At 54.2% G+C, this 139,012-nt stretch overlaps 5 protein-coding genes across 7 annotated transcripts; 2 read left to right on the top strand and 3 right to left on the bottom strand.

Moving 5' to 3' along the window:
* The first annotated feature begins 32,916 nt into the window (after nt 1-32,916).
* ENTPD2 (ectonucleoside triphosphate diphosphohydrolase 2) lies at nt 32,917-78,676 on the top strand. The gene is made up of 9 exons (XM_084650485.1): nt 32,917-33,459; nt 59,712-59,829; nt 65,237-65,387; nt 66,789-66,948; nt 68,419-68,646; nt 69,795-70,064; nt 70,445-70,564; nt 72,708-72,842; nt 74,926-78,676. Exons 1-9 carry the CDS (start codon nt 33,343-33,345, stop codon nt 75,127-75,129), a joined length of 1,503 nt encoding a protein of 500 aa, XP_084506611.1. The 5' UTR covers nt 32,917-33,342; the 3' UTR covers nt 75,130-78,676.
* A 5,075-nt stretch (nt 78,677-83,751) lies between these two features.
* On the bottom strand, nt 83,752-88,367 carry TMEM141 (transmembrane protein 141). The gene is made up of 5 exons (XM_084650437.1): nt 88,182-88,367; nt 87,403-87,469; nt 85,416-85,499; nt 84,843-84,950; nt 83,752-84,073 (listed from the first exon to the last, which is right to left on the bottom strand). Exons 1-5 carry the CDS (start codon nt 88,233-88,235, stop codon nt 83,994-83,996), a joined length of 393 nt encoding a protein of 130 aa, XP_084506563.1. The 5' UTR covers nt 88,236-88,367; the 3' UTR covers nt 83,752-83,993.
* Nucleotides 88,368-88,617: 250 nt separating this feature from the next.
* LOC311532184 (uncharacterized protein) lies at nt 88,618-112,205 on the bottom strand. The gene is made up of 13 exons (XM_084650436.1): nt 111,461-112,205; nt 107,213-107,396; nt 106,203-106,434; nt 104,590-104,684; nt 102,124-102,344; nt 101,486-101,564; nt 100,297-100,475; nt 97,537-98,244; nt 96,481-96,547; nt 95,680-95,823; nt 92,972-93,216; nt 90,943-91,045; nt 88,618-90,450 (listed from the first exon to the last, which is right to left on the bottom strand). The coding sequence occupies exons 1-13, from the start codon at nt 111,640-111,642 to the stop codon at nt 90,391-90,393; spliced, it is 2,499 nt and encodes an 832-aa protein (XP_084506562.1). The 5' UTR covers nt 111,643-112,205; the 3' UTR covers nt 88,618-90,390.
* A 1,481-nt stretch (nt 112,206-113,686) lies between these two features.
* Nucleotides 113,687-120,118, top strand: PAXX (PAXX non-homologous end joining factor). 3 transcript variants are annotated; one of them, XM_084649669.1, is made up of 7 exons: nt 113,687-113,892; nt 115,544-115,604; nt 116,837-116,883; nt 116,985-117,175; nt 118,110-118,181; nt 118,875-118,968; nt 119,582-120,118. In XM_084649669.1, exons 1-7 carry the CDS (start codon nt 113,795-113,797, stop codon nt 119,751-119,753), a joined length of 735 nt encoding a protein of 244 aa, XP_084505795.1. In that variant the 5' UTR covers nt 113,687-113,794; the 3' UTR covers nt 119,754-120,118. The 3 variants fall into 3 exon arrangements, with proteins under 3 accessions (XP_084505795.1, XP_084505794.1, XP_084505796.1); XM_084649668.1 differs by having other exon boundaries at nt 113,688-113,892; nt 116,834-116,883; XM_084649670.1 differs by having other exon boundaries at nt 113,690-113,892; nt 116,834-116,883; nt 119,593-119,741.
* A 37-nt stretch (nt 120,119-120,155) lies between these two features.
* On the bottom strand, nt 120,156-137,894 carry CLIC3 (chloride intracellular channel 3). Its single transcript, XM_084649671.1, has 6 exons — nt 137,835-137,894; nt 125,223-125,332; nt 124,362-124,487; nt 123,863-123,969; nt 122,917-123,092; nt 120,156-121,649 (listed from the first exon to the last, which is right to left on the bottom strand). Exons 1-6 carry the CDS (start codon nt 137,868-137,870, stop codon nt 121,488-121,490), a joined length of 717 nt encoding a protein of 238 aa, XP_084505797.1. The 5' UTR covers nt 137,871-137,894; the 3' UTR covers nt 120,156-121,487.
* Nucleotides 137,895-139,012: the final 1,118 nt, after the last annotated feature.

Raw genomic sequence — 139,012 nt, 5'->3', positions numbered from 1 at the left:
TTCCTTTCTGCCCTGGAACAATAGCTGAAGAAATTTGCAGTGCATTCTGGGTCAAATCTTGCCCCCAGTTCCATCCAGGCCATCTCCATTGGTGTCAGTGAGGCCAGCAGGGGTTGAGTCAGGACATGAGATTCTCCTGATGGCCAGGTCAGGAAGGAACTCCCTTCCCCCATCAATCCTGGTCTGCTCCCCCTGCTTCAGCCCTGCAGAGCCCCGTTCAGAACAAATCCCTAGAGACCCACTAGCCGTCCCTGCCCTGCCTGAAAGCAGCGTTCCTGAGAGACAGCGCTACATGGCAGGGAAATGCTCAGCTATTGGACGTACAACAGGACTGGGCAGCAGCTTTCAGGGCTGCGCTATGGTATTATTTTAGAAGGGGATAAACATAGGGAGAAAGAAAATGCTTTTGAGTGCTCCCCAGGCTAGGGAAAGCACAGCCGGAGGGGGAGCAGAGACGCAGTTGCAGTATAACTCCCCCACCCCCTGTCTCCCTGCACCCAGCTTGACATTTAGATGCAAAACGAAAGAGCATTTTGCAGGCTGTCCCACGATGGACAACAGCGAATTGACTCGGGCCCCACTTCCCTTTCTTTGATCTTTCGCCTCAATTTTGATCTGAGCTCTGGGAGCCTCTCTACACTTCCAGTTCCCCCTAGGTACTGCTTCTCGCTGCACTGGCAGCTCCAGAGGGTGCACAGAAAGTTTGCAGTGGGGTGCGGGGTATGCGCTGGGACAGAACACCCGTAGCACAAAGGTGGCCATGGTTAATGAACAGTAGACTCCCCGAGGAATGCCTCCATTTAAAGCTTTTTAACGGGGAAGGGTTGGGCCAATTCTTGCTGCCCAGCTACGCAATCAGGACCCAGCACATCCCATATCCGTTGGGCACCCAAATTCACTAGTCATTTTCAAAAATGGAGGGCTCTACCAAGGCCTGAAGTTGAAGATTGATCCTTTGCAAGAGCCATCCAGCCTTTGGGTCACACTGGCTGCTGGCCAGGCGCCTCTCAAGCCTGTTGTCTCAGTCTGCCCTCAAACAGAATTTTCCATTTGGAGGGTTTAAATAAAATGGAAGTGTTGTCTAGATCTGGTGCTGGCTCCTCTGTATGGGGTGACTTTTTCCCTCAAAGAGCTGCGGTGTTCCATTTCAGAGAGGGCTGCATTTCAGGGGCAGGTGACGTGATCTCAAACCAGCTGACACTCTGCACGGAGGAAGGGAAGTCTCCATCACCACAGATTTGCAAAACTGAATGAAGATTCTGTAGCTATCAGAATCGTTCACCCCAACCTGAAATATACACAATAGGTCGAGTTCCTTGGAGGTGTAATTAATCAGGGGCAGGCGCTACTGGAATCGTACCTGTTTACACCTGCAGTAAATCTGTGCCAGTGACTAGGAGTGACACCTTGTTAACATTCCTATCAGGGAACAATCCCTCTCCATTCTTCCATGAATGAACTTGGCTTCTTTGTTTCTGCTGTCTCAGTTACAAAGTACAGATATATCTTAAAAGGCTCGGTTAGTCCAAAGCAATAGTTGGAATGAAGGATTAACTAGGCATTCACTCAATAACCTCATTTCTCCTTTATCCATTGGCAGGATCCGCCTGTGGGAAGCAAGATAGCAGAAGGAAATAAATTATCAATGACCATTTGTATTGTGCCGTTGATTTACCCATGCATTTACAAAGCACAGAGTTCGCCCTCTAACACTGCTTTTGTTTGCTGGGGATTGAGAGAAACATTATTTTGTTCCACTGATCCCACTAAAGAGCTGCCGGTGACTCATGGGGCTCTTTAGTGTTGTTGGGTTAGTAGCAAAAGTGCATTGGTGTTAGTCGTGGGATTTTACACCAATGGGGACGAGACTCCGCCAGTTCATGCACAGACACAAGGGAGCTCAGAGAAGCCTCCAGCTCCACAGGCATCATATGAGGGTGCAATTGCTCTTCGACTGTCTTTCACAGTCCCTGTTTAAATACATGAAAACAACACCACACAATGCAGGTCAGTCAACAGAGTGAGGCAGAGTAGGATTTCCCATGGGCAGTGCTGAAGTTGCCTCCCCTGGGGGCTTGTTGGAAAATGCTACACCCACCAGTTGTTTGCTGCCTTTGTTCTTTTGGATGGAATCCCAGTACTTCCAGAGTCACGAATGAGCTTGCTGAGCTCAGCCTGGGGGCCAAAGGCAACAGCAGGCGAAGGATCCAAGCTCCGGCTCGAAGGAATAGAGAACATAATGATTTAAAACAGGCATGGTTTCCCCCAAGAGATAAACAGCAGAATCTAAGCTTCTCATAGGAAGGTAGCTCCTCCAGCTAACTTCTGTCTGTACACAGTTACTCCCATCTGATCTCCAGATGTCTGGCTCGAAAGAGGCATTCTCAACCCATGCACCACAAACACAGATTACACTCGCCATTATCCCTTACAGCAGTTCTTAGAATCTGTCCTCATGGGCTTTGCTCTGTCTCGTGCCGTCAGGGCTGTAGCTCACGAAAGCTTATGCTCAAATAAATTGGTTAGTCTCTAAGGTGCCACGAGTACTCCTTTTCTTTTTGCAAATACAGACTAACACGGCTGTTACTCTGAAAGCTATACCAGTGCCTCAGGATTGGGGAAAGTGGCTTAGAGCCCTCTTTGCCCCCTGTACTTGTGCCAAGCTCAAGTCAGACAAACTGGCTAATCTGAGGGCGATGTATGCTGAAGCTGGAGGGCAGGGCAGGAATTTGGCTACTCTCAGCACAGTTCATCCATGGGACAGGGTGGGTGGAGTGTAACTTTGGGGCCACCAGCGTCAAATCTGACACCTTGACGAATGATCAGACACCATGGAAATTCTAACTGGCCGGCACAATACTTGTCTGCAGTGCTGAAGTAGCCATGTCGGTCCCAGGATCTTAGAGAAACAAGGTGGGTGAGGTGATACATCTTTTACTGGGCCAACTTCTGCTGGTGAGAGGCCAGGGTTGGAGTTACACTGAGCTCTGTGACCGGAGGAAGCGCTCCCATGCAGCTCGAAGGCTTGTCTCTTTCACCAACCCCAAAGGGCACAGTAATGGCATTCTCAGCCAGGGTGGCTTCACAGGAGCAGGGCTCTGCAAAGGAAAAAGAAGCTCCAGATTTTTGGGGGGTGAGGGACGGCATTGATTGAAATATGTGCTCTTAGCAGATCGCGTTTCTCCACAGGTCTGGGGCACTGGCCCTTTACACAGAGATAACAAACAAGTGCAATGAGCGGAAACTCCACAGTCAGGGTGAGACACCACAAGGCTGTGGTGAGAGCTTGGAAAGGTTACGTTAGGCAGGATCTGCAGCTCATGTACTTAAATCTGTCCACACTGCTAAACTCCACTGCAGCTGAGAGGAAGGGCTGGCCTTGCCTATATACAGATCCACCCTATGGAGGCTGCAGCCACAGGTGTTCCCTGTGACCAGATAGCAAGTGTGAAAAATTGGGACACATTTTTTTCGGGGTGGGTTGTGGGGGGTGTAGTTGCCTATATAAGACGAAGCCCCTAATATCAGGGCGGCCCCAATAATATTGGGACATCTGGTCACCCTACCTGCAGAACCCCTCTGCAGAACCCCTCTGCAACACCTACCCAGCATTGGCTGTGACCGGGGCAGAGTAGCTCCATTGCACCGGGCTGCACTGGACTAGCTGGTGTGTCTACGTGAGGGTTTTCAGGGGTTATTTCTCCCACTTGTATGCAAGCTCAGTAACAGGGAGCTTTATAGTCTGTATTCTAGCTGGGATCCCTTCGGGTGTTGAGTGTTTACTTGGGAGTTCTTCCATGTGAATTAACAAATAGGCGCAGTTCACGCTCTGTGTGCTGCTTTGCCGGCTCACACAGCCCATCACACGCCCAGGCTGCATTTCAACTCCCCTGGGCAATGAGACAAGCCTGCCCTTCTCCTGAATCTAGTGACAGCACCACGGTCCTCTTGGGAGGCCAAAGGAATGCAGTTTGAGTGACTAGTTAGGCTACATTACTGGTCCCCAGGACTGGATACTAGACTTGAGGGACATTTTACATGCATCAGAAGCAGGAAGACTGGGAGAGCATCTGGGGGTCTGCTGAGCCAACAGGAAGTAAAGGAAGCAGTCCCAGAGGATAAGGGCATTGCAGGCAATCTAAACGATTCCCTGGCATCAGTCTTCCCCAGGTCTGTTTTTTTAGGTAATAAAGCTGAGGCCCTATCATGGGCTGAGTTGTTACAAGAGGAGGTACTGGAACAAACTGATAAATTAAACAGCCGTGAGTCACCAGGCCCAGATGGCACGATCCAAGAAGGAACTGAATGAAGTGGCTGAGCTGCTACCATCTCATTCCATCGCATTGAAATCGGCGGCTAGGGCAGAGACCTGGAGGGCAGCAAATGTTGCATTTCTCCTCAGTATCTTTTTTAAAAAGACGATCCTGGAAATCACAGAGCAGTGAGTGTTGCCACAGTACAGGTGGCAATAACTAACGAGAGAATTTGTAAATTTCTAAAGTGAACAAGCTAGGATGGGGACAAACCAGCATGGCTTCCAGAAAGGAAAATCGTGCCTTTCCATCCACTAGAATTCTCTGGGCAGGTCAAGAAAACAGCAATAAAAGACAAGCAACTAATAGAAATCCCTCACAGGGGGCTGTTCAGGAAACTAAGGGTATGTCGACACCAGAGCTGGAGGTATGATTCCCAGCTCGGGTAGCTGCACGTATACTAGCTCCTCTAAAGACAGGAGCGTAGCCACGGTGGGGCGAGCAGCAGGAGGGCGAGTACGTACCTAGGGTTTCAGATGGGATTGTAGGGTGACTTGCACCTCCAGCCACTCATGGCGCTGTGGCTACACTCCTATTTTTAGCACGCCAGCTCCATCAGAGCTAGCGCGGGTACGTCTACCCAAGCTGGAAGTTATACCTTCAGCTTCAGTGGAGCGGCACTCGCCGTAGTCATGGGGTGAGAAGGAAAACGTTGTCAGGGGTCAGAAACTGGTAAAAGTATTAGACCAAGAATCTGTTGCCAGTTCTCATCATGACATCAGGGGACTATCTCAATGGCCTAATTCTCTGTTATGGGACTGCCCCTTTGCTCCACAGTGGTAGTACAAAGGGGTGGGAAACGTGGCTTAATCAGCTACCCAGGAATTCCCAAGCATGGTGTGCGGGGGAAGGGCTGGGGGAAAGGGGCTGCAGCAGGCAGAGAGCTTATGCCCTCCAGCTTTCCCTGGCTGCTGGAATGGCCTTTTGGGTGTAACTTAGAACCAGCCCTAGGGCTAGGCAGCCACTAAGATGGCTTCAAGCCCCCATTGTCCCTCCCCCTTCAAGGCACAGCTCAGATGGACCCAAGAACTCAGCCCAAAGTGTCTTATAGGCAGTACTAAAATATAAGGGCCCAGATCCTGTAAGGTACTGAGCACCTGCAAATTCCACTTACACCAGGGGGTCAGATCGGGAAGTCCTGACTCAGGAGTGAAAGCTAGTGTGAAATTTGCCTCAGTAAAAACTGAGCCCGGATTGAGGATTTGGCCTTATGGAAATGGAGCTAAGGAGAAGATTTAATGAACAAGGGATGCTCTGAACCTTACGAAAGGACAAGAGAAAATAATACATCTCAGCTGCAAGTCAGATGTGGAAGGTTTATGTTGCCAAACACAGATGATATAATTTATAAGGAATAAACAGTAAAACAGCTATGCAAACACCATGAGTGCTAGGAACCTGACTTTTCCCGAGAGGCCTGGGTGTGCGAGGAGTTGGGCACGCTGGCGTGAAGGCTGTGAAATAACTGGCGCACTGCTCCAAGTGGCTCAATACCTTGAAGAATCTGGTATATTGCTTGTCTTCTGCATCCTATAGAACAGTCCTATGAACAATATTGACGTTGGCTAAAAAGTGTATCCTGGGGTTTGGACTGACATCCAGGATGACCCCCAGTGAATCTTGTAAGAGGAAAACTGATCAGGGAGACAAATGACTGGGGATCCTGCGTGGGACTTGGGCCAGTTTTAAGGAAAACTTTCAACAATTGCCTTTTTTCTTCTCCCAAGCCAAACAACGCCTCCAGCTCCAGGACACCTCTGCCCCAGTGAGGAGCTCTGCACATTGCAGCCGCTGGCCCACCAGCTTGGGCATGTTTAGATGGTTCGTAAGTGATGATTTGTTAATTGATGACAAAGTGCTGGGCTCTGACGATGCAGCTGGTCGCCCTGGGGCAGCTCCTCTGCCAGTGAAGTCAATGGCACTCCAGATGCCAGCAGAGGGGCTGGATGGGGGTGCTTTCATTCCTTGGATTTGTTTTGTTCTGATCGGGTCCTCCCCTCCTCTCCGGACACACCACGTGAGTGAGACCAATTTACAAGAGGCAGCCAAGAGAATTATTGCAGTCTGGCAGTGGGTCAGTGCTCTGACCCCAGGTGATTAATTGGATTTACTTGGATCCAGTCAGCTGAAACAGCCAAGAAGTCCTGCAACTATGGTTACTTTCTGCTGTTCTTCCAGACAGATAGACAGCCTCTTCCCCATGGCCCTACACTCCCTATGCACAATTACTGGGGTTCTCCCCAACCCACACTGCAGTGTAGGGCAGAATGGGAGCATTGTATCAAAGCTGCAGAGCCTGTTAACAGGTTTGGAGGAAAAGAGCTGAGTTTCTTCCCACCCATAACAAGCCTATTTCAATTAGTGACAGGAAAAGGATTTCAAGGGAGAAAGTCCTAAATGAGAATAACCCCAGGAAACTAAACTGGGCCAGAGCCACTTGGGACAGGGCCTCTGTGCAGAGCTGGCAGGCCATGAGGATCCCCGCGCCAGGCCTCCAAAGACAGACACAATGGGATGTAAGGCCCTGGCTGCTTCTGCTGGACTGCAAAGGACAAAGGAATGCACTGAGGAAAAACGAAAGTCCTTGTGAAGGCTTCTCTGCAGGACGCTGAGCGAGCAGAGTGAACCCCCAGTGACCTGGGCCCAAGGGGGGGGTGGGTGGGGGAGACAGCATTTCCTCCCCTACATCTCACCAACATTCCCTGTAACACGTGTGGCCACACGGCAATCTTCCAGTTACTGAGTACTTACTAGCCAATCTCTAAGGTGCCACAAGTCCTCCTTTTCTTTTTGCGAATATAGACTAACACGGCTGCTACTCTGAAACCTTCCAGTTACTGTGCACATCACACACCATGCCGCTCACAGCTTCCCCCAGCCCCAGGGCGGGTGCTCCAGGGCTGGGCCAGAGACTCAGGCGGGGCTGCCTCTCACTCCTGCCCCCCATCCCTGACACCTGACTTTCCAGTGGTGGAAGCATTTGGCCCTCTTGGATGCAGCCCTGTCATCCTGTGGGGGCCCCACCCCATATATGTGCTCGTTCCTCCTAGGCTTGGCCCATCTGGGGAGTAGGAACCCTGGGGGGCCATTAAAAGTTCGGTCGGCGGTAGAGCGGGACTAAGACAGGCTCCCTGCCTGCCGTGGCTCCACAGGGCTCCTGGAAGCAGTGGCCCATCCCCCGTCTGGCTCCTATGTGTAGGGGCAGCCAGGGGGCTCTGCATGCTTCCCCCACCCCAAGCACCAGCTACGCAGCTCCCATTGGCTGGGAACCACTGCCAGTGGGAGCTGCGGTAGCGGTACCTGCTGACAGTGCAGCATGCAGAGCTGCCTGGCCGCGCCTCTGCATAAGAGCTGGAGAGGGGACATGCCGCTGCTTACAGGAGTAGCCTGACGTAAGTGCCACCCGGAGCCTGCACCCTCACCAACAACCCAACCCCCTGCCACAGCCCTAAGCCCCCTCCTGCCCTCCAAACCCCTCAGTCCCAGCCTGGAGCCCCATCCTGCACCCCAAACCTCTCATCCCCAGCCCCACAGCAGAGCCTGCACCCCCACCTGGAGCCCTCACCCCCTCCCACACCCCAACCCACTGCCTCAGCCCAGAGCCCCCTCCCGCACCCTGAACCCCTCATTTCTGTCCCCACTCCAGAGCCTGCACACCCAAGCAGAGCCCTCACTCCCTCCCGCACCCCAGCCCCCTGAGCCAGCCCAGTGAAAATGACTGAGTGAGGGTGGGGAGAGCAAGTGACAGAGGGAGGGGGGATGGAGTGAGTGGGGGCTGGGCCTCAGAGAATGGGCAGGGCCTCGGAGGAGGATCAGGGCAGGGGATGGGGCAAGGCTGTTCAGTTTTGTGTGTGTAGAAAGTTGGCAATCCTACTGGGGAGAGGGCCAAGCCCTAGTGTCTGGAACAGGGCAGCCAGTTATTCCAGTCCCAGTGAGCCCCCTCAGTATATCTAGCCAGACATTTTGCTCTTATGGAGTTAGGGCAACAGTGCAAGAATGGGAGGTTAGGGTTGGAGCTAAATCAGTGGCTCAGAGAGGCCTGATCCTGATGTAAGTCGTCCTTGCTTTCCCAAGTCTCATCACTGAAGCCAGTGGGAATACGCAGGTAAGAGTTTTCAGGCATGGGCTCAGGAACAGTAACATGGAAATAATTATTCAGGGGTCACAGGGGTGTAAATGAGGGCACAATTTAGGTCACTATGGGTCAGATTTTCAAAATGATAAACTCCTACATGAAGTGGCCTGAGTTCCATTGAGAGCTGCTGGGTTCTGAGCTCTTTTGAAAATCTGGCCTGGGATGTCCACCAGTACTGAAAACTCATAAAAGTTTGGATTGTGATCATAAAAGTTTGGAAAACTGTAGAATGGAATTAAAGCAGAGCCTGCTGGATTGGGGGAAAAGGAGTTAGAGAAGTCTAGAAAAGCAGAGAGATGACATAGAAGAAAGTTAGCTATTAATTACAAGTCAAGTTTGATAAACGCAGAGTAACATGAGTTGGTCTCTGACTCCTCCTCCCTCTTCAATTCAAACCAGTAGATTTGATTTTATTGTTGAAATGTACAAAGGAATGCCAGAAAGAAATCTCCTCCATATCATGAATATTACAGAAATTCAGAATAGATTAATTTGAAAAACAGGACACCCGCCCCTTTAAACTAAGGCCTGGGACTGTTAAAAGAAAACAAAAATGCCAAGACAAGAAATAGCAGCTGAATGCCCCCAATGGCCAGAGCAAGGGGTGCCTTCTGAGATATTTCCTAGGGCCTCCCTACTTGTCCTCAAGCACTGCCCTGGAATGTTCTTTTCAGGGATTGGTGTTTCTTGGGCAGGTCTGTGGGTGCAGGTTCCATGCTTGCCTCACCCCTGTCAGGGCTTCTGGTACTTGCATTATATCACTGCCCTGGCTGATGAATATCCGTGCTCCCTCAGCAGCCTCTCCTGGCGCATGTAAATCTGTAGGATGTGTGTGCACGCATGGGAGGACAGCTGTGATTTATATAGCAACCCTCCTCCCCACTCTAGGATCAAGCAACAGCAGCCACCCGAATTCTGCCCTCAGTTGCATTGGTGTAAATGCAGTGACGTCATGCCCTTCAGTGGAGTTACTCCTGATTTGCTCCAGCGTAAGTGAGGGTAAAATGTGGCCCACAGTGAGGAATGGAGCAGGGTTAGTGCATTGTGTTGGCCAGTGGAATTCACAGCCCACAAGAGGAACACAATGTGTTTGTGTGTTAAGCTCAGTGCCTGTGTGACCTCAGTCATCTTAGCCAACATGGGGGTTGAGTCTCAGCTCGAGCGCTCGCGGTGGGAAGAGTAACAGATCCAGCTCCCCTGTAGCTCAGGCACAGAAGAGACCCTGTGCCACACCCAGACTGGGTTACGTGCCTCGCCTCCGAGGTATGGCTCTTACACAGTACTGTCTCATCAGTAGATCTCAAAGCACTTCATAGTCTTCATGTATTTGCCCCCACTCCACTCCTGTGAGGTAGGGCAGTGCTACTATCCCCATTGCACAGATGGAGAACAGAGGCACAGAGAGTCTAAGTGACATGCCCAAAGATACAGGGGACGTTTCACAGAAATGTCAGGCTGGAAGGGACCTTGAGAGATCATCGAGTCCAGCCCCCTGCGCTGAGACAGGACCAAGTAAAGCTAGACCATCCCTGACAGGTGTTTGTCCCACCTGTTCTTGAAAACCTCCCATGATGGGGGTTCCACAACCTTGGAAGCCTAGTCCTGAGCTAACTACCCTGAGAGTTAGAAAGTTTCTCTGCTAATATCCAACCTAAATCATCCTGGCTGCAGATCCAGGCCATCACTTCTTGTTTCTGTCAGAACATTGACTTGAACTCTGGTTTCCCTACGCTCAGGCCAGTGCCGTACCCACTCGACTAGCCTTCCTCTCACTGGCTCAGCTGACCCCCTACCCCATGTGTGATAACTGCCAGCTTGGTCAACACCCAGGTTTTGGATCAGCAACTCCAGATCTGAAAGGGTAAGTCTCGGCAGCTTGAGCTAATGCCGGTGGGTTTGCCTTGCTTCTTCGTGCATCTGCTCATTCCTGCGTGTGTGTATGCGTGTGTTTGCACGAGTATACGTGTGTGAGAGCCTGCAAGGCCAGGTTATTCCCTGCCTCCAAATCTGCCTGTGTTGACCCCCTGCTCAAATGGCAGTAGAATGGCTTTCCCCAGAGCCATTTTGATTCTGCGGAACATGCTGTAAAGCATCCGTCTTCTTCAGCTCGGTCTGGAGTTAGTTCCGTTTCTCTCCCTGGCCTGCAGCCATAGAAACCCTTCCACTGCAAGGTACAGAAAAATGTTAGAAATTCTTCCGTAGTCACCTTGCACAGTATGTGTGAACGAGCGGGGAGCATATATGTCTGAACAGGGAAAAACACCGTCCTAGGGGATACAGCATAAAAATGATCCAGTATCACGCAGGCAGAGAAACTTCTTGGTTGGATGGGGTATAATTTTCACTCAGGCAGTGAGCAGTCCTGGGTTCAAAGCCCAGCCGTTCTTTGCCAGGCTCAGATTCTAATCTCAGCTACACCGGTGGAAACCCAAAGTCACTTCAGTAAAGCGAGTGGAATGGCTCCTGCTTTTCACCGGGGTCCGAGCACACCTTTAAATGGGAAGGGCCCAATTCAGAGTTGTAAGTTGCTGCACGTCCACTGACTTCCATGGGGCCACATTCACTGACCCGGCGTCTGAATTTAACCCCATCAGTGCAGGGTAGCCTGGGGTGGGGGAACAGCTGAGATTTACATGAATGTCCCTCTGTCATTGAAAGTCCAAATACAAGGGGCTCTCTGGACAAGTCACACTCAGTCTCCATGGGGCACGCCGCCATCTGGCTGGAGGCCAAGCTGCCCTAGACAGCCACTGGCTCTGGGTTTGACTGTGCGTGTCTCTGTGCGAGTGTGCAGTGGATACGAGCGCTAAACATTGAGAGCCATTGTCTCCCGGAACAAAGGTCATCTGAAGCAGCCCAGTCACTTTCATAGAGCCCACGCAATTAAAGAGCCCGCTCAGAGAGAGCCTGCCCAAAACAGCGCGAGTCTGCTGGGCTTGGATGGGAATTCTTTCCGTTTATGCAGAATTCGGTGAATCTGGGCTGTGTCCATGGCGGGGGGAGGGGATGGTTTCAGATCTCATTGAATCAAAATGAGAAATGAAGGGAATTGCCATAATTAGCAGTTTCGTTAGCTGATGCCAAGGCAGAAAGTGTGTGTGTGTGTGTGTGTTTCAGCTACCCCAGGCCCCACCCCAAGGACATCCCCCCGAGGTCAAGGGGCCCCAGCTGACAGGAGCCCATTAAGGCTACTGGGGGTGTGGCACCTGCCAAATTTTGCTCCATCTCCAAGATCCACTTTCTCCCAGTCCCACTTGCATTTCAACACAAAATGCTTTCTCCCATTTAGGGGGAAGGACTCCACCACACCAGCTCTAGGGTCCGATTCTGGATGGGCCTTACTCGGCCTCCTGGCAATCCCTTCCAGCAGAGGGGTAGCCAGCAATATAGCCAGGGCAGCTGGCTCACTGTGGTGGAGCTGTTGGGAATTCTGAGCCATGGGGCTGGGCTGGAACTGTTTGCGTGAAAGAACTGGAGATGACCTGGGCTTTATTGACAGGCCGCCCAGTCACCCTGCTGAGAACGTCCCCACAGTTGTGTTGCTTGGATTTTGGGCGACCTTCATCCCTTGTGAACTGCCTGGGGCTCCCCTGGATTGTCAGCCAGCCAGCAGGGGCAGGGCCAAACTCTATTAAAACTTTTTGGGCTATGCTTGTGGGTAGACTTTGTTCGAGCCTGGACTTTGACCTCACTTGGAAAGCTGCCGGAGGGGAGACCTGCCGGGTGTCTTGGCCCCTGGCTGCCCTCTGGGGCCTTTCAGTTTCCCCTGGGTGGGAGTGAGGGCTGAGCAGGGAGCAGGTATCATGTCTGCTAGAGCCCTTTTGGGAGAGCTGAGGGGGCAGGGATAGACTTAATCTCAAAAAAGATCTATTGGAATTGGAAAAGGTTCAGAAAAGGGCAACAAAAACGAGGGGGATGGAACGGCTTCCGTAGGAGGAGAGATTAAGAAGACTGGGATGTTTCAGCTTGGAAACGAGATGACTAAGGGGGGACAGGACAGAGGTCTGTAAAATGATGACGGGTGTGGAGAAAGTAAATCAGGAAGTGTTATTTACTCCTTCACATAGCACAAGAACTAGGGGTCACCAAATGAAATGAATAGGCAGCAGGTTTAAAACAAACAAAAGGAAGTGTTTTTTCACACAACGTACAGTCAACTTGTGAAACTCTTTGTCAGGGGACGTTGTGAAGGCCAAGATTATAACAGGGTTCAAAAAAGAACTAGATAAGTTCATAGAGGATAGGTCCATCAATGGCTATTAATAAAGCTACGATTTAGTCATGGAGGTCATGGCAGTCACGGATCCCATGATTTTACCGGACCCCCGTGACTTTTTCCACTTCCGCTGTCAGGAGCTGAAGTGGGGGTTAGAGGCAGGACTGTGCACCTTTTCCCTGCTGCAACTGGGGCTGGATGGCTAGAATCAGGACCCTGTGTGCCGCTGTGGCCAGCTCCAAAAGGGGGGCTGTGCTCCCCGCGTGGCTGCACCCCCTGCTGAGCCCCAGCCCCGTGGCTTCCGTCTGGGGCTGCAGCCAGGGCCACATGCCCCAACCCTGCATGACCTTGCCCCGCGGGGTCCCAGGACTGTGTGACCCCGTCCCAGCTGCAGCCTCCTCCAGACCTGGGGCTGCACCCCCCCCCCCCCCCCCGGCTGCACTCCAGCCCCACGGCTTCTGCTGCTGCGGGCTGCAGCTGGGGTCACACGCCTCAGCCCAGTGGCAGGAGCTGCAGCGGAGACTGTGTGCCCCTGCCCTGCGCCGTCCCAGGGCCGTGCCCCCCCTCCTGGCTGCGGCTGAGGCTTGGGGGGGCTGCAGCTGGGACCGCACACCCCGTCCTGCAGCTACAGCCAGCTCCAGAGCAGGGGGCTGTGCGCCCCCTGTGGCTGCATCCCTCTGCTGTGGCCGCTGGAGCTGGGGCTGTGGCCCCTGCCATGGCAGGGCTCTTGGCCTATCAGTCCCCCCTCCATGGGACTCCATTCCTCCCCACTCTTTAGCTCTGCCCCCAGATATTTTCAGTAAAGTCACGGATAGGTCATGGGCTCCCTGAATTTTTGTTTATTGCCCGTGACCTGTCCATGACTTTTACTAAAAATAACCTTGACAAAATCGTAGCCTTAGCTATTAGCCAGGATGGGCAGGGATGGCGTCCCTAGCCTGTTTGCCAGAAGCTGGAAATGGGCGACAGGGGATGGATCACTTGAGGATTCCCTGTTCTGTTCATTCCCTTTGGGGCACCTGGCATTGGCCACTGTCGAAAGGCGGGATACTGGACTAGATGGACCTTTGGTCTGACCCAGAATGGCCGTTCTTATGTATGCCTCCAGGTGGGAGGCCCTGGGAGTTGCTGCTTGACAGAAAGTGTAAGGAGGCTGCAGAGAGCTGCAGGCTTTTGTGGTCTGTGAGCAGGAGACTCCTGAAGGAGACCCTTAGACATCAGGAAGGAAAAGACTCCAACCAGGTGGGGCTGGGAGTGGCCTGCCAAAACAGGAAAGCCTCCAGGCTGGAAGGCCAAGGAGTGGGTTGAATAGCCCCAGTGGAGCAGAACTCTTGTTTGTGTGGACTTATATTACCCAGAAAGGAGACTGAGCTCTGAAAGTGACCCAGCCAGAGGGCCAAGCCATGTAAATCCCTGAGAGAGATGGAAAATGCTGGTGCGGAAACACTGAGGCAGAGCATTGTCACTCAGTATAGAGCCACCTCAGGTCACAAGGGGTGCTTGGGAGGCTGCTGCCTGGTGACACTTGCATTGCAAGCCCTTTGGGGAAGGGACTGCCTCCTCTATGCTTGTACAGCACCCACCACACTGGGGCTTTGGCCTCTAGCTGTTGCTGCAACACAGCTAATAATAATCACAACTAGATTCTACTTTCACTGGTGCCCTGTAAGGCCCCAGGAAATCAAGAGTAAACCAGCCACGTCATGCCCACCTCCAGCCATTGTGTAACCCACACACCTCCGGGGGTGGTGTCCTGTCACCAAGACCACTTAGAGAAAGATTAATGAGTCTGCTCTACAGCCTTAGTTAACAGTCAGTTGGCTTTTAGCTCATGGGGTAGAAGCTCATGCACTAAGCTCCAGAGGTCCTTGGTTCGATCCCACTATGAAAGTAGAATGAATTATATTGAAATTATAATTCATTAAAGAAATGCTGCTTGAAAGATTTGTTGAAATATAGTTGTCAGGAAGAGAAACATTAAGGAGTGTGAGACAATGGGTCCTCAAACCAATTAACTTAGAGCTCCTACTGAGCTAGGAGATTGGTAAATGTTAGTATGCAAATAAGATATGTATGTATATTTGTCAGTTTCTGCTTCATTTTGTCTCCTATGTTGGATTGGCTTTGGTTTGTCTGTATAAATGGGTTGGCTTGAGCTTTTTGCAGAAGGCTCACATATATCTGGGTGCACTGGCAAAGCGCTTTGCTAATAAACAGAGTGGTCTGACAAATTCAGTGAGTCTTGAATCTGACTTTCAAAAAGAAAAGGAGTACTTGTGGCACCTTAGAGACTAACCAATTTATTTGAGCATAAGCTTTCGTGAGCTACAGCTCACTTCATCAGATGCATACTGTGGAAAGTGTAGAAGATCTTTTTATATACACACAAAGCATGAAAAAATACCTCCTCCCACCCCACTCTCCTGCTGGTAATAGCTTATCTAAAGTGATCACTCTCCTTACAATGTGTATGATAATCAAGTTGGGCCATTTCCAGCACAAATCCAGGTTTTCTCACACTCCCCCCCACCCCCCCCACAAACCCACTCTCCTGCTGGTAATAGCTTATCTAAAGTGACCACTCTCCTTACAATGTGTATGATAATCAAGGTGGGCCATTTCCAGCACAAATCCAGGGTTTAACACGAACGTCTGAGGGGGGGGGGTAGGAAGAAACAAGGGGAAATAGGTTACCTTGCATAATGACTTAGCCACTCCCAGTCTCTATTCAAGCCTAAGTTAATTGTATCCAATTTGCAAATGAATTCCAATTCAACAGTTTCTCGCTGGAGTCTGGATTTGAAGTTTTTTTGTTTTAATATTGCGACCTTTAGGTCTGAGATCGAGTGACCAGAGAGATTGAAGTGTTCTCCGACTGGTTTATGAATGTTATAATTCTTGACATCTGAATGTCAAGATGAATGAATCAGATTCATACAGAAGTGAGCTGTAGCTCACGAAAGCTCATGCTCAAATAAATTGGTTAGTCTCTAAGGTGCCACAAGTACTCCTTTTCTTTTTGCAAAGACAGACTAACACGGCTGTTACTCTGAAAATTGTAAGGAGAGTGATCACTTTAGATAAGCTATTACCAGCAGGAGAGTGGGGTGGGAGGAGGTATATTTTCATGCTTTGTGTGTATATAAAAAGATCTTCTACACTTTCCTCAGTATGCATCCGATGAAGTGAGCTGTAGCTCACGAAAGCTCATGCTCAAATAAATTGGTTAGTCTCTAAGGTGCCACAAGTCCTCCCTTTCTTTTTGCGAATACAGACTAACACGGCTGTTACTCTGGAATCTGACTTTGACACCACCCACCAACGACTGGGGTCTGTCAGCGTTACAATTGCACTGCAAGAAATCATCTCTCGAAATAGCATTTCATGAATCGTATCAGCCCTAATAAGGGAATGGCAGCCTCAGCAAACAAGGCGTTAATTACAGAAGCAGAGAATTCATCAGGCTAGATGATTTGGTATTAGCCAAATAAAACGCCAAGGGCTTGATTCTGATCTCAGCTGCACTTGCGCCAGGCCCTTTAGGTTACTAAATACACCACCGCTCTGTGATAAGTGAGGGCCTACCGCTGACCTCGCTCATGCCGGTGTCAATCAGGAATAACTCTCATGATGGTCATGGAGTGACGCTGGTGTCGGTGGAGCAGAATCAGGTCCCGCGTGAGGTTCACTGCAGCGAATGTACAGCTGTGCAAGCTGGAGTCGCTCTCCCAGCTGCAGGGGAGACGGACCCATGGGAGGGCCGAGCTAACTCCTGGGTCGGGCTCAGTGTGTCAGGAGAGCTCTTGTTATTTTAGCAGGAAATTCAGCTTGGAACCCAGGTGTGTTTCCCACCTAGGGCCCGTTCTCCGAGCATGGCTGAGCGTGGGGGGCAGGGGATTAGCTTTTCTCCTTTGTCGGCTGTCAGGATATTGTGACTGCCCTGTGTGGTTCAGATCCCCTGCTCCTCCTCTCCTTCTCATTTTGGGTATCCCCCTTCCAGCTCCTGCCATCGGGGCATCTCCTCTGCTCCTTCAGGGCTTGGGTGCTGGGGTTAGCAAAGCCCAGCTGGGAATCTGTAGGGTTTCTAGGGTCAGAAGTTTCTTTTCTGCAGCATGCTGAGCTGGGGAGTTGGTTGCTTAAAAGGGAGGAATGGTCACAGGACACTGGGAGCTCTTTCTCCAATAGTTCCTAAAATCTTTGACATTAAATATATGGCCCATATATGACTGTCCAGCAGCAGGGTGCAGGAGCGTAGGGAGCCCGCAAGGTCTCTTGGGAGATGAGCACCATTGAAAACCTTTTGCTGTCAGAGTGGTCCATTGGGTAGGGGGCTGGACTCAGAGTCAGAAGACCTGGATCTTGGTCTAATCTCTGCTGCTGCCTCTCTGAGCACTATGGGGATAATGGTATTTACCACCCTCTGTGATGTACTTTGAGATCTATGGATGAAAAGTGGAGAATGACTGATTGGCTGCCTTTGCCAGTCTGCCCTTCTGTTCTGTTGTTTCTATATCACAAGTCACTTCAGTTTTAAAATAAATGAACGAACTGAAATCCTGCAGGGGCTAAATCTGTGTCAGCAAATGCAGTCCCTACACTGCTGGGTCAAACTCCATTTACTTCCTGTTCTCATTTGGCAAGCAGAACTATGGTCTGTGTTTTCCATGTCAACCAAGAACCCATCCACTCCGCTCTATTCTCCTTTGCAAAGAAAGCCTGACTCATCCATTCAGACAGACCCTTTGCTCTCGCTCTCTCTGTTCAATTCTCCCATTGAAAAAGGTCATGCTTTGAGGTTATTTTTGATTCTTTGATGCAGCTTCCTCAGTCATGAAATTTCCATTTTTGTAAACACAGCAGCTCATTTCCCTTCAGACTTCCTTTGTTTTCATCCTTTGCGTTACTTAGTTTTAGAGGGACCGGACCATAGCGCCACAATCAGATCGCATGGTCCCAGCTCTGCAGAGACCTGATTCTCCCATCTGCCAGAGGAAATGAGTAAACCCCTCGATTTCACTGGCAGCTACTGATCTTCTGTTTGGGGTGAACTCTTCCCATTTGTTTAAACAGAAAACGGAAACATCCACTCCCTGGCTCAGCGAGTATCTCCTTTCTTTGGGCCCAGTCAAGTCAACAGCCAATCTTCAGTTGACCAGGATTGGGGCCTTTTGCACGGCTCAGCTGGGAATATCCTGTCTTCTAATATAATGGTTCTCCCTCTCTGACTTGATTTCTAGGGATCACTAAATCCCTATTTCCTCATGCCTACCTGTCTTTAGTCTCTGATATGCAGGGTGGACAGCTGTCAAGACAGTTGGTGTTTGTCTTAAAGCCCCAGATCCAGGAGTCATGTGCAGAATCTGAAGTAGGAGCTGCTTGAAGGAGAGCCAGCCTGGAGCAGACAGGACAGCAGAGACCGCACCGCCAGATCCACCATTCTGTGTTCACAGTCTGTCTCTAGCGGGGGGAGGCAGGGTTGTGTGCTGTACCCTGTGCCAGGCCTGGGCAAGGGTCTGCATAACCCTTGCCCGAGATCCTCCCCTGGGTCTGCTCCTGGCTGGGCCAGAGTTAGAGAAAAGTCTTGTTCTGTTGCTAAGTGAGGTGCTTGTTCCAGGGGCTAACCCTGGGACCCCTAGAAGGGAGTGTTGGTGTTTCTGCAGAGGTGCTTGGCTAGGCCCCCCGGGCCCCTCTCCAGACTGCGGGAGCCCCTCATGCGACAAGTGGGCTCGCAAACAGGATATGGGGAGTTTAGGCAGAGAGCCCTGGGGACAGCGGCTGAGGCGCGCAGGGTGGCAGGTGCGGTCGGGGGAGAGACCCAGCCCCGAACAGTGGAGGAGTCGGGCCCCCGGCCCTGAATATTTCTGGAGCACTCCCTGAGGTACAGGTGGTTGGAGGGTCAAGGACATCTGTGAGTATAATGGATGCTTAGCCAACCCCCCCAGCCCCCGCTGGCCGGCCTGCCTCCTGGCAACCTGCCCAGCCCCCATGACTTTGACATGGCATTTTGGGGTGTATATGTCAGGGCATTGCCAGCAGATCGAGGGACGTGATCGTTCCCCTCTATTCGACATTGGTGAGGCCTCATCTGGAGTACTGTGTCCAGTTTTGGGCCCCACACTACAAGAAGGATGTGGAAAAATTGGAAAATGTCCAGCAGAGAGCAACAAAAATGATTCAGGGACTGGAACACATGACTTATGAGGAGATGCTGCGGGAACTGGGATTGTTTAGTCTGCGGAAGAGAAGAATGAGGGGGGATTTGATAGCTGCTTTCAACTACCTGAAAGGGGGTTCCAAAGAGGATGGATCTAGACTATTCTCAGTGACAGCAGATGACAGAACAAGGAGTAATGGTCTCAAGTTGCAGTGGGGGAGGTTTAGGTTGGATATTAGGAAAAATTTTTCACTAGGAGGGTGGTGAAACACTGGAATGCGTTACCTAGGGAGGTGGTGGAATCTCCTTCCTTAGATATTTTTAAGGTCAGGCTTGACAAAGCCCTGGCTGGGATGATTTAGTTGGGGATGGGTCCTGCTTTGAGCAGAGGGTTGGACTAGATGACCTCCTGAGGTCCCTTCCAACCCTGATATTCTATGATATGACATACCACCTGGGGCCCTGTGGCCACTCCGGTTTACAGGCTGGAATCCATGTTTAACATGTGCAGCCTCCCTGAGCACCAGAAGCTGGGGATCTGGTTGGGCCAGCTGGGAGCCGTCCTAGTGGTACAAGGAACACCTGAAACACCTGGATGTGGGGTTCACCCAACTAACCAGGTGCAGGCTGAAGATCAAATCCTCCACATGTGACATGCTGAAGGAGAAGCGGGTGTAACCTGGGCCATGTGGTGACAACTGAGGGTGTAGCCCCTGAACCGGAGAAGGTGCAGGTCATTGAGCCATGGCTGAGGCCCACCACAGCATGAGATGTCCAGAGGTACCTGGGCTTTGCTGGGTACTATAGACATTTCATAGAAGACTTTGCCAAGCTAGCTGTGCCCCTATATGCGAGCTACAAGGGCTCTACATGGGCAGGGCAGTACAGAAGGGTCCTCTGAACAGGGAGGCAGGCTGCCAGAGGGTTTTTGAATGCTTGAAATCTGCCCTGGTGAAAGCACCAATACTGGTCTATCCAGGCTACCCTCTGCTTTCCTACAGGTACAGATGCCAACAATCAGGGGCTGGGGGGCCACGCTCTCCTAGCACCAGGATGGGCAGATGAGGGGATCGTGAACGCCAGCCAAGAACTGAAACAGTCAGATGAGAACAACAAACACTACAGATCCTTCAAACTAAAATTCCCGGCCCTGGTCTGGACCCTCACCAAGAAACATAAGGGCTCCCTGGCAGCCATTCCCTTCACCCTATAAACGGACAACAATCCCTGGCATATTGGCTCTGCCAAGCTGGGAGCACTGGAACAACACAGGACATCGAGACTGGCCAATTATAAGGCTCAGTGGAATTCCAGTGTGACTGGAGCGATGCCATTGCTGATGCCCCGTTCAGGCTGCCTACAGTGCCAGAAACCAAAGGACCAGATGTCTGCGAGGACCTGAGGAAGTTACCATTAGTGGCAGTCCCGCTGAAGTGGTACAAGTGTTCTGCGAGGCAGGTGGCATCACCCTTGACACTCCCAAGGGCATAGAGAGAGTGCTAGAGATTATCCAACAGGGTGCTGCACTCTCTGCCATTGAGTGGAGCCGTCTGCCCCTGGAAGCATCCTGGAGTAGCAGGCCTAGTTACAAGACCCAGGACCCTGGGACAAATAGAGATCACCAGAGGGGGCTCCCCCAGACAGCAGCTGAGATGGTGCTCCAAGCCTGCTAGGATGCTTTGGGCCACTTTGGCTCCAGAAAGACTGAGATGAACATTCGCAGGAGGGATGGCCATAGCCATGCAGAAGTGATGTGACAGCTGCTCAGTCTGCACCTACAGAAGGAAACCCGGGGCAGAAGACAGGGCCCCATTCCAGCAGATAGAGATCAGAGTGCTGTGGAGTTGGTATCACTGGGCCACGTGAAGGTGGAACCAAGCCAGAGTGATGCATCTTACGTCATGACCACGGTGGATCACTACACCAAATTCCTGGTCACCGTGCCCCTCAGGGTGATCACAGCCAGAACACACGCAGTAGCCATCTGGTGCTACTTTGTCCAGCCCTACAGCTACCCCACCAAGGTGCTTATGGACTGCCCTGCAAGTCACAGATGTTCAAGGAACTGGGCTCTCCATCTGGCAGGAACAAGCTAAGGACGACAGCCTACTGACCACAAGGCAATGGCCTCTGCCAGCGAGCCAGCCAGATGCTGCTGAGGACCCTGGCAGAGACACGGCAGAGAGACTGGCCTTCCTACCAACCAGAGCTGACCTACATGTATAACAAAACGGCATACACAAAGAACAACCCCTACTTCCTGATGTTTGGCGGGCATGGCCAGCTGCCAATAGACATGACCCTGAGCATCTGCCTGGGGACCCCCCCAAGATCCATGGGCCCCAGAATGGGTCCATGAGGCAGGCTGGATTGTAGCTACTAACATGAGCCAAACCTGAGACAGACAGAAGTGGAGCTATGACAGACATGCTGGTGCCAGGCCATTGGTGCTGGGGGACCAGGCTCTACTCAAGCAGCCGAGGTGTTCCAAACTGGACACGGCCTTGGGCCCCGAACTATACATTGTCTGTGGGAACCCGTACTTCAAATGGTCAGTGTACAAGATCCGAGCAGAGTCTGCGGCTAGGCCGGAGAGGGTGGGATCCACCGGAACATGGCCAGGCCTTGCCACATTGAGCCTGAGCCAATGGAATGAGGTGGGGGAGGAGATCCTAGTCCTAGGAGCCAGGAGGCAGAGTCATAAGGGGTCATTGGGCCCCCATTAGTAGGGTGGCTCACATTTGAGGGAGCCCCACCAGAAGCAACTGACCCTGGTCCTAGCCCCAAGGCAGGGAGAAGCAGAGCAGAGAGGTAGGAGCATCCAGAGAAGAGGCACCTGAGCCTGACCCTGGGGCAAGGGGGCACAGAGCGATGGAGCCAAATAGGAGAATCTCCTATCCAACTGATACAGCAGAACACCTGGTGTGCCCAATCCCTGGGGACAGGTGTGCTTATGTGGCAGGTGGTGTAGAGCCCCTCCCCCCTTTCCCTTCCTTTCTCCCACATCTTCCCCGACATGTGATTACATGAGAGTCTGAACAATCATTTAAAACAAAACAAGATTCTAGCCCTTGTGACTGCAGAAAAAAACTGGCAAGTGAGGTTCATGTTTATTTGCCGTCTGTTTTAACTCCGCAATGGTTTTTCAGTTTACAGTTCTGCGGTGGAGAGAGACTGAAATTACACTGATCTACGGGGAGAAAAACTTGCATGGATCCTAGCAGAATCAGGAGCAGCTCAATTTACCTCCAATGGATCCTCTGTCTGACTGCTTCTGATATTGAGCCTGGAGTCTCATTTCCTCTCAGAGGACAAATAAAATAAAAGGAGTGTCACCCCTCCCTCAAGGATCTGGGTTCAGTATATTCACTGGGGTTTCACTGTAATGCATAGACACTCCGCAGTGTTTATCAGCTGGGCTGACTCCATCAGGTAGTTTAGCCAGCCCAAAGTCAGTTCTTGTTTCTTAAAAAATGAGGCCATGTGTGTGTGTAATAGGGTCCTTGGTGGCCTAGAGGTTAGTGCCCACCCAGTAGTGGGGGCAGTGGTAGGGGAGCCTTGGCCTGACATCTCCACTGTGCTTTGACCCAGGTCCTAGGAGGGTCAGCAGTGCGTGGCCTCTGAGGGGGCCCTCTGAGTTACTGGCCCTAGGTCACTTCCTACCACTGCTTTCCTTTCTCAGCTTCTGGTCCAGATAAGACAAAAGAAAAAGAAACCAAACCGTCAGCCCCAAATGGGCTCAACATATAGTCCTATTCCCTCAAGGAGGCTTCTCCGGCCCCCTTGTCAGGAGCTTTCAGGATAGGTCTGTCTCCCTTCCCAGCCTCTCCCTTCTGAGCTGGGCTGGTCCCTGTTCAACCTTGTCTCCAACTGGCACATGCTCTGCAGGGCTAGTGGGGCCCAGTACTGTCATTTAACACTTTCCAGCCCAGTGTGGGGGTTGTATATATCGGCTGGAGGATGTTTTTGAAACCTCAGCGCACAATCTTGCAATCAGAGTCATGCCCATTTAAGAGTCTGACCAGGCTGATCTGGCTGTAGAACTCGAGCAGTAATATGAAAAGACATATTTTCTTTTCAAGCTGGGCAAAAGCTCTTTAAGAAAAAAGAATTGCCTTGCAGTGTGGGAAAGCCAACCACAAGAGTGTTGTGCTTGATGATTACCTGTTCTGTTCTTTCCCTCTGAAGCACCTGGCAGTCAGGCATGTCAGAAGACAGGATCCTGGGCTAGATGGACCATTGGTCTGACCCAGTCTGGCCGTTCTTATGCTAGTGCACAGGAGATAGGACTGGGATTTTCAAAAGAGCCTAAGGGGTTTGGGTGCCCATATCCCATTGAAGTGCACTGGGAGTTCAGTGCCTAAAACCCTTGGGCTGTTTTGGAAATCCCAGCCCAGGATGTGAAGTCGATGGGTCTAGTTTCACACTCCAAACCGAATGAAATAAACAAAGAACATCAACAGTCAACATGAAAACTCTGTCACAATGAGTTCCAGCTGTTTTACTAGTAACAGGGACAAGGGTGTTTTCTCAGCAAGGATAGGGTTTCTGCCTTAAGCCTTTTTCATTTGTTGGTTATCTGAGAGTTTTATGTTCTCCATTTCTCCCCTGTAATTATATTAGTTCCCTCCCCAACATACATGGAAGTTCCCTTTGTTCTTTTTCTTCTGTGCCCACTTCTCTCTTCTCAGAGATCTTCCTGGTTCATACTGTCCACATTTCTCTCTGTTTTTAATTTTTTTCCTGCACTCTAATTATATACAATTTCATTATTGAATCATGTAGTGTATAATGACATCTGATTTTCCTCCTGAGGTTCAGTGGATGTTCATGTTCTCGGACTGAATTTCAGGGCCATTGGGCCACAGAAAATAAATGAGTCCAGTTGTAGAATTCAAGACTGGTATCAGATTCCAGCAGTCTGGGGGCCTGAGCCAAAGCCCACTGATGTCACTGGGGCTTGAATCAGCTTCTGGGTGCATTGTTGTAAGTTGCAACCACTGATAAAAATAATCGGTACTTTAAAAGGGCCAGTTTCACAAAGCTGAAAGCAATTATGAGTGAAATCCGCTGGGAGGAAGAACTGAATCAGACAAAAGTGAATGATAATTGGGCATTGTTCAAGAACACTTTACTAGATACCCAAAGAGCCACAATCCCACAGCTAAGGAAAAAGACTATATTGGTTAAAAAAAACACGACATGATTTAGAGGGCAAGTGAAGGCAGCTATGGAAAATTAAAAAATGATATACTGTATAACAAATGGTAGAAAGGGGAAGTTGGTCCTGCTTTGAGCAGGGGGTTGGACTAGATGACCTCCTGAGGTCCCTTCCAACCCTGATATTCTATGATTCTATGATAATAAATATAAATCAGAAGCTAGGAATTGTAGAAACTTGATAAGAGAAGCAAAGGGACACAAGAAGAAATCTATGGCCCACAGAGTTAAGGACAATAAGAAGGAGATTTTTAAAATATATCAGGAACAAAAAGAATCCTGTCAATTGTATTGATCATTAATAGATGGAAGTGGTAGAATTATCAATAGTAATGCAGAAAAATGCAGAATGGCTTCATGTCTAGTTGGCAGCCAGTATCAAGTGGAGTGCCCCAAGGGTCGGTCCTGGGACCGGTTTTGTTCAATATCTTCATTAATGATCTGGAGGATGGCATGGATTGCACTCTCAGCAAGTTTTCAGATGACACTAAACTGGGAGGAGTGGTAGATACGCTGGAGGGTAGGGATAGGATACAGAGGGCCCTAGACAAATTAGAGGATTGGGCCAAAAGAAATCTGATGAGGTTCAACAAGCACAAGTGTAGAATCCTGCACTTAGGATGGAAGAATCCCATGCACCGCTACGGACTAGGGACTGAGTGGCTAGGCAGCAGTTCTGCAGAAAAGGACCTAGGGGTTACAGTGGATGAGAAGGTGGATATGGGTCAATGGTGTGCCCTTGTTGCCAAGAAGGCTAACGGCATTTTGAGCTGTATAAGTAGGAGCATTGCCAGCAGATCAAGGGATGTGATCGTTCCCCTCTATTCAGCATTGGTGAGGCTTCATCTGGAGTACTGTGTCCAGTTTTGGGCCCCACACTACAAGAAGGATGTGGAAAAATTGGAAAGAGTCCAGTGAAGGGCAACAAAAATGATTAGGGGACTGGAGCACATGACTTATAAGGAGAGGCTGCGGGAACTGGGATTGTTTAGCCTGCGGAAGAAAAGAATGAGGGGGGTTTTGATAGCTGCTTTCAACTACCTGAAAGGGGGTTCCAAAGAAGATGGCTCTAGACTGTTCTCAGTGGTAGAAGAGGACAGGACAAGGAGTAATGGTCTCAAGTTTCAGCGGGGGAGGTTTAGGTTGGATTTTAGGAAAAACTTTTTCACTAGGAGGGTGGTGAAACACTGGAATGCGTTACCTAGGGAGGTGGTGGAATCTCCTTCCTTAGAGGTTTTTAAGGTCAGGCTTGAGAAAGCCCTGGCTGGGATGATTTAGTTGGGGATTGGTCCTGCTTTGAGCAGGGGGTTGGACTAGATGACCTCCTGAGGTCCCTTCCAACCCTGATATTCTATGATTCTATGAAAAAGCAGAAGTGTTCAATAAATATTTCTGTTCTGTATTTGGGGTAAAAAAACAGATGCTTGATGCTAATGCTGACACTCTTTCCGTTCCAGTGGTAACTCAGAAGGATGTTAAATAGCAGCTACTAAAGTCAAACATTTTAAGAGATATCTTGAATCCAAGAGTTTTAAATGTGAAGCAGTGACTCTGAAAAAGGTTTGGAGGTCATGGTGGATAGTCCACTGAACATGATCTCCCAATGCAATGCTGTGGCTAATGGGATCATGGGATGCAAAAACAAGGGAATCTCAAGTCGGAGTAGAGAGGTAATTTTACCTCTGTATTTGGCACGGGTGCATCTGCTGCTGGAATCCTATGTCCAGTTCTGATGTCCACTCTTCAAGAGGGATGTAGATAAATTGGAGAAGGTCCAGAGGAGAGCCATGAGAATGATTGAAGAACTAAAAACTTGCCTTATAGTGACAGACATACAAAGCTCAATCTATTTAGTTGAACAAAGTGAAGGCGAAGGGGTGACTTGAATACAATCTATAAGTACCTAGCTGGGTAATAAATATTTAATAATGGGGCTCTTCAACCGAGAAGAGAAAGCTCTAACACGATCCAGTTGAAGTTGAAGCTGGACAAATTCGGACCTGAAATAAGGCATACATTTTAAACAGAGGGAGTAATTAACCATTGGAACAACTTATCAATTTTCCATCACTGACCATTTTAAAATCAAGATTAGAGGTTTTTCTAACAGATCTGATCTAGGAATTATTTGGGGGCAGTTCTACGGCCTGGCTATGCAGGAGGTCAGACTGATCACAGTGGTCCCTTCTGGCCTTGGAATCTATGAATCCACGCAAAACAGCATTTGCCCTTGCAAGGATACTCCCTGTCAATGCCCCAGCTGGGTGCAGAGTTCCCCAGTGCAGCAATCTCTCTCTGTGCAGTTCAGAAATGAAGGCAAACCTGTTATTGTTCCTGTTCTCTCGCTACACCGGTTCCAATCAGGGACTCCAATGCTGGTTTTCGGATGCAGAGGTACAGCACAAGCCTATGCACCAGTTAAGTGCACTTACGGGGTGACTAGGCCTTGGGAGTCTATATGGTGCCTAGGTCTTATGCTGGCTCCTCTGCAGAGGGGAGAATTTCCCCCATGGGGAGGACTGAGATAGAAAACAGTGGCATTATCCTTCACCCCACGTACAGTGCTGAAGATGGGCTCCTTCTCCCACCACATTCAGTCTCCTTCAACGTTGTCATGAAATGCACTCCCAACTACATGCATGCAACATCAGTCCATTGCTATGAGATTGAGACTCAGGTCCTTATGCTGCGCCCATCTCCCTGGTATCTGAACACCACTTTGTCAGCCCAGTGACTTTGCTGTGAGAGAAAATGGGACCGTGAAAGAGAAATGCCCTTGTTTACAATCAGTTTGCAGGCAGTGATGGAAGCCACGTGGAAGGAATTTATGGTTAAATAGGGTGCTGGGTACTTGGCATGGTGCTGCCATGTGCAAAATCTTTACTGAGTCAAGGAAAGAGCCGCTGTCTTGCAGGGTGAAGCTGGGTTTTGAATTGACCAGGATACACTTCTTTAGCAATCAAACTGCCAAGTAGGAAGTACTAGGGCTAGGATTTAGCAGGGTGCTCAGATGCTGTGATGATGGGCATGGTATAATAGCTAGAGTTGGGCAACAAATGTTTTGGTGGAAAACAGCCTTGGTGACACCGAACCTTTTGGCAAATTTGTGTCAGTTTCACTGAATTGTTTGTGTTGAAAAACAAACAGATTCTGACATTTTCAAAACCATTTCAATTTTTCAGTTTGAAAGGACTTTTTGTTGCAAAATTTTCCTTCAATTTTATTATTTAAAAAGCACTCAGAATATAAATTAAACATTTAATTTGGGATCAAACAAATTTTTCCATTCAGCCCAAAATGAATGTTTTCCTTTACGATTTGTTGAAAAGTTTTAAAATTCAGTTCAATGTGAAACCATTTTTTTTTCAATTTTTTGGAATTGTCAGAAAACCAAACTAAATAAATAATAATAATCATAAAAAAAATCTGTTATTTGAACCTGTATAAAAATAGAACAGGTTTCAGAGTAGCAGCCGTGTTAGTCTGTATTCGCAAAAAGAACAGGAGGACTTGTGGCACCTTAGAGACTAACCAATTTATTTGAGATGAAGTGAGCTGTAGCTCACGAAAGCTTATGCGCAAATAAGTTTGTTAGTCTCAAAAATAGAACAGATGCACTTAAGTATGTCAGTAGATATAAGTATATGCTGCTTTGCTGGACTGGAACCTAAGTGCATAGATGGCACAATGATGGACATGGCAGGAACCTTGGTAGAGTTACAAATGCATAGGGCAGATAGCCTAGCAAAATATGGGAAGTTTTAGCCATGGCCTAAAAAACAATCCATTCTGCAAGTTCTTGGAGTGAAGTGAGAACTGGGTTGGAAGCTCTCTTCTTTCTCATATTTTTCTCCCTGCTGACATTTTATATTTATTATTTTGCTCTAGTTCTTCTTTCTACACATGTAAGCTTTTAAAATGGTCTGATTTGGAGCCAGGTGATGTAACCTTTGCCTTTGCTTGTAATGTGCTTAGTGAAAACACACAAGATTATTCCCTTGTGGACTTAATAAAAATATTCAAAATATATACAGAAAGCCTCTATTGAAATCGACCTCCTACTCCCTTTGGCTATATTAAGGAATAGTAAAAGGACACTATCCAGAAATAAATAATATTTAGAAACACTTGTCTTCAGCTGTGTTACAACCTCCTCCAGGAATATTAAAAATGTAACTTTAAAAAAACATTTACTCCACTTTTCCTCATGTAGGTGGTTTATTGGTCGTTCATGACACACCTGCTTTGCTGTCCCTCCAAACCCATCTCTCTAGAGTCAGCGGTAGCTGAATGGGGCCCCAAGCCAATCCACCCCATGCAAATGCGCTCATGGCACGGATAGTTTCCCGCCATTTTTGTCCAAAAAGTCCCAGATTCCAAGGCCAGAAGGGACCACTGTGATCATCTAGTCTGACCTCCTGTAGAACACAGGCCAGAGACCTGCCCCAAAATAATTCCTAGAGAAGAGCTTTTAGAAAAACATCCAGTCTTGATTTAAAAGTTGCCAGTGACGGAGAATCCATCCCAACCCTTGGTAAACTGTCCCAGCAGTTAATTACCCTCAATGTTGAAAATTTACACCTTATTCCCCATCAGAATTTGTCCAGCTTCAACTTCCAACCATTGGATCGTGATCAAGTAACCCCTTCACCTTCTCTTCGTTAAGCTAATAAAAGCTATTGTTTAAATACTTACCCAAGACTCTGGAATTGGATATCTCGGACCAGGTGGGTAACAGGTCGAACCCGCAAAGGAGCACTTTTGCTTGAGAAGGGAAAGACTCAGTAGTGCTCAACCATATCAAGTCAAATGCTTCACAGGATTCTAAGTACATTACATCAGCACTATTACCTTTAGCAGCCAAACTTGTCATCTCATCAAAAAAAGATATCAAGTTGGTTTGACAGGATCTATTTTCCATAAACCCATGTTGATTAGTATAAATTACATTATGCTCCTTTAATTCTTTATTAATCAAGTTCCTTATCAGCCACTCCATTATCTTGCCTGGGATTGATGTCAGATTGACAGGCCTGTAATGACCCATGTTGTCCAGTTTACCCTTTTTAAATATTGGCACAACGTTAGCTTTCTTTCAATCGTTTGGAACTTCCCCAGTATTCTAAGACATCTTACAGATCAACATTAAGGCTCCAGTGACGCCCTGAGCCAGCTCTTTTAAAACTCTTGGGTGCAAGTTATCCAGACCTGCTGATTTACAAATATCTGACTTTAGCAGCTGCTGTTTAACATCCTCCTAAGTTATGATTGGAATGGAATGTCATCATCATCATGTAATATGACTATATCATCTTTTTTCCCCACGCTTCTGATTTATATCAGTTACTATCCACTTCTCCATTCTATTTGTTGTCTTTTTTTTTTTTTAAATTTTCCATAGCTGCCTTTCACTTCCCCACCTGACCAGGTTGGTTTTTAACCAGTACGTCCTCTGTCCTCGATTGTGGCTTGTATCTCCTGTTTCCTCCTTCCCTGTAGCAGATTCTGGCATTCTTTGACACGGGACCCCTTACCCATGTGTTATCCACACACTCAAGGGCACCCTACCTTTACCCTTCTGTGGGCTCATGGCGTAACCTGGTTAATTTAGGCATCCCTGCCCCTTTCCCAGTTCCTAGTGCTCTAGGCGAAATGCACCTACCCTTCCTAGGGCTCAGCACCACCCATACCCAATTTCTAGTGCTCAGTGCATAATGTTCTACACATCTGCAGGGCCTTTTACCAGTGAAAGAGCCTTACCCAATAATATCCTTAACATCTATTTATTAACAGTTACCAGAACAGAATACTCATGCTAAGCATACAACGCTGAGTACTCCCAATAAGGCAGACAAACTTTTCCTGGTGGTCAGTCAGGATCAGGTCATCTGGGGTTATCAAACAAAATTTTCTTTAAATATCTTAAGATCTATTTCTTTATCTGGTGATGGCGGGTACTATTAGGGCAGGAGTGCCTTCTTAACAGCTCAATATTTCATTATTTTGGTCTAATTTAGAGGGAACCTGAGTATATGACTTTCTGCTCATAGCTGCTACTGTCCTAATGTGGCTGCAGAGTACGGCCTCAGACCTTACACATGGATCAAAAACCTATGGGCCTGTGGACCCCCAATCCCATCCAGCCTGGACCTACAGAGGCATAGAGGTGCAGATGTTGTGAAGGCCAAGACTATAACAGGGTTCAAAAAAGAACTCGATGCATTCATGGAGGATAGGTCCATCAATGGCTATTAGCCAGGATGGGCAGCGATGGTGTCCCTTGCCTCTGTTTGCCAGAAGCTGGGAATCGGCAACAGGGGTGGATCACTTGATGATTCCCTGTTCTGTTCATTCCCTCTGGGGCACCTGGCACTGGTCACTATTGGAAGACAGGATCCTGGGCTAGATGGATTAGTCTGACCCAGGATGGCCGTTCTTATAGTCTTATAGACCCTTCCTTAACTCACCTCTTTCTAGGTGTCTCCCAGGCCGGGTACTTCTGTCTCCTCCCCTGATGCTCGCCAGGGCTCAGTAGCCTGCACCCTCACTCCTCCCTGCTGCCTCAAAATCAATGCCGTGCACCCACCTCTGACGCGGCACGGGGGTGAAGATGGGGCCCTGCGGGTGCAGCCACACTGGTGACCTGTTCCTAGGGATGGCTCTGCCTTTTGAGGCCCCAGCATTGCCACCCCATGAGGTTCACCTTGTGCTGCCTGGCAGTGGACCCCTCCCGGGAGGCTCACAGCAGATGCACAGGTGAATTGACTGACCCGCGCTGCTCTAAAAGCCCAAGTGCTAGGGCTGTTCAGCAGCCAGTGGAACCCAGGAAATGGACAGGGGGTAAGAATGGCCATATTGGGTCAGACCGATGGCCCACCTAGCCCAGTGTCCTGTCTCCGAAAGCCAATACCAGAGCTCAGGGGGAGTGTATAGAACAAGGCAGTTGGAAAGGTTCACCCCGTCTTCCTCTCCCAGCTTCAAGTTTGAAGCAAGGCTCCACCAATCCCTTCGGTCCTACCCCTCTGGAAACTGACCCCATGCTCAGAAAGGGGTGGCCCTGCTACCCCCTGGGCAGGCACCTTCGCCCACTCCAGTCCATTAGTGTAGGATAGTGTAGAATCCCTTCTCAAGCGGGTGCGGAAGGGGTAACTCCAACCCCACATTTGTCAGATGGTAAGTAGTCACTGGAACTAGAAATGTCATTCCCAGCTTGGGTGACATACACTCTAACCCAGGGGTGGGCAAACTTTTTGGACCGAGGGGCCACATCTGGGTGGGGAAATTGCATGCAGGGCCATGAATGTAGGGCTTGGGAAGGGGGTTGGGGTGTGGGAGGGGGTGCGGTGTGCAGGAAGGGGCTCTGGGCAGGAGGTTGGGGTGCAGGAGGGGGTGCAGGGCAGGGGTGCAGGGCGGGGTGTGGAGTGCAGTAGGGGGCCTAGGGCAGGGGGTTGGGGTGCAGGAGGGGTGTGGCAGGAGGTTGGGGGCTCAGGGCAGGGGGTTGAGGTGCACGAGGAGTGCAGCAGGGTGCTCAGGGAAGGGGGTTGGGGTGCAGGAGGGGTTCGGGTTGCGGGCTCCGGCCCGCGTCACTTACCTTGAGCAGCTCTGGGGTGACAGCGGCGCTCTCCCTGCCTGCCTGCCCTGGCCCCACACTGCTCCCGGAAGCAGCACCACGTCCCTATAGCCCCTGGGGGAGAGGGGGCAGAGGGCTTGGCGCGCTGCCCCAGCCTGCGTGTACCTCCCCTGAAGCTCCCATTGGCTGCAGTTCCCCGTTCCCGGCCAATGGGAGCTGCGGGGGGCGGTGCCTGCAGGCAAGGGCAGAGCGCGGAGCCCTCTGTCCCAGCACCCCCAGGGGCCACAGGGACATGGTGCCGGCTGCTTCCGGGAGTGGCGCGGGCCCTGCGGTGCCAAGGGGGTGACAATCCTGCAGGCCGGATCCAAAGTCCTGATGGGCCGGATCCGGCCTGCGGGCCATAGTTTGCCCACCCCTGTCCTAACCCTAACCCTAGTGCACTGAAAACAGCAGTGTAGCAGCCCCAGCACCATCCGAGAACACACCCATCCAAGGCGCTAGGCACATACTCAGGGTGGCTACTAACCTCTCCAGTTGGCTGCGGTGGCTATGTGTCTATTTCTAGAGAACTAGCTGGGTCAGAACCAGCATGGGAACACATACCTGAGCTGGAAATGACACGTCCAGCTCCACGGTAGAGGTACCCTAGCAGAACGCAGTGCATGGCTTGCCAAGTCGGGCAGGAAGCACACAGGGTATGTCTCGGTAGGGAAGCCACTCATCCGCTATTAAACTGGACAGTCTTTTTGAGAGGGTCGTACCCTGTCCAGTACTGGGACAAAACTGGGGGTGGTTTTGTCCGGTATCAGAGGGGGGTACACCATTGTGAAGAGCACGCTGCTCTCCCGCTGCTGCCCCGGTTACTTGGCATACATGTCACACTGGCAGGGGTGGGCCTGCGGTGTCCTTGCCAGCACTGGAATGGCTGGTACTCAGGCAACGTGTGATCGCCCTGTGTCTACACTGCGAACAAGGGGCTATCTACACAGCATTTTGGAGCAAGCGTGGGAGTAGCCTCCCAGTCCAGGCTGGGCGAGTGGGGCTTGCGCTAAGGAAAAGAGCTGCGTAGACAATGCTTGAAATGAGGCTAGGACGGGGGAGGGGGGGACGATTGGGTTTCACAACCCACAGTCAAAGCGCTGTCCACACAAGCCCCCTGCCCCACATCTCGCCACCTAGGCTGGGGGCTCGCTCCTGCGCTGTGTGGACCTCCCCCCAAAGGGGTGCTCTTAAGGCAGGTTAAAGTTTGCAGCGAAGGCAGAGCCGGGGGGGGGCCTGGAACTGGGGCTGGCGGCTGCAGAGGCCAACCCCCGGCTGCCCCACGCAGGCTCAGCCTGGGACGAGAGAGCCAAGAAGGGCGGCTGGCTGCCCCAGCGCAGCGCCCCCACTGCCTGCAGAGCCCAGCGGGGCGCGGGGCCCTGCTCTGGGCAGCTGGGAGACCAAAGGGGAGCGAGCGAGCGCCCGGCGCCCACCTGGCCCGGCCCCAGCTCCGGGGCGCGGGGCGCAGGGCCCGGCGCAGCAGCCGCCCCGGCAGCCGCCGTGTCTCGGCCCCAGCGGGAGGAGGAGCCACGGGCCCATCACCTGCGCCCCCTCGCACGGCTCCTGGCCCGTCTCAGCGCCCGGGCAGCGCGCCAAGAAGCAGGAGGAAGCCCCGCCTGCTCATGCAGCCGCCCCGGCCCCGGCCCGGCCCCGGCCCCAGCCCAGCCGGCTCCAGTCCTGCGGGGACCGCACACCATGGCCAGGAAGGCGATCGCGGTGCTGCTGCTGCTGCTGCTGTGCGGGATCGGCATCGTGGGCATCCTGCTACTGTGCTTGCCCACCAAGGACCTGCGGGAGCCGCCGGGCTTCAAGGTGAGCGGGGGCCACCCAGAGCGTGGGGAGCACAGGGGCGCCCGGAGCCAGGCACAGCCGGAGCCCCGGGCCAGGCAGAGCCCGGGCGCCCGCAGCTCCCGAGATGCTGGCTCAGGGATCCCAGCGCCGAGGAGCCGTCCTGTCCCCCCCGCTGCAGCCGGGTGAACTCGGAGGCTCAGCTCCCTGGCAGGACAGCGAGCCCCCGCGTAACGCTGAGCTCAGGGCTGCTGGGCCGGTCCCTGCAAGCGCCCTTCCTTGCGAATAGTTTTATTTTCTCATTCAAAAAAATACACGGCTGGAAAACCGTAGCGGGTTGAGATGCAGTTCTCCGCTCTAGGAGCAGCTCTCAGGGCTCGCTTGTCCCCGAGCTGAGCGCCCACTGTTGTGGTGAAGCCAGTGGGACCTGTGGACTTCGCCAGCCCCTGGGCAGAGCCAGCCCCTGTCTGAAAGAAAAATGTCTGCAGAAAATTTTGATTTTTTTTCCCCCAGCAAAATTTTCAAAAGAAGCTGAAACCTCTCCCAAAATTTGACCCACACCCAGAGTCATGTTTTTTGGCCAAAATCTTTTGAGTTGGGGATTTTTGAGTTTTTCAATTAAAAATCTAAATTTTCCGCAGAAAGCAGATCCTGCCCGTGAAAAATGTGTATTAGTCGAAAACCCCAATGTTCCCTGAAAAAACAGGTTTCTTGGAAAACTTTTGACCCGCCCAAGACTGATTTTACTATGTTGCCTTTTGTGAAGATTTGATAACTAAGATCCATACAGCTCTTAAGAGAGGCAAGGGTAGCACACTGCCAGCCGTGGATTTTAGAACTAGTCATTTCCTAGTCATCATTATTACCCCTTTGACAACGTGGTGCTTGTGTTTACCAATCCAGCCTCCCATCAGACATGTGCAAACACATAATGGGCCAGAGTCTCAGCTGGTGTAAATCATGCTAATGCCACCGAAAGGAAGAGATGCTGATTTACACCTGGCCTATATTCACTGTACTTTATGTAGTTTTGAATGACTAATGTCTCCTGCAGTTGATTCCTCACTGGGGGCCTTTTCTCTTTAACAAACTGCATTAATAATGATCAATATTTTATTCTATAGCTAGGGTTTTGGGGAACTTTTCCTGAGGTTTCCCCAGCGTTAGTGGCTTTTGAGTTTCTGAGCACTGCTGTTGTTTTGGTGTTGCTGGGGGATCATGAATTTGCTTTTCAGACCTGCTCCTACTTTCCTTGTGCACCTCCCAAAGCCAAGGGAATTAGAGTGCCCAGGGAATGCAGGATCCGGTCTATGCCAGGTCATGCTTGTTCTAGGAAGGGCTCCACTTTCCTTGAGGCATGATGACTAAAGCAGGGCTTTAGAAAAACAAAACTGAGAGTCAAGGCTTTGTGCTGTCCCTGGATAGAACAAGCACATCAGGATCCACTGGACAGTAAGAGGCACAGATGATAAACTCTCTTTGTTCCTCTCTTGCTTTATGATTCCTACAGGCCCCCTTTTCTTTTTTTCCCTCAAGTTGTGCACAGCAGGCAGGGCTGCTCTGCTCAAAGGATGAAGCATGTATGGGTGTTTGGTTACTGGGATACAGAGCATTTATAAATACACAGGGCTAGAGAGAAGGAAAAGAAATGAAGAAACTCCCTGAATCAGACTTACTGCTAGATAAAACCTCCCCCAAGTCTTCTGTGAGGGCTGATCAGCTGGGCAATAAAACCTGTGTATGGAATATTCTAGGAGCTTTAACAAAGTTAACGGGCCTGATTCTGATCTCACTTATCCCCATGTAAATTGGAAAGGACTGAAGTTAGATAGGTATGGGGGGGGAGGATTGGGCCCAGCTGACCTGGCTTGCACCACCTCAGGGGAGCCTTAAAGGGTGACAGTTCCAGTCTCTAATCTCCCCTTCCTAGGAAAGAAGTGGGGGAAAGGGAGTGAACAAGCATGGTCCTGTTCTCCCTGCCCTAGAACAGAGAAGAAATGTTGGCAGCAGGGAGCATGAGCTTTGTCTTGCCCTCCCCCTGTGGAAGAAGTGGGATGATCCCCCAAAGTCAGGGTGGGGCTCTGTAGGACTCTGCTGCCGCTGGATATGGCGCTTGCCCCAGACGTTGGGAATGGAGGGAGAGTCTGAAGGAGCCCAACCCATTCATCTGCCTCCCTCTACCCCCAGCCCGCTCTCTCTGTCCTGCCCCCCAACCCTGCGGAACTGGAACCCGGCAGGGTCCTTACAGCAGGGCCTCCATACAATGTGTGGGGCGGTGGGGGCATGCAGAACACGCCTGCCCACTCCACCTGGCCCCAGCCGCAGGCTGTCTTCAGCAGGTGGACACAGGCTCATGGAACAAAATTATGTTTGTTTCTTAATGCTCCTTGCCAGCTTGCTGCAAAGAGGAAAGACAGTAAATATGGGAACTAGAGCCCTGCAATTATCCAGCTTGTTAAAGTGGGTGGTAGTTCCTGGGATATTCCTGCTGATGTTGCTCGCCCTGTTTTACAAGGCATGAGCCCTGCCTCCAGGAGGCCACAGTAGTAGGCTGCATTAACTAAGTAAGGCCCAGCTGCTTTACTCCGGTGCAGCTCCCATTGACTGTGAGGGGAGTTTCATGTGCATGAATGACACCAGATTGGAGTCCTTAAGGGTACGTTTACACTGCAATAGAAGACCCACTGCAGCCACAGCTGGCCCAGGTCAGCTGACTGGGGCTCGCAGCTGTAAAGTTGCAGGGTAGACATTCAGGCTTGGGCTGGCACCTGGGATCCTCCCCCTCAAGAGGTCCTGGAGCCCAGACTCCAGCCCAAGCCCAAACATCTACTCTGCCTGAGCCGGCTGACTGGGTGCTGAGACTGGGTTTTTTATCGCAGGGGAGACTACTGTGAGTTGAGGCTTTTCTCCACGAACCACATGTATGGGTCTGAACCTACCTTCTAAACTGGAGCTCTGCCCCCGTTGAAATCAGTCAGGAGTGCTGCATCAGGCCCGGGGTCTGTTGCCAGCTAGCATCAAGCAATTTCCCTGACTGGTGCAGAGAGCGATAATTTGCTATGAGAACCGTATTGCAAAACCTGGCAGTTGCCTCCCTGGGCAGGACGGGCGCAGTTAGTCCATTGCACCATCCTCTGGATAAAGAGCATCCTGAGCCTGCTTTCCAGGGCATCCTCCCTGGAATTGCACCAGCACCAACCCTGCTCCGTGGCTGCAGCCCCAGGGCTTTCCGCTGGAGGCTGCTGGACTCTCACTAGCCTGCTGTGATTTCCCAGCGATTCTCCTCTCTAGCCTGCCCCCTCAAGGCAGCTTTTGAAACCTTTAAAGGTGCTGGTCAGGAGCGGTTGGCACATGGTGAACCTGAGCCATCAGCCTGGCTCCAGTCTCCAGGCTGGACCTTCTGTGTCACTTGCTTTGCCTGTTACTGCTGGGCCCTTGTTAGTGTCGGCCCAGTTGAATTTACTGGCAGATTTGGAGAGTTCTCAGCAGCTATGGGATTAAAGTGCAGGTCACGTGGGAATTACATAAATGTCCAGCTCTGTTGCCTTCTCTTCCAGCCTGAAACTGTGCTTGGAATTCAGCTGCCACAAATAGTAACCCTAAAAATATCCCAAACTGTGTTTATTTCCCTACCCAAGGGCCTGATCCAATGAGGAGCACCCTAGATTCTCTTGGGTGGGTGGTGGCTGCTCGTTACCTAGAAGAACTGAGTTCTAATGCCCCATGCCGTCTCCTTTTTTATTTTTTTTTCTCTACTAGAATTCTGTAGGTCTTCTCCAAGTGGCCTTATAAAAAACCAGGCCAGCTAGTTCTCTCTTAGCAACTCCAGGGAGAGCTCTTGGAATGACCCCGTGATAAATGAGCAGGGAGGAGAGCATGCATGGATTTCCAGAAGGGACTGTAGCAGAGCCCTTCCAGCATCCTGCTACAGTCCCTTCTGGAAATCCATGCATGCTCTCCTCCCTGCTCATTTATCACGGGGTCATTCCAAGAGCTCTCCCTGGAGTTGCTAAGAGAGAACTAGCTGGCCTGGTTTTTTATAAGGCCACTTGGAGAAGACCTACAGAATTCTAGTAGAGAAAAAAAAATAAAAAAGGAGACGGCATGGGGCATTAGAACTCAGTTCTTCTAGGTAACGAGCAGCCACCACCCACCCAAGAGAATCTAGGGTACTCCTCATTGGATCAGGCCCTTGGGTAGGGAAATAAACACAGTTTGGGATATTTTTAGGGTTACTATTTGTGGCAGCTGAATTCCAAGCAGAGTTTCAGGCTGGAAGAGAAGGCAACAGAGGTGAGGAGGCATGGGAGCCAAGCTCTGGGATAGCGGCAAAGAGTCCTGTGGCACCTTATAGACTAACAGACGTATTGGAGCATGAGCTTTCATGGGTGAATACGCACTTCGTCGGATGCATGTGGAAATTTCCAGAGGCAGGTATAAATATGCAAGCTCTGGGATGCGTGTGTCTCCCTGAGCTAGGGCTGGCCCCTAGCGGTATGCTGAGTTATGCTATGAAGTGGTGAGAACTGGAACAGCCCAAGAGAGAATTAGCCTGGGGAAATGGCTCTGACCTTGGTCTCTCTGGATCCTGTGCCCCTGGGAGGCGAAGGTGCAGGTTGGACCCAGCATTTGGCATGAGGGACCATGTGTCTCATCATCCCAACTCCACTTCGGACAAACTTAAGGCGGGAGGTCGGGGGAAGGAAGGAGAGAGCTGCATGTGGCAGGGAGCCCAGAGATGAACTTTGCAGCAATCTAGCCGGCAGTGCCAATGCTCAGCTTACCTTGCTCAGCCAATGCTCTGGGTGCTGGCCAGGGAAGCACTAAGAGATCGAGAGAATGCCAGGAAACTCAGCCGAACCTGTTGAAATCCTCCACATCTGCTCCTTTTTCAAGCGGCCAGGCCTGGCGGCTCTGTGGGACATGCTGTGCCCTGGGCTGAGTCTGCAGTGACGGTATCAAGCCATCAACAAGGATGCTAGCCTCAGTTTCCTGGCTTCTGGGTCAAGCGGCACTTTCCCTTTGCCTGGAGATTTCACCCTGCGTGTTACCAGCTGCTTCAGAGGCTGCAGTGCCTCCATGAGTCTCTTTGGCCGAGCCTCAGGGGCTCTGTGTCCCTCAGCCTCCCCCCGTCACCACACTGCAGCGGGAATCGACCGCGCGCCCCCAAACCTCAGCGCTCTGAGCCCTGCTGCCCTTTCCCAGGAGCAGTGCTTGGGTCCCATCCGCAGAAATTGGGGTTCCTCTGCTAGCCGTGCAGGAGCTTCGCGCCCCTATTAGCGCAGCATTTGCCGCCTCTCCAGTGTGGTTCGTGAGGGAAGCTGCAACAACAGGCCCTGCGTCTCTCTGGGCTTTCCCCACTGCTGCTCAGTGACGGCCTGGCACGGTGCTAAGGAGAGCTGCGCCCAAATGCGGCACTGGGTCAGTGATGGGGAGAGTCCATCTTCCACAAGCAGCAAGGGTTGGGCCCCTTCCACCATGGAAATCTGTTCCTGTCTGCACCCTCCAGCTGCTGCCTGGTGCCTTTTACCTGCCCTTTGCAGAGGGGAAGGGAAGCTGGCAGCCAGCTGGCTAAGGCTGATGTTTCCACTGGGACAGCTGAGCTGGGCTGGTCCTGGAGGAGGCTGCTAAGTGACACAGGAAAAGAAGCTCTGAAACGTCCCGTGTGTCATGCAGAAACCTTGCTGTGGTTGAGTATTCCAGTGCTGTGCGTGCATAGCCCCAGGAATTCCTACACTGGCACATCTACATCGCTCCGAGATGTGAATTTTTCACACCCCTGAGCAATGCAGTTAAGCTGACCGAACTCCCGATGTACACAGCGCTTGGTCAACAGGAGAATTCTCCCATCGAGCTAGCTACCACCCCTCCGGGAGGTGGATTCCTATGTTGATGGCAGAACCCCTCCTGTGCCATCGTGGTGAGCCATACCCTCAGTGTACAGCTTACATTTGTGGGTGGGAGTGTGGTCTAGTGGTTAGAATACAGCACTGGGAGGCAGGACACCCCTCTGCTGCCTGCATGTGACTTTGGATAAGGTCACTTCCCCACTCTGTGCCTCAATTTCCCACTGTGTAGTGGATGTACTTGTGCTCTGTGAGAGCGCTTTGAGATCATCGGGGGCAAGTGCTACCTAAGGGCAGAGTGTTATCAATGGAGGGCATTGTAACGTTGTCATTCACAAATAGGCTGGCAGCAGGGCAGAGGCCTGAGTGCCGGGCTGCTTGTCAGCTGCTTAGGGTGAGGGTGGAGGAATGTTGGCTGCAGGTGGCAGGAAGGAGATAGGTGAGGTTGTGAAAGGGGAATTGATGATTGGAGCATAGATTAGATATGGAATGATGGAACTGCTTATCTCCTTGCCTTTTATGGCTTGCCTTACAGTCAGGCAACCTTGACTCAAAGTGAAAGGAGTATTGCAAATGGCAAGTTAAACTTTCTGTACTCTTTCGAAGGCGCGCTGTAATTAGACATTCCTAATTAATGGCAGTGTTAAGCAACCATCCTGGATCCAGTTGCTCAGACAAAATGAAAAAAACAGGAGGGACTTAAGGCGTGTCTACATTTGCCATTTAAAGCGGAAAAAGTCCCTTTTTTGCGCAAATACCGTGGGAGCGTCTGCACTTGCCAATAACTTTTTGTGGTGAAACTCAGAAGTTTCACTGCAGAAAGAAAATCACTTCCATGAGAGGCACACACTGTTACTGTTGTTTTTGCAGTGATGTGCAAGGGAAGACACATTCTTCCTGTTTACAGAGCCTTTAGCCTCCTGAGGGTATCCCACAGTGCCTAGGTGACCACTCTGGCCAGCAGCCAGGTAAACAAACGTCCCCCACTTCCCCTGTAAAGCCCTGGGAACTTTGAAACTCCCCTGCCTGTTGTCTTGGCAAGTGCTCACATATCATCTGGCCAGGTGACAATGGCTGCTCCGTGAGCAAACGATCCCCTGCTTGGAGCTATGCTGAGGTACTGGAGCTGATCAGTATTTGGGGGAGGAGGCTTTGCAGGGACCCAGGATGCCCCATGATCACACGCCCCCTTCCCCCAAGGCCTATCGTCAAAATAGAGAGAGCTGCACTGTGGGATAGCTGCCCTTAGTGCGCTGCTCTCATCGGGGATGGAAGTGCTGCAAATGTGAACGCTCTCTGACGCCTGTGGAAGTGGGTGAGTACACAAACCAGTGCTTTTCTTTCACCGGCTCACTGTCTCTGCAAATGTAGACATAGCCTTAGGGCTGGCTTTTCAGAAGAGCTCAGGGAGGGATTTTCCAGGGCTCAGCAGCACCCAACCTGCACCAAGCACTCTGAGCTCTTTTGGAAATCTGATCTCAGCTGTACATGGGGGCTTTGTGCTCTTCTGAACACCTGGCCACTACGGAACTTCCCTTGAACAATAGAACTGATCCTTCCCACAGCCAGAACCCATCAGTCACAATAGCCTATCCACATAGCTACCATATCCCCACCCCATCAATCTTCCTGCTCCTCACATCTCTATGAGAATGGATGGGTCTGTGAGGTTCACAGCCCCAGGTCCTGGCAGACCAAAGGGAGAGTGAGCCCCAAAGCAGAGTCCTTCACAGAAAACATCTGGTGAACTTAAATGAAAAAGAACCAGTGTCTGGCCCAAGTGAGCCCTTAATAAGGCTGGCAGGGCAGGGCAAAGCTGGAATCTGCACTGGAATGACTGTCAGCTCTCTGGAGCAGGGACTGTCTTTGCTCCCTCTTTGATCTTCAAAGACTCGATCCTAAGACCAAGACACTGGAGAGGCTTCTTGTTGAGGCACTTTTTGCAGATGACTGTGCCTTGATGGCCCATAGACAAGACGACCTTCTGGTCATCGCTGATAGATTTTCTGAAGCATCCCAGCTCTTTGGCCTCACCATCAGTCTCGGGAAGACCGAGGTCTTGTTCCAACCAGCACCTCATTCCAATGCCCCAGTGCCAGCCATCTTCATCCAAGGCACAGACCTGAAAAATGTGGATCAGTTCAAGTATTTGGGCAGCACCGTCTCAAGTGACAGTTCCCTTGATCAGGAAATCTCCAGAATTAGTAAAGCCAGCCAGGTCCTCGGCTGACTTCGAACAAAAGTTCTTAACCAACACAACATCTGTCTCTCCACCGAATTGAAGATCTAAAGTGCAGTGGTTCTAACATCTCTCCTGTATGGATCTGAGACGTGGACTCTTTATAGATGTCACAGTAAACAGCTTGAGCAATTTCACATATGCTCCCTCCGCTCAATAATGAGCATTCGCTGGTAGGACAGAGTGACCGATATTAAGGTCCTTGAGAGAACAAACACAACCAGCATTGAGGAAATGTTACTGAGAGCACAACTTAGGTAGATCTTGTTTGGGGAGCTGAATCAGGGCAAAAGAAAGAAGAGTCATCCATATGAGCGCTTCAAAGATAATCTGAAGAGGAGTCTCCAGTGGGTTGGCATCAATACCAAAGAACTTGAGCAAATGGCTCAAAACAGGACTCGCTGGCTGCCTCTGACAGGATCAGCATGTGACAAGTTTGAGTGGGAGCAACGAAATTATGTCCAGGCTGCACGTGAAAGGTGACATAAAGCTGCATCATCAAACATCGTAGATACAGATTTCCCATGCCCTCAGTGCAGCCGACTCTGTGCATCATATGCGTAGCCATATATGAGAATTGCGACAATATCATCAGCGATGGACTACCAATATATATGTACAGCGCCCGGCACCGTGGGGTCCTGGGCTGTGACGAGGGCTCCTAAGTGCTATGGTAAAGCACTGATAATTATTGCAGGGACTATTGATGCAAATGTGCAGTCTGCTGCGAGTTTGCTATAGGTACTTGCTGGGGGTGCAGCCGAGGCTGAGGGTGCCCTGGATTACTCTCTGAGGAGTGCAGTGTGTGTTTGTGAGTCTGGGGTGGGGGGAGGGGGAGAAGGTGGGCCTTGTTAACCTCAGACACAGACTACTCTTGCCTGGCTTCTTTACAGGTTAAATCTTATGCCCCTTCCCCGCCTTTAATCTTGGGGTGATCATGGTGCTCTGTGAGTGAGGGGGATCATTCTAGCTAGATCCAGGCACAATGAGTCAGCAGGATTAAGGGGCACCAGTAGAGCTGGGGGTAGGGGCATCCAGGGCTGGGATAGCGGGTTGGGATTGAGGGGCACCAGCAGGGCTGTGAGTGGGGGTGCTGAGGGCTCGGAGAGCAGGGAGCTGTGGGTTGGGATTGAGAGGCACCATCAGAGCTGGGGAGGCGGGGGAAGGGAGCCCAGGACTGGGTTTGCAGGGGCTGCAGGTCGGGATTCAGGGGCACCGGCAGAGCTGGAGTGGGGGAGTCCAGGACTGGGATAGCAGGGAGTTGTGCGTTGGGACTAGGGTAGCCAGCCCTCCTGGTTTCACCAGGAGTCTCCTGGAATCGGACTCTATCTCCTGGAGGCTACTGAAGCCAAACTGGGAGATTTTAGGCGCTGAAAGTCCAGTGGGGCTAAAGCAGGTTCCCTACCTGCCCTGGCCCCGCACTGCTCCCAGAAGCGGCTGGCGTGTCCCTGCGGTCCATGGGGGTGGGATCAGGGGGACTCCGTGTGCTGCCCCCACCCCCAGAGCAGAATCCGCAGCTTCCATTGGCCGGGAACTACAGCCAGTGGGAGCTGCGGGGACAGTATCTGCGGGTGTGGGCAGCGCTTCCCTGATCGCCCCCCAGGGGCCGTGCCTCAGCCTAGCCACTTCTGAGAGCGGCGCAGGGCCAGGACAGGTAGGGAGCCTGCCTTAGCCCCGCTGCCCCACTGCCCGGGAGCTGCCTGAGGTAAGTGCCTCCTGGCCAGAGCCCACACCCCCTCCTGCACCCAAACTCCCTACAAGAGCCCGCACCCCCTCCTGCACTCCAATCCCCAGCCCTAAGCCCCCTCCTGCACCCAAACTCCCTACAAGAGCCCGCACCCCCTCCTACACCCCAACCCCTGTCCCAACCCAGTGAAAGTGAGTGAGGGTGGGAGGAGAGCGAGAGATGGAGGGAGGAGGGATGGAGTGAGCAGGACAGGGCCTCAGGGAAGGGGCAGGGCAGGGAGTGGGGCCAGGGTGATTGGGCTTGTGTGGTTAGACAGTTGGAAACCCTAGTCAGGACTGAACCCACTACTCTCGGAGTACCCCTGGTGCAGGGGGCAGAAGAGGGCATGGCCAAGGCATTCCCCTGCCCCAGCTATTCCCCAGTGGTGTGAGGCCTACAGGGGCCATTGTCATCTGGGTGCAAGTTGGGCAGAGCTCAGGGATGCCCTAATGTGTGTCAGGGCTGACCCGACCCCATGCCCAGCATTTTCCCACCGCTGACATTTCACCCTGACTTCGCTCTTCATCATCCTTTTATCTTTGTGATTGACCTCGACTGCAGTCATTGAACAGTTCAAGCCTTAGTAGAACAGTACCCCGGCTGGCCTTTGTTGTTGCTGGCTCCTTGGCCCCCTGTAGACACCTCATGAGAGTGACTCTCCACCCATCCCCTCCTGTTGGCGTTACACTGCCATCTCCTGCTTGATGCCCTACTGGAGACTTGGCACAGCATCGCTGGAAGCAGAGCGTCGGCACGCTCAGGCCCTATGTACGCACAGCAGCCGCCCCAGGTGTTCTGCACCTCCTGCTGTGAGATCTTGGTGGGCTGGGCCCCCTACGATGGTCTCGCCCCAATGTGGTTGGGAAGTCAAGAGTGTCGCTATGCTATTGAAAAGTACCCAGCCCCCAACTCCGAGCAAGCATACCCTGGACAGCCACCCTGGAAAGACGTGTGGGTGCATCATGGTCCTGTTCCATGGGACCTCAGCATCAGGGTAGGCATGATTAAACCATGGAGTGAAAGAGGAAGGTGGGGGAGGGAAATCTCTGAGCTGATGTGTTTGTGAACTGGCCTCAGAGCTGGGCCCACTGACACACACAAGCAGGGAATCAAAGGACAATGTTGCAGGAGAAAGCGGCTTATTAAAGAAAAACTAGGTCAGAGCTTAACCTGATTTGAATTCTGTCTTCGTATTCCTACTGGAGACATAACACTTTCTCCCACCAGCTGACGGGCATTCAGGGCCAACTGGTAGAAGAGCTTGTGTAAAAATGGACTTAGCCCTGGGAAAGGTACAGCACCCCAGGAAGAGCAGAGAAGGTGCAGGGTGGACAGCAGCAACGCCTGTCTCCTCCCCTCCAGGTTGCCCCAACAGTGAGACGGCAGGAGAGTTCATTCTCCATGCCTATCCAACCTGTGCCCTTCTGCTGTGAGTTTGCTGTGTGGTATGGGGCTGTGTCCAACCTTGGGCCTGGACTGAGACATGGAGCTTGTCCAAAGTTAAATGATGCACTGGCTCTTAAGTGTCTGAAACACTAAACGTCAAACTGAAAGGCCTCCAATTGTCACCGTGCCCTGGAGTGACACACAGGCAACCTGGTGAGGGATGAGGATCTGACCAGAGCTTCCTCAGCAGTCAGGCTTAGGCTAGGGAACTCCCTTCTGTCACAGGTGCCAACTTTTGTCAGCACCGGTGGGTTCTTGCGCCCCCCCACCCCGCCCTGCCCCAGCTCCACCCCTCCCTGCCCCTATTGGAACCCTCCCCAAATCCCCGCCCCGGCTCCGCCTCCTCCCACAAGTGCATCGCATTCCCCTTCCTCCTCCCTCCCTCCCAGGCTTGCCGTGTGAAACAGGTGTTTCGCAGCGCAAGCGCTGGGAGGGATGGGGGAGAAGCAGGACCCAGCGGCGCGCTCAGGGGAGGAGGCGGAGCAGAGGCGGAGGTGAGCTGGGGTGGGGCGGGGAGCTGCTGGTGGGTGCAGAGCACCCACCAATTTTTCCCTGTGGGTGCTCCAGCCCCGGAGCACCCACGGAGTCGGCGCCGATGCCTTCTGTTAGAGCTGAGAATGATCAGGGGTTTTGCCCCTTCCAGAGGAAAGTGGAAATCTCCCTACTTCAGCTTGGCCGCAGCAAAGACCCTGGTGAGGGGGGGACGGTGAAGGTGGAGGGGACAGATTTCAGGGTGGAGAGAGGAAACTAGACTACGTGTGAGCCTCTCAGTGGTGATGGCATAGGTTTTGGAACTAGGGTGTTGCCACACCCCCTGGCTTGAATTAGTTTCCATCATACACAGGGTTTCCAGTTTGGTTCGATGGCTCTCAGCACCCCGACTATACGAATTGTTCCAGCTCCGCTGGCCGGTGGTGATGGTTTTATTAGGTGCTGAGGTGCTCTGGTGGTGATCACAGTGTAAGTGCTTAGACAGCTCCATTCTGAAGACCCTCAAGCGTCAACCTGCTGCCTACAGCAGCCCCCCAACAGCCTGGTGGGGCTGAGCGAGGGAGTGTGGATACGTGGGGTCAGGGCTGCAAGCCTGTCTCTCAAATGTCCCTCTTCTCTAGGGACGTCACTCACGTTTCATCCCCAAATTCCCAGTGTCTCCCCTTCTCATCGGTTATTGACAATTGTTCACATCAGAAATGAAGAATTCATCATTCATAAGGCCAGACAGGACCCATACGAGACTTCCAGGGCCCAGACTGTCGCCCCGTGACACCCGCATTGACCCAAACAGCTTGTGTCTGCGCTGCAGTGTAACTCTGAGCTAGACAGCCAGGCTTCATTGAAAGGAGAATGTCCCATGTTGCAATGGTTAATTACCATTCCTGTTTAAAACTGTGGCTCTCAATGCCAGTTTGCTTAACTTCAGTCCTGCCAGGGAGGTCACAGAGCGCCGGTTACCCTGCAGGAAGGAATCCCACGGCATTTTTAAAATTCCTGCCCAAATAATGCTTGTGCATCCCTCATTTGGGGTCACACGCTGCACCCCGCATTTGGGCCTGCACTGGCTGAGGGACAGGTGCCTGATTTCTGTCTAAGTGACTCGCACCGGGTATCTAGGCCCTTAATCTGCTCTGATCTTCAGGCCAGGCGGAGATGGGGGCAGCCATCAGATGGTCTGTGTGCCCCCGACATGTACACAATTGGGGGAGCAGAACTCCAGCTTAAAGCATGTTTGTGCAATGAGAGGCTGGCGGGCTTGCCTGGGGGCAGCAGACGGTGTTGGGAACCTGTTCTGCCAGCGTCTGATGGGAAAGGCCATCACCAAGCACTAGCCAATGAGAGAGCAAATGGGTCTCCATAAAGCTCTTTGCCGGTGTGCCCAGCGGCTCAACAGCAAAGCCTCCATCCTACAGCATCAGCAGTTGGCCTCACTGGGGTGGAAGTAGAAGAATGTGGCTAGTGTACTCTTCTTGAGCTCCAAGGTGATGGGTTCAAATCCTGATTAGGTCACAAGTGAGTTTGGTGAGCTCAGAGCCCCCAGTGGGTATCTGGCCTTTTATTAACTGTCTCTGCCCACGCAAAGGTGTCCTTGGGGATGCTGGGTTCATGTAAACCCAGCCACTTCATGGGAGAGGAACGATTCAGCCTAGGACAGCGAAGAGTTAACAGAACACCAGCTACCGGAAGCACCTTTGAACCCCCCAAATATGGAAGTTGCTGAGTGGAAAACCAAGACACTGGCCCTGGGTTTGACCAAGTTTAAATTTAGCTCTGCTGGATCTATCAGTTGATTTCATTTCCCCTCTCTCTGCAGGGGTGAGGTGAGGCTTGCAACAGTCTAGTAACCTCTGATTGTTTGCTCATCGGTGACATGCTTCAGCGTGTGCTGCACTGGGATCCCGACCCTCGCTCTCAGGACAAGCTCCCTTGTGGTCCTTCTGAGACTCAGGAACTGGTCTGAAGGATGCCTAGTCTAGGAGTCCTATAGAGTCCTCAGTATTAGGACCAGCCTTGTGGGTTTGTGTGTGAATCTGCCCTGCAGGCTCCGTTCCCTATGGCTGGGACGTGCTGCTGGCAGGTCATTAGGAAGCAGGAATCCCAGCCTGGACATCTTCCTCCTTCAGCCTTGTCATTATGCCTCTTGCCACCACCCCAGCTCCCCCAGAGAATTGATCCCGAGTGAATGAGATGGGAGGGAGCCCTATGCCCAGGACGGAGCATCAGGAAACCTGGGGACTAGACCTGGCTCTACCGCAAACTCGCAAGTCATTTCCCTTCTCCGTGCCTCAGTTTCCCCACCTGGAACTTGGGGAGAACTCATCCCTGGTCCAACGGGGCGCTGTGCAGGTTAATGTTTGTAGGGCCCCATAGCTCGATAAAAGACTCCAGCAATGCATGCAGGCAAGTCAGACCTCATTATTAAACCCCCTCCCCACCGCTCTGCCTTGGCCTCTTGCTGTGACGCCCCTGACATTCTGGTTCTAGGTTTCTGAGAGGAGACTCTTGGGCCATCTGTTAGTCTCTTAAAATGGGGCATCCTAACTAGGTTTCACTCATGACCTCACCAGGTTTCCAGAGGGGAAAGCCTAATGCACTAACCCACTGTACTTGTCTTGCTGCCCGGCAGGGGCCCTATTCATCAGTCCAGTTGGGTACAGTTTGCCAGCAGGGACGGAGATCTGTACATATTTGGTTCGTTTTCCTCTCCAGAGGGCTCTTTCTGTAGCTGGACCTCAAACCTGGCAGCTGCCCTCCAGATCTGTATGTTTATCTCTACTATGCCCATCCCCCACAGTACATGCCTGTCTCCCTTAGGGTTACTGTCTCCATCCCTGGGGTGGATTATGGCTGGAAGGTTACAGCAAATCGGTGGTTTTAAGTCCCAGCTTAGCTGCTCCAGAAGCTCATTCTACAGCTGGCACTTTCCTCTGAAAGCATCCCACCTTTGATTCTCGTGAGTATCACCCGAAACTGCACCCCGAAGGATGCAGCTGTCTCAGAGGGTCATAGATAGGAGTTGCAATATCTGGTGTGGCTGGGTCCTGCGCTACCGCGGGACTTGACAATCAAGACCAAGGCCTTGCAGTGGAACTGGGTGCCAGGCATTGTGGCAGGTGAGCAATAAGGTATGCCAAGCTGGCAATTTGGGGAATACGGCTCACCTTGCACAGAAGGTAGTGTGGCTGTAACTGCCTGCCATTCAGTGGTTACTGGCCTGAATCCTAGTGGCACAGGAGTTAAGGGGAATGCTGCTGGTTACATCTGTCCTGTCCTACTGTCCCATCTCCATTGCAGATGTGCTGTGTCTGGGCGCCACATTGCTCTTGATGTCCTCTCCTGCTGTATTATAACCCCCGTTTGATCTTGCCTGTTTGCCTGGGTGCAAACTGTGTCCTGCACGGTGTATTTCACAAAGCAGACATGGGGACAGCACCTTGGCTAGCAGAACTTGGAATAATTCCGCCAATACAGCCGTTCCAGGATGGAGACCCTAGGCAGGTGGCTTTGATCTGTGTTTTAAGGCTGGGTGGCCGGCTGATGGGAGATAGGAGTGCTCCTTCCACATCGCCACACATGGCAGCCTGCTGGGAAATGCTAAACACCATTCTCCTTCCCTGCGGTGTGCGATGAGGGGAGAGGCTGGTTCTGGGCTGCTGGCTGATGTGAGCTCTACGGCGGGAATGGCTAGGAAATGGAGATCCTTGGGGCACTGTTTACAGTAGGACTGGGCTATGTGTCTGTGCTCTGTAACTCCAGGGAAGCAGTCTATAAACAGGCGGAGACAGGGGCTGGGATTTCATCTATTAATATCAGCTGTGCTGGCATTGTGGTTCGTTCTTGTGCATCACTTTCTCCAGTCAAGGCTCTGTCCTGGGGCAGGTTGGGAGAGGAGGCTGAGGCGGTGAAGCCCCTTTGAGTAGCTCACGCAGTGTGTACCCCAGCTCTGACTCGCCTCAGCTCGGCCCACGGGCCGTGCTCTTTGATCCCTGTGCTGGGGTTTTATCTTAGCCCTCAGAGTTCTGCAAGGTATCTTCCTGCACTGGCAGAGCAGGAGGGTGTATAGTACAGGCAGGAGCTGGCTGGCTTCCCTGCACACTTGTCAGTGCATCCCAGCACAGACCCGGAGCACCCCTGGCTACTGCACCCTGAGGACTCCCACACATCTTTTCCAACCTGCTATAGAGCTGTTTTCCCTGTCCTGTGGCTCTCGCTAACCGGTTCTCATTTCTTTCCCACCTCCACTCCCCGCTGCTCTCTGCATTCTCTGCTGCCCTCTCCTTTGTGTCTCACTTCTTTTTTCACCCCAGGTGCTGCTCCTCAGATTTTCCCGTCCCCATGGCCCATCTTCTGGCCGCTTCACCAACTTTTCACACAGCTTTACTTCTCTCTCCCCTCCGGTCCCCGCCACCCTCACACTGCTCTGCCTGATGGCTTGGCCAGGCAGGTTAAGTACTTACTATGACCTAGTGCAGGGGTCAGCAACCTGTGGCATGAGTGCCAAAGCCGGCATGCGAGCTGATTTTTCGTGGCACTCTGCTGCCAGCCAGGGTCCTGGCCGCTGGCCCTGCTCAGCCTGCTGCCGGCCTGGATGGACGGAACCCCAGACCATCTGCGGGCTGGGCAGGGCCGGCGCCGGCCGCCAGGACCCCAGTTGGCAGGGGCCGGTGGACAGAACCCCAGACCGGCTATGGGCTGAGCGGCTCAGCGGGCTGCTGGTCTAGGGTTCTGTCTGCCAGCCCCGCTCAGCCCGCAGCCGGCCCAGGGTTCTGTCGGGGGGGCCCTGTAAATGTAAAATGTATTACTGGCAGGCGAAACCTTAAACTAATGAAGACTTGGCATGCCACTTCTCAAAGGTGGCTGACCCATGCCAGCCCCGTGAGTGCTCGGCTCCTCGTGCTGGTGCAGGTTCATAGGTTGCCGGACCAAACCAAGCAAGAGAGCCAGGCCAACCCTGGAGTTTCCAGTTTGCTGACGATTCTGGAAAAATTGCAAGTTATATTTATTTATGGCTGAACAAAGCTCTTCATCCTCCCCCAGCGAACGTTTCACTGTGAGCATGAGCATTTTAAACATTTTTTTTTAATAAAACAGAAGGAAATATAAAAAAAAACCCAAAATGTTTTGAACATATAAAAATGAAACATTTTGATTTTTTTTCCCAGTGTCTTTTTCGGGTCATGGTTTTTTACCGAAGCAATTCGGCAAACTGCCACGAGTTCTTGGGAGTGTCAATATAGTCGAACCTGCATTTTTTTTTTTTTTTTTCCCCCTGAAAAAAAGATTTTCGCTGAAAAATTTCGCCCAGCTCTACCCATCCGGGCCTTCTCCAGCCTGCCCCACCCCCACCTCTACACGTGCCCTCTGACACATCCCTGTCTGTTTGCAGTTTTCTCTGTGGCTGTCCCAGAAGCACAGAGCATTGTTCTTGTAAAAGAACCCCCTTCCAGGTATGCTTGTAAGACATCAAAGCCCCAGATGGAGAGATCCTGGCCATGAATGCCTCGAGCAAAATCCTTACACACAGGGCACTTGTGGGAAAGGGCGTTGGGACCAAGGAAACCTATTCTGTGAAGTGCCTTGCATTTATCTGAATGGAAGCTCTCTTGGACAGACCTACAAAGACTGTCTAATCTCACAGTGGCTTTGATGAGGCATCAAGAGCTGATCTGTCATTTAAACCAGCAACTGCACACCCCGTAGCTGAGGTCTCGCCAATCAGATACTCTGACCAGGCAGTTCTACTCTGGGCTAAATCCTTTAGTCTTTAGTGCAGCAAATCTTCTGTAGATTTAAAGGAGAGATTTGCATGATTAAGGACCATGGAATTTGGCTCTAGGTAAAGATTGCTCCTATTCACTCAATGGACTTACTCCCCCTGTGTATTCAGACCTAGATCTGGGGACTTTGATGGCTAAAGTAAGTTTTTGCTGCATTTTGCTCCTGTTTTCCCAAGGAGGGGAGCATAGCTCAAGGCAGGGAGCTGGATTATGCTAGCTCACACATCATTAAACAATTATCTGTGTCACGACTGCAGAATCTTTGATTTAGGAGAAGGCAGTTGGGAGTCCGCTGACTAATCCTCTCATCCCCATCCTGCCTAGTGAGTGTACCTGTGTACAACTTCCTGAATCACTACTTAAAGCCACAATAACATTGTATCCTTCTCTAACACCTTTTAGCCAAGGAGCTAACAAAAGCACCCAACCTACAGTGAATGTACCCCCACCCCCATGTATGTTACCAGCCCTTAAGGGAACAACAGGGGAGGTCTCTCAGGTTAGAGCACCCTACCCTTATGTCTCCCTCCATATGCCTTGTAAAAATGGTAGCCTAGCAACTGAGTGGCTGCTCTCAGGGAAGCGTTTGTAGTGATTCCAGATCCAAGGGGGTCCAGTGGCTGGAAGTTCCACTGGACCACCTTGTTTTAAATGGATTGAGTCACACATGGGGTTGATGCTCTTTGTGAGTCCATCTGGTTTCATAGAATCATAGAATATCAGGGTTGAGTTTGTCCCAGTGGCGCCTCCTAGTTCTTGTGAGATGCTTGCAGGTCCCAGGCCCACAATCGCTTTGGACCCTCAGAATATCCCAGGGTTGGGTAAGAGCACAAAAGCCCCATGTGCAGTCATAGTGTTGCACAGCAACGGGCCAATGCCGCGCTGTGACCAGGGGGCACTTTGTGGCCACACAAATAGGAGACACGGAAAAAAACTGACAACCCTGAGGTGGTTCTTGCATCAACAAAGCGGTGGAGCAGACCTTGCCAGCCCTGCTCCTTACACGAAAACGTCCTGTCCCAGAGGCATTGCCGGGGATGTGGGCCCCACGCATCACAGATTCGTAACAGGTCTCCTGTGAAGCCAATGGCCTGTGGGGGTGGGAGGAACCAGCTGGTTTTGACATATATATTTTGAAATCAGTTTCTCAATTGAGAGTAATTCTGGCAATGCAGAACACTGCGTTCATTGTCTGTAGTGGCACTCTCTGTGTTTACATCTGGGCCCATCAAGTGGTCACAGATGGCTTACTTCAGTCATTTGGCAACCTCGGAGTCCAAGTTCCCAGCACTTGTAACGCACGGTTCCCATTGTTCCAAGGGAGCAGGGCTCGTGGGGTTGATCCAAGACAGGGCATTCCCCATACTCTGCGTGGAGCACACACCCTTAAAGACCTGCCATGCTCTCCAACTCACCACCCAGCCTAGCTCTTAGTTAAATCAACCTTTAGCTGTGCAACTTGATGTCGTAAGGGGGAGACTTCCTGCTCAGCTTCCTGTGTCAGTGGAGATAAGGATGGCCTCATGGTGAAGCAATGGGTCTGGGTGTGGGGAGACCTGGGAGCTATTGTTGGCTCTGATGCTGAGTTACCCTGTGATCATGGGGAAGTCACTGCATCATTGTGCTTCAGTTTCCCCATCTGTAAAGTGGGGGTAATGTCACTTACCTCCCCACCGGGGAGCTGTGAAATACAGTGAATGTTTGTAATGCGGTTGAGGCTCCTCAGAGGGCAGGTGGTGGAGAAGGGCAGCTGCTGCTGATTGCCAAAGGAGTCTGGCAGCCAGGTTTATCCCCTGTTAATTACATGTCTAGCACGCGCCTTCCAGGCAGAGGATTTTCCATGGTGGGACCCACTGGTCAGATTCAGGCAGTAACTTGCATGGAAATAACCATAGCTTGGCAGCCTACCCAGCCCTCTCCATGACAGGAGTTCGTAGCCCTGTATCTCGCAGTGGTGATGCCCAGGAAAAGCACAGGCTGGGTGGGACGGGGTAACCCTGTTCTCTAAGGTGGCAGGACTGATTCAGGGCTGCAGAATTCCCTGCCCCGTTCCCATTGCAAGGGATCCAGGAAAGACAGTGGATGGGTATTTTTCTTGGGATGTGAGTGTCTGCTTCATAAAATGGGCAGTAACAGTGCTTCAAAGCTGCCCAGAGTCTGGATAACTGCAGATTGTGGGAGATCCCTGCAGTGCAGCATAGGGGGCCAGAATAACATGTCACACCTGGAGCCCAGCTTCCTTTCTAGTTACTGTGCAGGGAAGCAAACTGATTCAGGGCAGTTTGCTTTGGAAAGCGAGAGAGCTTTGTTCAAGACTGTGGTTCTCAACTAGGATACGTGTACCTCTGGGGGTACTCAGAGGTCTTCCAGGGGTACATCAACTCCTCTAGAGATTTGCCTAGTTTTACAATGGGCTACAGAAAAAGCACTAGTGAAGTCAGTACAAACTAAAATTTCACACAGACAATGACTTGTTTATACTGCACTATAGACTATACACTGAAAAGTAAGTACAATATTTATATTCCAGTTGATTTATTTTATAATTATAAGGTAAAAGTGAGACAGTCAGCCGTTATTCAGTAACAGTGGGCTGTGACACTTTTGTGTATTTTTATGTCTGATTTTGTAAGAAAGGAGTTTTTAAGTGAGGTGAAACTTGGGGATCCGCAAGCCAAATCAGACTCCTGAAAGGGGTACAGTTGTCTGGAAAGATTGAGAGCTGCTTGTCTAGCACATGTGTTTTCTATGTAACTTATTCAGGCTGTTTATCTCCGGGAGTGGGAAAGTTCTGCTGACAGGTTTGTGCTCTTGGGATGCTGTCCCCATATGTTTATTCTTTGTATTACTGTAGTGACCTATCAGGCCCAGCCATGGAGCAGGACCCCATTGTGCCGGACACTGTACAGACAGAACCAAAGGCAGAGGTGCAAGTAAGCCGGTACGCCCCGGTACAGTGTACTGGCAAGAGTCGGTGCGCCGTACCGGGGTGGATCAGCTTCTCCAGGAGCAATTTAAAGGGCCTGGGGCTCCCAGCAGTGGCTGGAGCCCCCAGCCCTTTAAATTGCTGCCAGAACCCCGCTGCCGGAGCCCTGGAGTAGCGGTGGCGGGGCTGGGGCGGCGATTTAAAGGGCCCGGGGCGGTAGCGGCAGCCGAGCCCTGGGCCCTTTAAACCGTCCCCGGAGGCCTGCCGCCACTTCCCCGGGGCTCCAGCAGGCTCCGGGGACGATTTAAAGGGCCCGGGACGGTAGTGGCAGCCGGAGCCCAGTCCCCGGAGCGCTGCTGCCGGAGCCCTGGGGAAGCAGCGGCTGGGCTCCGGGGACGATATAAAGGGCCCAGGGCTCTGGCCGCCACTATCACTCAGGGCCCTTTAAACTGCTGCCAGAGCCCCCGGCTGCCGCTGTTACCCTGGGGAGGGGGAAGGAGGCGCTTGCCGGTACAGGGTGGGCCGGGGCTGGCGCTGACCTCCCCCAGCCCCATCCCTTCCGCCCGAGGCCCCGCCCCTTCCGGGGGCCAGAGCCGGCCCCAGCCCAGCCCCGTACTGGTAAGTCTCTAGACTTACTTTCACCCCTGACCAAAGGACAGTCCCTGTCCCAAGGAGCTTACAATCTAAGTATAAGACAAGAGACAACAGATGGATACAGACGGAAGGGGGAGTACAAAGAAATAATGAGACAATACTGGTAGCAGGATGAGCTATAAACATTCCCTCTTGCACAGCTGGGGCTAGTTCCTTCTTTGTGTCATACCACTATTTTACAACACATTTAGAACATGTTAATTTAAGAAAATATTTCCAGGTAGTGCCACTGTGATGAAACAATCTGACACCGTATCTTCGATCCATGAGCGGCCAATTCTCTCTGAATTTCTCCGGCATTTGTTACTTTCTGGTGTACTTAATCTCGGAACAACAGTGCCCTCTTCCCTAGCACTCAGCAGACTGGCTCCCTGGGCATATTTGATTAACTTAAGAACGGCCATACTGGGTCAGATCAATGCTCTATCTAGCCTAGTACCCTGTCTTTCGACAGTGGCCAATGCCAAGTGCCCCAGCGGGAATGAACCAAACAGGTAACCATCAAGTGATCCATCCCCTATTGCCCATTGCCAGCTTCTGGCAAACAGAGGCTAGGGACACCTTCTCTACCCATCCTGGCTAATAGCCACTGATGGACCTATCCTCTATGAACTTATCTAGTTCTTTTTTGAACCCTATTATAGTCTTGGCCTTCACAACATCCTCTGGCAAAGAGTTCCACAGGTTGACTGTGCGTTGAGTAAAGAAATACTTCCTTTTGTTTGTTTTAAACCTGCTGCCTATTAATTTCATTGGGAGACCCCTAGTTCTTGTGTTATGAGGAGCAAATAACACTCCCTTATTTACTTTCTCCGCACCTGTCATGATTTTATACACCTCTATCATATCCTCCCTGAGTCATCTCTTTTCCAAGCTGAAAAGTCCCAGTCTTATTAATCTCTCCTCATACGGAAGCCGTTCCATACCCCTGATCGTTTTTGTTGCCCTTTTCTGAACCTTTTCCAATTCCAATGTATCTTTTTTGAGGCAGGATGACCAGATCTGCACACAGGATTCAAGATGTGGGCGTACCAGATGTGGTCTCCCCATCTCAAAAAAGATATATTGGAATTGGAAACAGCTTGTTTTACAGAGCCCAGCACTGCGATACGCTCCAGTGAACAAGCCTGCACTGGCTGGGGTTAGGCCATCATCCATGTCTACCCATCAGCTCTGGGGTTACTTGCTCTGGCAATGGGTGTATTATACCAGGGAGGTTAGGAAAGTACTGGGAGCTAATGTTACCTCATAGTTGGAGCACCAGCTGGGGATTTCAAACATGGGTTCTGTTCCTGGCTCTGTCATTGGCCAGCTGGATAACATTGGGCAGGTCACTTCACCTATCCCGTGCCTCAGTTTCCCCTCTGTACCATGGGGATTATGACACTGCTCTCCTGAGTATAGGAGCTTTGAGATCTATTGGTGAAAAACACTGTTGAAGAGCTGGGTACTAGAGTGGGGCCCTTCCCTTGGAGAATGGGGGAAGGGCGGGTGTTGGCATAAATTCGGGCCCCATCCTGGCATAGGGGACGCCGCGTTAGCCAGAAGGTTGCTTGGCCATGGTTCCTCCCAGCTCGTGCTGTGCAGCCCAGCCCAGCCACTTATCTCTGTCTTAGCCAGCATTTTCTAGCCTAGGGCCTTACCCAGGAGCGGGGTTCCCTTTGGCCTGGGGGGATAAAGGCAGGGATTCCATTGGCAGAGCCTGTGCAAGGACCCATCTGTGTGTGTGTGGGGGGTAACGAGGGTTCCCAGGTGGGGGTGTGGGGCTTCCTTGTGGATTGGGGGGGTGAGGATAGTGGTGAAGGATAAGGCCACTAAGCTGCTTCCCTATCTCCCCTCTCCTCCAAAGGTCCCTGCAGCAAAGCTCTGCCTGCTTTCATTTACCGCATCTGTCTCCTCCAGGCCCCGGGCTCTCTCCTGGCCCCTCTCTTCCCCACCCTCACAGGCAGAGCCCAGCACCGCAGCTGTTTCTAAAACCCGAGCTCGGGCCCATCCAGAAAAACACGTCTGAGGCTACTACAAACTCGGCATAGGCAAGGCCGTCAGCATCCGAGCTGGAGACGCAATCCCGGCTCCGAGGGCCCAGGCCCTTTCGTGTTGCCCTGCTGGTCTTTTCTCCCCTCTTGCCCTGGCCCGAGGGAGAGGAACAGACAGGGCCCTGTCTCTCCCTCGCGGCCGCTTGCTTTGTCCATATGTGTCCGGCAGAGCAGGGGTAACCGCAGTGACGGAACAGCAGCTGGGGATTCACGTGTCTTGGTGCCTAGATGGCCCGGTGATGAAAGTACCAGGTGGGCAGCGTGCTCAGACTGCAGCAGGAGGAGGAGCGGGAGGTGGGAAGAATCAGCCAGGGAATGGGGGGAGAAAATAAAACTGGAGAAACTAACTATAGCTCTCCCGCTAGCTCTGGCTGGAGCCTGGGTGCTCAGTGCAGGGGACCGTGCCTGCGCTGGAGAGCACACATCAAAGGAGAAACAGAGCAAAGACTCTGGTCTCCCTATAGAGACTTAAGTGGGGCCCCAGTGTGAATTCCCCAGGACCCCAACGAGACGGTAAAATTTACCCCTGCACAGAGGGCTAGCCTGAGGCCACTTCCCTACAGTAAACCCTTTAATTACCTGCTAGAAAGGATGGCAAACACGCAGTTTAGGGCTCGTCTACATGGGGAACTCAGAAAAATTAATCCAACTTCACTAAAGGTGTGAATTTAAAATGGATTGGTTAAACTGCATTAAGTGCCTGTGTGGACCCTCTGATTCAGAATTAAAGTGGCCTTAATTCAGCTTAGTTTAATTCACTTTGGAAGTGAATTAAGCTAAACTGAATTAAATCAACTTTAATTCTGAATCAGAGCATCCACATGGGGGCTTGCTGCAGTTTAACCAATCCACTTTAAATTCACACTTTAGTTAATTTGGATTAATTTTTCTGGATGTCCCCATGTAGACAAACCCATGTTTAAACCAATGGCCTTAAACAATGCTTAGGCCTCTTATTGGCCTGATGCACAGGGTAAATTCCACCTGTGGTGTTTTAACAGTAAATATGCTCAGAATAAAGTTACTTGGTTGATCAGGGTCGGATACTTATACACGGTTCACCTCTTGAAAGCTAATTCCTAATCGACTGGGCCTAAACCACAATAAGCCTGGTTTAAACCAAAATCGGGGTGTCCACACAGCCTTCTTCAGTCATGAAAAATCACAATTCAATCAGTGCAACTTTCCAGTGTACACAAGCCCAGAGCAGTTTGGTTTTGCACAGGGTTTGGTGGTTTGGTGGCAGGATTTTCGAGCTCGAAGAAAAGCCCAAAGCATAAATTTGACAGAGATGAAATTCAGCCCCATTCTGCGGAGGTGGGTAAGCAGAGCAGTGCACTGGGGATGCCCCGGAACAACAGAAAGCTGAATCTGCTCTGGCTTTCTTTTTTGGGTGCTGTGGAAATCTTGTCTGAGAGGAAAGAGGTGGATCTATTTATAGAAGAATGGCAAATCCATTCATGGGCAAAGAATTAATTAGTGAACTCTCAGTCCTTCTTTGGAGCCAGAGCTGCAGTCCCCACACAGGTCTCTCTTGATCCTTGCAGATGGGAAGCAAGCAGCTCGCCTTGCCTAGAGGAGGGAGGGAGCCCTTTGTAATAAGTAATGAATGGCAAAAGCAAGGCGATTAACCAGGCAGTTTCACTTCTCTGTAATTCCCTGCTAGGAAGGACGTCAAACAGGGTGTGTCTGTCTCAGTGGTAGGGAGAGAAAAGTAAAGGGAAAGAACTCAAAAAGAAGGTTAATGCTGAGAACTGTACAGGAGTTAGGGAAGGATGGGGCTACCATCCAGCTGGGATTAGGAGGGGCCAAACCAATGATCAGAATCCAGATACTTAGAATCATAGAATATCAGGGTTGGAAGGGACCTCAGGAGGTCATCTAGTCCAACCCCCTGCTCAAAGCAGGACCAATCCCCAATTAAATCATCCCAGCCAGGGCTTTGTCAAGCCTGACCTTAAAAACTTCTAAGGAAGGAGATTCTACCACCTCCCTAGGTAACGCATTCCAGTGTTTCACCACCCTCCTAGTGAAAAATTTTTCCTAATATCCAACCTAAACCTCCCCCACTGCAACTTGAGACCATTACTCCTTGTCCTGTCCTCTTCTACCACTGAGAATAGTCTAGAACCATCCTCTTTGGAACCCCCTCTCAGGTAGTTGAAAGCAGCTATCAAATCCCCCCTCATTCTTCTCCTCTGCAGACTAAACAATCCCAGTTCCCTCAGCCTCTCCTCATAAGTCATGTGTTCCAGACCCCTAATCATTTTTGTTGCCCTTCGCTGGACTCTCTCCAATTTATCCACATCCTTCTTGTAGTGCGGGGCCCAAAACGGACACAGTACTCCAGATGAGGCCTCACCAATGTCAAATAGAGGGGAACGATCACGTCCCTCGATCTGCTGGCTATGCCCCTACTTATACATCCCAAAATGCCATTGGCCTTCTTGGCAACAAGGGCACACTGTTGACTCACTTGCCTGTGCCCTTATCCTGGGGTCTCACTGGGACTTCATTCTAGGGAATCTTACTTCCCATTCATGCTCCCTCTGCTTCTGATGCACCGGGGTTAGCACCACTGGGAGCCCTAATGTAGGCAAGGCTCTGGCAGCTTCCTGTGTTGTCATCACCCTGTCAGTGAACCTGCTCAGTCAAGGCACTGACTGGCCCCATATGCGCCCCCTCTGCCCCCCGGTTCAGTCAGTGGCAGAGTCCAGAACTCCCGGCCCATACCCTCCATTTGGACCATGATGCCTCAAGCCGAATCTCCAGCCAATCGGCTGCGGTTAGGCAGTGTGCAGGGTCCCCAGAAGAGCTTGTGTCAGTGCACGGTGGGTGCAGAGCTCGTCTGCCTCTGGCCCCACTGTGCTCAGCTTGTCTTTCTGCCGGAAGATGCTCATTGCGTTTCGTGCCCGGGGTGATTCTTGGAAGGGAAATGGCCTTGCAGTCTCTGGCCAATAGGAAACGCAAAGCAGGGCTTCTAGTCTTCCGAATTTCCCTCTAAATGGCTGCACATCAGGCCCTTTGGGAGCATCTTGTGGGACTCGACGGTAGCAGAATTCACGTGCTGCTGCTCCGCACCGGCCTCGGTTCCAGCCTGAGCCTTTCCCCCTCTCTCCCTGTGCACGCAGTATGGAATCGTTCTGGACGCCGGCTCCTCCCACACTGCCATGTTCGTCTACAAGTGGCCTGCGGACAAAGAGAATGACACGGGGATTGTCAGCCAGCACAGCATGTGCGACGTGGAAGGTAGGAGTCAATTAATTGCTTGTGCTACGTCACCTGGCTCTGTAGTGGGCGCTGTCTGGGTATTGTTGGCGACTTCAGACTGGCTGGGCTGGGCCTGCTTCTTGTCTGGCTTACATCAGTGTAACTCCATTGACTTCAGTGCCGTTGCTCCTAATTCTACCCCATGGTGAGAGAAGAATCAGGCTAGTGACTTTTACAAGCCTTGTAATTCACAGTGCCTTCCCTGCCAAACTATAGGTTATTAGGGTTGCCAGGTGCCTGGTTTTGAACCAGAACACCCGGTTGAAAAGAGACCCTGGCAGCTCTGGTCAGCACACCTGACCGGGCCACTAAAAGTCCGGTTGGCCACAGCGGAGTTAAGGCAGACTCCATACGCGGCTCCGTGCGGCTCCCAGGAAGCGGCCGGCATGTCGGCTCCAAGGTGGGGGGGTGGCCAGTAGAGCTCCATGCGCTACCCCCACCGGCAGGCACTACCCCCGAGCGCCGGCTCTGCAGCACCCATTGACCAGGAACGCCATGGCCAATGGGAGCTGCAGAGCCAGTGCTTGGAGCTGTGCCTGCAGGTGGGGCAGCACACACAGCCCCCCTGGCCACCCCTCCACCTAGGAGCCGGACATGCTACCACTTCCCAGGAGCCATGCAGACTTCCTCTGTCCCCAAGAAATGCGGGGGCAGCACTGGTGTAGCTGCTATTTAAGGGGCCACCTGAGGTCAGCACCTTAGTCCCGGAGCCCCCGCGCACCACAGCAGCCAGAACTGCCTGGAGCCCGTACCCCAAACCCCGTCCTGCACACATTCCATCTCCCACATTCAAACTGTTGCAGCTCCTGGCCTTCTCTTAATGCCTGCTTGTGCCTTGCAGAGAAATTGAACGAGGGTAGGGGAGAGCAAGCAATCAAGGGAGTGGGGATGGAGTGAGCAGAGGTCAGGGCCTCGGGGCAGGGGCGGGGAAAGGGTGTTGGGTTTTCCGCAATTAGAAAGTTGGCAACCCTAAAAGATTATTGTGATGAAGAATTAGAGCAGGTGGAATAACCCAACATCTCCAGGGAGTGGAACTGAGTCTGTTTTACTGAAGTGTCTGTGTTGTGCCATGGTTTTCATCTCTACCTTATAAGGTCAAATTCTGGATTTAGTAGATACGGGCTCCATTGATTTCAATGGGGTTACACCCCTTGGGCCACCAGCAAATTGGATGCAGAGCTTACTTGGCCACTGCCTTGTGTCATTGCTTATAGCAGTGCAGAGTGGTAACAGATCAAAAATGACAGCCACAAATGACCACACAAGGTGCAAGACAGGAGAGAATTGGGCCCAGAATTGTACTAGATACACTGGCTGTTATGGAACTATTTGATTTGTTACCCCACCTGGACATAAGGGAGGTGAGAGCAGCGTTCTGGAGAGTGGTTTTAGAGTAGCAGCCATGTTAGTCTGTATCCGCAAAAACCACGAGGAGTCCTTGTGGCACCTTAGAGACTAAAATTTATTTGGGCGTAAGCTTTCATGGGCTAAAACCCACTTCATCAGGTGCATGGAGTGGAAGATACAGTAGCAGGTATGTTTATACATAGTACATGAAAAGATGGGAGTTGCCTTACCAGGTGGGGGAGTCAGTCTAACAAGACAATTTATCAGTAGAATACCAAGGGAGGAAAAATCACTTTTGTAGTGGTAATGAAGGTGGTCCATTTCAAACAGTTGACAAGAAGGTGTGAGTAATAGTAGGGGGAAATTAGTATGGTAAAATTAGGTTTTGTAATGACTTATCCACTCCCAGTCTTTAGTCAGGCCTAATTTGATGGTGTCCAGTTTGCAAATTAATTCCAGTTCTGCAGTTTCATGTTGGAGTCTGTTTTTGATGTTTTTTTGTTGAAGAATTGCCACTTTTAAGTCTGTTATTGAGTGACCAGGGAGGTTGAAGTGTTCTCCTACTGGTTTTTGAATGTTGTAATTCCTGATGTCAGATTTGTGTCCATTTATTCTTTTGCGTAGAGACTGTCCAGTTTGGCCAATGTACATGGCAGAGGGGCACTGCTGGCACATGATGGCATACATCACATTGGTAGATGTGCATGTGAATGAGCCCCTGATGGTGTGGCTGATGTGGTTAGGTCCTATGATGGTGTCTCTTGAATAGATATGTGGACAGAGTTGGCAATGGGGTTTGTTGCAGGGTTTGGTTCCTGGGTTAGTGTTTTTGTTGTTTGGTGTGTAGTTGCTGGTGAGTATTTGCTTCAGGTTGGGGGGCTGTCTGTAAGCGAGGACTGGACTGTCTCCCAAGGTCTGTGAGAGTAAGGGATCGTCCTTCAGGATAGGTTGTAGATCTTTGATGATGTGCTGGAGAGGTTTTAGTTGGGGACTGTAGGTGACGGCTAGTGGCGTTCTGTTACTTTATTTGTTGGGCTTGTCTTGTAGTAGATGACTTCTGGGTACCCTTCTGGATCTGTCAATCTGTTTCTTAACTTCACCAGGTGGGCTTTGTACTTTTAAGAACACTTGATAGAGATCCTGTAGGTGTTTTCTCTGTCTGAGGCATTAGAGCAAATGCAGTTGTCTTGAGCTTGGCTGCTTAGAGCTTGGCTGTGGACAATGGTAGATGTGGTCTGGATGAAAGCTGGAGGCATGTAGGTAAGTATAGCGGACAGTAGGTTTCTGGTATAGGGTGGTGTTTATGTGACCATTGCTTATTAGCACTGTAGTGTCTAGGAAGTGGATCTCTTGTGTGGACTGGTCCAGGCTGAGGTTGATGGTGGGGTTGAAATTGTTGAAATCCTGGTGGAATTCCTCAAGGGCCTCCTTCCCATGGGTCCAGATGATGAAGATGTCATCAATGTAACGCAAGTAGAGTAGCGGCGTTAGGAGACTAGAGCTGAGGAAGCGTTGTTCTAAGTCAGCCATAAAAATGTTGGCATACTGTTTTGGAGATTGAGGATTTAGGGTGTGGGCTGAGCAGTCCTAACGGCCGAATCTTTGATACAGCCAAAGCCTGGGCAGAAGATTTGAGCTGAGCTTTGTTATGTTGTTGCTAATTTCCTGGAGTTTGGCTTTCATTAACCAAGACGGGGTTTTAGAACACACTGTGGATGGTCTTGGTTTTAAAACAGAATGATAAAGGTACCTGCTCCCAGGGCTGTGTATATGAATGGGGTATACAGGGTTCACCAGCTCTCATTTGGGATGATCCACATAATTCACTCAAGTCTCTGCCATTTGTGAGTCATACAGCAATCCTGGACTCATCCCGTGTAAGTCTTTATGCCAGGCTGCCTTGTGTGCCCTAGCCAAACAGCACCACGCTCCTCGGGTGTTTGTGGCTCTCCCAGACGTGCACGCACCGTCAGAAGCACATGCCCCGTCACACGCTAATGCTGATGCCAGACATTTGGCCCCTCAAACCTTTTCCCCTCCCACTCTGCATTTGAGGAGTGGACTTCAGAACTGCAACGATCATCTCTGAGCCTCACCCATACCACAGCCAAAATCCAGCCTGCATCATTTCCATGCCCATCATCCCAGGATAAGGTTGAAAATATCCCCCACCCCCTCTCTGCGTGGCACTCTGTCCCCTCTAGTAGTGACTGGGCCACATACAGAGATTCATGAGCCTGCAACAGGGCGGTCTGCAGAGCTGGGTCTCTTAGCTCTGGCAGTAGGGCCATGGTTTTAGATCACGAGGTCCCAGGTTCGATTCCCCACACTGTCAACAACCCCCCCTCCCTCCCGGGTCGTGTCATTACAAACATGCTGCAGTAGCTCTGTGTACTTCAGGCTTGTCAGCTGTGCTTGGCAAAGGATGGGTCCCTCCCCTCAGCTCCCCTTGTGAATGTCGGGACATGGGCCTGGAACATGGCAAACAATTCGGTCAAGTCCTCTCGTCCGTACACCTTCTCTTGGCACTGAGCTGCTGGCAGGGGCTGGGTTGCCCATGCTTTATTAAACCAGGCATTGAACTCAGCCACTCCATCCCCTGCAGCCTGTTCCTGGAGCTCAGCTGAGAGAGAGGCTAGCGTGTGTGTCTGGGGAGCGGGGAGGTAGGTGTGACACCTCTTGTCCAGCACATCTGGGAATCCCAGGGTCAGAATGGCCTGGAGTCCTGTCTGCACTGGACTGTCTAAGTGAGTCTGTAACCACGCGGTGATCCAGCTGCCTGTAGTCCCTGTGTACTCTGCATGGGCCATGTGGTCCAAACCTGCAGCCGGATGGAGCTTTGGTCTGGCCAGGATGGAGGCTGGCACCATTCCCGTCCTGTCCCCGATTAAACTCACAGCTTCCGTACTGCGTAGCTGGGCCTCCTAACCGGGCCTGTGTTACCCAGTCAGCTGGGCCTTCTTTCTCCCAGCCCTCTGTGCAGTAGGATGACCCAGGGTGCATCGCTCCAGGGGCTGCCACTGTGCTTATAACATAGGTGGAGCTGTAGGAGGGACGCTGCTGTATACGGTGCATTTTATCCTATGGCTCCGCTCATGCCAGCCAGAGATCCTCTCCCAGAATCCTCGGGGTGACAGCCACCTTTAAGCATGGCCATTGCTAGCATGGGGCTGAACCCTGCCATGCCATGTGGGACAAGCCCCTGAGCTCTGACTGCCTGGCATAGGGTTGAACTCCTGGGAACGAGAGGGAGGGTGGCTCCCCTTGCTATCTGCCCGAGCCGGGGCTCCCCTGGTTCAGCCTGGCTTTCAGCTGGCGGGGGATTTTGTGTTGGGTGGAGAGCAGAAGTGGCTGTATTGTTTGGACGTTGGAATGGCTAATCCCAGCCCTTGTTATATGTGCCTGGGCGTGACACGATGGGCACAAAATAACCCGACTGAAGTAGAGGATTGTGCCGACGCACCCACAAGCCTGGGTGTGTTTTCCCTTCCCACCTTCTCAGCTGTGTGTGTACAGCTGCAAAAACCCAGCCAAGGCTCCACCACGCCGGCCCTTTGACCAGTCTGGAGAGAACGGAGCTGCCTTACAGTGAGGAAAGCCCCGTGGTCCCCTCCCTAAAAGGAGCTGGCACAGGCTTGGGAAGAGGGCACAACCCCCCCACCCCACCCCGGCTGCTCCTACTGAAGAAAGAGAACAAATGGGATTGGCTGGAGTATGCAAGCCAAGACCACCCATGCTGCGTGCTGTGTTTGCATAAGGCCCATGGTGGGCTCCCCATCCTGGGGGACGTCTTTTGCTCCCCCGCACCATCCCTGCAGGAGGGTTTGGGTCACAGCTGTCGTGCGGGTGGAGGCTAGGGGCGCCTCTTGGGGTGCGCCTCTGCTGGGGCAGCTGGCCGGTTAGAGCCACAGTCGCTCTCCATCCCCGCACTCCCTTCCCGGCCCGGCAGTTGCTGACGCTCAGCACAGCTCCCCAGTTCCTCAGCATGTCCCTGGACCAAGCGGCCAGAGACCAGTGCCCGTTTTCATCTCGCCTGCAGGTGGTGGGATTTCCAGCTATGCCGAGGACCCCCCGGCCGCCGGCAAGAGCCTCAAACAATGTCTCGACCAGGCTGTGAGCGACATCCCCAGGGAAAGGCATCCACTCACCCCCCTCTACCTGGGGGCCACCGCGGGCATGAGGCTGCTGAAGTGAGCTTTTGCTGTCGTCTGCTGTCGAACCCCCTCCCTCTTGCCAGGGCCCGAGCCAGGCCAGGGCTCTGGTCTTTAAAGGGAATGTGCTTGGGTTAAACTCTTCCACCACCCATCTGTGCAGCAGCCCTGTTGCCTGTAGAGGCGCGGCTGAGCACGGGAACATGTGAATTGTCACCCTTGGTCCATCTGGCTCAGCGCCTTGTCTCCAACCGCCCGAGCCCATCAGCTTCCTGAGAGGGGGCAGGGAGCCCCCCAGTGGACATTAATGGCCCATAGGAGAAGTTTCTTCCTGACCCGGGAAGTTACACGTTGGACCTGCCCTGGTGCAGGAGGGTTTATCATCCCTATAAAAATGTTTTGCTCCAAATATGTCCCTGGGTTTTCTCCTCCATAAAGGTGTGATCCTTTTTCAAATCCTGCAAAGTGCATGTTCTACGTTATTGCAAATGAACCCCAGAGGGGTTAGCTCTGTTGCTATATTGGCTGGAAAGGGTGGTGTGGAGAATAGGCTAGACCAGCACAGGGTCCTCCACCTCTCCTTTTCTGTAAGGGGAAGCTGGGTGGAGTTAGAAGTGCTCCCCTTCCTCATGAGTCCCGCAGCCCTACCTGGGCCCCTGGGTCACCTTGTCCAATGCAGGATAAATATCCTGCATTAGATCTGCACGGATTGGGGAGCCACATGTCCCCACCCAAGCAAGAAGCCCATCTAACCATGGCTCACAGGAAGGAAGGAATGAACCTTCTCTGGCCAATGCAGGCTTATGAATCAATGCTTCTCCCCACCCTGCCCTAACGCAGCAAGGGCGTTGCCCAGTCAGCAATAGTGGAGGTAAGCGTAGAATGCCTGCCAGACGAGCAATGGCAAGACCCTGGCTGGTGCCTGTCTGTAATGCCGGCAGGAGGGAATGACGGCCAAGGCAAGCACTAGTCCGGCTGAGGGGCTCACTCAGTCTTCCATGCTGTCCTGGGGAGAAGAAACTTAACTGAGATTTTGTGGCTCGGGTCCCGCATGGAAACGTAGAGACCCTCCAGGTCTGTGACTAGTTCAGCCCTGTGCAGCGGGACAGCTCCAGGTCCGGGCACTATTTAAGTCCCACCTAAGCCCCGTGCAGTGGCCGGTTTCACTGTTGAAGGGGGCTCGGGCAGCCTTTCTCCTGGATTGCTGAAGCAATGCTTGCTTGGTCCCTCGTATGCCATAGCTGTGGCATGCCTTAGAATAACCACTGCCTTTCATTGCCCTCTGAGGGAGGGAGGTTGCAGAGCTGTCTCCCTTTGCCCCACGTTCCACGGCCCTGACTGTGCTGGGTGGTTCGGGGAGTGGCTCACGGTTTGACCCCCTTGGTGCAGACATTTGCTTCTCTTCTCTCGCAGTGAAGCATTGCTTTGTGTCTTCTGTAGCCTCACCAACTCGATGGCCTCAGACAGCATCCTCAGCGCAGTGACCTCAACGCTGAAGTCGTACCCCTTTGACTTTCGGGGGGCAAAAATTCTGTCGGGTGAAGACGAGGGGTTGTTTGGCTGGGTCACAGCTAACTATCTCCTGGAGAACTTCATCAAGGTATGCCCAGCAGGACTGGCTTCCTAGGACGGTCCCTTCCAGTGCCCATCGAGACATGGACTCACCCCATCATTCGCCTGCAAGCCTGTCTGCTCCACATAGGTAGCTGGCATAGCGGGGAAGAGAAAAAGCCCATTTCTCCATGGCTGCCTCATTACCTAGGACCTAGGTTTTCCTCTTTAAAAACAGCTACCTTGTCCCTTGCATAGGCAGAGTGCTGCTGAGAGACTTCCGCTTTGTGGAGACCACTGGGCCAGAGATGTGAATTCACCCCCTCCTCCTGTATTCACTGCACTGAGGTGGGAATGCCAAAGCCCTGTTGAGACCACTTGAAAGGCTAGTGCTATTAAGCAGAGGGTCTGACACATGCTTGCGGTCTGGACCCTTTTTAATGCTGCCTCTTGGAGGTGGGGACACCAGTGCTGGCCCTTCTCCGTAGAGCATCAGGAGAGCTGCGTGTTAGAAGCCTCTGCAAGTGCCAGGTGTTATTAATGTTACCGGCCAATGGCAGCTGTTGTTCAGACGCGCAAACAAGTTGAATGGCTCTACGTGTCGGTCAGATACCACGGTGATGGGCAACCCTCTAAAAACCTAGCTAGGGATGCTGTGGCGCATGGCCTGGGTTTGCTGTATAGAAGTAGCAAATAGCCCAGGTCTCTAGCCAGCCTCGAGGAGAACAGTGGGACCTGATCCTTGCAGTGAACATGAAGGGGCTGGATTTTCCTTCCACCTTCCCGGCATTGGTCTCATTCAGTCCCCAGCAGCGACTGATTCTCTCCAGTGCCCAAGGGAATCTGGAGGCTGCTTTTAACATAGCCCCTGGTGGATCTGCTCACGGAACGTCCATCTTGAACTGGGTAGAAATGCAGAGGTCTCCCTCACCAGTTCAGCAAGGAAAACTGGGATCAGCTTCATGCCCGGAGACTGCTCCATCCATTCTGGAGCTGCAGTTAGGGAGCAGGGGAGTACCCAGCACGTGCTGTTGGCTCAGCCATGGAGGTGCAGTGGAGGCAGAGGGTAGGAACCTGCTGGGATCAAACTGTCCCCCTGCTGCATGCATGCAGCTCCTGCTGCCTTCAACAGGAGCCGACCATGCGCGATTGAGAGGCCTGCAGTGACACGTACGCAGCTACTGGGACTTGCAGAATGCCTTGCCTGGCCCCAGCCTTAGGCAGAATGACCTCTTGGCGTTCTTGTGTCCAAAGGAAGCTACTGACCATGAGCCAGCCCCTCTTCCTTCTCCAGCAGGGACCCTCCTCTGCAAGCTATTGCGCCCCATGGCAGCAGGGTGCTGAGCCCCCTCACCCCAAGAGAGGTCAGTGAGTGTGGACGGTGCTCACACCTCGCTCGACTGTGCCCTACCAGTTTGCGGCTGGCGGGAGCGCTGCCAGAGCGGACGGGCATTCTGCATGGTCTGAGCCACGCAATTAACCATCTCTGTGACTTTGCTTCCGTCCCCCCTCCCCACAGTACGGCTGGATCGGGCAGTGGTTCCGGCCAAAGAGACCCACATTGGGGGCCATGGACTTGGGGGGAGCCTCTACCCAGATCACCTTTGAAACCCAGAAGCAGATCGAGGACCCCCAGAGCGGGGTGACGCTGCGGCTCTACGGACAGATGTACAGGGTGTACACCCACAGCTTCCTGTGCTACGGCAGGGACCAGATCCTCAGGAGGATGTTCTCCAAGGTCATGAAGGTACGGAGGCCTGGCTCTGCCCCAGCGGGCTCTCCTCAATGGCCTGCAGGGCGAGCTCCCAGCATTCATCCCCGCTCCCTCCTCAACCACCAGCCCCCCACGCCATGTTCCCACCCAGGCTGCTACACACAGGGCTCCGGGTTCAGGTCACCAGGTGCTTTGCAAAGAGCAGGGAGGGTGCTTGCCCCGCTCTGGAGCATGTTCTGCTCCTCTCCCCCCGATCCCCCCGTCCCCACAACCTGGAGCAGCAGTAGTGAACGGCAGCTCGTTAGCGGGGAGCCAAGGCTCAGCCTGTTACAACCCATGCTGAGGGGCCTAGAATTCCCGACGGAGCAGGGAGGGCTCAGCCGGGTGCCCCCTATGGGCGCTACAGCGGCATAGCTAGGGTGCCCGAGTGCAGACGCACACGACAGCGACCAGAAGGGCTTTTCCCCTCGCCATGGGAGCGCCACCCCCCTGAGCGATAGGAAATGCTCACGGCTCTGTTATCGCCCTCCCAAGGATGGAGGCTGAGCTCCCTTCACGGGGTTTGAACCTGAGGGCTGAGCTCCCTTCACGGGGTTTGAACCTGGGGGCTGAGCTCCCTTCACGGGGTTTGAACCCGGGGGCTTCGAAAGTCTGGGAATTTCAAACATGCTCTGCAGCCTCCCCCATGCGACTGGTGCTGATGCAGAGCCGGGCACAGTGCACATCACGCACGTTAGTTCAACTCCTTTGGTGCTCTGGAAGGGACCCCTGAGGAAAGCCAGGTCTCCTCCCCGCTGCTCTTTGTTGCCAGCATAGGCTGTGCCAGTTAGGAGTTACTCATCTTCCGGGGCTGAGCTGCCACCTCCCTGCCTTCAGAGACAGCCATGGACACATAGGGTTGGACACTATCTTGTCAGAGCACCATCACTACTGAAACCTTGCAGCCCCTGTGAGGGCGGATCCCCCTGTTTTACGGCTGGGGAAACTGAGGCATGCAGCAGGGACATGATTGGCTCACCGTGATGCACGGTGGATCAGGGGCAGAACTGGGGGGCAGTGTTTCTGAATGCCAGTCCTTGACTCCACCCACTACACCGCACTGCCTGGCCCTAGACCGCCTCATGGCTGTGGTAGCTGCAGACAAAGACAGGCTTGGGTGGTACCTTTTCTTTGCCCAACAGGCTGGCGGCTACAAAACAAATGTGTCCAACCCCTGCTGGCCCAAAGGCTATCAAAGGAACTTCCTGCTCCAAGACGTCTACAACTCTCCCTGCACGGCAGCTGAGAAGCCTGACAGCTACGATCCCCAACGTACCATCGGCATGGACGGATCCGGGGACGCAGCCCAGTGCCGCCTGCACGTGGACAGTCTCTTCAATTTCACCAGCTGTGGCTTCTCCAGCTGCTCCTTCGACGGGGTTTTCCAGCCCGACCTCTCGGGAAACTTCATTGTAAGTGTCCCGAGGTTGCAGGTCTAGTGGGCAGCCGGCAGCCTCTGACTGTTGGTGCTGCCTCCAGGGTATTGTGCATGGGGGCAGCCCAGAGCCCTGGAGCCCGAGTCTCCTACTGAATGCTATGGGAGCCCCTTCTATCCTGCAGCTGGAGGATTAGGCTCCAGGTGCAAGAAGGTTGCTGGAATGGGAATGGGGCCCTGGGTATGCTCAGCGCAGTGGTTAGCAGCAAGAGCGCTGCCCCCTGCGGGTGAGGTGAACATACCCCAAACTCTGCTCCCACATTGAATCAACAAGCCCGGCCTTTGTGTCTGAGCAGGGAAATTGAGGGCTGTGCTAGTGAGCTTCTGCTTTCTCACCTCCTCTCTCCCTGGCATCAGGCCTTCTCTGCCTTCTTCTACACGGTGGATTTTATCCAGACAGTGATGAAGAGACGCGTGGCCTCACCAGATGATCTTAACGCTGCTGCCGAAGCCATCTGCAGTGCCAGCTGGACCGAGGTGAGTGCCCTGGCAGCAGAGGGCTAGTCTAATGGGTGTCAGACGATCTAGGAGGCCAGCCTGGATTTCCGTGCCCTATAGGCCTGCAGCCAAAATAGCATGGGCTGCGGATCCTGTTATATCTCACAAGCTCCAGGACTCAGGACTGGGCTAGGATGTCTCCAACCCCTTGGTATTGCAGTAGGGCTGCCAACATTGTATTTCAAAAATACAGGACAGATCTCAGATGTCCTCAGTCTCGACTTGAACCTCTGGGGGCAATTCCCTTCCATCCCCACCATGCCCCACAGACTGGCTCCCCGGTGGCCAGGTCCATCCCCTGCCTGTTGGGGTTCACCTGAAGTGGTGGGCCAGGGACCAGCGGCAGCATGGCATGGCTGGACGTGGGCAGCTGGCTGGTGGCTGAGCAGAGAGGCAGCAGGTCCAGATTGCACTGCTCTGCCTCCTTCCCCTGCCACACTGTGGCCAGGCTGACTCGGTGCCTCGTCCTCAACTGGCAGGCCAAGGTCAGATGGGGGAGGAGACCGTGTGTCCCTTCACCCCCACTCAGATGCCTCCACTCCTCCCATCCCCGTGTGTCCATCCACCCCCACTCCTCCCATCCCCATGTGTCCTTGCACCCCCACTACCCGCTGTCCCCACTAGGGTTGCCAACCCTCCCAGTTTCACCAGGAGTCTCCTGGAATCAGGCCCTATCTCCCAGAGGCTACTGATGCCAAACTGGGAGATTTTAGATGCTAAAAGTCCGGCGGCGCAGCAGGGCTAAGGCAGACCAATGGGAGCTGCAGAAACAGAGCCTGCAGGCAGGGGCAGCACATGGGAACCCCCTGCCTCCTCCAGGGGCCACAGGGACATGCACCGACTCCACAGCTCTCATTGGCCAGGGAACTGTGGCCAATGGAGCTGCTGGGGTGGTGCCTGTGGGCTGGGGCAGCACGTGGAGACCCCTGGCCCTGCCACCTAGTAGCCACTGCTAGACAGATGTGCCGGTCACTTTCAGGAGCTGCCCAAGGTAAGTGCCACCCCCCTCACCTCAACCCCCTGCCCCAGCCTACGTCCCGCACCCAAAATCCCTCCCAGAGCCTGACCCCTCACCCCCTCCTACACCCAAACTCCCTCCCAGAGCCCACACCCCCTCCTGCACCTCAACTCCCTCCCTCAGGCTCAGCCCAGAGCCCCTTCCCACACTCCAAACCCCTCAGCTCCACACCTCAAGCCCAGATCCTGCACCCCGTCCCGCTCTCCAACCCCCTGCCCCAGCCTGGTGAAAATGAGTGAGGGTGGGGGAGAGCAAGGGAGTGGGAGGTGGGGCTTCAGAGAAGGGGTGGGGCAGGGGTATGGCCATGGGGAAGGGGCGGGGCAATGGTGTTTGGGTTTGTGCGATTAGACAGTTGGCAACCCTAGTCCCCATGTGGCCCTGCACCCCCACTCAACTCCAGGCTCAGTTTTGTCACCCACCAACTCCTGTGTCCCTGCCCGAGTCTGTCCCCACGACTAGCCCTTATGAACCCATGTGCATGACCCCCCCCCAGCACCCCTGTGTGCCCTGCTCTGTCCATCCGTCCACCCCCCCAACACACACACACACACACACACATATCCTGTGCCTCCTAACTGGCCTCATGGGCAGGGTGCTGTGAGGAAAGCAGCCTCTGCCCCCTCCATCTCCGCAGCTGTCTGCTCTGGCCCATGAGCCCGCTGCCCTGAGTAATGGTCTCAAGTTGCAGTGTGGGAGGCTTAGGTTGGATGTTAGGAAAACCTTTTTCACTAGGAGGGTGGTGAAGCACTGGAATGGATTACCTAGGGAGGTGGTGGAATCTCCTTCCTTAGAGGTTTTTAAGGTCAGGCTTGACAAAGCCCTGGCTGGGATGATTTAGTTGGGGATTGGTCCTGCTTTGAGCAGGGGGTTGGACTAGATGACCTCCTGAGGTCCCTTCCAACCCTGATATTCTACAATTCGATGATTCTAGGAGGCCACAGCCGCCCCTGGTGGAAGAAGGTTGTAATTGCAGCTTCCCTGCGCCTCCCCATCCCAGATCCCCCTCCCTGTGAAGGGTCTATAACTGATTCTGATGGGCCAGAGCAGGGAGGACTCATCTCTTTTCTTTCTGTCCCCTCTTTCTTCCCCGTCCATGGTGGCCAGCTGTGGCTAAAAGCCCCAAAGCAGGAGAAGTGGTTGCCGGATTACTGCACGGTTGCCAACTTTGTTTATCTGCTGATCACCAAGGGCTACCACTTTGATGAGAGCTCTTTCCCCAACATCGCCTTCCAGAAAAAGGTTGGTATTTGGCCCAGATGGGGTCCCGCCATTAGCCAGGCTCTGCCATGCAGCAGCTGTCTGTCTCTCTCATTGTTTGCCAACATATGACATGGGGAAGCCCTAGTCTGATGGGTTTTGCCAGGATCCCTGCAGGAAATGAGCTTGAGTGAAGGCTTTTCGCAGGGACAGGGATCCTGACGGGTGCCCAGGTCGGACAGTTGCTTTTAGTTGAAATGGATGTTACTTCTGTGAGCTAGAGAAGATGCCTCAGAGGAGGAGAAATGGCCAATGGGACGTTGTGGATGGTTCTCGGAAAACTTCCGTTCAGTGCACAGCAGCAGAAAGGCTGATGGAACGTTCGGGACTGTTAGGAAAGGGATAGAAAATAAGGCAGTAAATATCACAACGCCACCTTATAAAACCATGAATACTGTGTGCAGTTCTGGTCGCCCCATCTCAAAAAGGACATAGTGGAACTGGAAAAGGTTCAAAGAAGGGCAAAAAAGATAATCGGAGGTATGGAACAGCTTCCGTCTGAAGAGAGATTAAAAGGATTAGTGCTGTTCATTTTTGAAAAGAGATGACTAAGGCGGGATAAGATAGAGGTCATGAATGGTGAGAAGAAAATGAATAGAGAAGTGTTATTTACCTTTTTCCACAATACAAAAACCGGGGTCGCCAGATGAAATTAACAGACAACAGGTTTAATACAAACAAGAGGAAGGACTTTATCACACAAGACACTGTTAACCTGTGGAACTCACTGCCAGGGGATGTTGTGATGGCCAAATGTATAACTGGGTTCCAAAAAGAACTAGATAAGTTCACGGAGGATAGGTCCATCAATGGCTAATAGCCAAGATGGTCAGGGATATAGCCCCATGCTTAGGGTGACCCTAACCTCTGACTGCCAGAAGCTGGGGCTAGGTAACAGGCGTGGATCTCTCCAGAATTGCTCTGTTCTGTACACTCCCCCTGAAGCTCTGTGACTGGCCACCGTTGGAGACAGGACACTGGGCTAGATGGACCATGGTCTGATCCAGTAGGGCTGTTCTTATGTTCTTAAACACCTCTTTAGCCTTGGGCGGGGAACAGGCCACATCGTGCTGAACTTCATGCGGCCTTTTCCCAGGGAGAAAATAACTCCTGACTACGGAGGATGTAAACTCAGCCCAGATTTCGATATCAGTTACTCTAGTGTAAAGCAGGAGTGGCTCTACTGAGATCAGTGGAGTTACACTGGATTTACTCTGGTGTAAAAAAGATCAGGATCTGGCCTGCTGAGCCCAGTTCCTCTGTAAACAGACCACAGGGACGAAGAAAACAGGCAGCACTGCATAGGGAGCAGGGCAGAAGGAGGAGCCCTGCCCAGGAGCAGCACCAGCAGCTCTGTTCCACGTGCTCCCCTTATTCCTCCGGCACCGCCAGGATGGCAGTAGCTGAGCGCTGGGCTGTGCACTGGCCTCCAGACCTGCTTCGTTCGGTTGCCTAAAGGCAGCAGGGTCCTGGGAATGGAGCAAAGGACGGGGACGCCTGGGTTCTATTCACCTCACTGGCTTGCTGAGGGTCAAAGGTCTTCTGGGCCTCCCGTTGCCCCACCTTGGCAATGCAGCTGGGCTTTGCCCACCGTTGTGAAGCCTTCCCAGATCTCAGGATCAGCGAGGGCTAAGAATTGATGATGATGAGAGAGACCAGGAGAGGGTCACTCACAGTAGCAGTGGAGGGAACAGGCAGGGCAATGGGTGATTCCCTTTGCTACTGCAGCTACTCCTAGCCTCTGAGGGTACATCCACACTGCAGCTAGACACCCGCTGCTGGCCCATGCCAGCTGGCTCACGGGGCCTGAGCTAAGAAGCTAACTGCGGTGTAGATGTTTGGGCTCAGGCTGGAGGCCTGGATCTAGGACCTTGCAAGGTGGGAGGGTCCCAGAGCTCAGGCCGGAACGTCTACACTGCAGTGAAACAACCCCTTAGCCCGAGCCCCTTAGCCCAAGTCAGCTGGCAGGGGCCCACCACAGGTGTCTGACTGCAGTGTAGACATACCCTCATGAGGCAATGTTACTAGCAAGTTTCTGAGCTGCTTTGTCTTGCTGTTTTCACAGGCTGGGGACACTTCCATCGGCTGGGCCCTGGGCTACATGCTGAACCTCACCAACATGATCCCGGCTGACGAAGTGGGTTTCCGAAAGGGCACGAACTACAGCTCCTGGGTTGTCCTCATCCTCCTCTTCGTGGCTGTAATCCTGATGGCACTGGTGACAGCATTCTGCCTGCTCCGGTCCGGCAAGCAGCACCGCACCATGTAGGAGGTGGGCGGAAGAGGCCAAGAGACATGGCTCCCTGGAGCTGACATGAGCGCTACTGATCCTGGCAGGTGACCCAACATCCTACATGCTTCAGATGTGAGCGTTTCCTGGAGGCCCTGTCCCTCCCCGCTGCCTGTTTGTAGCCCTGAGGGAAACCAGTCCTGTTGCCTTTCTTTTGTCCCTGATTGGAAGCCGGAGAAGCGGACAGAAGAGGAGAACTGACACCCAGGGAGTTGCATGAGGAGCAAATGTAAATGGTTTCCTAGTGCATCCCCTTTGGTGCATCCTGGAGCAGCGTCAGAGCCTGGATAGCCAGATCCGGGGCATCCTCCTTTGCCTGCCAGCAGACGGAGACCAGACACAAAGTAAACGGACAGCAACAGCCAGCAGGCAACTGGCTCTGTGCAAAGGAAGGGAGGTTTTTATACTCACATCCAAGGGGGTGGGGTTCATGGTGGAGAGGGTTACTTACCTAAGCATCTCTGGAAGGCTTTTCCCTCCAGCCCCCCTACCTGGAGACCTGTCCTATCCCTTCCCGGGAATTTGTGACTTGTGGTCCTGGGTGTTATCCATGGACCTGCACTATCCTCCTTGAGCAAGGACCAAATCACAGCCCCCAGGAAGTCTCTGGGAGTTTGGCCATTGATCTCAGTGCTATTCGGCTCTCCCCAGGCCCGGGAAGCCCCTCCATCTCTGCAGAGCAGTGTTGCCCAGGACAGGCTCTGACAATCTGGGGGGGCTTCCACTCTTAGGACCACAACACAGTGTGTGGCCTCTTTTGTTTGTTTACAATTGGCGCTGCTCCTAGCCAATCCTGCCTGCCGAGGGGGAAGTTTTAAGATTTAGGGTGGGGGTGGAGCCTGAGCAGGTGTGTAATTCAACAGGGGGTGCCCTGGGTACCTTAGGGAGCATTGTAAACCACCCCCCTGGCATGATGGAGAAAATTCTCAGGGCTCCCTCGCACAGCCCTGAGACCTTCTCTGAGCTGCCAGCTAAGACACACCGGGGCAGGGCATGTTGAGACCCAAACCCTCCACCCCCACAGGGCCGGTGCAAGGAGGTTTCACACCCTAGGCGAAACTTCCAGCTTGTGCTGCCCCCCTTCCCCCACCCTGCGGCAGCTCCCCACCGCCGCCCCCTCCCCTCGGCCCGGGGAGCCCCCCCGCGGCAGCTCCCCACCGCCGCCCCCTCCCCTCGGCCCGGGGAGCTGCGTGCAGCAGCTCCCCATCCCAGCTCACCTCCGCTCCGCCTCCTCCCCGAGCACGCCACTGCTTCTCCCGCCTCCCAGGCTTGCGATGCCAAACCAGCTGTTTGGCGCACAAGACTGGGAAGGAGAGAAGCAGAGCGGGGCGGAGCTCAGGGGAGGAGGCGGAGCATAGGTGAGCTGGGGCGGGGAGCGGTTCCCCTGTGCACCCCCTACCCCCCCGTTACTTGCTGCAGGAGGCCCTCCCCGCACCCCCGTGCCCCAGCTCGCCTCCGTGCCACCGCCCCCAACCACTTGGCGCCCTAGGAGACCGCCTAGTTTGCCTAGTGATTGCACCGGCCCTGCACCCCCAGCCTCATCAGCCTGGGGACAGGAAGGGTCTGTCTTTAGTTCTAGATAAGATCAGACAGGGATTTGTGTGTTTTAATGATCACAAAAACTAACAACGTAACAATGTAAACCCACAGGAGGATTTTAGATGAAACAGCAAATAACCTTTGTTAAAGGGAAGCTACCCCGAGACAGCGGTAGGGTGGTGGAGACTGTATAACACTGAGCTCTTCCAAACGTTTCCTGAGGCAGAGCTCCGAGCTTGCAGCAGAGCTGCTGTGACTGGATAGGATTGCACCCCTTGTAAGGACAACAGGCAGCCTATGCGATAGTTATGCCTTTGGGGAGCTCAGTTGACGGTGTCACCTCTGTCGGGGGTTCTCAAAATATTGTGCGGCTTAGCCAAAGCACAGAGCTGGCACTTCTGTTTCTGAGTGCTGAAATACACACATTTCCAAAGAAGTGGAAGAGAAATTGCTGCTGATAAAATCCAGGTCAATATTTGAAAATTTGAAATGTCAAGACTGTGTAACATTCTCTTATCAGGATGGAAAGATCAGCTCTCTGCAGAGTAAGAGCTTATACTAAATATAATTGCACAGTGGTGAAATTATCACAAACTATAATCCCACTAATAAATTTATATCCTCAGTCTGTTCACTAAGCAGGTTATTTCACTACTCAGATGGTAGGGATGCTGCAGTTTGCCAGTCCAGTTACATGCCAATCAATTTAAGCAACAATGGAAGATCTATTCCAATCAGAACCGCAGGGATGGTGTAGGGAGAGTACACCCAGCAATAACTCTGTGATTACTGTTTGGAAGTTTAGACACTTAGTTACAAAAAATCAGTTTAAACCAAAATGGCCTTCCCCGCTACTCATAACCCAGAGCTAATCATCTCCTCCCTAAGTCCACAAATATTGAACACTCGTACCACAGACTGACCCTCACTCTCTGCGTGACGCAGTTTAATGTTGTTTCGAGTTTCTCCCCAATACACGTAACAAACATGATAGGAACTGCAGCCCAGGGGCCGGATTCCTGCGAATCCCTCTGCTGCTTTACTTTACACACGTTAAACCAGTGACGCTCTGTTGCTCTAAAAAAATTCACTTTCCGCTTCTGTATCCTTTGCCTAAGAAGTCATCGCTTTTTTGTAACCACATCCCAGGACGGGTTTTGGCTTTGACTGCGCTAAAGGGGGGTGCTCGGTCTCTAATTGCTTTAGTCTGCTGGGCAGCACAGGGCCAGTTCAATCAACTTTACAGCAAAGTCTTGAAACAAGTTTTGTGCCTCAGACCTTTTCAGTCACTGGCTGATTTTGATTCCTTCTGTGGCTCACCCCGGCTCAGCCCCATTTCCAGTGAGGAGATGGTGCTGTCCGAGGGCCAGCTCTTTAGCTGCCACTTTTAGCAAGCCAATGAGACAAACGGAGGCAGTTCTCTTGTGATTTGACAACTGGACAGCCGTTGTTCTGGGCGTATCTTCAGGACAAGAGAGTTCTTTACTTGAAACCCCAGTGTGGATTTTTCCAATGTGCAGTTCAGACCCAATGAGATACCTACTAGGGACACCCTGTTTTTACTGACAGTGGGTGTTTTTTAACAAACCTCTTCATTTTCCTCAGGGGCTCTGGCCAGCCGCTGAGATGGCAAGTCCCCACCAATGACTGTCCCCTAACAAACAGGGCCAGCTTTGACTCTGCTCTTCAGACAATCTGGCCGCGTTCCTTGGACGGGTTGTAGACTTGGTCCAGCTCACTCCTCCAGATTACTTTTACAAAGGAGGGGATGACGCTGTGGGTGTCTTTACTCCTCCTTTGTAGACAACCCCATTCTGCAGCACAAACCCACATAGCGGGGCTGGCCATGCAAAGAGAAGTGGAGAACAGGAGGCTTCTCCCTGACCCATGGTAGCCAACGTTGGGTGATTACTTGCCCCTTACTGACTCCATCAGTTTGCCTCTCTTCTGCTCATGAAACTTTTATTAAAACAAGATGGAAATGTTATATTGTGTGTCTGGTTTGGGATTTTTAAAAACCCGGGCCTCCTGCAAACAAGTGTCGACCAGAAAGTTGTCAAGAGACCCTCTTTCTTCTGGAAAGCCCTACTGAGCCAACGAGGGGCAGGTAAATACTTCACTGTTAGTTAAGAGGACGGGGGCAAATTGTCTTCATGGGTTACAGATGGGCCGTCATAAAGGTACCAAACGCCTAGACAGCCCACAGCAGACGTGTGTGTCAGGGCCAGGGAAAGGAGCTCTGAGCCAGGGGGTACAGAGTGGGCAAATGGATGGAGGTGGCTGATGCCCCTGCCATGGGAGTACAAAGGGCGTTGTAGCTCCAGGGGAGGGGGTTGTGAAGAGCTAAGTGGCTGCCCAGCTGGCAGAGCGGGACTTGGGCATTGGACCCTCCCTTCTAGGCCATGGAGAGAACAGGAAGTTCTGCATTGCCCTCGCCATGCTCGGAACACTTGCAGCTCGGCATTAAGACAATGAATTTAACCCAAGCTCATGCTTCAGGACTTCAACCAGCCACCTTCAGGGCTCAGGAAGGAATTTCTCCCCCACTGCTCCCCATGCACAAATGGTCAGATGCATGCTGGGGATTTTTCACATTCCTCTGAAGCATCTGGTATGGGCGACAAACAGCTGAGATAACCACCCCTCTGCGGTGGTATAGTGACTCCTCTACTCCAAGAGGCTTGGCTGGCTGCTTGCCCCCATGCGCAGGGTTACACTAATGGCCAGATTTGGGGTCGGGAAGGAATTTTCCACCGGATCAGATTGGCAGGAACCTGGGTAGTGTTTTTCCTTCCTCTGCAGTGTGGAGCAAGGAATCTGTGGGCATCATCACCTGAATCAGTTTCCAGCTATTGCAGGGGCCTCGGTCCTCTCCGCCTGGGGCACATAAGAGTTTAGTCTCCTGAGGTTTGGAAAGGGGAGACGATATTTGGCTCTCATTTGGGTCAAACTGAATCTGGAGTGATTCAGCAGTGAGCTGTCTTTTCTCTCGAGTGGGTGATAAACTAGGGCCAAGACAGGGTGAGTGATTTAGCCCAGCTCGTGAGATGCATTAGTGGCAGGGCTAGGACCAGAACCCAGGAGTCCTGCCACTGAGGTGCACTAGACCTTAGGGCTAGAGTGTTGCTGAACAGAGGCTGTAAGAGGAGGGCAGAGCCTGGCTGGAGCAGGAGGCCGATATCGGCGCAGCAGTGAGCATGGCACCAAGGAGCGGAGAGAAGGCAAGAGCAGCCTTGTGAAAAATAGCGGGCACAAAATGCAGTGGGGAGGCCTGGTGGGGCAATCACAGATACAGCCCTGCTGGGAAATGGCCCCCTCAGTGCCCTGACGAGGGAGGGTCAGACCCAGACTGCTGTGAATTGGGGAAACTATGACTACGCCCAGTGGGGGAGGAATTGTGAGCCCTGCATCTCTCCCCAGTCCTTCGAGGCTTCTTCCTGGGGGAGCCAGGAACATGGGGGCAAAGGGTCTGCGTGAGCTCCAGAGAGGAGGTCACAGCAGGAACCAAGCACCCATCACGAGGCGAAAGGGGGTGAAATTAACAGGCTGTGAATCCAGAGGCAGGAACTCCAGTCACTGGAATACAGCGCCTCGCATGACGAGGCCAACCTGGCCGCAAGCTGAATGCTGATACTTACAATCCAAACCAGTCAGTTAAACTTTTTGTTAAGCTTGTGAAGTCAAAAAATGCTGTACCCAGGGTGCCGGCGCAGCCTTTCTTTAGCCCTCGACCCTATGTGTTAATGAACCGATCACCTAGCCTGTGTTCTACGGGGCCGTGCCTCATTCAGGGCCCCGATCACCTAGCCTGTGTTCTACGGGGCCGTGCCTCATTCAGGGCCCCGATCACCTAGCCTGTGTTCTACGGGGCCGTGCCTCATTCAGGGCCCCGATCACCTAGCCTGTGTTCTACGGGGCCGTGCCTCATTCAGGGCCCCGATCACCTAGCCTGTGTTCTACGGGGCCGTGCCTCATTCAGGGCCCCGATCACCTAGCCTGTGTTCTACGGGGCCGTGCCTCATTCAGGGCCCAGGACAGGCGGCGCTGGCTGAATGGGTTGCTAGTCAGTACCGCTGTTTACCCGCATTGGTCACGGTGTAGCCCCGGGCCTTATTTACTGCACACCATTCGAACCCGGCACGGCACGCAGGATTGTTAGTTTCCTCAGGGCTGTCTATGCTGCTCTCCTCATAGTTCTAGAGCTCTTCACACAGCATGATTAATTTTTCTTTACAACCCCCCTGTGGGGGGAGGGAAGCGTTAGCCTCCTTTTACACCTGGGGAACTAACACAGAGATTAAAGCACTTTACATGGGCAAAGCATCGCTTCCACTGACTTCACTGGCAGCTGGGAGGGCTCAGCCCTTCTGCAAATAAGACCCCTCTCCCCCTGGTCTCACACTGGGTACCACACAGTAGCCATCTCAGAAAATGTTGGTTTAAGTGACTTGCCCAACATCATACAGGAGCTCTGTGGCACAGGCTTGGCTAGAAGCCAGAGCTCCAGGACAGAGCCCGTCCTGCATCTTCCTGCAGATCCTGACCGTATTCACTAAACACCTTCCAGCCTCTGCAACAAATGCAGCAGGGGTCTCACAGACACTAGCCTCCTCCCTACACAACCCTGATTATTTTCCAGCAGATTCTGTGCACTGAATGAGGCTGGGGTCCTGTGGGGATAAAATAGCATGTGATCATGTGATTAACATCTTTAGCACAACGTGTGCACAAAAGGGAGAGATGTAAGGTTGCATGGCAAACCTTAATTCTGGCATTCCCCAACTTTTTTGAGTGCTTGACTTGCAACCTTCATGTTCTTTCAGCATGGCTGTCACAGGGTGGCTGGCCTCTTTAAGGGAAGTCAGGGCCCTGCTCAGCCCACCTGTAAGTAAGTAACTGCCTAGGTGGCTTGCTGGCTAATGAGCCCCTGTACCTGACAAACTACCACCAAAGGTCAGTTAGAGAGGAGCTCCCAGGGAAAGGAACGTGGAGAAGAGATCTCGCTGCCAGCTGCAGGAGACGCAGCCTGGGTGCTGCTGGGAGGAGAGGTGCAGTCAGCCGGCAGGCCCTGGCTCCAGGGAAGGAATCCACGTGAAGATTGCCTGGCAGGTAAAGGGCTTGGATGAGGAACTGATAGACTCTGCTGGAGTCTGCTGCCCTGCTATGAACTCTGGTCTCTTGGATTTCCGTTAACAAATCAGACCCCCAGAAGGGGGCGCTGCTCAATGAATAAAACTCCTGCTGAGCCTATTGACAGCCCGAAGTGGGAAATGAAGGCAGGGCACAGCCACGGCACCATGCCTGGACGGAAGGGGGCGTTGGGGGGATGGCAGGTGCTCTTACCATTGCTTTTGGGCCGTAAAACTGGGATTGCACCAACCACTGTGTGGAAACTAGTTTATCAGGATTGTTCTGAGCCACTTTGAGTTCCACAGTGCAGTTTTCCCTGCAAAGAAGCCCTTCGGTGAGGTTTGTCTATGCTCCACGTTCCCTCCAGGCATGAGACTCCTCCCAAGGGGTGGGGGGTAGAGTTTCTTAAGTGTCACTCTGCCTGCACTGGCGAATGCAGATCATGGAGCCCCTTTACTTGTCTAATCCAGGGGCTCAATTCTGGAGCCCCCGATTCTAACACCAGGTGCCGGGCTCTTGGTGTGGCATGTTGCTGCTATATCCCTCTACCCGCCCTTGTTCCTGGAGTCCACCTGAACATCTTATGCAGGCATCGAAGCGGTAGGTGCAGGCTGCAGGGGCACTGACAGAGCTGGGCACGGGGTGCGGGCACGGGACGGGGGTGGCAGGTCTAAGACGCACTGATGGGGTTCTGGTACGCATGGCAGAGCAATGCTACTGTGCCGTATTTCCACTGGTCCGGTTCTCTCATGGGCCTTCTTCTTTCCCCCTCCCTGGTCTGGGTTTCCAAGAAAGGGAGCCTGGAGGTTGGACCAAGAGCCAGAGGGAAAGGAGCAGCCAAGAGAGCCCAGCAGCCCAGGTTCCTTGCCATTCACCCCTTGTGTAAACTGGGTGGGTCTAGAAGGCAGGGGAGGAAGAGCAGACCCACACTTTTCACTTCAGGACAGGGGAGGAAGGAGCAGTGTGGGCTCAGAGCTGCAGGGGTCCTTCCTCCTCTCTTGTGAAAATGATATCGGCCAGACACCCTCCCCTCTGTGAACTCTCCTGTGGGGCGAAGGAGAGCTGGCCCGGTCGCAGGTGGTGTCCCTGACTGGCTGTCCTTCCCCTGGAGGCAAGAAGACCATGACAATCGGAAGGGTTAGCCCCAGCATAAAGCACCTAGCCTGGGATAATGAGAACAGTGGCTACGACGCAAGAACAGAGCCCAGGAGTTAACAGACCATTACTAAGGTTGCAAAGCACGCCAAAGTTACAGTCGCCTGTTCAACCCAAATCCCCCCCGCCCCCCGAGACCGTCTTTAATCACCTGCTCTCATGCTACAGTTTCCACAGGACCCCTGCCTCCTTCGGTGCCGGGGCTCACTTCAGGAACAGCCAGCCTTCTCCTCGCTGTGCAGTGGCCCTAGGCCTCTTCCTGCACGCTATTCAGACCCTGCTCTGAAGATGAAATGACTAATTCATTTACACAGACAACCTTAGTTCAGGCTTTTCCAAACTTCCAAGCACTTGACTTTGCAACCTGACTATTCTCTCCACGTAGTTCTTGGGTAATATCGATGCAGGGCTCAGGGCGGGGGTCAGATGGCCTGATATGGACCCAGAACTCCCGCTAGTGCAGCGGTAAAGATGGGGGTGTCCTCTCTCCTAGTCAGTGAGGGTACAGGCTATTGATGCTACTGGACGTTTCACGTGAGCACTGAGGGCAGAACAGACCCCCCAGGGCAGGGACAGGCCCAGCAGCGTGACTGGGATCCTCCAGCCCACTCTGGGGGATACCTGCCTCCCTGGGCATTTACATCAGCCTTTCCCCTGCAGTAGCTGCTGCCACCCCCCACACAGTGATTTCACATGCTACCCCCATACCTCCCCCTTCTCTGTACCCCCATACCTCCCCCTCTCCGACCACCCCTAAACTTCACTTTGTCCAAAATGTCCATTTTTAGCTATATATTTGTATTACTTTTCCAACCTTTGCTGCTCACACAAAGTCCGTCTGGGCTTTGCACACCCTACCTCCATCCCACCCTAAATCCTTCCCTGCACTTCCCCGAGCCTCATGAATCGGCAGTGGAGGGGACGTTCCTCGCTCCCCAGGTGTCGCAATGCAGCTCTAGCCCCGGTCACACACAGTACAAGTCGTAAAGGAGTCGGGACGGAGCTCCAGGCTCCCCCAGCTATTCCATGTCGTCTCCATATTTGTTTCTCCTCATCCTCGTTTCTGCATTCTCTGTGGGATCTGGACTGTGGAGATTTTCTGCAACAGATGAGAGAAAGCTATTTAGAACTCAGACCGGCCAGGAACGCTGATAAAAACACCCACCCCCCACGTGGTGTAACTCAGTGAGACAGCACACCAGGCTCTCGGGATCCCCAGCAGAGACACACCCGCACTCAGCAAGCAGTCTAGGGGAATCATTACGGCACCTGCTTTTGGGTGCGTTTCCCTGTGCTCCCTGCTGTCATAGTATCACCTTACAAGGTGATCAGAGACCAGCATGACCCCAGGACACTAATGTAGGGGGGTTCTCAGCCCATTCCATCCCATCCCATCCCCCAGGAGAGGCGCTAGGAATTAACCCGAAACCAGAACCAAACCATCTCTCCCTCCTCAATGAGACAGCCCCTAACTTGGATGAGGACCCGCTCAGACACCCATGGACGTGTCAAAAGCGTGGCAAACACAGGGGGCCTATGGGAGCCATTGCACTGCACTGGCTGCGTGCGCGGCTGCCTCGGGGATGGCGTCTCCAGCAGTTGATCCACAGAGAGGATAAACGACCTCGCGCTGCTGCCAATTAGGGGGATTCTCCTCGAGCGCAAGAGCTGAAGGCCTGGAATTCCAGCCTGGGCTTCGTAGGTGTGTGGGATTTATACAGCGATTTTTGGTTAAACGACAAAGCACAAGATGCTAGTGGAGCCAAGGCAGGACCCTTCAGAACTGGAGATGCAGCCCACGTGAAACCAGCCACACGGAGCCCCAAGTACAGCAGGTAACTGCTGCCTCAGCAGTGAATGCCTCTCACCTTTGGCCACTCCCTGCGGGGACTGCCCTGTCTCCAGGTAGATCCAGAGGTTGGAACACTTCCGGGTCTCTATCCTGGTCACGGCGTAGCTGGCAACTGAACCTGCAACTGAAAGCACCAACAGGCAGGGGTGTTTCCAAGTCCCATGGGAAGCAAAGGTGTCCCAGCAGGTGGGGTCCTGCTCTCTGTAAAGAACAACTGGGGCTGCGTGAAAAGGGCTGTTGGTTTCTGAGTCGCCTTTTGCTCACCCGCGTGAACCAGGAGTGATCCCCGGGAAGTCCACCGGTGTCACTGCAAACATGCTCACTGGTGTGGGGGGGGGGGGGGGGGGAGTGCAGGTGGCCTGAGTCAGTCTGAGCACTTTAAAGGGAAGCAGGGATTTCACTACATCACAGGTGGGAGCGAGGATCCTTCTCTGGTAAGACAGAATTGTGAGTCCTGTTCCTGGCTCTCGTGAACTACAGGCAAACCCCAGGACCTTGGACTGTTAAGAGCGTAACATGCCTGCCCCGCTGATGGAACCCCTGGGGGATGGGGGCTGCCTGAGAGGCCCAGCGCGCATTGAGGACTGACCTACAGACAGCAGCACGTTCCACTGCAGGGGGTAGGGCAGCTTCTTGTTGATCAGCTTCTGAAGAACGAAAGCTGCTCCGATGCCTGTTAATACGAGACCCGCGTGAGTGTGGATGCAGTTACTGCAGCTGACCTCTCTGTTGCAGCTTGCATGCTCCTCCGGGCAGGGGCTGCATCTCCCTCTGGGTTTGGAAGGTGCCCGGCACACAGTGGGCACCACCGCAATCTAACAAATGGCAGTGATAGTGCCTTCCATCCAGAGACCCCAAAGCACAGAACAAGCATTCCTAACGCTACAGTACAGGGATCCCTTCAGCCAACACTGAATGCAGCCCCTCCAGGGTAACAATTTAGGACAGGAAGTGAAGAATCATAGAACTGGAAGGGACCTCGAGAGGTCATCTAGTCCACTCCCCTGCACTCATGGCAGGGCTAAGTATTATCTACACCAGTGGTTCTCAACCAGGGGTCCATGGCCCACTGTGGGGCCATGAGCAGGTTTCAGGGGGTCTGCCAAAATAAGCCAGAGAGCAAGGCCAGCGTTAGACTCACTGGTGCCTGGGGCTGATGCCGAAGTCTGAGCCCCACCACCCTGGGTTGAAGCCAAAGCCTGAGCAACTTAGCTTTGCAGGGCCTCCCAGGCACTTGTCCTGCTTGCTACCCCACAATGCCAGCCCTGGCTTTTAATCTACTGGATATGCAGAAAAAGAGTCGTGGCACAGGGGGGCCGTGGAGGTTTTTATAACATGTTGGGGGAAAGGGGGCTCAGAAAGAAAAAGGTTGAGAACCCCTGATCTAGACCATCCCTGACAGGTGTTTGTCTAACCGCTCTTAAAAATCCCCAATGTTGGAGATTCCACAACCTCCCTCGGCAATTTATTCCAGTGCGTAACCACCCTGACAGTTAGGAAGTTTTTCCTAATGTCCAACCTAAACCGCCCTTGCTGCAATTTAAGCCCATTACTTCTTGTCCTGTCCTCAGAGGTTACAGAGAACCATTTTTCTCCTTCCTGCTTGTAACAACCTTTTATGTACTTGAAAACTGTTATCATGTCCCCTCTCTGTCGTCTCTTCTCCAGACTAAACAAACCCAATTTTTTCAATCTTCCCTCACAGATCATGTTTTCTAGACCTTTAATCATTTTTGTTGTTCTTCTCTGGACTTTCTCCAATTTGTCCACATCTTTCCTGACATGTGGCACCCGGAACTGGACACAATACTCCAGCTGAGGCCTAATCAGAGCGGAAGAATTACTTCTTGTCTCTTGCTTACAACACTCCCATTAATACAACACGCTTGCGAATATCAGAGCCAATTGCAGCTGCGGGAAAATGTAGGGGGGCAGGATGCAATAACCCAGCTGAAAGTGGCCAGGTTAATTCCCTGACTACTGCAAAAGTCCCATGGGATGGAAGATAGTTACACATGGATGAGACTTTGCTTTGATTTCTCCTCCACAAGATGGCAGCCCGTAGTGCTAGGCTGGGGCACTGGGGGAGGAGTGTCACTCGCTGAATCACTCCTGCGGTGCCCTGCCTTTCCCACGGACTCTCACCCAGGTACCAACAGCCCCAACCCAGTTTGGCCTATAGCTCTAATGGGAGCATGGCATGAAGTGCGACGCCTGCAGGCTCGGCCCCCGGGGAGGAGTCACGCTGAGCATCTGGGCTTTGAACTGGTCCCTCTTGCAGTTCCAGCTAAACCCAGCAAAACTCTGCAGAGTCAGGGGGACAGGGAGGAGGGCAGCCCTTCAGAGAGGAAGATGCCCAGAGCTCTGGCTCAGACCCCAGTGCTCCGGCCGGTCCATTGCTGGGAGCTGGGGGGATGCAAATGGGCAGTCTGAGAGCCAACGAGCTGGGGGAGATGGCTGTTCGTGCCCTAGACCCTCAACCTGGCCTCTCCCTCCCCAGGCCCCGTGATGCCCAGTGGCCCCAACAGGTTGTGTCTGCCTGCAGAGCAGCAGGAGGGCCGCCCGCTGCACCCTACCTGTGATAAAGGTCCCGATGCCCTTCATGAACGCGTGGGACTGGCACAGAGCGTATTCCTGCAGCCCCTGGAACAGCAGCAAGGAAAGGGAGTTGGGGGCAGCAGACGAGACGGTGTGAAAAGGACAAACAAGGAAACCCTGGGCTCGAGTCTCCTCCCTCGCTGCGCCGGAACCTGCTTCTCCTTGGGCCCCGCATTGATCCGCCCACGGCGACCCCCAGGTCCCTCTCGCTGAGCGGCCCCGGCACCTGGCTTCCGCCCCAGCCACCTGCCCGGGGAGCTCACCTGTCCCTCCCGGGTGCATCACCCGCCTGCTCGCACCTGCCAGCGGGCGGCTCGGGGTCCGCTAACGTCCCTCAGTGCCTGCAGGGGCAAATCCTGCCCCCGCCCCGCTGCTCACTGCAGGACACCTGCACCCGGCCGTGCCCAGGGCAACGACAGCTGCTCCCGGCCCTACCTCTCGGAGCCGGTCCTGCCCCCGGCCCCTCACCCCACAGCTGCCCCGGCCCCGGGCTCTGCGGACGGCCCGCTCGAGCCCGGGGCTGCTGCCGAGCGGAAGGTCCTGGCCCGGGCTGGGGGCAGCGCACAGCCCCGATCTGCTCCCCGCGAGCCCCCGGCCACCAGCCCCCTCCGCCGCGGGACCGTGCGCCCTGCCCCGGCCCCTGCCCCGCCGGGCCCCCCCCACCCGAACCCCCAGGGCCGGGGCTGAGCCCCCCCGCCCGCCGGGGCCGGGGCTGAGCCCCCCCCCCCGCCCGCCCAGCCCGGGCCCTGCCACCGACCGGGTGTTTCGCAGCCACGGTGTCGTCCACCCGCGACAGCCCCAGGTTCACCATGGCCGCAGAGAGCCCCTAGACCGCGCCCCCGGCTCCCGCCGCGTCCTGCCCGGCCTCCGCCCCGGCTGCCAGCCCGGCTCTTCCTGCTTCCTCCGGCAGCGAGGGAGCGCCCGGCCCGGCCCGGCCCGGCGAGCAGCACCATCTGCAGGGCTGGCTGCCCTGGCCACGGCTCTGCCCCGGGGCCGTCCTCCTCTCGCCCACCGGCCCGCCCCGGGGTGCCCCTGGCTGAACCCCAGCGCGGTCCGGTGTGTGTGTCTCTCCACGGGGGTGCATCGTGCGTGTGCATACGGGGTCTGTGCAGGCTCGTGTGTGTGCCTGGGGGGGGGGGGGGGGTGCATGCATGCCGCTGCGCGCGGGTGGGTGGCTGTGCACGTGCTCCGGAGATCCCCGAGACTACAAAGCGGGATGCACGTAACTGTGCACAGGGGAGGGGTCCCATTGGAGTCCATGGGGCTAGCGGGCTGCTCGTTGTTAAGCGTCTCCGTAAGCCCTTGCAACGACCTGTGTTAGGCTCGGCCTTTGTGGGAGACGTCGCCGTCTACTGGTGTGCGGGGGTGACCCTCTGTTGGCGGGGTACGTTGGGCACGCTCGGTGGGCGAATGTGGAGGTGTGAGGTGTGTGGGTGTGTTTTTGTGCAAGCGTGTTTTTGCGTGTGGTGCCCCCTGGCCCCCGCTCTGTGAATGTGCCCGGTGTCTGCGGCCCGTGAGCGAGCGCATGGGGGCGGGAGGCGAAGCCCCCCAGTACTGGGCTGTGGTCACGGGAGGATTATGCATGTGGACCCCGCAGTCCAGAATGGGTGTGAACGCGACGCTCTGCCGGTGAATGGGTGGGGGCGCCCCCTGCTGCGCCCAGTGTTGTTTGTGGTGCTCTCCACAGGCCGAATCTGTCTCTGGCCTCCTGGGCTGCTCCATAGGTGGCATCTTGCAGCGCGCCTGGTTCCCAGGGATGCGGCTGGTTTTAGTCCTGTTACCCGCATTCCACACACACACCTGGCGCCTCCCCGGTTTCCCTTTTGTTGCTGAAAATGATTTACTGCAGCTAGAACAGGAAGAGCCAGGCACATGCCAGGGCGCAAATCCCACAGCGTTTCCCGTCTCCTGCATAAAAGGTATCTTTTGTGTCCCTCCCTTGGGGTCCCGCTTGGGGGCTTTGTCAGGTGTGGGAGGGCATGGTCAGGGCCTCTGATTCTGTGACGGGGGTGCCTGTGGTGGATGACGTGGAGGGGGACCCTCGATGGGTGAGCGGCATGTTTGGTGAATCTTTGCGTGACGCCCTCTCGTGCGTGTGCACGTGTGTGCTGGGGAAGGTGCTGTGCCCTCTGATGGGGAATGAGTTTGCAGGGCACCCTCTCTCGGGTTGTTTGTGCCCAGGGAACATCCCAGTCTCGACGGCAGCAGAGACGGTTTATTCCAAAGCTGTTTAGCTCTAGGGACAATCCCCAGCGAATCGTTTCTGGGGTCTGGATGTGAGTTCTGAGCCTGGCAAACCTCGGGTGTTTGACAAGATGAGAGCTGTGGCTGGTGGTCCTGTGTCAGCACTTTCCCATGCACCGCAGGCTGGACAGCAGAGACAAGGGGGCCTCTAGGGCCCCCCATTTCTCATCCCTTTTTGCCCCCACCTCCAGGCCCTGTCTGTAGTCTCCTGGCCCTCCTGTCATTGGCCAACGGGGGTCAGAGAGTAACACACCAAGTGTGTGTGTGTTAATCTCCAGCAAGCCACCCTCCGTGGCTGTACCCAGAGCCCCTCCCTGCCCAGGGGTGTGCCAAACATTCACTGTCTCCACTTTCCCTCCAATCTAAAGGTTGTGGGGTCCAGTCCTGCACCAGGGCTTGGGTTCCCTGCAGAGCAGCACCAGGGCAGGCAGCTGGCACAGGTGCCAGCCTTTAGATGAGATGTTGCTCTGCTCTGCCAGTGGGTGTCTGGGGAGACAGTCGAGATCCCAGACACTGTCACGGCGGGCATCAAAGGCCAGGGTGTGTAAAGCCCCTGGGGACCACTTGGGTAGGCAGAGCCATGAGGTCAGGTCAGTTCTGTATGAGAAATCCAGACTCGAGTGATGATTTCCTGCTCCCCAGGCCTCCGTTAGTGCTGAGTCAGGCCATGGAGATGGCACAGGGCATTACCCAGGACCACAGCTTGTCAGGGCGTGGCCCTGTCAGCACCCACCAGTACAAGCAGCTCCGGCCTCAGTTTCCCATCCAAAGGGCCACGGTTTCTGGAAGGCAAAAACGACTGAATCCACTCGTCTCCACCAGCTCAGCGCTTGGAACAGGGCTATGTCCCAGCCCGGGGGAAGAAGCTGGTCGAGGCAAGCACCGAGAGGCTCCTTCAGTGCAAGGAGGGCTTGGCCTGGTGGCGGTGGCAGTGAGCAGGTCGCTGGTCCCCAAAACGCCTGCTCCTGGCCATAGAGGAGGGGGCTCTATAGCACCCCCTGGAGATGGGCCATGGAATTGCACTGGCACCCAGAGCAGGGTCAGGGCAGTGCTGCAGCAGGGAAGTCAGGGGAGTATGGACATGCCAGCTGGGCTGGAATCCAGCAACAGCCGCAATCCCAGGACATAGGAGCAGGAAAAGCCCACAGACAGTCCAGCCACCTAACACCTTCCACTGCACCCCCTCCCCAGCACAGGACTAATGGCTCCCATTCCCCTCTCCCATCGGGGGGCCACCGGTTTGCTGTCCCACCTCTTCCCCCTACCCCATTTACCTGCTTTTCATGGCTGCTTTCCGTTGCAAACTCTTGTCTCCCTGCTGAGGCTGTGGTGCCAGGAGGTGCAGCAGGCCCTGCCCGCATCCTCCTTCTGGGGCTGCTGGAGAGACACAGATGCTCAGTGCTTTTACTGCCATGGGGATTCTCCCTGAGATCTGGAACTCGCCCTCCGCCAAGCCAGCCTGCTCACGGAGTGCAGAGACCCTGGCAGACATGGGCAGTGCCCAGCTTGAGACAGGGCCGAGCTCTGATGCTCAGGGCCTCTGCCCTGGGACTGCAGGTGGCTACTGGGAGGCCCTGACCATTTCCTTCAGAACAGAGCCTCCCCCCACCCTGGGCCATAGCCCTGAGAACTGGGAGCTTTGGAGGGTCTGCAGTGAGGGAGGATGGGGGCGTCAAAGGAGCAGAAAAGGGAAGGCAGTGCAGCCTAGCGGTTAGCAGGCTGGACAGGGGCTCAAGGGACCCAGGGTCTATTGCCAGCTCTGCCACTGACCTTCTGGGTGACCTTGGGCAAGTCGCTTCCCCTTTCTGTGCATTAGTTCCTCTTGCCACCCTTTGTCTCTTGAGGCTGTAAGCTTTTGGGGCAGGGACTGTGTCAGTCCAGTGCCCTGAGCTCAGCTGAGACCTCCAGGAGCTCTGGTAGTAACAACACAAAGGGAGGTGGTAAAGCCAGCCAGGATCACTTTGGAAATGCACAACCCCCCAGCAAGGAGAGGAGACAGGAGAGATTCCTTCTTGGCCCACACTGGGGCCTGACAGGGCCCTGGGCTCGGAGACTGCTGGTGCCAGGTGAGGAGTACGACACAGAGTGTTCCCGGGGCCTGAGTCCTAGCTGCACAGGGGAGCACATCCCAAGAGTCACCACTTACCACAGCCTGGGCGAGCAGGTGGTCTCCGAGGAGCGTCCCCTGGGGTGTCTGGCCAGAGGGCCTCCTGCCCATCGCAGGGAGGAGGTTAGCCGGGAAGCTTCGGGGGCCTGCAGGGAATCTGGGCATCAGAGCCCTCCAGGTCCCCTCACGCTCCAACATGCTCAGCCCCCGGCACCTGCCATGCTGTGGGGCCCGCCGGCTGAGCCCTGCCAACCAATCTGAAAGGCAGAGCAGTGGCAGGCAGGGGTGACCTCTCCCCGAGGGCATGTCTTCCCTTGTGCATTCAGCGTTAAACCCAGCTCCATGCCTGCAGCCATCCCGCTGCTGTGGGCAGAGAACTCTCGTGGGTGCCATTGCAGGGTGGAGGCTGACGTTTCCCTTGTGAGACATGCCCAGGGGCACTGCTGTCTTCTGAGGACTCCGGTGCTGCTCCTCGGCGGGCAGGAGCCGGCTACAGCCCTGGCCAGTCCTGCCCTGGGACGAGAGCGGACACAGCAAAGCCGCGGTCATTCTGTTAGCCGCTTTGGGGCAGAGCCACAACTGGTGTGAAGTGTCATAGCACCATTAGCTTGCAGGGGGGGGCGGGGGGGCGGGGTGCAGGCAGAACTTTGCATCTCAGGGCACTAGTTCAAGGCCTTTGTGTTGTTTGATTTGCAGGCAATGCCTGGGCATTAGCAGGCCAGCGAGTGCACTGAGCTTCTCTGGAGGCCTCGGCTGGCTTGGTTTGCCCAGCACCCAGCCCCACCCGCCGCTCCAAAGAGAGCCCTTGGCATTGGAGCCAGCTCCAGAGCTGGGCCCACGCTGGGGGCAGCCGAGAGGCCCGTGCTGCCGTGGGTGTCCTGGGGGGAGCTCCTGCTGACTGAGCCGGGGGCTGGGAACAGCATGCTGCAGTCACATGCCGAGGGCTGCGTCAGCTCCAGGGTGTGCCGGGGGCACCAAGCTCCAGGGTGTACCGGGGGACTGGCTCCAGGGCAGGAGTGCAAAAGTTTATTGCATGCCTAAGGCTGAGCACAACCTAGCCCTCGGTTCCTAGCTGCCTCCCTGCCCCCCACCCCGCCCCCCGTGCTGTGTGGCTCTGGCTCCCGTGCAGGCCAGGGAGCTGCCCGGCGAAGGAGAGCAGGGGCAGGGGGAAGTCGCTCGGCGTGGAGGGCACTCACCTTGTTTGTGGCTTTGGCCTCTGCAGCCCCCGGAGCTGTTGGCTCCCCAATGGAGCCCTGAGCTGCGGATGCCCCAAGCTCTCCAGGACAGGGGGGAGCCCGTAGCTCGGCCTCTGCTGGCCTGAGGCTGCCGGTCTGGGTTTCCTCCGCTCTAGGGAGCGACTGAGCTGAAGGGACATGGGCACAGCACGCAGACCGGGTGAGCCCTGCCTAGCCGGGTGCCCGAGAGGGAGGACTGTTGCCAGCTGTTTGAGAGACAAGAAGGAGACACCAGGAAGGCCCTGTGCGGGGCGTATTTGAAAGGGGTTTTACCTCCTGCGATTTCTCTGCCCTGGTGTGGTGCCCGGGGGGCTGCTGGGACTAGCTGGGGCAGGGCCTGGTGGCCCCCTGTGGACTGCAGAGAATTTTTTGCCGCCTGTGATTCCATATGAGCCCTCCCGCGCATGGCACAGATGTTGTCTGGCCGACCCCTCGCAGCAGGCTGGCCTGCGGTCCCTCCGGGCTGGGCTCGCTCACTAACCAGTGTCAGTAGCTCCAGCAGCCTGGGAAGCGTGAGCCCATTTCCCAGGGGAGGGAGACACTGAACTCCAGCCCCTCCCTGCATGGCAAGGGGGCTGGGGGAGGAGTTATTTCTGTGCCACTCGCTGTCAGCTAATGTCAGTAGTGCTGCTGGGGCTTTTCCCTAGGTCACCTGCACAGACACTCACATTCAAATATGCACAGGGATGAACCCACACGCATGCACACCACTCGCCTGTACACACACATTGTACACACACGCACCCACACACGCACAGGGATGCACCCACACACATGCACACCACTCGCCTGTACACACACATTGTACACACACACACGCACAGGGATGCACCCACACGCATGCACACCACTCGCCTGTATACACACATTGTACACACACGCACCCACACACGCACAGGGATGCACCCACACACATGCACACCACTCGCCTGTACACACACATTGTACACACACACACGCACAGGGATGCACCCCCACGCATGCACACCACTCGCCTGTATACACACATTGTACACACACGTACCCACACACGCACAGGGATGCACCCACACACGTGCACACCACTCACCTGTACACACACATTGTACACACACGCACCCACACACGCACAGGGATGCACCCACACACATGCACACCACTTACCTGTACACACACATTGTACACACACACGCACAGGGATGCACCCACACGCATGCACACCACTCGCCTGTATACACACATTGTACACACACACACACACACGCACAGGGATGCACCCACACGCATGCACACCACTCGCCCGTATACACACATTGTACACACACGCACCCACACATGCACAGGGATGCACCCACACGCATGCACACCACTCGCCTGTATACACACATTGTACACACGCACCCACACACGCACAGGGATGCACCCACACGCACACCACTCGCCTGTACACACATTGTACACACACACACCCACACACGCACAGGGATGTACCCACACACATGCACACCACTCACCTGTACACACATTGTACACACACACACACACGCACGCACAGGGATGCACCCACACGCATGCACACCACTCGCCCGTATACACACACACACACACGCACAGGGATGAACCCACACGCATGCACACCACTCACCTGTACACACATTGTACACACACGCACCCACACACGCACAGGGATGCACCCACACGCATGCACACCACTCGCCTGTACACACACATTGTACACACGCACCCACACACATGCACACCACTCGCCTGTACACACATTGTACACACACACACCCACCACGCACGGGGATGCACCCACACACATGCACACCACTTGCCTGTACACACACATTGTACACACACGCACCCACACACGCACAGGGATGCATCCACACACATGCACACCACTCGCCTGTACACACATTGTACACACACACACACACAGGGATGCACCCACACACATGCACACCACTCGCCCGTATACACACATTGTACACACGCACAGGGATGCACATGTACTCGGTGTTACGCTGAGAGGTCCTGGTGACTACATTGATCTCAGAGACGGGGGGTGACGCACCGGTCAGGTAACTCAGGCTGAGCTGACCAGAAGCCCCCACCCAGGAGAAGAGGGGGATGCGCCCCTGCCCAGGAGTTGGGCTGAGTGAGGGGCGGGGGGGCTGGCTGTCTTTGTGTGAAGGAAGGCTGAACACCCAGAAACTGTGAAGAGGCAGAACAGAGAGCAGGGCAGAGGCAAAGGGGAGGGAGGCCAAGCAGCAGCTGGTAAGCACAGGGTGACCTGGAGAGAGAGAGCGAGAGCTTTAGGGTCTGGTGGCTAAAGAGGCTGCTAAGACACTGCTCCTTTTGTTCTGGGTTCCCCCTGTGTCTGGAGAAGCAGGGCCTTGTGCCTTCCTTGTCACCGTTCATCAGAGAAGTACCCGCCTGGCACCAATTTCTGCTCCCCGGGAAGAGGCCCAGGCCCCCACACGTTGACTAGCTGCTTGGGCTGAAAGAGGGGCAATGTTGCCCACCCCTGCATGCATGCCCGGAGAAGAGCACACATGCAAACACACACACACACGCACAGCAATGCGTGCAGATGCCCACTGGTGCACAGGGATACACACTGAGGGTTGCATGCACACACACATGGGGGGTGCCCCCTGCAGCTGGCCAGATATTGCTGGTACCTCTGGGAAGAGCCGTCTGCTCAGCGCCCCAGGTTCGGCTGAGCTGTTCTCCCCACTGGGCTGAAGTGCAGTTTGCCTGGGGAGGCTCTTTGCATCCGGCGCCCGCTGCTTTGGGTGCCCAGCGTCCCTGGGAAGTGGGGCAGCCTGGTGAGAAGGGAGGCACAAAGGAGGGGTTGGCCTGTCGAGTGGGGGTTTTCTGTTCATCCTGTTTACACAAGGGAGCTAGGAAAGGTCTCACTCCGCTCCCTGGCCCTGGGGGATTCAGCAGTGATCCCACAGCAGTCACTGGAGGCATCGGGAGAGAGCGGCGTCTCGCCCCAGGGGCTGAGCATGCTCTGGTTTCCCTGGGACCCAAATCCTGCATGGCTGTGTGCTCGTGTCTCTCAGTGAGGCCGGGGTGAACTAGGCCTCTGGCAGCTGGCCAGCAGCCAGAACGGTCCCCCCCATGACAAGAAGCCAAGCTGCCCCAGGACTCTCGTCTCTCTGCCCTGGCACCAGCAAGTCTTAACGCTGTCTGTGCCGAGCGGGCCTTCCTGGCTGGGCATGTCCCTGAACTGGCCTTGGGTCTCGGGGCCAGGGCTTTGGAGGATGGAGCAGAACCCCAGGGATGGTTAATGGACAAGTGTCAGACACCAGCTGCTTATGCCCCAAAGTCCCCTTCCCCACCGGCCACCTGAGCCAAGCCCCCACCCCTGCTGCTTCCAGCGTTGCATCAGGCCTGTGGGGTCTCAGGTTCCTGGCCTGACCTGTTCCCACTGTGTGTGTGTGTGGAGGGGTGCGGGGGGTGCTGCCCATACCCACCTTGGAGGGGCCGGCAGCTCGAGTCTCCTGGCTTCGCTGTCTGCAGCAGGACAGGGAAGGGTCTCTCCTGGGGGAGGAAGCATGGCAGCTCTCTTAGCGCCGGGCTGTAAAACCACCTCAGGTGGGATGGGGACAGAGATTCAACTAACCCCAGGGGCATGTAAGGGCAGAGCGAAGGGGGCACAGGTGCTGATGCTCTGCCCTCCAGCCATGGCATGGGGTGTGATCCTCCAGCCATGCTCGGCTCTGACCCTGGAACTGGCAGCAGGCTCCCATGGTCTATGCCCTCTTGGTGGTGCTCAGAGGATCCCCTCATGTCTCTCGTCTGCCCCATCTCCTCCCCTGGTTCCCACCTGCTGATCCCCATGGAAGAGATCCCAGCCAGAGCACCTGCAGTAGCTGCCCAGCCCCAAGCCGTACCTGGGCGTGCCAGGGCGTTTTGCGCTGCTCTTAATCTCCCAGGGTTTACTGGCCCTTCTGCTCAGCAGGAGAGGGGCTCTCGGGGGCCTGGCAGGGGAAGGTTTGAAAGACTCCCCTGTGTTGCCTCTGCCCCTTCCTGGCTCCTGATGGAATTCCGGAGTCTCGCTGGGAGTGGAGGCTGTGGCAGGCTGCCCACTCCCTGAGGAGGGATAATGGCACCAGAGGGAGCAGGCAACACACAAGAACTCCTTCAAATCCAGGCTCAGGGAACAGTGCTGGAGAACTTCGCTTCAGTCTAGACCAACCAGCTCTGGAAAGGTGTGGGCTCAGCTTGGCTGGCGGGCAAGCCAAGTTTGGGTGTAGGAAAGAGGGGCCGAGGGGGTGGCACTGTGGAGGCTGCGGTGAACCTGGCCGGGTAGGGCCGGGTCTTGGCACAGGCAGGGGCAGAGTCATAGTGGTAGTGCTGAGTAGGGGGCCGAGGGGGGTGGAGATGGAGGTGGTGATGCCAAGAGAGCTAAAAGGGCACCAGGGTGGTGGTGGGTCTAGCCAAGGCAGGGGTGTTTTCAGGGTGACAGTGTTGGGGATAACAGGGGCCCGCCCAAGGGGCACCATGTGGCTGTGACAGCGAGATCTCACCTGCTGACATCGCTGTACTCGTCCCTGGGTGTGCGTTTGGTGACTGGCCGGCTGACACAGCGACCCGCGCTGGTGAGGGCACTGACGGTGCAGGTGTAGGCCGTGTTGGCCCTGAGCCTGCGGGCCATGTAGGAGCGTGCCGTGCCCAGGTACACCACTTCCCCATTCAGGCACAGCTCATAGTTAAAGAAGCGTCCCAGGGGTGCTTTGGGCACGTCCCACGTCACAAAGATCTCACTGCGCCCCAGCACTAGAAGGGTTAACCCCTCCGGGGCATGGCCCCTCAGGGACATGGTCTTGGTGAGCAGCGTGGCCTTCCCTCCCTGGACTTTGCTGGTGCATGCGCAGACGCTGACCCGGTAGCTCGTGGAAGGGGCCAAGCCTCCCACAACACAGCTGAGTTCTGGGGTGGAGCCCACCAGGGCCTCCCCTCTGTACACTGTGTAGTGTTTGATGGGGCCGTTAGGCTCGGCCGGAGGGGCCCAGCTCAATTTTAACTGGGTGGCCGTGCGACCTGTCACGTGGAAGTCCAAGGGGCAACTGGGCACTGGCTCTTCTCTGGTCAGCACCGTAGCATCGCTGTACGGCCCCCGGTCGCCCCTCGCCTCAAGGCAGAGCTGAAAGTGGTATTCCTGGCGTGGCACGCTGCCTGCGAAGGCATAGCTGAGCGCTGGCCCCCGGTACAGCAGGGCATCCCCATCATAGAGCCTGCAGACACAGCAGGAGATAACAGAACCACTTAGCAGAAGTGAACGTGGTGTCTTCTCAGGTCAGCCAAGGCTAGACCCAAAGACATGCTAGCCCAGCAGACAGAGGGCCAGATTCTGCTCTTAGCCACACCGGTCGGGGTAGCTCTATGGGCTTCAGAGAGTTACTGTGGATTTACACCAGTGTGACCAAGAGCCAGATCTGGCACAAAGGATCCATCCTTTATGGCAGTGGGCCACAATCAACCGTGATGGGAACGGGAGTGGACAGTGACGGCCGGGGCATGGTTCTGGTCTCAGTGGCATGGGTGTAAATCAGGAGTAACTCTGCTGAGGTCAGTGAGAGGAGAACCAGGCTTTCAGTGTAAATGGGTTGTAAATAGCACAGGAGGCAAAGCGGTACAACTTGCACCCCACTGGAGACCATGGAGTCAGGGGGTCACATTCAGTTGTATAACCCAAGTGTGACATTACACTCCATATTCTTTGCGAAAATATGCTTATGATATGGATGTGACATAACTGAGATATACTTCATGCAAGATGACTCATGTAAGATATCATTGGAAAGGTTATGATTTACTGAATTTGTATGCATGTATCATTTCTGCATCTAAAGTTAGGAATATGGACTATGTAACAATTACAACTGGGTGTGTATTAGGAAGACGCCCACCAGATGAGCCATGTGGAAGAAACAAGATTGAAGATACTAATCTCTCTCCCTCCTGGGAGGCGTCCTGGGACGTAACTGTGACACTACTAGGTCAGGTGGTCTTGTCACCTGATCCAAAACATTGTCTTGGTCTTCTTGTAACTTTCCACTAAAAGGGAAGGTGGGTCACGTTTGGGAAATAAAGGATTCCTGCCTTATGTAAATCTTATTTAAGGGTGAGGAGAAAGGCAAATGACACTCTCCTCCGTCGCTTACCCAAGAATCATAGAATATCAGGGTTGGAAGAGACCTCAGGAGGTCATCTAGTCCAACCCCCTGCTCAAAGCAGGACCAATCCCCAATTTTTGCCCCAGATCCCTAGATGGTTGTGAACTCATAACCCTGGGTTTAGCAGGCCAATGCTCAAACCACTGAGCTATTCCTCCCCCCATGAAGGAAGACTGCTGAAAGTATCTGGAGGAACAAAGGCCCTAACCTGAAGGGAAGGGCACGGGAGAGTCCAGACTGAGACGGAGGCCAGTCTGTAAGAAGAAATGACTGGAACTCTGAGCTACAGAAACTCTGCATCCTGCCTAATTCAACATTTAGGGGGAGAAATTACATTCTGTAACCTGTTTCTTTAGTGAATCAAGCTTAGTTTGCATGGTTTGATTTTATTTGCTCAGTAATCTCCTTTGCTCTGTTTGTTATCTCTTATACTTACTTAATAGCTACTCTTTCTAGTTAATAAACTTGTTTTCTGTTTATTCTGAAACCCAGTTTATGCAATTCATAATGGGGGGGGGGGGCAGGTAAGAGGCTGTACATACCTTCCACCACATTGAGGAAGGAGGTGGATTTCGTAATATACCTTTGGTTCTGCACTCCAAGAGAGGTGGACACCTGAGTGTTGGGGCAAGTCCCATAAGCTGATTCTTCCCAGAGCTGATCTCAGTGTCTGCGTCATTCTGCAGTTGGGGGTGGCCCTTCCTGTGTGGGTGCTAGAGGAGGCTTAAGAGCCTGGCTCAACAAGACAGGTTAAAGGGGGCTCAGGCTGGCAGAACAGGTGGGCTCAGTGGATTTAAGCACATCAGGTGGCATCTTAAAGGGGGGGGGGCAACAAGTCACACCAAGCATCACTCCATTGAAGTCTTACTAGTGTAAACCCAATGGAAGCGCCAAATCAGGCCCATAGACCCGGCAGAATAAGTTACCCTAGATCTACAGAGCCACACCTGACAACAGGTCTTGTCTCTAGGGGGTTGTGTAGAGGACAGCCCTAGGGTCATGGTGAGCTCCCCTCCTTCCCATTACACTTTTTATCCCTGCACCCAAGGTCAAAGTCACCCCGCTCTGCTCAGTGCATTCCTAGAGGATGCTGGACTCTCATGCTATCACCTGTAATTGATCTCAAGGCTGCTCTGAGGCCTGAAACTTTCCCAGGTCACCTGGATGGAACCAGAATCCAGAACTTTGGCTTCCGGGGGTGGGGGTTTCGGGAGGCGCCAGAGCTTGGCCAGGGTGCCAGTCACTTCCTCTAGCAGCTCTTGTCCTGCTGTCTCTGAGGCAGCCACTTCCTGTGGAGAGAAAATGCTGCCTTCACTGATACGGGCAGCACCTTGCACCAGTGTGGACAGGTTTCAGAGTAACAGCCGTGTTAGTCTGTATTCGAAAAAAGAAAAGGAGTACTTGTGGCACACACAAGTAGAGCTGGACACAAAATGGAAGGATTCCATAGAAATTTTTTTTTTAACAGAAATTTCAATACCAAAATATTTTGATTTGGAAATGATGCAGTATTGCCTCATGGGAGTTATACTTCAGGAACCTCATACTTTCATTCTCCTCTACAGGCTGAGCTCATTGATCAGACTACATCTCCCATGATGCAACAAGGTCCCCTACTTGGAAGGGGGTGATGCATTATGGGAGTCCCTTGCTGAGGGGCATTATGGGAGATGCAGTGCAGGCAGGGAGTCCAGCCTATTGAGGAGAATAGAAATGTGAGGCAACTGAACTGCAAGTCCCATCAGGCCTTGTGACAGTCTTTCCAAATAAAAATATTTTAGGTTTCTTAATAAAAAATCAGAATTCTCCAGGAAAAGGAGCCACTTCTTACAAGACAATTTTGTTTAGTAGAAAACCCAATTTTCTGTCAAAAAAGAGTTTTGATGGAAAATGTTTGACTGGCCCCGCCTCCCTCCCCCTCCCACAAACTTCCAGGACTTGACTGAAGGAATAGAACTTGGAGGGGAGTTCAAGGGGGTTGTCAGCAGGCATGGGGGAGGGGCAGTATTGTTTGTGTTTGGACAGCACCTAGCACATTCAGGGTACTCTGGTAAACAAGGGATTCATATTAAGAATTGTTTGATGATACAGTGGGACAGATCTGACCTTGGTGTAAATCTGAAGTGACTCCAGGGACTTGATTCTTATCTCTGTTTCCCCGGTGTAATCTGGAGTAACTCCAGCCAAGTCAATATAGTGACAGTGCTGAGATCTGAAACTGGTGCTCTTGATTTTATCGCTAAGATCAGAATGTGGCCCAGCCTGAGCAGCTGCCCCCTATCGGATGGTAGCAGTGTACCTGCAGAAGGTGTTCCAGGTCTGGGTGCTCTCTGAGTTTCATCACCCCCCTGGGCTGGCTGGCGAGCACATGCAAGGTCCTAGAAAACACGAATGGCTGCTGTTATGGGTCGTGTCCAGCGGGGGGCAGGGGCCAGCCCCATAGATCTGGTGGACAAGCGAAGAGAGAGGGCTCAGCTATGGGCCGAGCCAAAGAATAAACCCCAGAACGGAGAAGGACCATTCACCCTGCGCCCACAGGTCACTCAGGGAGGCGCTGCAGGCTCCAGTGGACGAAATGGGGGAGGCTCACATAAGCGATGGGTGAGTGAGGGCTGAGCGATGCCCCCATCCACCAGCTGGATTCCAGCCTCCCAGTGCCTGGGCCATGGTGCGCTGAAATCAGCTCCCATGGCCTTGCTTGTGTGAGTCCTGTGTCATGGGCTCCCATTGGCTTTGTGTGTGAGCTCTGTGCCAGGCACTCCCAGTGCCCTCTTGTGAGCTCTGCGCCAGGCGCTCCCAGTGCCCTCTTGTGAGCTCTGCCCCAGGCGCTCCCAGTGCCCTCTTGTGAGCTCTATGCCACAGCTTTGTCCTGCCCCTGCCATTTCTAAGTGATGAGTTCAGACGTCCCTCCGCCCTGCTCTCCTGGGCACCCCTTACAGTGTGCGGGGAAGCGTCACCCACATGGCAGCAAACCAGGAGGACTCCTGCTCCTCGGCGCAAAGCAGGTGGCCCAGCGTATCCAGAGCCCGGGGGAAGGCAGGGCTCTGCAGCACGTGGTCATGCCCCTCCTTGTTGGCAGCCAGGCAGCTGAGAGCAAAGCAGGCGTTCCGGCTCCCTCCTGCCTCCGCGCTGGCCATCATGGACACCAGGGCATGGATCTGGAAAGGAAACGCCTCACCTAGTGCCTGGTCCTCGGGCAGCGGCTGCTGGGGGCTGTACCCGCCCCTTCCCATGGCTGCCCCTGCGTTGGGTTCCCAGTGGTTGTCCCCTGGACAGCGTGAGCACGGCTGCCTCGTCGTCTCCTAATGTCCAGGGGGGCTGGGCCGGGCCAGAGTGGAGCAGTGCCCAGAACAAACCCAGGCTGCCACTGAAAATGAGTGATGGGGAAAGTGCTGTTTGCTTGTGCCCAGAGCAGGAAGCTGCAGGGCAACCTGCCCCCTTGATACTCTGCTGCTGTGCCCAGCCGGAGCCGGCCTGGAAGGGGGGCGCTAGCTAACCTCACGCAGTCCGGCCGGAGACTGCCAGCCAGCAAAGCCGGTTTCCTCAGCAGATTTGGGGGTGGAGGCGCATCTCCACTTCCCCCCACCCAATGCATGACCAAAGGGCAAGGGCACGAGGGGAACCACTACTGACCTGGGGCTTCCCAGCAGTTCAGAGGGGAGAGGCTCCCATTCCCAGTCCCCTGTGCTGTGCCCCGGGGGCAGGACCCTGTAACCGCTCTGCATGCTGCTCTCTCAGGTCAAGGGCCACGGACACGGACACTGGGCCTGGGCCCTTACTTTCAGGATAAGTGGCACCCGTGCTGTCCCTACTGAATGTGTGTGAGCTGGAAATGCCCCATGCAGAGCCTCTGGGGCCGCATGGGGAAACCCTCCCAAATCTTCTTGTTGGAAACAATCCCCCTTTCAGAGCATGTGTTGTATAGGCCGAGTTGTCCAGTGGTTAGAACAGGGGCTGGGCATCCTGAGCTCTGACACTGACTCTCTGGGTGACCTTGGATGCAGCACTCCCCTGCTCTGTGCCTCAGTTTCCCCAGCTGTAACACAGGGCTAATGATACTACCCCACCTCACCTGGAGTTGTGGGGCTAAGGAATGCCTGTGAAGTGCTCTGAAATCCTCCAGGGAAGGGCACTGGGGATAAGCAGGGGTTATTGTTATACTGGCTGCAGACCAGCCTGGTGCTGCTGGGGAAGCCAAGTCTGGTGCAGAGCTTGGGCTGTGGATTTGGGAGGGACACTGAATGCCCTGTTACTCTCTGGGGCCCCTTCTGGTTGATTTAAGGAGCAGCTCTGAAGGGCTGCAGAGGGGAGGATCCCTGGGACTCCAAGTCCATCCCCTGCTGCTGCTAGGGTTGCCAACTTTCTAATGGCACAAAACCAAACAACCCTGCCCCGCCCCTTCCCTGAGGCCCCGCCCCTTCACCTGCCCCTTCTCTGAGGCCCCACCCCCGCTCGCTCCATCCCCCCTTTCTCCGTTGCTCCCTCTCCCCCACCCTCACTCACTTTCACCAGGCTGGGGCAGGGGGTTGGGGTGGGGGTGGGGGTAAGGGCTCCGGCTGGGGGTGCAGGCTCTGGGGTGGGGCAAGAGATGAGGGATGTGGGGTGCAGGAGGGGGCTCAGGTCTGGGGCAGGAGGTTGGGGTCTTGGGACCTGCAGGGTGAGGGCTCCGCCAGGGGGTTGGGGTGCAGGAGGGGACTCTGGGCTGGGACGGAGTTGGATGTGGGAGGGGGTTTGGGGTGTGGGGTTCCGGAAGCGCTTATCGCGGCTCCCAGGAAGTGCCAGCCAGATCCCTGCAGCCCCATGGTGCATGGGCGGCCCGGGAGGCTGCGCGCGCTGCCCTCGAGCCTGCAGGTGCTGTCCCCGCAGCTCCCATTGGTCGCAGTTCCTGGCCAATGGGAGCTGCGGAGCTGGCACTAGGGGCAAGGGCAGCACGCGGAGTCTCCCTGGCCGCCCATGTGCCTAGGGGCTGCAAGGACTGGTGGCCACTTCTGGGAGCCGCACGGAGCTAGGGCAGGCAGGGAGCCTGCCTTCGCCCTGGGCCCCCGCTGCGCTGCCAGCTGGACTTTCAACGGCCGACCGGAGCCGCCAGGGTCCCTTTTCGACCGGGCGTTCCAGTCAAAAACCGGACGCCGGGCAACCCTAGCTGCTGCCCTTCCCTGCGAGATGCTGGGTCTGTCCTGCGAAGAGCAGAGGTGGCTGCTATCAGTGTGACGGACAGGTGTCAACCGTGCCCCTTGCTCCTGTGGTGGCATCTCTGTGTTGTTTCTACCATGGACAGGGCTTGTGATAGGGACTCTGGGCCTGCTCCTGGCCCCCCAGCATTCTTGACAATCCCCCCTCCCCTCCCCGGATGCTGGGGGAACAGGTCTCCCCTCCGCCAACCCCGCTTGCCTCTCCTCTTACCATGCTGGGGACTTCAGGGAGGGCAAAGAGCTGCCGCAGGCCGAGGTCCGTGTCACACAGGCGCCCCAGCGCGAAGGCAGCGTTCATGCTGCAGCCTGGAATCCCAGCAGGAAGAAACTCGTCAGGAGCCAGAGGCTCAGAAGTGCTGGGCTCTCATGCGGCCCCCAGGACCGTGGGGGGCGGGGGCAGGACAGTTCTGCTCTGCATGGTTGGGGGTCCCCAACAGGCTGCCTGGTGGAGAACTGGCTGCTTATGCCACTGGTGATGGGGGTGTGGCATGGAGTTCTGGGCCTGGGTTCCCCTACCTACTCCATCCAGGGGCTTTTGGAGGAGACAGTCTTAAGCCTAGGAGACCATGGGCTGATTAGCCCTGCTAGAGTCAAGGAACTTCTGACTCCCGGCCACCCTGAAGGGGCCAGAGACTACTGAGGACCTGACCAAGTCATAACAAAGACTTGACAAACGCCAAATTAGTGAAAAGAACAGGAGGACTTGTGGCACCTTAGAGACTAACAAATTTATTTGAGCATAAGCTTTCGTGAGCTACAGCTCACTTCAAATTAGTGGTGGTGACAAGGGACAAACCAGGTTGGTGTAGCGCCCCCTCTCACCACAAGGGGGTGCTAATAGACAAAGCCCCCCATATTACAGGGGGTGCTGTATTAGGGGGATTTTACCACTTCCTCTTCAGCCTGGAGCCAACACCGCGGTCAGGGGCAGGGCAACCGTCTAGGTCTGCTGCAGAAGATACTTCCTAGGCTCTGGCATTAACTTCCTGCCCAGGTCTCAATCAAGTGCAGGGTGGACCCGCTGCTTCTCCAGCCCCGGCCACTTCTCACTCCTCCCCTTACAAATCCCTGGGCCCGAGGGACCCGAGATGGGGAAATGTTGCCACGGGGCAACTGCTTTCTGCTTCTGCATGGGCAGGGACCAACCCGTGCAGAGAGGCGCGCCTGAGCCTGGAGTGAGCAGCTCAGACTTCTGGTTTCCGGCTGTCTTGGGGGTTTTGAGGAGTTGGAGCCTTTAAAACATATTCTGTAGCTCACGAAAGCTTATGCTCTAATAAATTGGTTAGTCTCTAAGGTGCCACAAGTCCTCCTTTTCTTTTTGCGAATACAGACTAACACGGCTGCTACTCTGAAATCTGAAAAACTGTATCTCAGCCAGGCAGATCCCAGAGACCCCAAGACAAACAGACAGACCCTCAGATAGTGCTACAGACAGATGGGACAGGTGGTGATAGAGAGAACGAGAGATCTTCTCCTTGTCTGTAGATTGTCCCCTTTCCTCCATGACGCTCCCCTGCTTTGGCCCATCCATAATATAGACTATCAAGGTTGGAAGGCACCTCAAGAGGTCATCTAGTCCAAACCCCTGCTCAAAAGCAGGGCCAATCCCCAATTTTTGCCCCAGATCCCTAAATTGCCCCCTCAAGGATTGAACTCACACCTGTGGGTTTAGCAGGCCAATGCTCAAACCACTGAGCTATCCCTTCCTCATTCAATCTGCTATGTTCTCATTGATCCTTTCTCCACCCCCTTTCTGGTCTCCCATGAGCCCTCCCAACCCCTACCTCCACCCCAGGCACCGAGCCCTGGCTCATCCCAACCCACCTGCTTCCTCTGCTCTCAGGGAGGCGATCAGCTGTCTCAGGAGGTGCTGGGAGTGAGGGTGTCCCAGCAGTTTCACGCGGCCCTCCTGGGAGCCAGCGATTCGGGCCAGCCCCAGGGCAGCGTTGCTTGCCGTGCCTTCGTCAGCTGAGGCCAGCAGCCCTCTGAGCTTCTCAACAATCTCGTCAGCTTTCTGGGCTTGGAGCAGCCATTGCCGGCTGGGACCTGTTTCCGCCTCGGGGAGAAAATGGGTGAAAAGATGGGAATCAGGGGAATACCTGATAGCCACAAATGGCAGGTCGGGGTGTGTGCACTCAGGAGGTGGGTGCGGGGGGAGGGGGGGAGGTTATCTGGGGCACAGCCTTCCCTTCCCTACTGCAGCTGTCATGAGCCTAATGGAGACAGCACTAGGCTAGGGCTTGGGGGACCTAGGTTTACTCCTGACTCTGCCACAGACTGTGACCTTGGGCAAGTCACTTCCTTGATCTGTGTCTCAGTTTTCCCTCTTGTACAATGGGGAGAATGATCCTGACCTCTTGCGTAAAGCGCTTTGAGATCTACAGATGAGAAGCGCCATGTAAGAGCTGGGTTTTATGAAAGCAGGAGGGAAGTGAATCCTGTGCACCAGGCTGTATGACTGCCCCTCACGGCTCTCCCTCTCTGAGTGCCAAGGTGCTGCCCCTGCCCTGTCTCCTGGAGCTCAGGCTGCTCTACAAGCCAGTGGTGAGATTGCAAAAGCCAGCCCTGTTCCCTGCAGGCTGGTGCAGCCCATGCCCCATGGGCATTAAAGTAGAGGTGGCTGGCACAGGTGAGGCCTTAGCCAGTCCAGCTGCTCTGGGAGGAGGGGCTGCCTGCACTAATCTCAGCCAGCTGAATCCCTGAATGGTCTGGGCATGGGACTGTTAATGGACGGGAGCCTCATGCAATGGGATGCTCCAAGGAGGGATTCCACCTACGCAAACCTTGGAGCCCCCTGGGATACACCTACTGCCTAGGGAAAGAGCGTTCCTTACCAGGGAGCCCAGGGTGCCTGCCGCATTCATCACAGCCTCTGGGTCGTCCCAGGTCAGCATGGCGCTCAGGCTATCCAGGAGATCCTCGGAGCCCGAGCCACCCCCTGCCAGTGCCACCAGGCGTGCCGCCCCGCTCTCATTCTCGGCGATGGTGCCCAGGATGTAGGCGACGTTGCTGCACAGCCTGGTACAGGAGAGAGCCAGTCAGGTCTTGGGGCTGTTTCATGTCCCACCCACCTGGCAGAGAGCCAGGGGTGCTGCGAGCCTGGAGCAGAGTGCTGGCAATGAGACCCTGGCACCAACGGCTCCTTGTGCAGCTGTGCTAGGGCTGGGGGCAACCTGGCCTGCCGCGGCAGTTGCAAGCTGCAGCCTGCCCCAAGCGCAGCAATTTGGGTTTGCAGGTTAGGGTTTTATTTGATCTGGTTGGAGGCTTTTAAGCAAATTGGCATATTTTAGGAACGTGTGTGCGTGTTATACCGCGTTCAGCCAAACTCAGCCCCCCTGGAGCCCTGCGCTGCCAGCCGGCACTGGGGGTGTTAGGCCCCAGCAGCCCCCTCTAGCTACAGTTCCCAACGTCCCCGAAGTGGTAAATCCGGCGTATTTTGGGTGCATTCCTTAGCTGGGCCTTGTGGAGTTAGAACTAGAGGCAGAAGCGCCAGGTGGTGATGAAAGGCGACAGACAGCACCAGGTTCGTAGGGAGTGTGAGTGAGTGTGTGTCTCTGTGTGTGTGTGTCTGTGTGGGCTGCAGAAGAACTGGACTGAAACTGAGCAACGCAGCTCAAAATCAGGGTGGAGGAGAGAGAAGGGCAGTTAGGGCCTGATCCTGCAGGGTGCCCTGGGTGGTGCTGAGCACCTGCAATTCCCATTCACTTTCGCTGGAGTGGGGTGCTGGCAGGAAGCGCTGAGCGACCGGTTGATGCTGGTTGCTGTGGAGTAGGGCAGGGAAACCCAGCCTGGAGGGTACAGTCGTGGTGCAGTGCTGAATGCCGGACTCCCCCGCGCTGAGTTACAGCCGTTACCATGGCTTGCTCCTGAACTTTGGACCTTCTGCAGCAGGCTTATGCGTTCCCAAAACTACAGGAAAGAGGTGCCAGGGCTCCAGCAAGAATGAGACCGTTCCTAGCCCAACATGGCACCCTCTGCACAGCCTACCCTCACATGCGCCATACAGATGAGCTCACGCCCGGCATGCAAACGTAGAATTGCCAGAGCGGCATGCCAGCATGAAAAGCTTGTTACCCTCACCCAGTGACTCCTAGCAGGGAAGGCAGGAGGGGGACAGGAAGCCCATCAGAACCATATACCCATCTCATCTGCCCACTTATCCTGAAGGATCCCAGCCGGCAGGAGTCTGCAGATTGTATAAACTATAGGGCAGCCCATCCAAACAGGGTGGAGGAAGGAGACAGGCAGTGACAGGAAGGGAAGGAGGAAGAGCAATGAAATTCTTCTACCTGTGAAGTTTCAGTACCTGACCATTTCTGGACCCTCCTTGGGAGGCAGGGACAGCTTCCTTAGACTGGCCAAACCGTGGGGCAGAGCTTGTCTGTCTTCTGGGTCTGTACAGCACCTAGCACTGGGGTGGGAGGGGTCTTGATCCATGAGTGGGGGTCCTAGTGCTACCGCAATACAAATACTGTACATAAATAATACTAAGCACTGGAGATCATGAGAAAGACCCATGTTTGGGAGAGCGGGGCACCTTCTTGGGGGGCAGGATCTGTGGAGGATTGGTGCAAATTCTTACCAGGTGCCTTCCGGGCACTCCTGCAGTACGGCAGTGCCCCAGTGCGGTGAGTGCAGCCCCTGCTCTGCAGACAGAGCCACCTCTGGCCACCGAACCAGGCAGGGTGCGTAGGCTTGTCTATACTACGGGGGCTTCAGTCGACCTAGCCGTGTCGATGCTGGAGGTCAAGTAGGCATAGCGACAGCACTCAGGACTGAGTGACATTTTTACCGCACACCAGGCCTGTATCGTGCAGCGTGATGGGCTGGCCCGTTTGGGAAAACATCCCCCTTCCACTGTAAAGACAGGCAGGAGCTGGGCTCCTCGTTCGTTACACCCCAGCAGTGCGCTCAGAACAGGGGTGGAGAGGATGCTGCTCAGGGACGAATAATGCCCAGAATCGCACGGGGATTTTAGCCTCAAAACAGTTTGATTTTTGCATGAATAAAACCCATATGGGGCCAAGTTGAGCTCTGTTGTAAGCGGGTGTAACCCACACTGTCTTCAGGGGGAGCTGCCCCTGCTTACGCCAGGGCTGCATTGGAGCCGGCGATGGGTTAGAAAGTAGCTATTTTGTCACTGCCTAAGCCACCTGGTAAATGGGGCAGGCTGCCCCACGTGGTACCTGGGTGCACTGCAAGAGCCCAATGGGATATGGCCCCGCTGCGCTCCAGCTCCCACACAGGCTGCTGCGGGGTCAGGCACGGAGATCAGAGGTCATTAGCCTCGGTGCCAGCACGGTGCCCAGCATTCCCATGCCTCCAGCCTGGAGTCATTATTCTGCCTGTCCCATGGCTGGCCTGGCCTCTGCAGAAATGGCCGGCAGCAGCCTCCAGGAAGGTGAAGGCCGCTAGGTTTAATGCCGTTACCTGACTGGCAGTGATCAGCCGTGAGGAGGGGGAGCTGAGAGCGTTTCCAGCCCGGCTGGGAAGAACAGAGCAGAAAGCTCAGGGAGAATCCAGCTAGTGCAGAGCCAGGCGCTGAGGGTGCCATCCTGCAAGGGCAGCAGCTGCGCCAAACAACTGAGCAGCGGGGTGCAAGGGAGACTAGGGTTCGACAGCTGTTTGGGGCTTTGCCATCGCAACTGCCTGGAGACTGAAACTCAGGCCAGGCCGTGGCTCCGAGAGGCCCAGCCCTAACCAAGTGGCTGGGGGCTGATCCCCTCTCGGTTTGAATGGCAGCGCCACACCCGGGAACAGTGCCTGCCAAACTCAGAGCCTCTTTGCCTTCCTTTGTAGCTGTGCACCGGGTGTAACAGCCTAACCCTAATGGGAGCCATTTATCTTCCCAGGGCCTGTTAAGGGTGTTGGCAACAACCCTGCAAGAGCAAATACCAGACCGGGAGGCGCCCATTGTCCAGTCTCTGTAGGACACAGGGTCTGGAGATTAGAGCACAGGAGAGTGAGGCCCAGATCCTAGGCTTCATTTAGGGGCTGATCCAAAGCTCAGGGAGATCAGGGGAAACTTTCCTTTGATTCCTATGGGTTTTGGGTGAGGGGCTCAAGCGTAGGCTTGACTGTGCTCAGTGAACAGGGCAATGGTTCAATGTCCTCTGTTTAACCGCTCACCCCTGTGTCTTCCACTCCACATCCTCTGTCCCACCCAGTGCAAGTACCAACATGCTCTCCACACACTGGCGGGTCTGTGGGTTTACTTTAAATTTACACTCCAGTAACTACACACGTCTGTGGAGAGCCAGTCCCCCTGCCTTATTCACTATGGACCCCATGCTGCTGGTAACGATGGTTAGTGTTTTCTTCTTAAAGCCCCAACTCCTGGAGTAGGTGAGACTGGCAACTGTCATGTGGTGGGGGGGAAAAGTCTGTTAGCGGTCGCAGAGAGGAGCTTGAAAACATAGCAAACCCCAGCAGGTCAATAAACAGAGCCCAACTGTATTATGTTTAAAGTCCCCTGGATTTAAAGCAATCTCATGAGCTGAATGAGGCAGAAGGCCTGCCGAAAATAGTATGGGCCCATCTGGTTAAAGACTGAACTGAAATGTAGACACAGCAGGGGCAGAGTTAAAGTCACCAGGACAAACTGATCCTCGGCATTTCCTGATGTTTTAGTGCTTCACTCTGCCACCTTCATCCCTTTATGGACTTTTTGTGGGTGGAATTTTCCTGTTTTATTTTTTAAAGGAAAATGATAAAACAATGAATTCCCATCACATGCTGGAGAGAATCATAGAACCATAGGGTTAGAAGGGACCGCAAGGGTCATCTAATCTAAACCCCACAGAGCCAAAGACCACTGTGTCCTGCACTGGATGGTCCCTCGGTCAGGGCATCTGAACTGCCCTGCCTCAGTCAATGCATCTATTCATAGACCGCATGGAATGAGGCAGGGTGGATCTGGCTGTGCCAGGCTAGGAGGGTCCAGTCTGGGTCCATCTCTAGTTAGAAGCAGCCGCCATAGAAGTGGATGGTGTGAGAGAGCAGGGGAGTCATAGATAAGCACACCACGTCACACGGGTATCCCCTCTAAGCCGTACAAGGGGAATAGTCCCACACTCACTCACCTCACTTCAGGAGCAGCCAGGAGTCTACAAAGAGCCCCCAGATACTCTTCACACTCAGCATCTCCCAAGAAAACCTCCAGCATGCCTTCTCTGTCCTTGTGAAGATCAGCCACTAGGCCTTGGACAGCCTGCAGCACCTGCTGGGGGTCTGGGGAAAGCAGCAGGGGGAAGGGGCTGCACATCTCAGCAGCGTCCTCAGTAGGAACCAGACCAGGAGCAAACTTCCCAAGAAGCCTCCTCCCTTCCGCCTGCCAGTATCTAGAGGAGCCACCAGAGATGTCTAGTCAGGCAGCTGCAAAGATTCATCCAGGCAGGTGGCTGAAAGGACAGAACTGCTACCAGGAGCTACAGTGATCTTCCTCCTTGGAAAAGACATGGGAGCAAACATGGCCAAGAGAGCGGTCACTCCCAACTCCTTTCTTCCAGATCTCGCTCCAGCTCACTGCAGTCTCCAAAGGAAAAGATAAACCTGCCCTGGCACCTCCGTTGGGTAGGAAACATCAAGCGGAGGTTCAGCAACCCCACAGCCACTTGCCCCCAGGTCTGTTCTTTCCCCTGCCCCTTCCCCCAGCTGTTTCTCTCTTTAGCACTAGGAGGGTCAGGAAGCAGCAGTCACAGAGTCACAAGCAGGAAAGGGAAAGTGCAAACCCAGGAGTTTGCTTCGTGTTAAGTTTTTCCTAGTGCCTTGCCTGCTCCTTGCTCCTTTCAGCCTGGCTCCCTGCAGCCAATGCCCACTGCCAGTGTGTGAACACATCTCATGGACTGTGGCATTCCGGGGGAGAGGGGCCTTTCAGATCGCAGAAGATTGATGCCCCATGCCGCCAATCAAAGGGAAGCCCTGCCTGGGGAGGGAAGGCCCTTAGCTACTCCAGTTAGTTACTGTAGTTGTCAGTTGCTTTGTTGTCATGCCACATTTAAAGGGGAATACCCCTGTAACAATGGGCACAAAACCACTGTAAACCAATTCTCGCCTGCAGATGGAAATATACATGAAGGAAATAATGTATAAAATGTTGCATCCAATGAAGTGAGCTGTAGCTCATGAAAGCTCATGCTCAAATAAATTGGTTAGTCTCTAAGGTGCCACAAGTCCTCCTTTTCTTTTTGCGAATACAGACTAACACGGCTGTTACTCTGAAACCTGTCAATGTATAAAGAGGAATCCAATATTTCCTGCTATAAAAGTCAACCTTCCCACTGAAAGCAGGAAAGAATTTTACATCACTGACAAAGAGAGCGAACAAAGGCCCCAATCCTGCAGTCGGAGCTGCACATCCACCAGATGCTTGTGCCCATGCAGAGTCAGGGATTAAAAATGATTTTCTCCCATGTGCCAGCTGTCAGATGTGCCTGTTGCCCTGTGCAGGTGAATTAGTGCTTGCTGGTGAGAAGGGAGAAGGCAGAGACCGGCAGGCTGCTTATCTTTTGAATGAGAAACTCCCATTTGGAACTAGTGATCCTGGTTTGTTTTGTTTCTGCACCTTGGTGGAGGGGCGGGGGGGGGGGGGGAGAAGGGGTGTGTGAATAGGATTGTGTGACCATTCCCCGCACCAGCAGGGAGAGATGAAATCTCCCCTGGGCACCCATGTATATCTGTTCATTCAGACAAAGATGAAATGGACGCCCTGCACCTTGGGTTGGCAGGTGCCCCCAGCATGTGCCAGGTGACTGGTGTTATGTTTCTCTTTGCACTGGTGGAAATAGCTTCACACAGCGCAGGCAGGAGAGAATCAGGACAGGAGCCTGTAACCTGAACAACAAGCGTCTTTCTTGTGTTACTAACAGTGTAACCCCCTGGGCAGAGTGTGGTGTGTCCCCGCTGGGCCCAGTCCCCGCAGCATGAGGCTGGGCCAGCTCCAGGCGCGGCTCTTTGGTTCAAGCTGGGACTCCGGAGGGATCAGACACGGGGGGAGGCAAAACATCGAAATCTCTCCCTGCGCCCTGCTGCCTGGCTCGCCTAGGCTCCCTGCGCCCTGGCTCTGCGCAGCCGGGCAGGTGCCCCACGCGGCATCTTGTCTCCTTGAAGCCAGCTGAGCTCCTGCTGGCTCAGATTAAGCACGTCCTGGCAAACCCTGGTTCAATCCAGAACGAAACCTGTTTCCATTCGGCACGAACAGCGGGAACCTGCCCGCGCCCCCTGGGGCCCGTAGCGCCCCCGGCCCGAGCCCCGGCCCGCCTGGCCGCGTCCCCTTTAAGCCGAGCGGGGAGGTGGAAAGAGACGCGCTCGCCCCTCCTCCCAGCCCGGTCCCTTCCTGCCCCAGCCTCTGGCCTGGGGAGCGGCCCCCAGCCCCGCTAGGGCCGAGCTGCCCGCGCCCTGGGTCCCCCACCCCAGGCATGGCCGAGCCGGCGGGGCCCTTTTACGCGCTGCGGCTCGGGGATCACCAGTATCTCTGCTACTGCGCCGCGCAGGAGAGCAGCGGCTTCAATATCTAGTAAGTGCGGGGCATTCACCCCCCCCCCCGCCCGCCCCAGGTACCCGGGGGGGCGCGAGGCTGCAGGGAGCCAGCACCCCCCCCCGCCAGGCCAGGGGGCTCAGCGGGGCTCAGGCCCCTGCGATCGCATCCCAGCTCTGCGGGGGGCTGTTTCCCTGCCTGCTGCAGGACCTGCCCCCCCCGCCCCAGCGCCTGGGGCAATTACCCCCCGCCCCGCCGTGCGATCTCTGCCCGTGCGGTTTGCACGCACCGGGCCCCGTGAACCGCGGCTGCTCCGCCTCCCGGGGTGGGTAACCGGCTTCGAGGGGGCGGGGGGGGTCCTGCTTCCTGCGGGGCTTGACCCGCAAACCCAGGGCCCGTGGCTGCGGCGTGGGCCCCTCTCCCGGCCGGGAGCCGGTGACTGCCCCCCGGCCGCAGCACGCCGGGTTCCCGGGGCTCCGCTTCCAAGCCGGGAAGGAGCCGCCTGGTTTCGGCGCGGGGCCGGGGGCTTCGGCTGCGGGCCTAGCTCGATCTCCGCCTGCAGCGTTTGCAGGTCCAGGGACGGCCCGGGCCGGACTGATGCAAAGCCCCGTTTGCGGACGTGCCTCGGGCTTCCCCGCGTGAGTGGCGCCTCGGGTGGCCCCAGCCGATCAGGTTCTCCGCTATTTCCGCCGCCTTTTCTCCCTTTGGGGGGCTCCCTTGGGACAGTGGAGATGTGGGTCCGTCCGTGTCCGTTTCTCCCGCAAGGTCTCCTTGCACCCGTGGCAAATCGCGCAGGAGAAGAGTTTCTTTCCCGCTAAGAAACTAACCCGAGGTGGGAATCTCAGAATTGTCAGGTCTGTGTAAACTGGGTATCTAAATCTGTGCTCCCCTTTTTAAAACACGAATCCCAGGGCCCGGATCTCAGTTTTCCCTCCACCTAGCAGCGCAAAGGGAATCATTAAAGGGGACCTCACTTGCCTTTGGGCTTGATTTAGGGCCCCTTTGCACGGCCGGTGCCAGGGGTTTTTAAAGGGACCAGTGAGGAATGAGAATACAGCTCTCTTGATGTGAACTGTTCTGCTTTTTGTATTAAAGGGATGCCACCTCAAAAGTGCATTTCTGTCCGAATCTTCGACATGCAAGGCTCTCACCCACAGCTGTATCTGAAAGAGATTAGAGAAATAGCTTCTTTCTGTGTGTCCTACAGTTCTCAGAGTAGCAGCCGTGTTAGTCTGTATCCGCAAAAAGAACAGGAGGACTTGTGGCTGCGGGCCTAGCTCGATCTCCGCCTTAGAGACTAACAAATTTATTTGAGCATGAGCTTTCGTGAGCTACAGCTCACTTTGATGAATGGAGGGAAGCTTCAGTGAAGTGAGCTGGAGCTCACGGAAGCTTATGCTCAAATAAATTTGTTAGTCTCTAAGGTGCCACAAGTCCTCCTGTTCTTTCTACAGTTTTCTGGTTCCCTGGTATAGTCAGTTCCCAGCAGGTAAGTCACTTTCCCCTGTTTGGGCCGGTCTTCCCCAGGGTGAAAGGAGAGAGTAAAACAATTCTTAAACACAGGACACTGTGATTGTAAAAACCACAGCTGGCATGGGGCCCCAAACTACTTCAACCATTTTTTTTTTTAAATGGGCTAGATGTCACCTTTATAAGGTCCCTTTAACTTCATCCCATCTTGTTTCCCCAGTGTAACCAATGCATCTGAGGTGTGGAGTACTGATTTCACCCTGGAGAAGCTGGAAGGACATGTAGGTAACAATTGTGCAGGTTCCAACCTTGGGAGGCTGATGCCAGTCACAATGCGTACCACGCACATCAAGTCAACTTAAAGGGGACCTGCAAATGTGGGGTGGCCCAGGGGGGTGTTAAACTTTATATATACATTTTAGGAGAGCAACGTTTTAAAAACATGGATTAAAAAGCAACAGTTTGGCTCATTTAAAAACATAAGCAGAGAAAATCAGGAAAAAATGATTGTACGAGAACCAATGTCTCTAATTATAACTTTCAGAGTTATAACTTTCCAAGCTGTTAGGAACAATAATTGATATTTATTGTGGCTGTAAAAGTTCACTTGGCAGAATTCAATTTTTATTTTTTATAATTTTGAGGGCTAATATCAATGTTAACTTTTAAAAAAAAATTAATATTTTCATGTATTTAAATTTTTACAGTTGTGGGAAATTAGTGTGGGTCAGACAATAATTAAATGACAGTTGATGTTGAGATTTAAAAAGTTAAAGCTTTATAACAATTAGAACACACATTGTCAGCATCACATGTCAAAATGTACAAAGTAAATGTCCTTCAATCAACTTCTAATAAGTTCTCGGTGACATATTTCTTACTTTGCCTATCTCTAAGTTTTGATTATTATAAGTGGAAATTTTTCATCTGTTTGTGTGTGTATGTGCAGAAATCAGTGTTTTCTGATATCCATAAACATTAACTCTTTCCAAACCTATGTATAAGTACCTTAACAGGGGAGAAAAAACCAGGTACTGAAGTGCTCTGCAGTGTAATGGAGAAGGCACTACAAGAACCAGCAGCTGGAAATTAAACCAGACAAATTCAACTTAGAAACAAGGCCCCCATTTGTAGCAGTGCGGGTAGCTGTAACTACGTGCTCCATGTACCCCAGAGGGGTGCTTGCTCTCTGCGAGGTCATCCAGCAGTCGTTTGGTCACTAATGATCTCGTTCGGTGGGAGGAAGGAGTCCTCCCCTCTGCGATGAAGAGGCGGGTGTGATGGAGTCACTGTGAAATAGCTCAATGCCAGTCCATGACACTAGGGCCTGATTTGCCTTTGGCCTGCACCTCGTGTGGCTGCTTCCACCAGTAGAGAGTGGTTGTAAAATCAGAATGTGCTTTGCACCCGTGCTCGCTGGTGTAAGGGGCTGCACACGACGGAGCGGGATCAGGCCCCTCGTATCTGTCACTGGTGGCTAAGCCTTCCTCTGGGGCTCTCTCTCTTTCAGAAGGCCCAGAGTGGGATGTGTCCTTCTGAAGATTACAGCACAAAGTTCAGGTGAGCTCTAAGGTGAGATCTTCCGCCTGGGAACGAACAATCGGGGCTCGTTTTGGTGGGTCTGGAAACCCTTGTCTCACGCCAATCTCTTCCCTGCACAGAGAAGCCTTTGAGCACAGAGCTGCTGCCTTGACAGTACATGACAGCAAAGCCACCCTGCGGCTGAAGGAAGGTACCTGGAGCTTGACTTTTGACCTATTCAAGCTACCCTGCTCTGAAGCTAGGAACCAGTTGCAGGCATTGATGTTTGGCTTAGTGGGGTGTGTCAGCAGCCTGGAGAAACGTCTTGAAGGTACCGTGTGGACATTTTTTGGAGTCAGGGGAGGGGAACATTGATTTCAGCTGCCGTTATCTTGCCATCTGCTGCCCACCGCTGTAATTCAGGGCAGCCCCTCCTGGCTGGGCAAGGGCAGATTCCTCATTATGGCTCTCAGGGCATGTGGGAAGCTGGTGCTTGGAGGTGGCTGCACCTTGTCCACCTACAACGGAGGAAGATGTTTTACCTGCAACCTGCACTTGGAAAACCAAGCTGCGACTGGGCCAGCCTGTGTGTGGCGAGCACACTGGGGTACAGAGCCAACTTGAGGCGGGGTGCCGATGGGGTTGTGCTGCCCTCCTCTGAGTCTGGGGTAACTTGCATCCCCCCTTGCCTCTCCCACACACAGTCATGGAAGGGGGCCCAGCCCTCAGGGCTGTTGCTCTGCGGGGGTGCAGCAATTGGGAGTGAAAGGCTGGTGAGAAGCCATAGTTGGACTGGTTTCTAGCCGGAGCCTGCCAGGACCTCTGCTGGCTACAGAAGAGTAAAGGCCTGCGGCTGTTTGCGGGCTGTTGGGGCAGGTGGATGTGAGGAGACAGCCTAGAAAACCCAGTGGTGGCCGAGTGTGAATGTAACAGCCCAGCTGGAGATGACAGAGTGCAAACGGACCTTTTTGGCACAGCGGTCCCTGCCCTGGGAGTTTGATGGTGACCCACTGCAGGGTGCAGGGCAGGGTTATGGGGGAGGCACTAGGAGGAGAACGCTGCTCGGGGGGAGCATGGTATTTTCAAGTCCAGCTGTGCAAGCATCACTCTAAGCCCACGTGCACTTGGCTCTTCTCCCATTTGCTCTGCGCCTCCCCCCAGGTGGTGCTGACCGCTGCACGCAGCAGCTGGTCTGGGAGCACAGGGCTGTGTACGCTGCACCGGGGGCAAACCTTGACCAGACGTCATCTGTCTCCTTCTCTTAGCTGCAGAGGATGCTGCTGCTTCATGCAGTCCAGAGAAGAACCTGCTCCAGAGCCAAAGGCTGTTGATCCCAGGTAGGGACGGGATGGTTGCCAGGGTTTTGCTGCCTTGCTTGCAGTTTGTCCCACATAAGGTTTCTTGCTGCTGGATCCATTCACTCTCCAGAACTCCCCTGTGCGCCACGGATTTAAATGCACCCCCCCCCCATGTTAATGCAACGTTGGGGTTCACGGATAGTCACTGAAAGTCAGGGAATCGAGAAGTTCACTTCCGATGGCGACAGTAACTCAGCCCTGGGGCATGTGGTGTGTCTGAGACCCTCCACCAATACCACATGCTGGCCAGCGTTGCTCTAGCATCCCTCCAGCTGGATTCACAGTGGAAATGTTGCCAAGCACTGAAACATCCTGCCCTTTCGTTGGCCTTTGCTCTTAAGCCAGTGCCACTCCAGCAAAGCTCACTAGGAGCGGGTCCCTCTCTAAACACCACCTTAAACCTGGAGCCTCTGCCGCTCAGTGGGGCAACCTGGCACGCGGCAACAGCAGCAAGGATGGAACTGGGACCCTTCTGCCCAAAAGCACCCACTTGGCATGGCCCTGGTGGCTTGCCGGTAATGGCTTTATAGAGGCTGCTAGCCACAGACAGACCCCGTGGGTTCTCTGTGGCTCCCAGGCTGAGTAAACGCAGCCTAATGTCCCCACACAAGGTTTCACCCTGGCCTGGCCTCAGCAGCACTTTGACCAGAGGCTCTCATCCTTTCTGAGCAGACCTGAGTCCCAGGAAGAACAGGGGAGGCGGCTCAGCCATGACAGCCAAGAGACGAGTCCCAGGAGAGTCTCTCATTAACCCGGGATTCAAAAGGTAATTCCTCCAGCATCTGCTCCTCTCCCAGCCTTTGAGCCGCAGCCCCGGGTCACTGCCCGCAGCCCAGTGACCTGCGATGGCCACCTGGAGCCAGCCTGGGCAGACTCGACCAGGACGGGTTTGTACGACGGCTGGCAGCTGCAGAGCTGCCAGTGTGGCCCTCTGAGTTTGCGTGTCCAAGCACCATAGCCAGCGACTCAACCCCTTCCTCTGTTCTCTTTAGTGGGGCCAGGTGTCCGTCAGATGTATTGACCGGACGCCCAGAGTCCGGTTACCATGGCGGGGCAGGAGGCCCTGGGTCATCAACCTGCACCAGCTCCTTCTCAGCTGTGGCCACCTCCTTCCTACCTGCATCACAGGCAGGCAGACAGCGGGCTGCAGCTCCCGTCCCAGCCCCAGAGCAGAGGGAGCCCAGCTGGTGGAGGAGGAAGGTGGAGAAGATTGAGCTAAAAGGGGTGGGGGGAGAGAGGAGCGAGTGGGGGGCAGGGCCTAGGGGACAGAGGTGGGATTTCAGAGGAAGAGGCTGGGCAAGGGATGGGGCCTTGGGGAAGAGTCAGGATTGGGGGGTGGAGGGTCTGGTTTTCAGAAATTAGAAAGTTGGCAACCCCAGTTCTCTTCCAGTAAGAAGGCACCTACCGGGGTGGATTTTGAAGACTCCTGACGCAGCCTGGACCCCTCTGATGTGCATCCCCTTAATGAAGCTTTTTAATGACCTGTGCAAACTGTGGTGGTTTACCGCCCTACCTAGGAGCTTCCAGCCTCCTGCCACGCACCATGTGTGAATGCTGAGAGCCTTGCCCGGCCCTGTGTTCAACCACATCGTGGGGAGTGGACGTGGCACTTGCAATCTGAGAGCCAGGAACCCTCCACTACAACCATGAGCCATGCAGCCATGGCAGGGAGCAGAACCTCCAACAGAGGCCATTGGCCTGAGCTCTGGGCAGAGTGGCTACCCTTCTCGAAATGCAGCCCAGGGGGTCAAGCCCATACCCCCCAGCTGCTCCCTTCAGTCCCCCGCTGCTGGCAGGCAGTCTCCCTCGCTCCGCACAAGGGGCTTGGCATGAATTACTGTTTTAATGACTTTTCACCAATGTGTTAACTCCACGCTGTGTGTCTGTAACTTATTCTAAATAAACCCATGACTCCAGCCTGCTTTCATTGTCTCTCCTGCAAAGATCCCACTCCGCACGCAGGGGACGTTTGTAGGGAGGCGCTGTCAAGGGTCGGGGTCTGAAGACTCTCCGCAGGGCTGTTGTAGAGGCAGGAGATGTATCTAGCGCCTTGCGGGTATCCCGTCCCCCTGTGGAAGAGTGGAGCTGGGGTGGGCGGGGGTGAGAATCTGCCCTTGAGCCCTGCCCCATCTCTGTAGCAGGCTGTGCATTCATGACAATTCATGACATCACCACCTGCTTGCTTTCCTATTTATTGATTTTAAATGCTCTGACATAATACAGGTAACCCCCTCCCCCCTAGCAGGTGGGGGAGACAAACTCATTCCCGGTTGGGAAGGAGGGTCCAGCTACTGGGCTGAGCAACTGCCAAAGGCGATTGCATGCTGGTAGCCAGGAGTCGCCAGCCCCTAGTCCAGCACTGGCAGCCCTACTGAGCCACACAGGGCTTCCCGGGCACTGCACAGCAATCCTGGGCTGATCTGCAAAGGCTGGGTGATGCCACATGGGTTCCCCGCCACGGCTGCACCAGCCCAGCCCCACGCGATCGTCTCCTGGGGCGAGCGTCGGCTGCCTTTGCTGCTGTGGGTGCTCCGACCCCTGTCTCCCCGATAGCTTCTGGGGAGCTGCCTCAGCCTGGCCTGTTTCGCAGCTGGGCAGACCCGAGCCCGCGCTGGACACAAACTGCTGGGGCTGACATGGCCCCTCCAGCAGCATCGCTGCCGAGAGCATGGCTGAGCCTAGGGGCGGCTGCACCCCCTGGCGGGGGAGGATCATGCAACTTTCTCAGCCCCCACTGCTCTTCTCTGCCCCTCACCTCTCCCGGGCTCATCTGCCCTGCCCTGGGTGGCCCTCCACAGGCTGGGGCCACAGCCCGCGGCTGCCCTCTCTGCAGACGGTGGAGCAGGAGCTGAAAGGGGAGTGTTAGCTGAGTTGCCAAGAGGAGGCTCTGGCAGCGAGGGTTGTGTGGGGGAAGGGGAGGAAAAGGTGCCAAATGAGGCCCCCCCGCCCCCCAATAAGTACAGGAAGGGGAGGGGGACTGGGTTTGAGGAGCCAGGGGGTCCGGTCCTGTCCTGTGTTCTGCTGCAGAGTCCTGACTGGCGAAGGGGGTGCGGCTACCTCTGCCCCACAGGAGTCCAGGCTGGCCGAGCCCCCAGGCTGCTGAGCCCAGGGGCGGTGAGAAGGGCAGTGGCTCCAGTTCCCTCAACCCTTGTCTGATGTTCATGGGCGGCAAGGCAGAGAGATGGAGGAGGACCGGGCCAGGCAGGGCAGCGCCAGGCCTCTCTCCAGCACTGGCAGCGGGCGCAGGGCAGCGCCAGGCTGAGCAGAGGCAGCATCGGGCTCTGGCTACTTGAGCGGCCTCACCACAGTGCGATAGGCCTGCACGATCTCCTCGCTCTTGGGGCAGCTGTATTTGAACTCCTTGGCCTCGCCGGCACTGTCCAGGTAGCGCCAGACCCCACGCAGCTCCTGGGGGATCCCCAGCTGCCGGTAGTGTTTGCACACGATCTGGGGACAGAGGTGGGGTGAATGGAGAGAGTGTCCCAATGGACAAATCCTCCTCCGGTCCCAGGCTGGCCCTGCACCCCCTCACCTGCCCCACAAGGCCCTGCACCTCCCCTCAGCTAACCTGCTCAGCTCTGGGCTGGCTCTGTGCCCCCCCTCGGCTAACCCCCCTTGCCTGCCCCACGGTTAACCTGCCCAGCTCTGGGCTGCCCCCCTCCCTTGACTAACCTGCCCAGCTCCAGGTTAGTCCTGCGCCCCCTTGGCTAACCCACCCTGCCTGGCCCCACTGCTAACCCACCCAAAGTTGGGCTGGCCCAATGCTCCCTAGACTAACCCACCCTGCCTTCCCCCACAGCTAACCTGCCTGGCCTGGGACAGACCCCCGCGCCCCCCTGGCTAATCCACCCAGCTCTGCTCTGACCCCATGCCCCCTTGGCTAACCTACTCTGCCTGCCCCCACAGCTAATCTGCCCAGCTCTGGACTGGCCCTATAGCTAACCCACCTTGCCTGCCCCTACAGCTAACCAGCTCAGCTTGGAACTACCCCTCATCCAACCCACCTGGCCCTGGAAGCCCCCATGACCCCACAGCTAACCCACCCTCCCCATAGCAACTCCTTGCAGGCTTGAATAACGCACGCTGTGCCAGAGGACAGAGCTGCCTGGCTCCTGGGCTCTGGTCTGCGATCCGCTCCCGTGTCCGAGAAACTCATTTAGGCAAGGTGGGGCCTGGTGCACAGGGCAGGGGGCCGAATGGTGGGTGGTGGGCCATCACAGATTGGGAGGGTGAAGGGGATGTTCTAGATCGCAGGGGGAAGAGTGGGGGAGTGTGGGTAGGCGGTGACTAGGGAGGCCGTAGAGGTAGAGGATGATGGGGGGGAGCTGGTGGTAGATGGGGGGGGCATACGGGTGGAGGTTGGTGGGGAGGGCTGTCAGTGGCTGGGGAGCCATATGGGAGGGAGATGGTGGGGTGGCTGGGGGCCCATATGGGTGGGGGCTGGTGGGTGGGCTGGCGGTGGGTGGGGGGCTGTATGGGTGGGGGCTGGTAGGCAGGCTGGTGGTGTCCGTACATGGTGGTGGCTGTGGGGTGCCCACAGGGGTAGGGGGTGGTTGGTGGGGTGGTGGGGGGCTGGCAGAATCTGTACAGCTGGCAGTGCCTGTGGGGGGCCCACAAGGGTAGGGGGTAGTGGCTGGGGGGGGTCGTATGGATTGGAGATGGTGGGGGAGCTGGCGGTGGCTGTGGGGGTCCCACCCGGGGCACCCATACTCACATGGACAATGTTAAGTTTGGGCAGCAGGCTGCAGTCGGCCAGTGTCAGCTGATCGCCGTCCAGGAGCCTCCTCTGGGAGACGGTGAGGCTGGGGTCCCGGGCGAGCTCGTACTCCAGGGGGGTGCTCAGGTACCTGTCCAGCTTCAGGAGGGCCTTCAGCAGGTTCTTCTGTAGCACTGCGGGTGGAGGGCGGAGAGTCGCTGTACAGCGGGCACCTGCCCTGGGCCGGTGCTGGGGTCCTCAAGTGATGCGGCACTGTGGGCACCCCTCACCCCCGTGCGGAGAGGAACCTGGGGGCTCCCGAGGCATTTGCACGCTGGGGGTGGTGGCATTTCCTGCGGGGTGGCGTCGGACTGCCAGCCTCCCTAGTCACCCCCAGAATGGGGCAGCACCGGAGTAACCCCCCCTCCACACACACACACACCAGGGCAGTAAGGCCCCCGGCTCTCCCCACCCCTAGGTTTCTATCGGGGCTGGGCAGAGCAGCAGATGGTTGGATGCACCAGGGCATAAACCCCCTCCGGCCTCTTGGGGGAGCCCCTCCAGGGCAGAATCGACCGGTGTTGGTGGGGGAATGGAGAGCCCCTCCGGAGCCAGCCCTTCACCCCCACAGTCCGTGCCATGACAAGGGCCAGCAGCAGAGGGGGGGCTGGACTGGAGAGCCAGGCCGTGGCCTTGCTCAGCTGCAAGGGGGTCAGGGGAGGCTGCTGGGTGAGTGTGGCCCCTCGCCCCGTCCTGTCCCATCTGCTCACAGGATCCCACTGGATTCCAGGATCCCAGCAAGGGGTGCAGCAGCGAGTTCGTGCAGTGCCGTGGGGGAGCACTGGGGGGGGGGGGGAGGGTGAGCAGGCCAAGAGCTTTGGTGGTGGCCGCAGTGTTACCCCCTTGTGGCTGCATGTGGACACACACACACCCTGCCCGTCCCTCGGTGAGCCAAGTCCCTCACCCTCGTCCTGGGCCGGCAGCGAGTTCTTGATGAACACGGAGAACTTGTGGAAGATGTCGTTCCCGGCCGTGGTGGACTCCTTGTACCGGGGAACCAGGCTGGGGAAGCTGCAGGAGGCAAAGGGAGGGAGTGAGAGGGGGCTGTGGTGGGGCTGGGGGCTCAGACCGTGCCCCTCTGCCCTGGGCACCAGAACTCAGTGCGATGCCCTGAGAACCGACCCTCCTCCCCTCCTCTCCATCCTGCTCCATCTCCTCTGTCACTCCATTCCCCTCCCGCATCCATGGTTTCCCCACATCCTCCCCCATTGGTCCCACCTGTGCCCCCTTGACCCTCACACCCTGCCTGGCCCCGAGTCCCCAGCCCACCTTGCCTCCCATCACCGCAGGGGCTCCTCTCCCCGCTCTGGATTGATGCCCCCAGCCCCTCTCCCATGGGGCCAATCTCTTGCTGTGCCCACATGGGACGCCCAACTCTCGGGGGAGGGGCTGACCCCACTCACTTTGGGGGGCCCAGGGTCTCCTCCAGGAACTCCTCGATCTTGTTGGTGTCAGTTTTGGGCTCCCCATTATACAGCAGCACGGGCAGCTGGGCTCCTGGGGCAAAATCCTTCAGCACATCCGGGGCCCTGCAGGGGAGAGGGCAGAGGCTCTCGGTGACCCCAGGGCATTGCCACAGGGCTGGCGTGGGCAGAGGGCAGCAGGTGCCGGTCACCCTCCTCCTGGCTGCAGAGGGCAGTGATACAATGGCTTCAGGCTGCCCCGATGCCGGCTATTGGCCAGCGCTGCCTGTCCCGGCCTCCCAAGGGCTGAGCGCCCGCGACTGCTGCACCCTGCGTGGTGATTGCCCTCCAACTGGCCGACTGCGCGGGGCTCTGCCGTGGGAAGGGGCTGCCTAGGAGGAGCCCTGGCCGTGGGAAGCGGCTGCCCTCAGGGCTCTGACAGACAGATTCTCCCCCCCTTGGCACTGGTAGTAGGGTGGGGGTTGCAGCGTTGTCCCACCAGACAGCGGCCAGGGCCACCTTCCCAGCCCCTCAGTGCTGCCACCAGGCTTTGCTCCGTGAGCGCGCTGGGGATGATTGCAGCAGGAGCCTCCTGCCCCCCCCGCCCCCCCCCGGCAATTCTTTGTGCTCTCCAGTCTTGTGGTCTGTGCGGCGCCTCCACCCGGATGCCGGGGCTGTTTGGAACAGTCAGGGAGCTGGCAGCCACAGCGCTGGGTGTGAGTCAGCCAGGCAGACGCACTGCCAGAGGAAAGGGGGAGTTGGGGGCCTGGCAGGGGGCTCGATGGGAAAACCATGCAGGTGGGTGGGGTAGCATCCTGGGGCCATGCTGACCATAGTCCATGGTTCCCACTGTGTCCTTACCTCTTCATATCCACTGTGGTCAGAGTAAAGGGGATCCCCTTGAGCAGCAGAACCATGAAGAGGCGCTGGCAGAAGGGGCAGTGCCCGATGCTCTCCCCATCATCGCTTGCCTTGGGAGACAAGAACGACGCTTAGTGAGCTGAAAACCAGGAAGCGCTGCCATCCCAGTGACCCTGAACAGCATTGCCACTGCTCACCAGGAGGCGCCATGCTCATGCTTCAGGGCCAACCTCCATGGCTGGCTGAGATCAGGAAGGATTTTCCCTGATGGTACAGTACTGCACAAGTTGGATTTCATGCTGAGTCTCTCCTTGCCTTATTTTCTCCCATCTATATAATGGGGGTTATGATTAGAGAGGGGCCTGTGCCCCAAAACCAGGCTGTCTGGATCTGTGATTTTTTTCTTTGGATCCATCTCTTTGTGACACTCCTTGATCCGGATCCAGTGGGTGGGGGTTTGGGGAGAACCGAGAGGTGCATCAACCAGTCACAGCTTGTAAAGTGCTGGGGGATGTAAATGTCTATTCCTCTGGCGTGGCCATTGGGATGGTATCAGTCCCCCCATTATACAGATGGGGAAAATGAGTCACTATGTGGCAGTGACTCCGTCTAGAAGAGACAATGACTCAGTGGCCAGTCCCATAATAGAACCCTCCAGGTATCCCCCCTCCCCAAAGCAAAAATAGTTGACTACCAAGTTTCATCCTTTTCCCAACAGGTAGAAAATTCTCCTATTTCTAAAATAACCTCCCCCAAGCCGTGGAGGGAGGCAAGCTGGGCTTGGTTATGAACGGCCCCTTCTGGTACTTTTAGACCCAACAGTTGGTTACATTTGTGTATTAAACATGGGATTTTACTGTCTTCACATGTCTTCACGGCCCATATTTTAAAATATCAATGATAAGGGGCAATTTCTGGCACTGAACTGATGCTTTGCAGCCGAGGATGCCAAATGCCACTGGGTTCAGTTCTCTGGCTTTGCACCCTGTGCCTTGATTCACACCTGTGGGGGAGTGTGAACCACTAGTATATGACACAAGTGAGTAGACAAAGGGCAGAGCAGGCATTCCTCAGGCCCAACGAACTGCTCTCTATTAACGCAGGAGAGCCAGCAAGGCCACAGGCCGGCAGCGAGGGGGAAGGCGACTATCTCCCAGCACTGGCTGAGCGGAGGGAAATTGGAGACAGGAACAAACAGCAGGAAGGCTAGAAAATACTTTTGGGCCCAGATCTTTGGCTGGTGTAACATGGTGAGGCTGCAGGAAGCTGGTGTAAATCACCATCGCTCCAGTCTAGTCATTTACATCTGCCCATTTGCACCAGGGAAGGATCTGGCCCTTGATTCTTGAAGTCCGTTGTTCTCATGACGACCCCAAACCATGAGCAACTTTCCACTCCGCTCGCTGGCAATGTGACTACAACCATCATGCCCAAAGATCAAAATACTTCCCGAAACCAGCAGAGAGCACAAAAGGACTGCTCGACAAAACCACCAAGGGAGAGATCCATCGTTAGCTACACCGAGCAATGACCTCCATCCCTCCAGGAGACCCCCACCGCCAGCAGCACAGATAAAAAATAAAGGAGAGTTTAGCTGCATTCAGCAAGGGAAGGAGGCCGGTGGAGATGGTATCCCACTCAAATTTCTTCATCAACTAGGCCCCAAGGGACTCCATTGGCTGGCGAAATGACACCAAAACCTTGGAATCCGGATGAATCCCAAAAGCCTGTCTGGAGGGGATAGTAATTGCCATACTCAAACCAGGCAAGCCAACCGATGACCCGGGAAGCTATAGGCCGATATCACTCCTGTGTATGACCTACAAACTCCCGGAACATATCATCCCCTGGAGAATCAGTCTTCTCGTCGAGTCAGTGATCCCCGAAGAACAAGAGGGATTGTGGCCTAAACGCAGTTGCTGCGCCCAAGTTTTGGCCCTTGTAACACACATCGAGGCCAGATTCCAGAAGAAAACCAAGACCGGTGCAGCCTTTGCAGACCTGTCATTGGCCTACGACAGGGTCTGGATGAAAGGCCTGATGCTGAAGCTTGCAAGGGTCATCCCTTGTCTCAAAACACTGTGCCTGCTATGGACGATGCTGAACGGGAGGCGGCTACGTGTCCATTTGGGTGACAAAGTCAGCTCGCCCCAGCTCCTCAACAACGGGCTGCCACAAGGCTCAGTACTTGCGCCGATGCCTTCCAATGTCTACACAAGCAACATGCTGCCAACCGAGTAATGTAAATTTTCATATGCGGTTGACCTTGCCCTGGCAATGCAAGCAGCCACCTTCAAGTCATCGAGTGCACCTTGAATGGGACCTAAAAACCAGGAAGGAATATCTCCGGAAATTGAGGCTCAAGCCAACTGCCCACAAACCAGCAGTCACTGCATCCCATCGTGACAACAGGAATGCTAAGCGCACCCTGAAATGACCTTCTTCAGCACCAATGGCCACATGACCCCACTCTGACTTGTCTTGGAGTGAAGCTGGATTGCACACTGACTTTCCAGGATCACCTGGAGAAGGCAGCTGCTAAGATGAAGACAAGGGTCAACCTGGTCCAGAAACTGGCAGGCACAAGCTGGGGAGCATCAGCATCAGTGCTATGGATCACAGTGTTGGCCCTTGTGTACTCCAAAGCCGAGTATTTTGCACCAGAAGTAGCCACACTCGACTTGTTGATGTCCAACTGACCCAGCAATGTGGTGCACCTCTGGAACCCTCAAGTCGATCCCAGCACCCTGGCTGCCCGTGCTGCCAGATGTCGCTCCCCCACCCATTTGCCACGATGCCGCAACCCTCCGGGAAGTCCAGCAAATCGAGAAAAGCGAACGTCTCTCCATCCACCAGGACCTCAGCAATCTCCCTCAGCACCTCTTGAAGTCATGCAGGCCCTTCTGGACTCACGTGCTTAATCTTAGACAATGTGACTTCAGCCCGATGAAGCTTGGAAAGCCAAATGAAGTTCACATGACATCACAAATACCCTGTGAAAGACCTGACACAGAAGATCCCTGGCTTTGATCTTCCATGAAGGTTACAAGCAACCCTAAACCACATCTGCACAAACCATGGCAAATGCGGCTACTTGCAGCACAAAGGGAAAATTCAAAACTCTGCAGCGTGCGACTGTGGTCATCCAGAAGAGACCCTGGAACATATAATGACTCAGTGCCCGATTCACGGAAATGAAGGAGGCATCAGGGTGATACACTCCTCTACTCCTGACACAATTATCTGGCTTAACCCTCCGAGTGTGGTTGTTGCTCTCATCAGCCATAGGAAGAAGATGACCAGGCGTATTGTTAATCCCCCAGGGTACAAGGGAGGCTTTGTTTAACCAATGCTATCCCTTTAGATTTGTGGGTGGGTTTTGTGCCCCTGACCTTGAGGGACCAGTTGCACCAGCTGGAACTGGACTTGAACTGGCAGCAGCAAGGCTAATGTCCCTCCACACAGTCCCAAGGCTCTCAAAAGGACAGACCACAAGCAACTGCTGCTTCCGTGGACAAAACGGCTGCGTCTTGGCTGGTGGGGCAGAGAAAGGAAAGCGAGGGACCGGCGGCAAAGTGTGTCTGCCCCCAGTGACATATCAAAGGAAAGGCCTGAGCAATCCTGATGAATATCACTTCACAGCGCTTCGGGCTCCCCTCAGGGTCTTGGCACAGCTCCCCTTTCGATTTTTACCTGAATTGTGGGCGTTGGTATGCAGCCTCTGATTTATAGCACTGAAACCACCTGCTGGGTGGGGCTGCTGGATTACTAAGGATCTGGGCTAGACTTTGACCTCAGTTACAGTAAATCTAGAGTAGCTTTTACAGTTTTTACAAGCTTTTACAGTTTTTACTCCAACGAGATGTTTTTCCGCTGGAAAATATCGAATTATTGCAAGCGAAACGTTTCGTGGCGACCGGCCCATTTCGAGGCAAGGTTTGTTTAGCAAGAAGATGCTTTTAAAAAGCCCTTTGCCCCTTTTTGGAATGGAACCGTTTGTATCATTTTCAGCTTTTCAGAAATGGCCATGCAAAGCCACTTCAAAACAGAAACGCCAAGTCAAAATCGGAAGGAAACATTTTGATTTTAGCAAAATGAAACTTTTCAATGGACCCCAGAATGAACATTGGGGGGAATTTCACGTCACAGTGAAATGATCTGGCTTCGTTCCATTTCCAACGGGGACAAAAAAAGCCGAAATCCCGAATTGTCCTGTGAAATGACAAACCCCGTCCCCACGCAGCGCCACGCAAATCTCCATCGCCTTGTGCCAACGTTTACAGGGGTGCCTGGGGTGTGTGAAATGCTCCCACTGTGGGTGTGTTATACCCTTCTGCACTAGTGTAAGTGATGACAGGTGGGGAATGGGGCCCAGGGGACGTACCTCGGTGTAACAGATCAGAACCTGTCCCCTTGCCATAAAGCACAAGGCCCAGCTTGCTGTGTCATACACCCAGGCTCCTTGCCCTCTTCTATTGCTAGGGGTGGGCAGGGCACTGTGGGTTACTGGAATGAAGGGCGCAGCTGGTTGCAGCGAAGCGGATTTCTTAGAAGCTACTTCCCATGCACTGTCCCCTCAACAACGGGCTGAGCTGAGCCTTGCCCCAGTGGAATCAGCCTTGTGGAATCCAACCTCCAGCTAAGGTCAGACACAAGAAGAAAGACCGGTGCAGCCAAGGTCCCTGACTACAAGCCCCATCTTACGCCCACCCCCATGGCCCTGCCTGCTCTCACTAGTCTGTCCCCTCCCACCGCCCCTTCACAGGGTGTAGGGCCATGCAGAAAGGGCCAGGGTTTGGCTCAGGCCCAGCTCTGTGACACTGCTGTTCCTCTTCCCCCCCGGCCATGTCAGCCTTTCCTGAGAGCCCCCTTGTGACAGCTGCCCACGTTCGCCCAGACGGGGGCTGTCAGACTAGTGGCAAAGTCCTGTTCTGTGGGAGGCCCGAGTGCTCGCTTCACTCTGGGGCACAGAACTGTGCCCGGGTGCCCTCTGCAGGCCGGGGCCCGGGAGTCACGGCCCTGCCTGGATCCTGCCCCACCTCTGTGCAATTCCCCGCTGTGGCGGTGCACAGAACTGGGCCAAAGGGGAATGAATCAGACCCTGGTTGAATTGTCTCCTCTCCCCAAGCGGGGCAGAGCTGCCCCTGAGCCTACAGCCGCGCTCCCAGGAGACCTGGGCTGGCTCATGGAGGAGCACTGCTCTAAGCTGCCGGCCCTACGGCCCTGCGCAGTGCTGTTCCTTGGGGCAGCTTGGCCTTCCCCTGCCAGCCACTTACGGAAGCAGCAGTGAAAGGAGGTGGCCTGCTGCTCCCATGGCAGAGCAGGTGAGGTCTAGGGACTCGGAAGTTGGGCATGCATTTCCCCAGAGCACTGCGAATAAGAGCCTAGCCTCTGCCAGCCTGGTCCGTCTCCTGGTCCCAGGGCCGTACTCTGGTGACCAAGGGCCTCATGCTCTGTCCTCGTCTGGGAAGGCAGGGCTGGTTCTGTGAGTGTGCGGTGCAGGATCTCGGGGAAAGGCACTACAGTGACTCCAGCTTGCTCCCCACCACGAGTGGCTTGCAGAGTTGGAGGGGGCTGAGCCCCTAACACCCCAGTCTGGTGCGCTGGAGCTTCCAATAACCCTTCTCTGGAGCAGAGACCCTGTGGATCCTTCCAGCCACCAAGACAAGCTAGCTGCCACGGCCGGGAAAGGCCCCAGGCCAGCAGATGCCGGCATTTCCTGGCACAGCCGTGGGTGATGCAGGCAGGTCAATAATCCCCAAGGCACAGACAGTTTCATGACAAAGTTTATTCTAAGCGGACGTGCCCTTCTCTCTAGTCACAGGGTGGATGCTGTGGGCTGGTTACATCTGGTCTGGTCCATCTGGTGAGTCGGACATTGGTCTGTACAGTTACACCCAAGTTAGCAGCAGTGAAAAACAAGCTCCATTGCACAGAATACATGTTCTTGCAGACACAGACTCTAGAGAGGGCAAAACTGATTGGGTCTTTGAGTACAAAGGCTAGACCCAGCTATATGATCCAGTGGCTGTTAGAGCCAGCAGTTTCCACTGTGTTGAATGGGGTTGAAATCAGGCCTGTGATCTACTCGAGAATGCGTCAGCTCTTGAATTGAGGGTCATAGTTTCCAAGGCCAGAAGGGATCACTGGGATTGTTTAGTCTGACCTCCCAGGTATAACACAGGCCAGAGACCTGCCCCAAAATAAGTCTTGGAGCAAATCTTTTAGAAAAACACCCAGTCTTGATTTTAAAATTGCCAGTGATGGAGAATTCACCATGACTCTTGGGAAATTGTCCCAACGGTTAATTACTCTCACTATTAAAATTGTATGCCTTATTTCTAGTCCGAATCTTGCTGGCTTCAATGTCCAGCCATTGGCTTGGGTTAGACCTTTCTCTGTTAGATTGAAAAGCCCAGTATTAAATATTTGTTCCCTGTGTAGGTACTTATAGACTGTGATCAAGTCACTTCTTCACCTTCTCTTTTGTTAACTAAATAGATTGAGCTCCTTCTATCTTTCACTATAAGGCAGGTTTTCTGATCCTTTAATTATTGTTGTGGCTCTTCTCTGACCCCTCTTCATCAAGCTCCTTCCTGAATTGTGGACACCAGAACTGGACACAGGATTCCAGCAATGGTCGCACCAGTGCTGAGCAGAGGTAAAATAACCTCTCTACTCCTGCTCGAGATTCACCTGTTTATGCATCTTTTTGAGAGACTCCACTGAGCTTAGCCAAAGGATCCCATAGCATATTTCATGGACCATTACACGAGATGTTTGCACTTGCATGTGATCCATGCTCATGGTCTATGCTGCATGAGTTGCTGGTGAGTTATGGCTCATATGAGGCATTAATACTGTACATGTCTGTAAGTGGCAAGGAGAAATATCCGCGTGAGCAAGGGCTTTTTGGAGCTGGCTGCTCCCCTAGTGGAGGGGCCTGTGTGAGGATAAAACGTAGAAATGAATGAATTCTGTACATTGATTTTATCCTTTTATATTGACACCTCTCTAGCAAATCTGCAAATCAATCAAACATTTGTCTGGAGAGTATTAATACCTCAAGTCAAATCTGAAACCTAATTGCCAACCTAAGAATGGCACATGGCCCAGATGTCAACTCCTACCAGTCTAGGAGGAGTCCAAGTGCAAACATCAGTCAAGAGTGCTCAAATTATAGATCTACATAATGGACATAAAGACGCACATTCATGTCCTATCTCACCCGTCTAGAGCGCCTGTCATGGGAGGCTCTCAAAGTGCTTTACCCATCTGTGGGGCTGGCCACAAACCACATAATACATTAAGGGGTGGGCGTGTTTGTTACAAAATGTTACCAGGAGTGGGTGGGTCTTAAAAAATCACCAAAAAAATGTTACCTAATTTATGGATAGCCCCTTATTAAATCAAAACTCATGACTACCCTGTGGGAAGTAGGTGTTTATTACTAGTCCCTATTTTATGGATGGGGAAACTGAGGCACACAGCTGCTGTGACTTGCCCAAGGTGACACAGCGCTCAGTAGCAGAACCAGTAGACCCAGATCCTGACTTCCAGTCTTGTTTGAGGATCACTGGATGATTCTACTGCCCCATCCAAACACCAACCCCTCTCCACTGCAATCCACACAGCAGCTCTTCACGCTCAAAGACACAAATACTGACGAACAAACATGTATTGCCCAAATTCCAGCAGAGCTAAGTGGAGTCTGCCAGCCACAAATCCCCACGGCAGTTACCACTGGGTGCAGAATTCTTCTTCATGTCCTGCCCTAAACTGCGGCGCAGCATTGCCACAAACTGTTCCACCCCAGCGGCGGCTGCATAGATGAAGTCTGTGAAACACGTCTGGAGCCTCCTGGATGAAAGGCGCTGTAGAGGACATCTGCTTGCTTGAGGGTTTGCCGGAGGTAAGGGGTTGGGCAGGGTGCACTTTGCTCTCCACGCCCATCCAGGTAACCGGCTGGGGATGTTGTTCTCATTATCTTGGCAGGGTGTCAGCCAGAAACCAGGGGTTTGTCTTTTGCTGCAGCCAGCTTGGCAGCAGGAAATCAGTCGGTTGCTTTGCTCCTGCAAATGCCCCTGAGGCTTGGGCCGTGGTGCAGGGCATTCTGCCCCAGGCAGGCCACAGCAACACGCACCCAGCCGCTCCAGAGACTGGGGCTGGGCTCCTGGCAGGATGAGCCGTGGCTGTCATTGACTGACGCCCGGCAAGGGGCCAGTGATCTGCTCCTCAGCCTTTCGTCAGCCCCTTCCCATCAACCGGCAGTAGGGCAGGGGCTGCAGGATTTCCAGGGTGTGCTGGAGACATGGGTGGGGACAGCGGGGGAGGGAAATGGGGGGGGAGGTTCTTCAGGATCCCTGTTCCCCTCCCCAGGGGTGCTGTGGCCACTCCAAGCACTGGCAGGACACGGGAGGGATGGCGCGTCAACCTGCTCTGTCCCCACCACGCTGCGTGTGCTGCCTCGGCCCTGCTTCCACCCTGGCTGGCCTGGGGCCTCAGCCCCACCCCCAAGCAGGCCTGGGTATAGGGATGGGCATGTGTGCTCTCTCGACATAGGGCTACTGGAACTCGACATAGGGCTACTCGACACACGGCTCCTTGGCAGCAGCCATTGGGCATAGGCAGCCCCTCAGTGGGACTCTGCGGCTGGGGCAAAGAGGTTGATCACTAGAACGCCCGCTGCCCATGCTGACTAGGGCCATCAACCTGACCCATGGGCAGCCAGCAGCAGTTCCAGGGCAGGGAGCCCTGAGTCAGCCTAGGTCAGAGCTCTGTACAGCTCCATCGCTGCAGGGATCGGTTTCTGAACAGGGCTCCAGCTCCTTCCCAGACTGGCGCCACATGGAGCCCTTCACTTATGGCCTTGTAGTCGGGGGGTGCCAGGAGCTCTGCACTCTCCAGTCCCCACAGGGTCAGATGGGAGCAGTGGCTGTGCCAGGAGCACGTGGGCACAAGCATCTCTGCCCCCTGACCTGTATGCCAGGTATGGGGCTGAAGGGCCTGGCACAGAAAAGTGTTTCCCATGGTGAACGTGCCCCTGCATGAGCCCACAGGAGGCTTCAGCGGAACCCCGCTGAGCGGATACAGGAGGGGCCCGGTCTCAGAGAGGTCAAGCCAGGGGAGCCCATGCCCTCTGTGTGCCCTGGGGCCACCAAAGCAGCTCTCTTGGAACCACGGGATAGAGGGGCTTGGGGATGGCGCAGGGGCTGGGGGGATGGCCAGGGGAGCCATGAGTAACCAGGGGGTGCCAGGCTGGTATCCCGGGACAGGAGCCTGGAGCCTGCTGCTACAGCCTGGCTGTCTTGAGCCAAGGGGGTGTATGAAGTCAGCTGGCTTCTTTGCACATGACGGGGCTGGGTGGGATCAACCCCCAGGGGATCTCGAGTTCCCTCCTCCGCAAAGGAGGCTGTTTTGCTGGCTCTGAGAAGCAGCCAGTGTCCCAGGGTGTGTGTGATCCATACAGGCACCAACAGGCCCTGGGCAGCTGAACGCCCTCCTCCCCTGCAATGTGCTGCGAAAATGCTTGCGCACAAGGCAGGCAGCTGCGGTAATTGGGTGCAATGGGCCAGGGAGCGAGTGGCTGGGCTGGGCGGATGGAACCTCAGCTGTGGAGACACCCAGTGGCGGCTGGCCTAGGCAGGGGGAGCAGAGCTTGGTAGGGGGCAGCGTATGAGAAGGCGGGGGCTGGGGGGAGAAGCAGGGCAGACGGGTTCTGTGCTCTGAGGCTGCACAGGAGGGACTGGCTGATGAGTTTGTCCGAGTGCGTCTCCCTTCCCAGCCCCTCGGCCCCCTTCGCTCACTGGCACTTCTCCCTCCCCCATGCCAGACTTCTCCACAGCTTGGCCTGGTGCCCCTCTACACAGCCCTGCCCCACACCCCAACCCCTGCTCCCCCAGGCTCCTGCACAGACCTGCTCCCAGTCCGAGAGTGCTGAAGGAATTGGCGGCTGTGATTGCAGAGCCATTGGCCATTATCTTTGAAAACTCGTGGCGAACCGGGGAAGTCCCGGACGACTGGAAAAAGGCTAATGTAGTGCCAATCTTTAAAAAAGGGAAGAAGGAGGATCCTGGGAACTACAGGCCAGTCAGCCTCACCTCAGTCCCTGGAAAAATCATGGAGCAGGTCCTCAAGGAATCAATCCTGAAGCACTTGCATGAGAGGAAAGTGATCAGGAACAGCCAGCATGGATTCACCAAGGGAAGGTCATGCCTGACTAATCTAATCGCCTTTTATGATGAGATTACTGGTTCTGTGGATGAAGGGAAAGCAGTGGATGTATTGTTTCTTGACTTTAGCAAAGCTTTTGACACGGTCTTCCACAGTATTCTTGTCAGCAAGTTAAGGAAGTATGGGCTGGATGAATGCACTATAAAGTGGGTAGAAAGCTGGCTAGATTGTCGGGCTCAACGGGTAGTGATCAATGGCTCCATGTCTAGTTGGCAGCCGGTATCAAGTGGAGTGCCCCAAGGGTCGGTCCTGGGGCCGGTTTTGTTCAATATCTTCATAAATGATCTGGAGGATGGTGTAGATTGCACTCTCAGCAAATTTGCGGATGATACTAAACTGGGAGGAGTGCTAGATACGCTGGAGGGGAGGGATAGGATACAGAAGGACCTAGACAAATTGGAGGATTGGGCCAAAAGAAATCTGATGAGGTTCAATAAGGATAAGTGCAGGGTCCTGCACTTAGGACGGAAGAACCCAATGCACTGCTACAGACTAGGGACCGAATGGCTAGGCAGCAGTTCTGCGGAAAAGGACCTAGGGGTGACAGTGAACGAGAAGCTGGATATGAGTCAGCAGTGTGCCCTTGTTGCCAAGAAGGCCAATGGCATTTTGGGCTGTATAAGTAGGGGCATAGCGAGCAGATCGAGGGACGTGATCGTTCCCCTCTATTCGACATTGGTGAGGCCTCATCTGGAGTACTGTGTCCAGTTTTGGGCCCCACACTACAAGAAGGATGTGGATAAATTGGAGAGAGTCCAGCGAAGGGCAACAAAAATGATTAGGGGTCTGGAACACATGACTTATGAGGAGAGGCTGAGGGAGCTGGGATTGTTTAGCCTGCAGAAGAGAAGAATGAGGGGGGATTTGATAGCTGCTTTCAACTACCTGAAAGGGGGTTCCAAAGAGGATGGCTCTAGACTGTTCTCAATGGTAGCAGATGACAGAACAAGGAGTAATGGTCTCAAGTTGCAGTGGGGGAGGTTTAGATTGGATATTAGGAAAAACTTTTTCACTGAGAGGGTGGTGAAACACTGGAATGCGTTACCTAGGGAGGTGGTAGAATCTCCTTCCTTAGAGGTTTTTAAGGTCAGGCTTGACAAAGCCCTGGCTGGGATGATTTAACTGGGAATTGGTCCTGCTTTGAGCAGGGGGTTGGACTAGATGACCTTCTGGGGTCCCTTCCAACCCTGATATTCTATGATTCTGTGAAATGATCCCCAGCAACGGCTGCAAGCTGAATGTGCTTCTGGGGTATGATGGGGGGGACATACAGAGGAATGGGGGAGCAGTGGTACCTTGCAGGCTGTGTATGGGGTACCATGGGTGGGAGAGATGCAGGATCTGGGGGAGGCGAGGCACATCTGTGTTAGGCAGACAGTACATGACACTGAGTGTGACCCCTGGGACTAGCTGCCAACATTGCTCAATTCAAGAAGGCAGTCCTGCAATCCTGCCGACACAAGAAACCAGGGGTAACACCAGCTGAACGGAGCCTCATTCCCATTAACTTCCAATGCCCTTCCGGACTGCTTATATCCACCCGCACCCCCACTGCACTGGGGCATACGGCCAGCCACGATGCACCCCCCATCCCACCCCCATTGCTAGAGCTGGTCAAAATTTTTCAATCAAAACTTTTTTTAAGCAACAAATGCAGATTTGGTGACACCAGAATATTTCATGTCAATCCCATCAAATTGTTTTGTTTAAAAACAAACAAACTCCAAACCCACAAAAAATCCCCCCCAAAATATCAAAACGTTTCAATTTTTTGATTCAAAATAACTTTATTTTGAAATTTTGTTTTTGAAAAATTTAAAACCATTAAAATGCTCAAAATCGAAACCAACCGTTTGGGTCTGACCTGACCCCCCCTCTTTTTTTTTGATTTGCCAAAACTTTAGTTTTCATTTTAGCCCCAAGTGACCTTTTTCTTTACATTGCCAACCCCGGCTCGGGACAGATCGATGGGGACCTGTTCAAAAGCATCTCTGGTCCACTTTCAGAATGGCTGTACGTGCCCAAGACCCAGGGATTTCAGCTCCCACGTGACCAAGTCCTGTCTGAAAATATTCTCCAGAGTCTTTCTAGGCACGCTGCTCTCTGGCGCGCTGGCCAAGCCTATGGCAGGTGTTGTGCCCTGGTGATTTTCGTGCAGTTACAGCGGGACTGTCCTGCCAGCCTGCACCTTTCCCACACTGGGTCTCGGCTCCAAGATCATTCCCAGCCCCCCCTTCACTGTATGAATCGATAGTAACAAGTGACTCTCTCTAGTTCAGTGATGTGCTGTGCACAAATCCAACCAGCATTTACTACAGCATCCCCCTCGCCAGCCCCTGCTCCTAGTTCCAATGGGAGCTGGGCAGCTGCACCCCTCACCTTGACAAAGAGCTGGAGTTTGGAGCTCTCGGCCATCCTTTGCCGGCTGCTCTGGACTGGCAGGAGTTGCTCTGAGTACACTCGCTCAGGCAGGCCGTCTTTATACAGCCCCGTCAGGCACTGCCCCGCCTTTTCCTGAGCTCCTCCAAGTGCATTCCTCTCTGGGGAGAGTGCAGCACCCTGGGCCGGGGGTTGGTTTCCTCCCCGTTCTGGTGCACAGAAACTAACCCACTGCACCTGGTAGCTATTTCCGGAGAGATCAATGGAGAGAATTCCTGGGACCCTCTTCCGAGTGTCCGATGGCCACACGGCAACACCATGCCCGCATCACGCAGCAGCCGTCGGACAACGCAGCTGCCGTATTCACTACCAACTTGTGCAACCGACCATGGGTCGTGTATTTCATAGACCCTCCAACCCCAAGTGCTTCCCAGCCAGGGAGGGCACACAACAGGGAGGGGACCGAAGAGGCCTAGGTGTGGGAGAAGGGAACTGTTTGGGCAGAGCCGAGTGTTCTAATAGCATGAGTCAGGCCTCCCGAAATCATGAGTTTGACTTTAAAAAAATCACGAGATTTTAGAAGAGAATCGGCGCTGGGTGTGTTTGCGCTTCTCTCTGCAGCCATGAGGGCAAGAAACGGCCTTTCTTCGAGAACAGGCATTGCCATTTTCCCCTGATTTGTGATGTGTATTACTGCTCTGTGGGCAGATCCTCATGGCCACCTGAGACCCCAGGAGTCAGTGGGGCTCTGGCTAGGCTCAGCGGTTGCCGGAAGAGAGCAGCTTGCAGGATCAGGCCGTAGTGGGTTTCCCCTGCTGGCTGAGTGGGCAGTCAGGGTCTGGACCTGTTGTCAGCTCTTTTTCCTGGCTCAGTGACTAGAGCTCATGTTGTCCATGTCCCTTTATCAGTGAGACTGGGCAGAGGGGTGGGAGCAGGGCAGGGTAGAGACAGGGCAGATCTGGGAGGCTGGCTGCAGCAACAGGGCAGCGTGGAGCCGACATGATGGAGGCTGGGTGGTGGGTTAGCTGGAGGACGGTGGGGGCAGGCGATGCTGGGAGCTGAGCTGAGGGGCAGTGTCCTGCAGCAGCTGGAGTCAGGGGGAGCTGAGACGTGAGGGGGCCTGGAGCAGGGCAAGCGGAGGCTGATGGGGCTGAGGGTGGCAGTGGAGATGGAATGAG

Source organism: Lepidochelys olivacea, assembly GCF_965140295.1.
Source record: "Lepidochelys olivacea isolate rLepOli2 genome assembly, chromosome: 16".
Lineage (NCBI taxonomy): Eukaryota > Metazoa > Chordata > Testudines > Cheloniidae > Lepidochelys > Lepidochelys olivacea.
The sequence above is the reverse complement of the archived record's forward strand: the minus strand, read 5'-3'. Positions and strand labels throughout refer to the sequence as shown.

What these genes read in the sequence shown, in the direction of transcription:
- ENTPD2 (XM_084650485.1), top strand. Translation starts at nt 33,343, where the DNA reads ATGGCCAGGAAGGCGATCGCGGTGCTGCTGCTGCTGCTGCTGTGCGGG. An exon ending in GCGGGCATGAGGCTGCTGAA is followed by an intron (nt 65,388 to 66,788) that starts GTGAGCTTTTGC and finishes TGTCTTCTGTAG; the next exon opens with CCTCACCAACTCGATGGCCT. An exon ending in ACCTCTCGGGAAACTTCATT is followed by an intron (nt 70,065 to 70,444) that starts GTAAGTGTCCCG and finishes CCCTGGCATCAG; the next exon opens with GCCTTCTCTGCCTTCTTCTA.
- TMEM141 (XM_084650437.1), bottom strand. Translation starts at nt 88,235, where the DNA reads ATGGTGAACCTGGGGCTGTCGCGGGTGGACGACACCGTGGCTGCGAAA. An exon ending in CCGTGGCTGCGAAACACCCG is followed by an intron (nt 87,470 to 88,181) that starts GTCGGTGGCAGG and finishes CTGCTGTTCCAG; the next exon opens with GGGCTGCAGGAATACGCTCT. An exon ending in CATCGGGACCTTTATCACAG is followed by an intron (nt 85,500 to 87,402) that starts GTAGGGTGCAGC and finishes TCGTATTAACAG; the next exon opens with GCATCGGAGCAGCTTTCGTT.
- LOC311532184 (XM_084650436.1), bottom strand. Translation starts at nt 111,642, where the DNA reads ATGTGCAGCCCCTTCCCCCTGCTGCTTTCCCCAGACCCCCAGCAGGTG. An exon ending in CAGGCACCCTGGGCTCCCTG is followed by an intron (nt 106,435 to 107,212) that starts GTAAGGAACGCT and finishes TTTCTCCCCGAG; the next exon opens with GCGGAAACAGGTCCCAGCCG. An exon ending in GAGCTGCCGGCCCCTCCAAG is followed by an intron (nt 95,824 to 96,480) that starts GTGGGTATGGGC and finishes CCTTCTCACCAG; the next exon opens with GCTGCCCCACTTCCCAGGGA.
- PAXX (XM_084649668.1), top strand. Translation starts at nt 113,795, where the DNA reads ATGGCCGAGCCGGCGGGGCCCTTTTACGCGCTGCGGCTCGGGGATCAC. An exon ending in TGGAGAAGCTGGAAGGACAT is followed by an intron (nt 115,605 to 116,833) that starts GTAGGTAACAAT and finishes TCTCTCTTTCAG; the next exon opens with AAGGCCCAGAGTGGGATGTG. An exon ending in GATTACAGCACAAAGTTCAG is followed by an intron (nt 116,884 to 116,984) that starts GTGAGCTCTAAG and finishes TTCCCTGCACAG; the next exon opens with AGAAGCCTTTGAGCACAGAG.
- CLIC3 (XM_084649671.1), bottom strand. Translation starts at nt 137,870, where the DNA reads ATGGCCGAGAGCTCCAAACTCCAGCTCTTTGTCAAG. An exon ending in ACCACAGTGGATATGAAGAG is followed by an intron (nt 124,488 to 125,222) that starts GTAAGGACACAG and finishes TCTCCCCTGCAG; the next exon opens with GGCCCCGGATGTGCTGAAGG. An exon ending in GAGACCCTGGGCCCCCCAAA is followed by an intron (nt 123,970 to 124,361) that starts GTGAGTGGGGTC and finishes TGCCTCCTGCAG; the next exon opens with CTTCCCCAGCCTGGTTCCCC.